General features: G+C 36.9%; 1 protein-coding gene across 3 annotated transcripts; it reads right to left on the bottom strand.

Moving 5' to 3' along the window:
- Window positions 1-26,052: 26,052 nt before the first annotated feature.
- On the bottom strand, window positions 26,053-119,432 carry MEI4 (meiotic double-stranded break formation protein 4). Of its 3 annotated transcripts, XR_010439740.1 has the most exons (6): window positions 96,441-96,552; window positions 86,519-86,767; window positions 74,679-75,238; window positions 63,796-63,927; window positions 53,270-53,388; window positions 51,734-52,927 (listed from the first exon to the last, which is right to left on the bottom strand). XR_010439740.1 is itself a non-coding variant. In XM_064710099.1 (5 exons), the coding sequence occupies exons 1-5, from the start codon at window positions 119,237-119,239 to the stop codon at window positions 26,172-26,174; spliced, it is 1,230 nt and encodes a 409-aa protein (XP_064566169.1). In that variant the 5' UTR covers window positions 119,240-119,432; the 3' UTR covers window positions 26,053-26,171. The 3 variants fall into 3 exon arrangements, 2 of the variants coding, with proteins under 2 accessions (XP_064566169.1, XP_064566168.1); XM_064710099.1 differs by lacking the exons at window positions 51,734-52,927; window positions 53,270-53,388; window positions 96,441-96,552 and adding exons at window positions 26,053-26,423; window positions 119,203-119,432; XM_064710098.1 differs by lacking the exons at window positions 51,734-52,927; window positions 53,270-53,388 and adding an exon at window positions 26,053-26,423.
- Between the last annotated feature and the right edge of the window lie 24,747 nt (window positions 119,433-144,179).

Here is a 144,179-nt window from a genome sequence, read left to right as displayed (position 1 = left end):
AAATTTTTAATATTACACACTCCCAGCAAAGTGAGTTGGAGTCATCAGAGCTGCTCTGCTCTGATGATTGCACCTGATGGACTCTGCAGAATGGTGTTTCTCCCAGAAAAGGGTGACTGCCTTGGCTGCCATGACAACCACTGTGGTGTCTGACAATGAATTTCCTACTCATTTCAGCTCTAAGGGAGTACCTCTCTACCATGTCTACTCTAACCTCTAAATTGATGGCTAAAATAATCTTCAGAAACACAGGAGCTAAAGAGAACTTTGAACCTAAGACTTTTTTCATTGAGTATCAAACTTTTTGAATGTATATAAGAAGCAAGCAGTACCACCAAATATCTGGCCTTTAAAAGAAAAGGCTAAGCCTTGCCCCCTAAAATGAATAATCATAGACATGCTCTGAGAAGAAGGTTACACATCTGATGGGTGATTAGACGAGAAAGAAGGGCTTCCATATAGGTATTTTTAAGCTGTCTGCTCTGGAATATCAGTGTGGGTCTTCAAACTACATCTAGGCGTCTTCCTAACCTGTCAGGATATCTAGCTTCCAACAACCAGTTATCCAGTGTTTTACCCATTTGTATCTCGTTCTGACATGCCTGATGGTCCTCACACAAAGATTACTGTGAGTATGTACTGAACTGAGCTTTGGGTTGCTTTGTCAGAAACAAAATCCAGACCAAGTGATTACAGTATCTTCATACAGCACACCAATATTTAAGTATTTTATTTAGTCTGTTCCTAATTTAGAGACATCTGACTTATAAGGGAGCTGATTTTACTTCTGCCATAGTGCTATTGGCTTCCATAGAGAGCAGCTGTTGCATTTTATTCCAATAATCTCCAAATTTTTCTTGAATAACTGTATAATTCCTAGATCCTTTTGTCATCTCATTTCAGATGGCAAATGAAGAAACAGCTGTGATAGCTGTGTGCCTTTGCCTTTAGCACCTACTCCAGACACATGAAGAAAAGACTCTTTAAAATGCAAGGCAAAAGATAATACAAAATACTCACGGTGCTGAGGCTGAAAAAACTCTTAGCAACTAGAACACTGAGGAGAGATAGTAAAAGGGGCAGGACAAATTATACAACCTGTGGGAAAATCTGAATTTTTGTTCTGTTCCAATTATTCTGCATGAAACTTAAAAGATAATAAAAAAGAGACCTCAAACTCCACAGGTGAGAGAGAGTTATCCAGCATGGCAAAAGTTTGAAGTTTGCCTGGTGTTGGTGTAGAATAGCTTTCATGCATCTGAGGGATCCCTCCTCAGTTCTTTGAAAACAGGGCATGTAGGATGAAGACAGTGTTCAAACCATGTATACCAAAGTGATGAATGGGTCAGCAGCACTGGGCTTCCAGATTTTTATTTACACCATCTCCTTGTTTTATTCAGCTGTGCTTTCCTCTAACTCTAGGTGACTCCATAGCTCACCTGCTTAAATTTTAAAATTATGTTGCCTTTGCACTACATTTGGGAGTGAACTACCTAAATATAGGCCTATTTTGAGTGGCAGGAACTTACAGAAACAAGAGAGCTTTAATTTTATCTTCTCTAGGCTGATTTATTCTATCTCCTTCCCAACTAAACTTTGCTCTTGTTTATCCATCTCAGCCAGATAAACTAGAGAGCTAGTCAGTCACAGGTTATTACAATCTTTTCTTTGCTGGGCACCTTGATTAGGTACTGAATTTCAGGCTCTGACTTTCTTCTTAGAGCCCAATTATTGGAAGAACATTGACAGGCTTTCATAGCTAATATATGCTTTTCCTTCATGTGATTTTTGCTATGAGAAAGCCTATCCTCATCCTTGAGACGCTACTACAATTCATTCCTGCATTCCCATTGTCTGCTTTAAGCACCTCCTGGAACACTTTCAGATTTGAAGTCCTCTTGTCTTGACTGTTGCTCTTCATCTCTCTAAGTCTTTGCAGTAAGTACACCCCACATGTCAGGTGGTGTATATTTTATATTCCAGAAGCTGCACTTTATCAATCCCTTTCCTTAGCCTTTGTGGTATTTTTAAATCAAATTAAAACTTTTCCTCCTTCTCTTAAGAATCTCCAGTAGACTTTCTGACCTCTCTTCCACACTCTCCTCCATGCTTATTCTACACCTCTGATCTTGCCCTCGCCTTCCTCTTCTCTATTTGCACCATCCAGTATATCCTGAAGATTTTTCTCCTTACCTGAAACTCTGGTTTGTATTAGAAGCCTGCTTTACAATGTACCTTTGATACTGAAGCACCTTTTACTTTCCCTTTTGTTTCTCATCATGCAAGTCCATTCTCACTAGCTCATTCCTGAAAGTTTCCACCACTGACTCCGAAGCTGTTCAATTCCATCCCACTGTTCTGCTCCTTGCTGTGCCCCTGTTCTGCCAGAACCTTTCTGCTGGCACAGGGCTCCTCCACAGCACACATTTAAACACACAGTGCACGCTGCTCTACACACACTACACAAGGGCAATGTGTCACTAACACAACACGTACTTTATTCTCATTGCTCAGATAATTTTGTCTGATTTTCTCTTTCCCATTAACCAGAGAGAAAAATCATAGCATGGGATAGTAAATCCTCTCAATATGGCTACCATAATGATATGAATAAATAATTATGCTGGAACAAGTGACATTCATATAGAAAACCTGTATGAATGCTACAAATTTCTGCAGACAAAAACAAACAAACAAAAAAACCCCAACGAAAAAAACCAAAATGAAATGAAAAAAAAAAAGCACTAGCTCTATCAGCTCAGGAAAATCTATTTCTCCGTAGCAGCTCTTCAATTTTACAGAAATGCAAACTCTCTTTACCTTACCAGACTCCCATGATACACTATGTGGTGTACCCAAGTATCATTTTAAAACTCACCAGAGAGCCAGTGCAAAAGTCCCTGGGGTCCAATGGTCATTTCTTAACCAATTTGCCCCTTTACTGAGAGTTTTAGTGAGAGTTTGGAACATGCAATAAACATAAAGTGGGTCCTCTAAAACACAGTGATTTTTTACCTACAATATTTGGCAGTAACTCTCAAACATAACTAGGTGAGTTCTTGTGCACACGCAGTTCACTGTAATTTGGATGCATGCTTCATATTGCATCTCAGTTTCCATTGCCACATAGGACAGTAATTCTGTAATTAAACAATAACTTTTTATGATTTAGAAAACAAAATAAGCATCACATACATAGATTGGCTTCAGTGCAGACACAAGTAGAATAAAAACAGAAAAAATACTATCCAAGGAAACTGAGTTGTAAAACAATCCTGTTGGTGAAAGTATTGCAGTTTTATTCTGTATTTTAAGATTACAAATAGATTTTAGTAACAATTTTAAAAGCACATTTGTTTATCCTGTGGGAAAGTTATTTTTTTGGTTGCTGCTTTGATTTTGTTTAAAAGATAAAATAGGAATGGTGAGAGATAATTACTGAACAATAGCTCTGCCTGAGTGGAATTATTACCTGGTAGTGTTTCTCTCTCTGATGTGTCACATAAGGACAAAATGCCCCAGCTCAGAGAAACACTGGACTCATTTAAGCCATGTACAATTGAGCTCCCTCCTGTGACTCACTAGCAGGCTCTGGAGATACTTTACAGAAGTCTGTTCAGATCCATTGCAAAGCCTGTATAATCACAGCTTAGAAAAGTCAATTTCCCCTTTCTCTCCATCAGATGCCGTGCAGGGCGAGCCCTGGCAGAGCAGCAGCAGGGGTTCAGGGGAGGCTGCTGGGCTGGGCTCCCCCTGCCCTCCTCTGCCCGGGCCAAGGAGCCAGCAGCAGGAGCAGCACAAGGGCGCACAGCAAGTCAGTACACGACAGCCTGGGACCTCTTCTTCTCTACCATCCATCAGCAGCTGGTTCTTTACATCTTTTTCTTGGCTGAGAAGATGGCAGCTAGCTGTGACGTCAAGCACTGCAGCAGCCTGCCCAGGGAAGTGGTTGAGCACCATCCCTGAAGGTATTTAGAAGATGCATACACCATGGTGCTCAGGGAATGGTTTAGTGCTGAACTTGGCAGTGTCAGGCTCGTGGCTGGTCTTGGTCTTAAAGGTCTTGTCCAGTCTAAATGATTCCATGATTTGCTGTGGCTTCTGGGGTTTGAAAAGGTCTGGAACAGAAGTTTGCAGTTAGATCAGGTGCTGCTGCCTCCACAAGTTTATTATAGGCCAAAGCCACTTCCATTTTAATTTTCCTACAAATTTGCTGCAACATTATCGTCTACACTGTCTCCAAAAATCATGTCTTCTCCATTTTAAAGACACAGCTTCCACACAGGCATTAATGATAACAGACAAACAGAAAAGGAAATATCTATTGATACGTGCCACTAAGTCACAGACAAAATACAGACTTATTAAATGATAACATTTGAAATTTGCAAATGCAGTCACTAGAAAACTAAGACTAATTAAGAAGGGCTACGGTAATTATGAATTCTGAAACAACTCTACTAAAAGTTTTGAAACAAAGACATAATGTTTATTTGCTTTCCTTTGTAAGCCTGATCATGTTTCATCTTACATCAAAAATGCAAAATCATACAATTTCCTTGATGATGAAGTAAGAGTAAATGAAGTTAAATGAATAAATGAGTTTCCCTATTGAAAAATCCCACAACTAACTTAGTGGAAATAATTAAGAATATGGTGGTATTAAAAAAGTACATATTTATTTATATATATATATATATACACTGTTGGAATGTAACAAAGGCAGAGATATATGTTGAGATTCTGCATTATATAGAAAGGTTTGGGGGTTGGGTGTGTTTGGAGTATTTCCCTCTCTTCCTATGGTATTCAACCTATTGACTCAGCAACCAGACAGTTTTCCTGGTGACAAGCATACTAGATACCATTCCCTAGAAGAGTGCATATAGTTGTATCATTAATTGTGAATCAATTTCTGAAGTAATAGAGCTTATTAAGCTGCTCATCAGGTACCAGTCTATCCAATTCTGAACTCCTGCGTCACTGCAGTTTCTGACATCAGTCACAAAACCCATGTGGCTTTTGCACAGAACACAAATAACAATAGCTTTGTTTTGCAATGTTTCCTAATGTGCACATTTACATGAAGCATAATTTAAGGGTTTTGTTCTTTTGTCTCTTAATTCAATGCCTTTCACAAACAGAATGGCTTCTCTGTAAAATACTAACACCAGTTTGGCAACCATTCTAAAGCACTTCATGCGTAACATTGTATAGAACACTTAGAAAAGCCTATTTGTTCTACTACAAAACCTTTTAACTGTAGAAAGAAGGGGAAATTGGTTAAGCTTTTGTGATTTCTGCCATTAAAATTGCTCCTATCAAAGTCTGCTAAATAAAATATGTCAGTGTTCCAACACAAATGAGTTTTGCTCCAATAATCACAACATATCCCAGGTGGAACATGCTGGAAATGCTTAGAACCAAAAATTATCCAAACCTTTTGAAGATTGCTATTTGCCCTAGGTTTGCCACATAAAAGATTAAGAAATAAGTTGATATTGACAGGTGTACTTTTCTGAGATTGGAAGAAAAGAAAGTTTTTGAGAGAAAGAAACTTTTTCTTACTTCAGACAGAAGTAACCTATTTCAATTTTATCAAGAACCCATTTCAATATTATGAAGAAAAAAGAAATTCTCTGCTTAACTAGTATTTCCCAGCAATGCCCAGAGGGATTAGAATTTATAACTAACACATGGCTTGATTACCACTTCTAAGCCAAAAACCATTAAAACTTAAATTTAGATCCAGTTTTTTAAATTCAGATGTTAGTTTTGGGACTGGAAAAAAAAATTAAAGCTATCTTTGTTATGTGAGCTTAACCATGTAAAGTTATTTCAAACCCAGCCTAGTAGGAGCAAATTTATATTATTGAAATACAGTTTAAACCATATAACCTATTACAAGCTTTTGAAACACTAGTGTATGTTTATGTAAAATTTATTCCAAATCCCTCAACCATCACACTAATAGAGAAACCTAATGCCCTACAATGTCTCCAGAAAACATTTCCTTATTCTGTCCAAGTAAATAACCACGTCTATCCTTACAGAACACACTGCACCAGAGCATCCCTTCCTTTCACAAGGCAAGATTTTTGATTTCAGCCTATTGGAGATCTTATTCTCCAATGATATGGTCAATTTGTGGTATTTAGAATTAATTCTGGTTTTTTTTTTAATGTTCTGAGACCCTTTAGGAGTTGCAGTTTCTCATTTTCTCTGTAGTCACATCATGCTGAATGGTGATGAGAAGGACAGGTTTGGCCCTTCTTAACATTAATGATCAGAGCTTTACTTAAAATACCTCATCACCAGATGATGTTAAGAGGAGACAAGATGTACTTCTCATTTCTTATTTCACACAGCATGTGAAATATATTGTTAATTTTAGGTGAAAACCCTCCTATAACAGGTTTACAATCTACCAAATGTAACACAAAAAATCCCAGTGCTTAAAATTCCCCTGTTTTTTCAAACACATTGAAGTGTGATTGAAATATTAACAAGAAGACATCAGGGGTGGAAAAGGCTGTACAATTGATGCAATAGTAAAGAATAAAAGAACACATTAAAATAAAATTAAAATTGTGATCTCTCACTCATACGAAAATGCTTTTGCATGCATAATTTAATGAAAATCCTATTCAATTTCACTGAATTTTTATGCATTCAGTAAATCTACCATGGAAAGGCCATAAGTCAAAATATTTTACCTGAATGTTTCCAATAAACTTGTCATATAAAGTCAGGAATAATGTGCCTAGAGAACATCACAGAATTGTTTCAGTGCTCGGTTTTGAGTCAGGACAGATCTCCAGGTTTATTTATTTTCTCAGAGGGAAAGAAAAGAAAGCAAAACAAATCATAAACAACGATTTGCATAATAGTGCATCATAACAGTAAAAAAGTAGTTAATGTATTAATCAAGTTGGGTTCCCATGGTATTTCTTTAAAGTAAAGCCATATCTATTGACCATTGCCCCTCCCTAATTATCACTGTTGCAAAATGGGAATTAGGAACAATGTTATATTTTTTGAATCACATGTAGTAAATCAAGCACAGTTGTGCAATCCAGATAAGCCATCAGCAGTTGGACAGAAGAAAATAATTGCAGTTAGACTAAAAGGACCGATGAGGATTTCCTCTGAAGGTTGCTTTCTGGACAAATCTTACTTGAGGGTTAGACTAGATGTTAAAGAATTTGTTAAAAGTCCCTTCCAACCCAATCTATTCTATGATTATTTAAGAATAGAAGTATTATTCATAGATAATGAAAGGTGAAATAAATCAACAATAGACACAATGTTGGGAAGCATTGTCACAACAGAGGAATGTACCAAAATCAGAGGAACAGAGGCAGCCTTACACTTGGAATAATGTCCTAAAATGCAGCTAAACCAGCTGGAAACCACAGAGGAGCCCCAGACATTAATTCATGATGACTTGATTTGAAGGATGGCCCAAATGTGGAGTATCTTGCTTCCACAGCTTCCTCAAGACACCTCACACCACTCAGCAGGCACTGACAGACACTGACTGACACAGAGCCACGGTCTCTCGCTTTGTATTCATCTGCAGTATATCTTTCTCTCAAAACACATGAATGTTCCTTATTTGCTTTTAATTGCTGACTTTAGAGTTCATTTGTGGGGGACACAGAAGCATTAATTTAGAAAAAATGGCCTAAGTAACTGAAGTGATTTACCAACTTATTGACAAACTTGGAGTTAACGATGCAATTTGAAAGATCAATTCTCTTCTGTGTGTAGGGATTATGATTAAAGGAAGAAGTGAATAACAATAACAATGACTGGGGCTAAATTACTGTAAATTGTTCTGCTAATTAAAAATAAACAGTGAATATATCAAATCATAGACTGAGTGAATCAACCAATGAATCAATAATAATTTGCTCTAAAATTTTGAAATTATCAAGTCACTGAATTAAAACAGAGAATTAATCATGAAGCTGACATAAGGCAAAAATGTCTTTTTAAAAACCCCAACAATTCATGCATAGAGAAACTGTTGGAAGATGTATTACATCTCCTGCTTCAGAAAACATAAAAGCCAAAAACCTGTCCATCTGTCTGCTTTCTGCCCAATAACTAATACCCTGTCTGCTGCTATGGCCTTGACTTAATAGTAAAAAAACTTGAATGCTCATTCTTAATGTAGTTCTTTTACTCAGGGAGTTCACCCAAAAGGGCAGCTAATTGGAGAGAAATAATGAGATTTAAATACTTTCTCTTCATTCAAATGCTAAAATCTCACTGCAGCTAAAACGACTTTTTCGTCCTGTTTCCTTCACAGAAATTAACAGAAGTCTTAAAAAATAGTGGTAACTACTGAAAAATTAACAACTCCAGCACAATTCTTTCATCTTAATTACATGAATTTAGATAATAGCCAACATAAAATTATAAAAAAACTCAAACCAATAAAAGAACAGGACGAGTAGATGATTAAGATCTGAGATCCTGCTTGAACAGTGTTGCTCTTCATGGGAGTTGTTAGGTACAAATAGGAGGAAGACCTTGAGGACAAGATGAGAGTGGAGCCAGAAGAGGCAAGAACATTGGAGATGCACGATCAAGCAGGAGTTAGGCCAAGAAAGTGAGAAAAAAAGGCAATAACCTAAAGACTGAGGCAAGAGAGGATCCAGAGGCTGAGATGAAGATTGGCCAACATTTTACCAGTCTAAATTTTACTGGGAAAGAGTGTGGGCCAAAACCCAGACATGATTAATGGAACAGAACCCAGAGATAGACTGTCTAAAAAGGCATCAGACCCAGCATCATAGATGTTGATAGGAAATTTACTGCAATTATTGCTTAGGAATTTACATTGCAAAATATAACCTCACTCAGACTGCCTTCTTATTGTCTATCAAAATTGTTGCTCCCTTAAATCAGACTTGAGAAATATATTACTACTGGAGTTCATAGAGACACACACGACTGTGGCCCCACAGTGACTGCTGTAATACACACTCAAACACAATTCAGTTTTTTAAAATTCTGTAAGGAAAAGCACAGAAGGGCATATGAGCCATGAATGTGCCAAATAAATTTTTTGTTGTACCTTGGAGTCATTGCTTGTAGGCAACTCTTGCTGGATGTGTGAGGCTCAGAGTCAAACCAAAAGAAAGCTACAAAGTAGGTCACCCAAGGCCCTGAGGGATTCTAATGCCTGAAAAACTGCACTTGGGTGGAAGCAGCATCTTGGTGTGTGTCAGTAATACACCTCCTGTATCATAAATACCCATGGCTATCTCTTAATGGAAACAGAGCTTTTATTGAATCCCAGGGAGTGCTGAGGATAGCCCTCATTCTGCTAGGCTTATATTGGACCTTGACATGTCTCATTTATCTAGTTTAAGAACCTCTAGCAGGAGATAATCCTACATTTAGTTTTCCCAATTACCAGTAGAAACAATCTTGGGGACTGATTTCTGTAGTGAAAAGCAATATGCTTTTTACAAAGGAGGTGCTGAAGAATGAGTCCACTTTTGGGATAAGAAGTTCTCAATAGAATACAGGTAGATTAGCCCTCTGAATTAAATAAATCTCAGAAACTCCAGGGAACCCCTGTATTTGCAGAGAGAGGATGAACGACAGAACTCAAACCTTTTTTCCCTACCTGATGATACTACCAAAAATAGAAAAACTAAAAAATCAGATGCAATGTTAACCTTGCCAAGGGATAGAAAAATGGGCTCTCAGAGTCCTCTGTGTCTTGAAAGAGTCCCCAGAAAGGGGAAGGCTGCCAGACAGCAAAAGAACAATATAGATAATACATCCTCAGGCCATGGGATTTGTGAATTCTTGGGACTATGCTGAAAAAGCTCTGTCTAGAGGGTTACTCAGAGACACTGAAGAGGGTCCTGATGCAAAGTTATTAAGCAAGTGGCCTCTCAGGGTCTCTCAGGGCTTGGAACTTGGCTGCTGCTCAAATTGTGACACATTCCAGACAAGGAGCTGAAGACTCACGGCCTCTAGCCCTTTTCAGTCAGAGAAAAACTCCAAAAGCTGCTTGTGCAGCATTTTTTGAGTTTAGTCTCATTTTCCTGAGATGTTCTTTGTTGAAACATGCATAACACAGTGGCTGCGTTCAGCTGCTGTAGATGGAGGTTGATGGCCGATGACGACATGACACAACAAAAAAAAGATAATCAATGAAACTTTCATGGCCAAGGCAAACCAATAAGTGATGAAGAAGCGACTATATTGGAGAGAACAGAAGTGCTACATAGGAAATGTTGCATCTGTCTTGAGCCACTGCTGACAAAAGGAAATGAGAATCACCACGGTTTTTGAATGGCAGCCTTACACAGAGCATTAGAGAAAGAAATGTTTGAGAAACTACCTAAAATATCACAAAAGTTAACAATCCTTCAGTCAGGCATGGTTTGGCATATGTATTATCCAGAAATTTAATGAGAGTAGAAGAATTTAAAAATGTCACTTTAAGTAATTTTAATATCACAAAACTGGTGTTTTTTTATTCTGAACAAGTACATAGTATATCATATCTTCCCTCTGGACATTAACTCCCAAATTCAAACAATATTAATTCTAAAAATATGAAAAAAACCCAGTTTTTATTATGTCATCTGCTCTTATAACTGGTCTTCTAGCTTTGGCATACTGCTTTGTAAAATTTAATTTAAATTCAGAATTACTTATGGCAGAAACATATATTTTTATGTAAATTCAACTTCAACTTGTAGTGAAGTCTGGTAAGAGATGGTGATGCAATTGAGAAGAAGAAATAGAAATTCTGAGTGAAATTGTGTAGAAATCTATTACCCACAATATTAAGTGTTTGCTGACCTGGGATTTTTCATATTTTACTTCTATTCTAGCTGCCGAGGTTAAAATAAGTGGTTTTCACTCCTATAGGAAAACAGTGTCAGCCAAAATATTAGACTACTCAGTTTAAGTCTGAAATGAGAAATTAAATACACTTTCAACGTGGACATCTGGGAATCGAGTGTACTGCTCAGAGATGAATTATTTCTGCTTCTCTCAGGAGTGCAGCAAGAAATAGAATGACACAAATATTACCACTCTTGAATAGCCTGTTCAGTAAACAGAGAGGTCTTCTTTTCCAGACTTCACTTTCTCCCTAAAACACGAGGATGCCAAATATAAATGAGAGGTTTGGATATTTTCTCTGAACAGACCTTATTCTCATTCTATTTTTATCTCTTCTAAAAAGTATGGATTAAACAGAACAAATACCTCAAGCTACTTTCTGCTTTCATCTTTTTTTTTTTAATTTCAGCTGAAAGATCAAGTTTCTGACAGAGAGTAATGCATGACTTAGTTCTGTCTGTACTTTAAACCAATCCTTTTCAAGCTGGAGTTCAGCCAGAGTATGCTCCATCTGACAACTCTGTTCTGCCATGCTGATTCCTGCAAGTCACTTTGTAAGCTTCAGTGTGCATATGAACCAGAAATTCAGAATCAGATGTAACATTTAAATACACTTCTTACGTACTTGAAAGCTTCTATTAATTGCTCCCCTAAGTTTTCTCTTTATTAGGCTAAAGAATTCTACTTTTCCAGTGTTCCCACAAACATCATGGTAGATGTCTAATCATGAAGGATTGTAAAAAACCAACAACCCCACCACCAATTCTTTGCCTGCAGAGAGATTATCAAGGGGCCAAAGCCAGGCTTTTCACAGTGATTCCTGAAAAGAAGAGAGATAACAAGAATAAAATAAATAATATAAATAAATAAGAATAATAGAAATAAAAGGCACTAAAACTGAGTAAGGAGAAACATTCTCACCATAAGGCCAAACAAATGGCAGAATATGCTGACCTGAGTGGTCATGGAGACTATGAACTGGGCATGCTTCCAGCTGAGCATCCTTGCAATTTTTCAAAGCTCAACTAGAGAAATCACTGACCAACCTGGCTTATCCTTCTAGTTGATGCTGCCCTTAGCAGGAGGCAGGCCTGGACATTTTGAGATCCTTTCCAACCCGAATTTTCCTACAGTCCTAAAAAATGACAAGTGACTCCTACCTTTTGGGGAGTCACTAAAACTCTGAAAAAAACGGGTGTATCCAATGCTATTTTGTAATGTTCACAAGTTTAACACGTACTGCTTTTTTTTTTTTTTAAACTATAACCCAGTATATTTATCACTGATGCATGAAGTTGCATTTAAATTGTCAGTCAACTATATGGAATGAAATGGGTTTTCTGAGCTCTTATTTTTGTTCCAGGGAAGGCTAGAAAAACAAGAGCTGAGTAAACAAAAAAAGCCCTACTCATAAAGAACTCTTTGGACATTTTATTTGTCCCTTAATCTGCCCTTTATGGCTTGCCAGTTGCATTTTTCTTTACATTTAACAAGCTCACTTGCAAGGGCAAACAAGTGTTCTCCTAATGATGTTCTGATGGAAGAAACATAATTGCACACCATAAAACCTTAGTAGCTACTTTAATTGCTCCACAAATTATCTTTAAGTGCTGTGCATGATTTATAAAAGCAAAACGTTCCCCTTTTCAGCGGCTAAATAGAGCTGACTGGAAACTTTCAAAAAAACTTTTTTTTTTGTAGAAAAATGCCCACCAGACAAACCTATTTTTCAGGGCAGTTTCAATTAAAAAAATAAGTTTTGCTGAGTAAGTATTCTTAAATTTATGTAGAATTTTTAATCAGATTTAAAAGTAACAGGTAAATGAGATTTTAATCACACCAAGAATATCCAAGCTGTGAGCAACAGAGAGATGGACAATTTGTAAGCTAAGGCAGACAAAATGATAGAAACAGATTCAAGATCTTCATTCAACCAAACTGCAGAGAGGAAAAAAACTTGAAATTGGGTCTATGAGAGGGATTTCTCTTGGTTGAAGGTTTGTCTTTTCTACTGTGCTGGAAGGAATTTATTGTGAAAGACAAAAAAAAATTCAGCAAATCAAGTTTTTGTTTGCTGCTGAGCCCTATCTTCAAATAACACTTAGGCAGCTGTGAGACAATAAGAAAACACAAATACTTGCATAATTACAGCAATTTCCACAGTTCTCATCACCTCAGCATTTTATAACAGTAAATGAAGTGGCAACTTTGATGCAGAGCTGCATCATTTTTAGACAGAAAATACTGCTGAAAGAAGAACTATGAAAAGATCGGCATTTTAAAAAGTGAAAACTGTTTCTCTACAACAAAGCTCTATACTAATTAGGCCGTAATTTAATGAGTAGGAAATAGAAATCACTGAGGCATTAGGAAAGCTTTTAGAAAGAGACAAACTTTCTAACTGTTCCATCAGAGGACTACATACTGCTATAATTGCAGCTTATGTTTTCAAAGAGGTGTATATTAGTGGGTTCCAGCTCATTAATGGAAACTGTTTGTTTCTATAGGATTAATTGTTGACATGTCTAAACAACTTTGAGCAGAACTTAATGCAATCTGATATGCTGAATGAAATCCTTAATTATTAGCACTTTATTGAGCCACTTGCAGTCTAAAACCTTTTCAAATACAAAGTACTGGAACAATCTTGCTGTATACTTACGTTGGATATAATTATTTTCTGAACGAGACAAATTAACTGTGGTGTGAAGCACATCTACAGAGTTTAAGCTGGAATTATATACAAATGCTAAAACAAAACAATCTTGAAAGGTAACAGGTAACAGGCAATCTAGAAGTCCAAGTAAGCTGTGCAAACTTTGTAAGCATAAACTCTACATAAGAACAAACACTTATGGATAGCAGATCTCTAGCAAGTGCTACTGAAAAAAATATCAAACTTAGAGACAGACACTTTTCTGTCTTAGGAGACAATGACTGCAGAAACATCTCAAGCTTCAAACTGGAGGCCCCAAAGAAAAAATGACAAACATATTTCAAGAAGAACTGAGAAACAGCTACTTATAAGATTTAAACCAAAGATGAAGCAACACTTCAAATCATAGAAGTTTCAGTTGCTATGGCATACCAATAATCATTAATAAGTTTGCATAATTTATTACAAAATTACAGCACATAGAAGAAATAAGTCTAAAATAAAATGAAATATACAAGTAAGATATATATAAAGCATAAGTACATATGCATATGCATTTAAAAACAGAAATAAACCCAGTCTATAATTAAAAAGAGAATTTCAAAGCTAAGATTCCAATACAGAAAAGAAAAAGAGAAACTGGGGAGTTGCAGAAATTATATTTCATGCAAAGTACTATCAAAATTTCATAATTCACAGAACCTCAGAATCACTAGTTTGGAAGAGATCTTCAAGAGTATCAAGTCCAACCCATGCCCTAACACCTCAACTAAACCATGGCACCAAGTCCCACATCCAATCTTTTTTTAAACCCATCCAGGGATGGTGACTCCACTACCTCCCTGAGCAGACCATTCTGGTACTTTATCACATGTTCTATAAAAAACTTTTTTCTAATATCCAATCTATATTTTCCCTTGGTGCAGCTTAAGACTGTGTCCTGTTTTGTCAGTTGTTGCCTGGAGAAAGAGACCAACCCCACCTGGCTACAGCCACCTTTCAGGGGTTGTAGAGAGTGATAAGGTCACCCCTGAGTCTCCTTTTCTCCAGGCTAAACAGCCCCAGCTCCCTCAGTCATTCCTCACAGGGTTTGTGTTCCCAGCCCCTCACAGCCTCGTTGCCTCCTCTGGATGTGCTCAAGCGTCTCAATGTCCTTCCCAAACTGAGGGGCCCAGAACTGGACACAGCACTCAAGTTTTACAACTCTAAAGCAAAATTTTATATCAGCACTATCAATTCACTCCAGATCCATCTTATGCTCAACTTTTTTTCTTTGAAATCATTCCCAGGTCAAGTCAGTATGTTCACAATTTTTGTCTTGGTAAGTTACAGAGCCTCCTCTTCTGTGCTAGAGGAGGATTATTTTTAAAATTTTGGGCAGTCAGAAGACTTCAATATGTGGAAGTTGTTACTGGGTGTAGCTGGCCTCAATTTTTAGAACTTTAAATGAAAATTTCAAAATCTGCTTACTTCCATGTATTAATCTTATGAAGCTAATAGGTTTTGAAAAAAATTCTATAAAACCAGATAAAAGTAGAAACAGAATGCTTGATAATTCTAATAAAAGTCCAGAATACATTGGTTTGATTACAAGAAACTACTAACTCTAATGTATCTCCTTAATCTCAACATCTGTAAATGAAAACTTACCCCTCCTGATTTCACTATGATATCAGCACTGTAAAGGTTAATCGTCAAAGTGCTGTGAAGAGAAATCTGCACTAACATAAATTCACAACAATCACAATCACAATTTTATCATAATCCCTAATGAAGTTATTAAAGCTGAAGAAGTCAATATTACTTATATTACCTGCACTAATATACTTTTTATTTTTTATTGTTTATTTACCTTCTTAATTTCTTGCACACTACTGAATCCATCTTCACTTCCAGCTTTTCTCTTCTGTAATAATTCAGCTGCAGCTATTTCAGGAGACAGCCTTTATTGAAAAACAGCTACCTCCTACTGTAACTTTTTGAATTGTTACAGATTTTTATAAAAGTTTCTTTTTTCCATCATATGCTTTGAGGCTCTATTCCCACTAAAGCTGTCTTTTTGAAGGTCAAACCAAGATACTCTTATTTTCTGAGTGATTTACCCTCCCCTGAGTCTTAATTTCTTTACTGTCAGCTGCTTCCCCTTACAGTTACTATTTCCTTCAGGATGATAAACACTGGAGTTGATAAATGGGTAAGACCAGTGGTATTATCAAAGATTTAAACAGCTGCTGGAGATGGAATCTGAATATACAACAGGATTCTTAGCATTGATGATCCCCCCTTTAAGCCTGGCTTGTTCTTCTCTACCTTGGGGACCTTATTTAGATTGTCATTTAAATTTCCCTTGGAAGTCTACCCATGGCTCAGACATGCTACTACTTGAGCAAAAAAACGGACAGAAGCAGCATTAGCAAAAGATAATGCTGAATGCTGGTGAATGGCTGCAGAGAGCTATCCTGGAGTGTATTGTGGAGGACGGTGACAGGACTGACAGTGTTTGATACTGTCAGAAGTGATCTGCAAGAAAAAACAGATTGTATTAGTGACACTCAAACATAGGGAGGGCATAAGGAGAGACCTTGCAAATCACGAATGTGGCAGAAATCAACAGGCAGAATTAATCAGAGGAATAAATAAAACACAGAAAATTTCAATTAACAGAAAAAATTATGTCCCCAGGAAGAAAATAGTCTCGTATATACTAGTGATTTCAGCACTTGACAGTATCTTGTCTCCAGCTGCTAATTTATGATCTGTCACATGCTACCTGCTTCAGAAGCACAGGCACTAGCTCTACCTTTCAGGAATCATCTTAATTTGACTTCTCTTTGTTCTCTTTCCTGGAAGTTCAGCTCCCATGGCTTGTTACCCATCTAATGCTCTGCTCCCCTGCTTCCTCTAGGACTTTTCCTGACACCCTCTGCAGAGCTGAGAACCTCTGGTGACATTTCCTTTGGGGTAAGGTGACATTTAAAGCAAGGGGCACAAACCCTGCAGTGGAATTGGTAAACACACATTAGCAAATATTAGGCAAAACATAACACATCCACACAAATTTCTGGCAACAGTCACATCTGTACAAAAAATATATTTCAGTCTCTGCATGACATTTGAAACCTGAGGACTTTGTCTGTACTGGTGAATTAGAGAGTGTCAGGACAGAGAGGTTAAATCACCTATTGCTGAAATGTCAGACTGAACAGGGATCACTGATTTTCCACAGTTGGATGGATGACCCACCTGGATACTGCATAAGAAGAACAAACAAATATCCTTACTACTGCCTTCTGGGGCCACCTTTTGAACCAGGAGACTGCAAACGCATCTGTGAGAAGCCTTACAGGTCATATTGGCTGAAGATAATTCTTTATAAATCTGTGTGGTGAGTGATGCAAGTTGTACAGGATCTATCTATCACAAAAACAAAATTAAAAAGAGGAAGGGGAAAGAGAAAACTGTTAAGTGTGCAAAGAGAAAAGGAGAGCCCAGAATCAGTAAGGTTGCAGACACACTTTTTCCTGACGGCATCTGAACTGACTGAAAAGGTCACTTCCCAAAATTTCTTCTAGACTGCAGTTGCCTGGGATCATGACAGCCTACTGAACTGCTCTTCATACATCAAAAACATCTCAGTTGAAATGAAGAGCATGTTTGTGCCAGACTGAGCCATCCCAACCAAACACCAATACCAGTGTGATCAGAGACTGGTTAGAAGAGTTTAACCACTTCTTCCACTGAAAAAAAATTAAAAACCTCCACATCTAAATCTTAATGCACAAACCTGTCCAGTAGTGTTAGTGCACTTAAGTGTCTAATGTATCTAGCACATTGTACAGTGTTTTTGTATTAGCAGCTGCAACATGCTCAAGGAAGATTGCAATGACACAAAGCAGACCAGGTACAGTCTCAGCTAGAATTACTACTCTCCAAGCAGAATAACATTATCAGAAAGTTATTATCAAATCAGCTCAGGATATCAACACAAATCATGCTGCCTGGAAAAACTGAATCACAGGGGGGAGCATAGAGAGTTAAATGAAAACCAGTGAAGAATATAAGATCTGTCAGGGACAAGGAATATTAAATGGATGTATTCCTGTTTATCAACACTTCGTAGCACATTGCCAAGACAACATGTAAAATGTTCTGATATATTTATCAGTCTGGAAATCAGTAAGATATTTTTTCATTTATGATTTCTCATCTTCCTTTAAAGTGCTCTGATGTGAATTCAGTCACTGAGCTTGAAAGTGGATTTGATAGTTTGGTTATGATAAGCCCTTTTCTTCAAAATGGTTTTGAAAATAATCCATCCAGAAGAACCCCATAAAGCCCCCCTAAAAACTATACAGCCTTATTCAACAGTGTAATTTATAAGGTTTTTGTCTTTTCTGCTCTTTGAGTAGAGTGCTATGGGATCTTAGGATTCATGTTTCTGCTTTTATATTAATTCCTGCATCATGGGTGCATGCTGAAGTTAAAATTAATAAACCAGGAATGGGAACAAAAAACCCCACTCTAAGTTACCATGAATAAAGAATGTAGATTCTAATCATTAGGTCTATGTGCCTGCAGCCACCAAAACACATTTTCACCAATGTGAAAGATTCTACAAAACTAAAACAGGTCAGAAGACTTTGGAATTGTTTAATTTTAAAGGTGATCACACAATTTCAGAATTTCTTCCTTCTCATTACCTGCCAAACAGGTACAGATAGCTGTCACTGTATGGGCTGCCTAAGCAAGGCTGAAGACATCAGGGAAGGTGTTAACAGTAAGGGCAGATGTGGTATTGCAGCAGTCTAGACACAGAACACAACAATGCCTTTCAGCCATCAATATTTTCCCTTGTTAAAAATGAAAACCCTTAGTTTATTTCAAAATGGCCATAAGGGAACTTTGTGTGGAACAGGATCATTAACTTTGCAGTGAAATGATTTGAGTACAAGCTGCCTCCAGTGCCTTTTTCAACTTTACTAAAAAACTAATGAGTGGAAAAACCAGGAAGTGTCAAAAATAATTCTGGTGAGATACACAACTGGCACATATTTCTTTAACTTATTCATTCTACTTACTGCCTTAAGTGATTTTAATACTACAGCTACAATGTTAAGTAGATTTTTCTTTCTCATTTGGAGCAAAAACTAGAAATGCCAAACAGAAGCCTAAAGTTTTAGTCTGTTTACTTCTTACAGTTTGGGATGTCAATTTTGGTTTGTATAAAGATTAGGAAGAAAAAAGTGAAGTTGAGTATGCTGCTCAAGAGTATACATTAATGTCACACACTGGTGTTTGCAATCATACCTTAGTGCAACAAGGAATTTGTAGTAGTATCCATGTGGAACAGGCTTCCTTTGTGCTTCTATTAGCTTCTAATATATGAGTAGACTTTTGACAGCTCAAAGAGTACAATCTGTTTTCTGAAAAGTAGAACAAATTGCTGCACTAAAAACCTACCAAAAAAAAAAAATCTATTACATTGTAATGGTGGTGGCCTAACATTTAAAGCATTGCATAGTTTCTTATAAATTCTATCCAGTCACAAGAGCATTTTATATAAAAACAAAAACAAAGCGTCCTTTGAAATAGTTGGCATGTTTGCCTTAAAAAAGTGATAGCTAACAGAAAAATAATCAAATGGGATATTAGCAATTTACATTGCCTAGTTATGAGGGGTTGATTTTGTTTTTTTTTACAAAACACACATGAAAAACCCATAAATGACTCTTTATTTAGGAAGCAGACTATGCTTAATTTTATAAAGAAGACCAGTAGTGAATTACCTGCTAAGTGTCCAGGTTCCTGCCGTAGTGATCCAAACCCATTGGAGGAAACATTTTTCCTACTGACTGTGCTCCCTCCAGCCTAGTAGCAAGGACCCTGAAAGGCATGATTTGTTCATGCTGCTTGGACCCATAGAAGGATGACACACTGCTGAAGGACTTTAGAAAATTTCACTGGAGCTTGCACATTCTGGGAGGTCTCATAGAAGTTCATCTTTTTGTTTCTTTTTCTCATCTGTCTTGTTTCCATGTATTGTGAGGATAAGACAGACTCAGAGTAAAGTTAATGTGGAATTATCTCAGCCCTTAGAATTGTTTTGTGGATGGCTACTAAAATAAATGGAAAGATCAGCTGGAAAACACTCAGTTGTTCATAAGGCCTGAAGAACCTTGATCTTGATAGGACTCATTATCACATGAATAAGGAGTACCACTGAGGTACCACAGAGGTACCACTGAGGTATCTTGATATCCTGTAAAAATCCTGAATACACGTATTGAGAATTCCCATGTGCTGTCTTCTTTCCACCCTCATCCTATCCCTCCATAAGAAAAAAGAGTTCAAAGGAGTCAGTCTCTAAGAAAAATAGTAAGCTACAAGATTAATCTTGCATTCTTTCTTTTTCTGGCTCAAGATGTATTTCCTGATCTCTGGTTCAAAAGACAAAGCTCAGAATACACAATGGCCAAAAGCAACAACTTTGCAGAGGAAGACAGAATGAAGAGCTGTAAAGGTCAGAAATTACCCAGTATCTTCATCAAGTAAAAAAGGTGTAGTACAAAAGTGTGTTCACAGCCTTCTGTGGTTGTTTACAGCTCTCCTTCTTGTCAAGTCTTAATGTCAAAAAGATAATAAAAAATTAGACTGACACAATTTTTTCTTGCATTCAGCAGAAACATGAAGTAAATACTTCACTAAAGCAAGGGAGCACATTTATGTTGCAAGAAAACAGATTAGGCTCTGTATTTGCCTTGTAATGGTACCTTTGCTTTCAATGTTTTATCTTCTTTCAGAACAGAATAGTCATTTACAGGAGTTTAAATTTCTGTTGCTTTCTCCAGAGATTTTACTTTATAATATTCCTCTGACTGTACAAGCTCAGCTTAATACATCAGAGAGTGCACTTATGAAATTTGTAGGTGTCATCACGCTGGAGTCAGGGGAGGTCAGCTACTCTGGAGGACAGAAACGAATTTCAGTCTCCACAGGCTGGAAGGAAAGTCTTCAAAGAAGATAAGTAAATTCAGTAATTAAAACTGAAAAAAAAAAAGAAAAAAGAAAAAAGCCCTACATTTGACAGAACCAGAAACTACAGCAAACAGAAGAAAACAAGAAATTGCTGGGACATCTTAGAGGAGTAACCAGCATCACTGCTAAAATCTGTAGTGTAAGTTTTTCCTGTATGTGCTGGAGAAATTGTTGATGAGTGCGTGGGTGCTGCTTTTTAAGCTACATGTACTAAACAGCTGAATTCTGTAAGCTGCCAGAATTGGCCTAAGTCACATGAATCACTGGCATTTATGAGAATAAGCAAAGAAAAAAGGTTGTTCCCTTTTAAAGAACCCCAAACAAAGTTTTTGTCTTGAAACTATTTCTGTGCACTGGGGGATGTCACTGGTTTGCAGGGAATGTTTCCTTAAGTAAAATTTGAAAGACTGTCTCAAACATGAACTTAAGCCTGGTAAACAGGTGATGTGCAAACAGAGCTCTTCACAAGGATGAGCCTCTCTTCAGTATAACTATTTTAAGGGTGGCATAACCCCTAAAAATTCAAGATGAATTTGAAATCAGCAAGTTTAGAAGAAATCACACTGAAAGAATGGCCTAATTAAAGCAAGGCTGTAAACTAACTTTGTTTGTTCAATTAAAGAAGCAGGTGCAGACTAAGTAAATTTACTTATATGCAAAATAGGAAAAACTAGAAGATAAAGAAGGTGAAACAATTTACATAAGGGGGAGCTGATTTAATAAAGGCCTAAGTGAAACAGACCATCTGGATGAAGTTGCAGAAACTGTTGCAAATCAAGGCAATTAAGAACTGCAGAACAGAAAAAAAACCCTTACTGGCATGTGACAGACAAAAAAATGACAATCCAGGAAAGCTAGAAGTATATAGCTATAGAAGCAAAAAATATCAATAAAACTTTGAGTTCTAAAGGGGAGTATATATATGGACAGCTGCTCAGGGAATGAAAACAAACACAACAAACATCCTTTGCTTCTCCTGTGTTTGTGCTTAGTATTATGAATAATTAAAAATACTTTAAAACTCATCCTTCTTTTCATTATTAAACTGAAATAGAGTAAGATGCTAATGTTAATGTAGTCCTCTGATTTTATCTGACTGTGGTTTTTAACTACTACTCTCTCAAGCTGATCACTGAGACTTGCACTTCAGGAAGGACCAATGCAAAGTGCCAACCCTGGGAAGGAAGTCTCCTTTCCAGTGATACAGGTTGGGAGTGCCTGGCTGGACAGCATTTGTGCAGGCAAAGCTCTCAGGCCCTGGTGGGCAATGAAGTGGGCACTGATTGTGAGCCTGCAGCGCCCGTGGCAGGGATGAGAGCCAAGGGCATCCTGGCTCTCAGGAGGAGCACAGTTTATGGGAAGGGATTACCTCCCTCTAATCAGCACCTGTTCATCTGCAGCTATACTGCTGCCCATTTTGGGCCCCCAGTAAAAGGATGTGGATAAACTGAAGCTATTCAGCACAGGGCTACTGAAATGTCTGGGGCTTGAGCATCTGACCTGCCAGGGGGCTTAAGGGAGCTGGGCCTGATCAGCTGGGAAAGAGATGGTTGTAGGGGGACTCAACAGCAGCCTCCAGTGCCTATGGGACAGATATCAGGGGGACAGATCCAGGCTCCGGGTGGTGAAAAGACGTAAGACACTGATCATAAATGAAGTAACTGTATACCAGGGCAGACTGTACACAAGGGAACATTTTTTCACCATGAAGACAGCCAAGCGAAAGAGCAGATCCAGGCTCCGTCTCCTAGTGCAGAGTTTTCAATATCTGACTGAATACTGAAATAGCAACAGACAACATTGATTTAACCAACATTGATTTGATCCCACAGTTAATGTTGATTGAAGCAGGAAACTGGACTAGAGACCTTGAAGTCTCCTCCAACACAGATTTTCCTATGATCCTGTGAACATTAACTAATGTTGCACCACCGTACAATACAAACTGTATCAGACAGTAATGCACAGATAACAGAATGAAAAAAATATTATTATAGGATTAAAATAAGCTGCAGCTCCTTTTTCACTGTTACCAACATATATAAGCAATAACTTGTAAAATCAATAAATTGTGAACAGATTACGAAGAAACTCCAAATTAAGTTTACAAAAACATTCTGAGATAGTGTACTTCAAAATCTCACCCACTGCTGCCATTTAGTAGGCATGAAAAACTCTTCAGGGAATAGAACAGTCAATGAAGAAGCAGTAGAATAAAAATTTATTTTCTTTTTCTCATAATTTTTCTATTTTAGTAAAATGAGACACTCTACCACAAAATTCTTTTTAACAGATAGAGACAGGCATGAAAGTCAGTCACCCAGAAAGCTACGAATGTGGCAGAACAACAAATTATAAAATCATAAACTGTTATTAGGCTACTAATAAATAAGCATTGGTAATTCAACCACATAAATATATAATTTAACTGTGTGTGCTTATATATACATTTGTTTTTATAAGGCTGAACAATTTACATTTGCAGAACACTTGCATTTTGCCAACATCTAAAGTACATGTATTTACAGAAAAAGAGATGTGCAATACAAAAGAAACCTCCTTGAACTGTTCATTTTAAAATTCCAAGGGTAAATAATGTAAAACACTCCAGAGAACAATGACAGGTCAGAACAAATTATTTTCAGTGTTCCCTCTTTAAGTCTATGAGATGTTAGGCTCAGCACATCAGACCTTGAGATTGCTCTTTTGAGACAATAGCCTACACTCAGCAAAGAGCACTTTCTCTGGATTTGGTATTTCTCTCTGGAAGCCAGACAGGTAAAACTTGGACATGGTCAAACCTACTAAGTACTTGAAGACTTTGTTTAAACCTGCAGGCAGGTTTCTTGTAACCCAGTTGCAAATCCTCTGGGAACTATCTCAGTCATCCTGGTAATTTCAAAACTAAAGACAGTGGTGTTTACTCAAATTAAATCTGATAGTCATTGGATAAGAGCAGAAATTATCTGAAGAGCAGGGATTTAAACTTAGGATTTCCTACTAAAACATATAAGGTATCACAAATGTGGGGGTTTAGTTTTCAGTTTAAGACACCTAAATGCATGTTTGTAGTGGTGAGTTCCATATCTAAGCTCATGCTATCATCACTGTTTGGTTCTTTAAACAGACACTTTCAAGTGACAGGGCCACTAAAGATGCTTCAAGGTATCAGAGGCATCTACATGAAGAGAGGAAATGTGACCCAAGACTTAGAGAAGATCTGCAGTCCTTTGGGGTAACAGCTAGATCTCCAGACCAAAACACTTTGTTTCATAGATTAGATATCTCAACCACATGGAGACATGTAAAAGTACAAGTCTACCTTTGCGCATTTTCATCTTGATGCAAGTCCCCTCTTAGTGAAAAATCTCCAAGAAACAAGAGACAACAATCTAGCAAGTATCCTGATCACAGGGGTTATTGTGCACACCAAAGCTGAGGTGTTCACTGCCCTATTTAACTCTGCACTAAGCAGATAAGGAGGGCCCAGCTGAGCAGTTTACAGCACTTTTGCAGAGAGATGTGTGTATGTGCCTGGATTGCTGCAATGGCACTGCAAGGGGAACTCTCCATCTGCCTCAACAACTTCAAAGCGGTGCAACGGTTCCAAATCCCTGTCAGAGTCTAAGTGCCATGTACTTGTGTCATCTCTGGATACAAAACCTTCTCTTTCTGTATGCTGTGAAAAAACATATTTCAAAAATCATGTCTCAAGTGAGCAGTCATTTCAAAATTCACCAAGGATGAATAAATCTCCCAAAATATCCATTGCTTTTTTAGTGGCCTAGAGAGCTTGCTGGTGAGAAAGTGCTATGTATAAGAAGAAAATATGTGTCCCTTTTTTGCCTGAGTTACACTACTAACAACAAAAATACTTTTTGCCAATCAATGAACAAATTTGGTATGCAATCTAGGGTTGAAACTTTTCTTTCAAATAACAGGCTTGAAACTACACATTTTGCCATTATAAAGATGTCAGTATCCTTCTGCATTTTGTGTCTTTTGGTTACTTACTATATTTGAATGAAGCTTTTTTGAAAAAATTAAAATTATTATATCAGTTAGATAATTGTGCATTTTGTTTATTCCTTTCCTTTTTGTTTTTGCAATCAGGCTTTCAGTGCTGTGGAGGGAGAAGGAAGAACTGATCCTCCACCTGAATGAAACAAACAAAGAATGAAGCAGCAACAGAAATGGCACAGTTCCTGAGTGGCTACCAAACTTACACACTGACTTATTTTCTTTAGTTTGGCTAAACTTATCTGATTTTTCTCATGTGACTAGTCAGAAATGCTGTTTTAGCAAATAAAGCATTTCTGTTGGAAGAAAGTTAGCTAGAAGAAAGCATTAAACAAAGGTTACCATATAACATGTCAAATAGGAAGTTTAAGAATAAGAATGAGGGCCAGTGTCTTAACTAAGAAACACTCTCTGGGGAGCCAATTCACCATCAAAGCTTTTAAAATATCAATGTATTTTACATATATATAAAGAGAAGAGGTTTATTACAAAATAAATGCATTCAAATTAACAAGATACTGGTGTTTCAGACAACTTTCTTGACATAAAAATTGATTGACAAGTTCAAGGGGAAGGACAAGGACTAATGCTCAAAATGTTTTGCATTTATAGTGAATATACACTTCTAGGAGACATAATAAAACTAAAATCTTGTTTATCTAACAGAAAAAAAGAGCAATTCATTATAATAGTTATCCATTAGATTTATCAAAGACTATGGTTCAGTTAAGATATTGTTGAGTTCACACTTTAAAGACCTTTTAAGCCAATTTCTGTTAAAATATGTTACTTTAATTATTACTATGTATATAATACCATCACACAGAAAAAAATCCCATTAAATATCAGATATTATGTAAATATATCAAGAGGGATTTTAGAAATATTCATTAATTTTTAACAGAAAGGTTTAAAATAACTATTAAATGAGTTACACTTCTCTGAAATCATTACTCAGCTCAGAGTGAATTAGGCCTGTTGTACCTAAACTTGTGCATACACAAGTAAAGCCAAGCAGCATAAAATGAATTTAAGAAATTTGTGAAACTGAGCACCAGGTTTTATTTTGCTCAAGTAATGACTCATTTGATTATCAGTAACGAAGTCTGTCCTGTAAGATTTTTTACTGAGAAGTTATCAAGTTTAAAATTACCATTTTTATTTCAACCAACCAGACACTGTCTCAAAGTCATAGAGAAACTACACAACTCTTAAAGGAGAGGCCTTAGTCTCCTAGCTTGGAAGCTCTACACACATACTATGTACTGTACTTTAAAATTCATAGTGTTTATTTCAAACAGTTCCTGAAACAACTTTGTTCCATTTTCACTGTGTGGACAAACACCAAAACACTCTTTTCTATTACAAGAAATAGCATTTATTGAAAATGGCACCTGGATTATTACATTTTTTCTATATTCAGAATTGGAAATAAATTGCATTATTTCTGCAACTGCTGTATAGAATAGTAGTATAAAGTACATGTTTTTCAATAAGGATAATATCATTGTCTAGCTCAAAAATTTTCCAGTGCAATCCCACAAGAAATGCATAGTTAAAAAGTAGGCTGCTTGTTTTAATCAATTTGCATTTGACCTGAGTTCAAAAGAACACTCACTCTCCACAAATATAAAGAAAACAAAGGGAATTCATCTGAGAGCTGAAGAATAACTTGATCAAGATTCTTCAAAAATTTGATTTTTTCTTCTCTTCCATAGTCTGAGCTTGAAATGGTACTTTCTTCTGTCTCATTTTGAAGAAGTTGTTCCAGAATCATGCACAAAAGAAAAATATTTTCATACTGGGCAATGTCATACACAGACTGGGCCTGAGAATAAAGAAAAATCAGTACATAAGTAGAGTGTGAAAACATTTCTGCAGGCTAACATGTCAGATGGCAGTTTAAGGAATACTGTTAAAATTTGCAGAATTATTTATATAATCAGTACACCTATACATTCAGTATGATTACTTCTAAAAAATGTTTTCCTTTTTGTGGTAACAGTCAAGCCACTAAGACTGCATCACACTACCAAATGAAAAGTCAACATAACCTCCTCTTCATGAGAGAATTTCTTTACCTAATTATCCACAGGCTGTGACATACCATAGTGATGTACAGAAAACCAACTACAATAACAGCTTTGTTTGTTTTGGGCATATAATTAGAATTGGTGGATTTCTGAGAAATAAAATAACAAGCAAAAAAGAATTTTTTACTCCTAAATATAGACACTCATCTAATCAAGTGACACCTCTAAAAAGCAAATTAAAAGTCCAAAATCTCAATCAAAAATGCATAAGCCTGTTCTGAGCCACCTAAAGTGGAATATTCAGTTTGTCAAATAAGCTGGAACAAGGACACTGACCAAACTAAAAATTTCTTACAACTCTTACAGCTTTATCCAACATAAATTTACCTGTCCTTTATCTAGAAACTGGAAATTTACATAGAAGTTTTCTGTACATAGGAAATAACTGGTAAGATACAAACTTGAACCTTGAAGAATTGTCTCTCTGGAATGAAATTTTATGTCCTTAACAGTAAAATCTACTAATAATATGAGATGACCTTGCTCTGAAAAAGGCTGCAATTACAGTAAGTAGAGGAACAGAACTGAAAGATAAAATCATAACTGCTAGAAAATTAATTATATATTTTAGAAAATGTACCAATAGCTCTAGCAAATCTACAGAACTGTTTAGACCTGTGGTACAAAGCCAGATGGGTCAGAGTTTCAACATGGGTCTATGACAAGACATCAAACCATTTTCCTCAGTCTAGATTACAAACTGTAAGACTTCTCAAAGTGTGAAATCTATTATACAGTCATTGGTTTCACAAAAATATATGGGTTTTTTTTGATTCCAAGAATTCTATTCTAGAATCTAAGAAAAAGACAGTACTTTACCTTCTCCAGCTAAAAATGAGGAAGATGTTGGCTCAGAGATTGCTTATTTTGCTTTCTAAGAGAGCAGTTATTAAGCCTAAAATCTCTATTGAAGCACTCTGGGATAATGGTTGCAGGTAGACTCCCACCTCAGAAACAAAATTAAGACAGCACAGCCATCCTGTTGCAAAGGCTCAGTGTAGAAAAAGAATTTTGCTGAGTTCTCTAGAAATCCTGAAATATAGATTCATTACCAAAACATATCATTCCTAGCCTTGCATACTCCTATTCTGTCTCCCTGGACCCTGCTAAGAAAAATGTACAGTTCAGAAGCTGCTGCTAAGAATTCAGTGTTGACATTCTTATCAGAACAGAGAGTGAAAAATGAAAAAGTATTACATTATTTAATAAAAGTATATTAAGTATCTGCATATTTCTAAAGTTCAGTTCTGCCTATCAAACTGCCTAATTTGGTAAAAGCTCCTTCCAAATCAAAGGTAATATGACTGTTTCTTCAAATATTGAACATCCAACTCTAGAGCAATCATGACTTCACACTGATTGTTTTGACTGTTAACTAATAGTAAGGAGCTAAATATATTTACTTTGCTTATTTGACTAAACTACAGCTTTCAAAGTTGTGAAAGTAGGTGTTATTAATGATTTATTGAATTTCTAGGAAATAGATGATTCTAAAGCCCTATAAAGTCTGCTCCTAACATTTTCAGTGTAGGGGTCATCTGACCAAACACAGGCATGAACAAGCTGAGACAGTTATCCCTTGTTCCTGTTTCAGCTGATGGAGAGCAGCAAGGGGTGGCCCAGAGCTGTTTGAATGTAGATGCCTATTGCCATTTCACACGCCCCAGGGCAGCAGCTGTAAGCCAGGAGGAATACCTTAGGTGTGCTATTAGACACTTGAGCTTTTGCAACTGAGCAGTTCCCAGGATCCTTCAGCATGTAATTCATCCCACTCCAAACTAGAACCACAGATGTACCATGTCCTGGAAGTCTTTACAGTGGTAAAGTGTGACTGTGCTCAGAAAAAAAATGACTATGTAGACACATAAATGGAAGTTCTGTGCTCTTAGTTCCTGCAATTTGGAAATTAGACATACAACATTACAAACAAAAATTCTTTGTTTGACTCTGAAGTGTTTGCCTTGAAAATTCACTCCTTTTACATGAGTAATCAATATAAAATGCTTTAGAAAGGCAAATTATATCACTTCACTTCCTCCCATAACCTCAGGCTCTTCCAAGCAGTTAAACAATTGTGTTACTTTCAGTGGGTCTTAAAAGGTGCAACTAATTGCAGCTTAGTAAACTATCTGATTACAGATAATAGGATCCACAAGTTAACTAATTAGTTTCCTCTACAAATACTACTGCATTAAAGGAAAATTGCTTTAATCACACAGAACTGATATTGAAAAGAAAGGGTAAGTATGATAGCAAGGAGAAAGTATTTTTTGAGATAATTATTTTTCTAGAGACAAATACACTTTGAAATATTGCATTATATAACTGAGGGGGGGAAAAATCAGTCTATAACATTTTCTGGCTCAAGGCTTATTATTAACCTTTCCAATCCATTTAATAATCTGAACAAAATGTGTCTCTATTTGTTTTGTTAGATGTCATCTGTAGCACTGATTGATGCAACTAGTACTAATACAAATTCATGCTGCATAATTGGTAAAGGGATGCTTTTACTGTTCCCTAATGGTGCCGAGTCAGATAACAGGCCTATTAATCTTGCCCACCAATGTGTGTGAGTGGGTAGCTGTGCATGTATGTGTACACACCAGAAAGTCCTGAGGGTGCATCTATAAAGCAAGTCTCATATATATATTTACATATATATATATATATATATATGCTGCTATTCCACAATATATTAATACTAATTTTAAGTAACTCTAACACTAACTCTGCTTTTCAGAATAAATTTTAAGATAATCAGACAGGTAAGCAATATGAATTTTGGACACTATACTTTATGAGATCAGTCCTCATCAATTTATACAAACAAACATTTTAGGGTTAAACAATGTTTAAAAATATTATTTATATAAAATTGAGCTTTATGTTAGATGGAAAAAAAGGTTACAAGGATCTCATGATCAGCTAATCAAAATTAATTGTATTCATATAACCAAGTTCAGAATGCAAGAAGTATCAAAATGTTTGGTTGAAATTAATTCTCCAAGCTTCTTGTACATTACATGGTGGCCACTTGGAAATGGACACCTATTTGCCACATAATTGAAAACAGGGGAGAAGTTCTCTTACCTGTCTTCATTATAATGCTATCATAGTCAGTACTAATATGTTAAAAGAAACTGCTGTGTTCCAGGTCCCTGGCCCTTTATTATAGTTCCTCTTTGCAAAAACAAACAAACAAACAGATCAGGGGGCCCCAGATCAAATTCCAAGCTGCTGCTGTCTTAATGGACAGATTTGGAGTCTTGATAAACAGATTAGGAAACAGTTTCCTAATTGTACTTAGAATATTTTTGCTTTCTTGTCTTAATGGTTTATGCACATTTTTAAAATTTATTTAAATGTCATTAGTAACAGCAATATAAAACAAGCAAAGAAATTGAAGGAATTATCTACAATTCTTATATCACCAGCCACAAGTCATAGTCCCAGTGATGCAGCCTGTTGGGCTTGGGATTTTCACATGCAGGAGGCTGATGACATTTTCTGAGTAGAGGAAAGTAATTTTATTCCTTTTACATCTCAAAGTATGTACAGAACAGAGACAATACTTTACCAGTGCAAACAAAAAATAGATGAAAGAGAGTACATTCATGGCAACTGCTTTCATGCAGCTCAGATGCTTATGCAGAAGTGTCAGCAACACCTGCATGCTCTCTGGAATATAGGAGGAATGGTACTAATTTGGGAAAACTTCTTTTTCTTGGTTTAGAACAGAAGATTTATATGCTGAAACTTCTGACAAAATGAAAACAATTAAAATTAATTTCAAAGCATCATTACATTTGATTAGAGACAAAAAGCTTTCCTCTTTTTCTATCTCTATAATTAACTAACATCTATTTAGGCTTTTTAAGTCCCATGGCAATACCAAGTTTAAATATAAGTTTCAACAAGTAGTTCTACACAACAAAATCCTATATAAAACACTGACATACCAATATAAACTTTAATCAAACTCAAATGAAAAGTGTTTAGAAAGTAATAAAATTGACACTTCTAGACAGTTATTTTAGCAGAAAAGTATTCTGCCCAAATCTCCCCAATCCATCATATCCTTACAGTTTTGCTTCTTGTAATTTTTATCTTGCAAGTTTTGCCTTTTCCATTTCTTGGCAAACCTCTACTATTCATCAGGGATATAACTTTTTATGCTAGTAAAGTGTCTTTTTATGTTTCAAGAGATTCTAAGTAAAATTTCACTGGAACATCAAGTGATAAAAGGTAGTATTTCTCCTCTTTTACATGTGTATTTGTCAGAGAAGCATAAAGGGTAGACCAAAATACACAAGAAGAACTGTTACAGCTTGGCTAGTTTTGCCTTCCAATGGAAGCACAGGCAGCAGGAATTGCAGCAGCATCAGCTTCTGGGCTGAGACTACTTGCTTACGGAACATAAAGGATAGAACAGAACCAAATCTGCCATCAAGCCATTTCCAGGAAAAATCCCCCATGGCCTGTCTGTCCCCTCCTCTGGCAAGAAAATGTAGCCAAAGCTCCTAGAAATTTTCCAGAGAAGGTAGAAACAAATGAACACCATCTCAGCAAACACCCCAATGCCCCTTGCTTCCGTGCAGGTGCCTACTAAAGGCAAGTACACATGTAGACTGAATTCTGGGCAAGAAAGTTAAAATTCATGGGCCAGGAGGCCACAGAGCAAGTGGAAGCTGATGTCCCACAGGAAGATGGAAGTTACCCAAACCACTTGAAAATGTCTGAAGAGGAGCAAGCCTGATAGAAAATCTCTGAGCTTGATTTACATGTTTCTAGAGACACACAGTCCTGGGTGTGCTGTTTAGTAGACAATTACCCCAACTCTTTGTTGTTATTTCATTTTATTGCTGCCTTGTCTTTCTGGTAAGAGGGGATGCTCCATTTAGAACTGAGAGGGTGGTGACTGAGACTAAACAAAAAGGAAGTGACATACTTAATGCAGTCACTGATGTTCACCTAGATTAAAAACTTATTTCTGTGCTCACTATGCCTGCATATAGGAGGGAGACTGAAATGGTTTTCTGCATTTTAACACTACAGTTCTAATGCGTATCTAATTATAACTACAAGTTCCTAAATGGAGCAATATTTGACAGCATCACCTTCTAAGAAAGAATGTTTCTAAATGAGCATAATGAAAAACAAGAAGAAAGTGACTGACTGGACCCTCTATCAACAAATGGCCACCATTTGGTAAATTTTGTATTTACAAAGGGAATGGTGAAAACCTTAATTTTCAGTAGAATCAACACTGTTTTACTCTACTCATCCAGTCTAGACTAGAGTTTAATGGAAATATGTTTCAAGAATCACTGAATTGTTTCCTTAAGTCAATACATCCTCATTTTATGAATAATGAAGATGAATTCTCACAGGGAATTCTCTTCTTGACCCTTCAGTTTTCCTCTGAGAAATTCCTATCCAGGTTACTTACTGCTGTGTTCAAGTGCTAAATACAAGAGAAATAACATTTGGATAGTTGGCATTTAATTTCAAAACAAGACAGAAATCTTAAGTAGACGGTCAACAAACCTGTAAATAACCTCTGATCATTAAAATTTACAAACCCAACAATATCCACAGAATACAAAATCACAGTAGGATAAAAGAGATTATCTAGAATTGTTGTTTAGTGTTTAAATAACATAATAAATAACATATATAAAAATAACACAAATATATAATATATATTATATAAAATAATAAAATAAATACCTCTAAAATATTTAAGGCAGGCATGCATGAAAGTCTTTACTAGAAATATTTCTGTTCTATTTCTAGTACTACTGTGTTAAGGTAAAGGGTAATTAAAAATTGTCATGATGCAGGGTTTGGTTTTTAGCTGATTAGCATGTCTCTTTAGGAGCTTGTTTTGTGATTTGAAATGCCAATCTCCTGAACAACCCTCCTAAAAATCATAATGCTCATAACCATGTCAATTATTCGCTTGCCAAGTAAATTCAAACCAATATATGAACTCTTTCAGTATTTCAAGCAAAATTCATATAATGTGAAATCCCTTATTTAAATTTATACTCTCACAGACCAAATTTTCAAAATATTTTCATTTTTTATTCCATGGGTTCTGAAATTCTATTTCTGTCTTTACTCATGCTGAGTATCTACCCTTTATTCTCAAGTAGATCCCTAAGTTTCAACTATTCTGCTTGCAGATCAAGATCAAATGTGACTGCAGAAAGGGTCAAGGAATTACCAACATTTTTAACAGTTAAATTCCAGAGGAGAGACCATCAGCTCAACTCTTAGAACAATTTAATCTACAGCATGTGCAGTCACTAGTCCTTCACTTTAGAAGCCCTGAACAGCCTCATGCAAGAGAGGTTTCAGAAGCAATAGTAAGAATCTTGCAAAAATAGTATCTGTCCAGACATAATTATTTGGCATACCCTGGAAAATACTTTTGATAGAATTTGAAGTGTTTATTGTCTTTGCTATCTCCCAAGGGGAAGATACTTATATCCCTGAAGCATCTCTGCATCGTGCCTCTTCCACACATCACTTAGCAGGGTCATCTGTTACTAGCCCTTAGCGTGACACACTGAATTACAAGAAATTCCCAAGACATCTTCAGCAATATTATTCTTATCTAGTAATACAATTTCCACAACATATTGTAAAAAATTAAATATGTCAGCAGCAGAGCACTGACGTTTCCATTTTGGAGTAAGACTCACAATTGCCTTGCAAGTAACATAACACGGACGCAGAAAGCTTTAAAACTCAAATATTAATCCCCTCTATCCAATTAAAGAAAGCTAAAATATAAGTCACAAAGCTATCTCATTTGGAAAAAACAGCCAAAAAGTACAAATCTGTGAACCCTCTTAGGATAATGGGAACTTATATTTTATTCCATTTTATTCCAACCTACAAGACATATACTTCAAATCTGACTTCTCACAGATGTTATTTTTGAAACTTGTTCTAAAACTATAAAAATTAATTCTTCACAAATTGAAGCATGTGAAATATTTTGGTTTAATTTTGCTTTTATATTTTTTCTCAGAAAATAAACTGAAATAAAGATTGTGAATATATCTTGTTATAGTGTGAGTCCTTACAAATCAAATGGGCTACTTAAGATTATTTCTAACTTGAAAATGAAATTATAGGTCAGGCTATCCCACATAAAGTCTCTATCAGGAGAAAGCAATCAACAAAACAATGAATAAAATTTCTCAGTCATGAACTTCAGTATTAGAGAAAGGGCTTTTTTGTGGTTTGTGGTTTTGGAGGACTTGCCTACTTACATGAAATAACTGTATTTGAAATAATAGACGCTGTTTGTTGATGTAAGAAATTAAGTTCTGTCCTGCAAGAAGTGTTGTAAGTACAGCAAGGACAGTGCTCTAAGCAAGTCTTGAAAAGAAACATCATATATATAAAATTTTTAAAGGTAATAGGATGTGAAGGTAATAAGATTAAGTTTTGAATAATAGCAATAATAAAAATTCCTCCATTAATTAAAATCACATCACAAAGCAATGGAATGCTGAAAAATACAGCTACATTAGTTTCAAAAGATTTGATAGTTCACCTCTTTTAGAAAATGCAGAAGAAGCTCTGAAAATAAATAGCAATCACTTTGCTTTAGTGACTCTAGCACTGGGCAGGCAACCCTGACAGTAATGCAAGATACACATTTATTAGTACTGAATCATAATTCATTAATTTTTGAAAAGAAGTTTTTCATGTTTTTCATCTCATAAAGCCTTTTTTTCCTAAAAGCACGATGACTTTGCCACACATAGAGCTTGACTTCCTAAAATTATCTCTTCCAATGTTAGGGATGGAAAGAATCAACTGAACCTAGCAAGTTGGCAGATGGTTGGACCAAGAACAAACCAAGGCAGAAGGCTCTCACAGAACATGCCCTTAAATTGCTTGCCACAGGACACTGTGGAAGCTGAAAGCTTGTATGGGGTGAAAGAAAAGTAAACAGCTGTATGACAGTGAAATCCACAGATACACTCAATCAATCAATCAATCCCTCTTCACCTGGAATATCACAAACAGACGGATACTTGAAGAATGTTCTTGAAAACATCTCCAAATTCTTCTGAACATTTACTGTAAGCACAGTGACAGGCAGAATTCCCATGTTTTTCTATCTCAGTTTAATTTTCTGCCCCACCCTCTATCTGAAGTAAGTTACTTCAGGGAAGAAAATCTTCCCTTTTTTAGTTTGCAGCTCTAAAAGCTTACAACCAGTGGCTCTACCTGAATCCTCCTTCATTTTAAATGAGATCAGTCCTTGCTCCAAAGCCAGAGACAGAATCCACCACTCCAGGTTCAAAATCATAAAGAAAAACAGCCCAAACATCAGCAAACCCAGGTGTTTTTGGACTAACTGAGAACAAATGTGTGTTTGATGCTTGTATTTATTTGCTGCAGAAGAAAACAGAAAATCCAGGAAAAAAACAAGACAAAACAAAACACTTAAGGAGCAAGAGGAGTCATTCTAGGCATTGCCCTGTGTGAGGAAAAAGACAAACCTGGTTGGAACACAAGCTTAATGTTTTTAAGAAAAAGAAGTTGGCATCTGCTTTCTGAATCCCTTTCATACAAGCAATCTAAGCCTCTGTATAATTTTAATAGATAAAAAATGATACTGCTAAAGAAGACAGGTTTCCTTCTCATTATGCAGTTCTTTTTCATCTTCCATAATTAAAGGCTTAATATTCTATTAGTGTTCAAGGCAATATTTAACTTAATATTAAACCAAACTTTGATTCAGGTAGAAGTGTTTTAGCTATCTATTTTTCTTTCCTCTTGTTTTAGAAAAAATTTTTTATTTATTGTATAGATAAAAAGCCTTTAGGAAAGACTTTATATTTCATATATATGTGTTTCCTCAAACTATTCTCCTAAAATGGATTGATATAATAGATATATACTGAAATATAGATATAACTGAAACAATGGTTTTTCAGTGATTCTACTATCTGTCTTAAACACCCATATTCCACTACAATTATGTCAACAAATCAGATAACAATCTCTGATTTTTTAAAGTATACCATGAGAGTCTTCCAAACTTTAACAAGAAAACTCAAGAGACATGGGAGACCTGGAAGACTCAAGATATAATTTCATAAACATTTGACAGGGTTAACAAGCAGTGCTATTTTTCTTATTTATTGTATTTAAAACTATGTGGAATATATATGTAGAATAAATCTTGAGTGGGTTAATCAAATTGAACAACATGAAAATATTTCTTATACAGCTTAAAGATGTGAGAAATTGGAGATTCAACATATTTAACTGAAAATCAAATAAAATATAAAATGTCATGAAATCATGAGAACACCACACTGTTTCTAAAAGTTTGCATACATGCATCAAAACTTAATTTTGGAAGGAATTAGACCTTTGATGAAAAACATAAAACGGAAAATGGAACAGATTGCTATCTACAATCTTTTTAGGCTTTACAGAAACCAGATGGGTATGACTATAAGCAAATATGGTTTTGCTTTCACATTTTACTTTTCCTTTAATTATCTGGTAGAGTCTTCTGGAAAGATCCAAAAAGAGAAGTTGTCTAGACAACATTACTTTTTAAAATTTGTTTGTTGTTTGTTTGTTTGAGCTGCTTTAGCAGTGCAGTAGTGTAAAAAGACAGGTTTTTAAGAGCTCCAGAGCAGCAGTTTAGAATGTGCGAGTGTCATGATGCTGGAAAGAAGTGATATGCAGTGCAAGATTGGCCTTCTAAAGTTCAGCATGCCAGCAGCAAGTCTAAAGACAGTTACACTTAGAAAGATCCTTTTGAAACTGAAAATCTTCTGTAACTAGTACGAAAATTGCAGCATCCAGACAAAACACCTGAAAAGCAGAGTAAACTTGAAAAGGATTAAATTCTAAATTGACCATCAGACGCCAACTAGTTTTTCTAGGTTTGAAGAAGAATACATAAGAAATACACAGGAATGATTATCTACAGGAAAATGCTTATAATTCTAAAATTTATGATATCAGGTAAAATAAATAATGAAAGAATTATTGAAGAAAGTTCTGTGCTCTGAGTTCTTTTAAACAGTGAAATTTACTATGTCATACCAAGTCCAAGGGCTTCCTTTTCATAAAAGCAGAATAGTTTGACTCCCATTTGAAGTAGCCTGTGGAAAATTGTCTGCTATGCAAGAGTTTCTACATGGCAAACCTGTCACCTGGATGATTCTGTAAATCTCAGATATGTAGGCTGACAAGGGTACAACTGGCCTTGACTAAAGGAAAATATCTTCAAGAGTGCAGAGTCAACTCACAATTTGGATATACAACACCACTATTTTCAGCGAGCATGGTGTGGTTTAGAGCAGGCCTCATTCCTTGTGCTAGAAGGATACTACCAAGAAGGGAATCTGGGAATGGAAGGGCTTGAAATGACCTAGAGGAACGCTGAAGAAAATTCAGGAATATTTACATATGGTAAAAGAAGCATGTGATTTTTTGCTCTGGTACAATTTCTTATGCAAAAGCTTCAACACCGCTCAGTAAAACTATAGCTTTATATAAAACTATAAAGAACTGAAAAGTAGTGGGGAACTACAGACTTTTTTATTCTTCACAGAACCTGTTTGAAGGATAATGTTCTGAGATTGAATTGGATACATTAGAGCTGAATACCCTAGCAAAAATACAGATGATTTTATCAAATGGCTTTGCTAAGACAAATATTTAAGGACAAAAAAAGCTAAAATTGAGCAGAAGAGCACTCATGCACTGAGTCACCCAAAAGGAGGCTGTTACAACCAAACTACAGAAATATTATAGAAGTTTAAGGCAATTAAATTTGAATCAGAAGCATTAATTCTGGAAAAAATTACAACCAAAGGAAAACCAACCCAACTTGAGCTCCAAGTACATTCAAAGTCAAAAAGGATCTGAACGAAGCCCACTGAAACAACACCTGACTTGAGAAACCTAGAAGACTGTTTTAGGTATATGACTGAGGTGTCTGGTGGGTCTGTTACAGAAAGCTGACCTAAATGTACCTGTAGGGGCCCTTATGGGACCCTGATAACAATGAGTAAGCTGAAGTTTCCACAAACACACTGTTATTCATGTGAATGACATGAATGCATAAAAGAAATGTCATAGTACTGAAGAAAACCTGAGTAACACCAGAGACTAACATAAACAATGGCAGCAAAAGAACAATGTGTCAGGGATGCCACTGGAAGTCAAGAACATATTTGCACTTGTTGGAACTGAATTTTAGAATGACTTGGGTTGGAAGGGACCTTAAAGATAATCTAGTTCTAGTTTTTTGGAAAAAAAGAAGTCAAAATCCACCTTTCAGCTAAGGCTGTGATTTCCTCTGATGGCCTGAACTAATGATACATGAATTGCATCTGAAAACCTCTCTTGTCTTCCTTAGCAGCTACAAACTGCTCTACCATTCCTTTCCATGCTGTACTCCCACCACCATCCTTTTGGCTTTTCTCTATTTTTTCCATCCCCCATCTCTAGAAAACAGAAGACAAATGTCCCACTGGCATGACCATGAGTCTGGGCCATGTCTCTGATTTTGAAATCTGGACAAAATACAAATATTTTAAATTTAAATCTGAACTTCCCACAAGAACATGGTATTGGGGGGAAAAAATGGAAGAGTGAACAATAAGCAAATCTTCAACCTGAAGAAACAGACTCAAATCTCTTTATATTCACTACAAAACCATGGATGCTTTGAAGTGGACTGGACTAGTGAACTAATTAGCACTATGTAAAACTCTGCAAGCTGCTTCAATGGAAATCTGAGTTTAAAAATGCAATTAGGATATGATATTTACCTAAACAATTTCAAGGCTTAATAGTTTCAAGAAGGTAACAGAAAACAGTCCCTAATCCTCACCACCATTAAGACAGCACATGACCTTTTGTGTAAAATAAAAAATAGCATCATCCTATCACAATTAAGATAATCTACATTCAATAAATATTCTCAGAGAGAAATCTGGTCTTTCTGCAGCTGCCAGCACACTTGTCAGGTATACTGTGCATCAGAATGCAATGTTAGATATAGCATGGTGTTTATTAAAAAATTGGACTGAAAAGATTAGAAAAAATGTAACATTTCAGAGGACGACTAGCCTTTCAAAAAGACAGCTAAGCTTCAGTTTGGGACAGGTTTGAGTTTTTTAATTAAATGATCTGGAACAAGAAATAAAGCATGTTCCTAACTGTGGACCAGATGGAAGAATTCAAAATACCTAGTTATTTTATGTACCACATTATTTACAATCAGGTAACAACTACCAGTAGGCAATACATACAAGAATTTAGCAAAGCTTTTTAAGTGCCTTTAGGAATACAATTCTTTCCTCTTTGCTGTAAATTTAATGCAATTTAACACAATTGCTTAATTTATCAAACAAGATTTAAATCACTGTGAAAGATATTAAAAGATCATATTAACAAGTCATACTAAACACACAGGCCACCTAGCTCTTCAAAATTATTTCAGATGACTGCAGGAATACATTAACAAAAAGATGACAGAAAATCATTAGAGACTGACTCATTTAAAGAGGAGAGAAGAAACAAAATCAAATCCTGTCAGAATTGAGGTGCATAGATCATCTTTGGTATGCTGTAACTGACTCCTTGCAAATTTCTAGTTTTTAGAAGGTCTGGACTATCAGGCATAGCAATTGCAGCATTACAAATGAGTGAAAGGCATCTGCTGCAGTATAAAGAAACCCTCCTATTTTAATGCTCAAACTTATTTTATAAAAAAAAAAGGTCACTATTCTTGTGCTTTTGGGGAGAATATCTATGCACAGGGAAAACTTCTGGGATAATACAGCAACTTGCAGAGTGAACAAATAAGAAAGAGAATACTGCTAAGTTTTTATGGCTCTAAGGTAAGCCAGGCAATTCATTCCTTCAAGATTCCCTGATGACAGTGAATTAGCCAATAGGGAACTCATGCTCCGACTGTTTCTGCTACTGAATTTAACTCATTTAAATTGAATTAAGGTTCTTCTACACCATATGGACACACAGTCATTTATTTAGTAAAGCTTTTAAGCTTTCCAGTCTGAAATGTAAAAATTTCTCATTTGGTTTTGTCCCAGTTCCATCTCTTTTCCTTAATACTCTGTATTTTATATTCCCTATTGGAGAGGGATGAAATAGGATTATCACCATATAGAACTATAGCTCATTAAATGTTCTTTTTGGTTCTCAATCCTCTGGACAATAAGAATTTAAACACTTTGACTTTCTTCACCCTAAAGGGTTAATTAGGCTCCTTCCACTGACTGTTCCCTCAGTGGGATCTTAGTCTTGTGTTCAGCAAGGTCAACATTGAACCATTACTACTCTGCCTGTTACTTTACTTTCCCATGAAACCTTTTCAACTGCTATATTCTCCTTCCACAATAAAACATGATCTATGATTTCTTCCAAACACTTCTGCCCCCAAGTGACACAGGATTTAGCAACAAGAAAAAAATACATTTTGGGGGGTTTTTTCCAACCCAATATTTGAATGCCTGAGATTCTATCAGAATTATCAACTCAAATACTTATGTGCAGATGAAGGAACTTACTATCTTAATTCCACTGTCTTACAAAAAAAAGGCAAAATTCTTAGCTGAAGAACCTTCTTTCTATTTATAGGAACTTGCACCTGTTTTTAGAATCAGAAGAAAACTTTACCTGTTGTGAAAGATCTTAATGAGCATCATTCCTTGAAAGGGGTAAAGTTAACAACAATTCCAGGTGACAACATTTAAAATGAAATGGAACCACTTCTGGCTGTGATAATACAAATGTACACACAAAGATATAGAGTAAATGCAATTCTCAAAATAAGGGGTTATAGTCAAAATTGGAAAAAGTAATAAATAATGAGAGGAATGTATTAGGTCTCTTGAGTTTACTGCAATGTGAAAGTAGGTATCTTATAGAACTTTTCTCAAACTAGGCTGTCATGTGGGTGATGGTAACATCATTATTTAAGTGGACCCAACTCTGGCTGTGCATGTGAGACAGTGAAGAATTATAGCCCCACTAAGTATGAGGTACAGAGCTGGATTCCTCTGAAAAGTAACTCTCATTAAGGCAAGGAATCTTAATATGGTTCTAAAATCTTTAGTGAAAAGAAATACTCATCTACTCTATCATTTGAAAGGATGAATTACCTATAGGTAGATGACCACAGGGAAAGGCATTTTTCTAGGTAAGCACAGAGACTCAAACCTGAAGGTACTCCTTATGAAAACTGTACAACACCTTGCTTGACAGGGAATATCAACACAACCACTGCTGCCTATAACATCCATATGATGAATGAATAAACGTTGGAAGAAAAACTCTTGAAGACATTACAAAAACGTTGGTCTGCCTGTTGAGGGAGGGCAGTTTAGGCAGAACTTAAATCTGCACAAGTACCTTAATAACTAGCTAGAGAAGGTGATGATGCAAATCACTGCAACTTCTTCCCAATTCCAATGTCATGCTTCTGGTCTAATGCCTAGAAATTAACTTTCATACAGATTTATATTCCACTTGTTCCCATGCAGCCATGGAAATATCAACAAACCTCCTTCACCCAAATGAAATGAAAAGTAAATCAACCTATGTTGATTTTTTTTTGGTTTTGGCTGGTTGGTTTGTTTGGGTTTTTTTGTTGGTTTTGCTTTGTTTTTGTTTAATGTATCTGTTAATTACACAGGTTGAAACTGGAGATTTTTATGACTTTGCCAGATTTAAAATAGCCTTGTAAACAGGAAGATATTCTGGCCAACATCTGGTGAAAAAGGAAGCATTCTAGACATGGATGTACAGTGATCTTATGATAAATTAGAATGAATTGCAGGCTGAAAAGCCTTAGGGATCAACCTGGGAAATACCACGTAGGCTGATCCCAGAAGCATACAGAGTATACACATGCTGAACAGAACAATATTCCCTCATTACTTTCATGAGGATGACAACTAATTTTCTAGAAGGATTTGTGTTGCTTCTCCTATGCTCTCACTTAGTAAACAACTAAAAAAGGAAGGAGGGAGAATCCCATTCTTGTGGGAAGTCAGAGCTCACAAAAGGAAGTCAGTTGTGTCATCAAGAGGAGCATAACAAGTCTGAAGAATGGGAGCTTCGAAATACTACCAAATCCCTGAGCCAGCTGGTCTAGCCTGAGGTTGTCTGAAAGAATTCAAGCAAATCCAAAGGTAGCTCTTCTGATATACCACAGTCTTAAACAGTAATAATGAAGTGATGCCAGACACAGTATACACATCTCCTGCTGGTGCTGAAACATGAAACTAAAGACCTTTTTCTGGATAAAGTCAATGCCTTTTGCTGCCTTTCTTTAGCTTCATTAGAGGTGAATGACAGAGCTGCTACTAACAGCAGAAATTGTGCAAAGCTTCACAAATTTTTTTCCTTAACACTGATAAAAGGCAGTAGATACTAAAAAGGCATCTTTCTGCCTTCACTCATCAGTTGGAAATCATCATTGTTTGGGACAAACATCTTTCATTTCACGGCTCTGTTTGAACATTAAGTTCATACCGCCTGACTTAAGACACTACCTTTTTGTCAAGCAAAACTGCAGCAAAAAGTTAAACTATATTTGGCGATTAGCAAGACTGCAAGAATTGGGAGATTCAGACAGTCAATAAAACATTCTTAAACCAATGTTTTCTCATCACATTTGTACCAAAAAAAGAAAAAAAAAAAGCGGAACAGATCAAGTGGGTAATCCACATGCATTGCTTCTTTCAAAGGTGGGAGACTATTGTGATGATAGAAATGATCTGATCATCCTATCCTTGACAACAGGTATCTCATTCTCCTTCTGAAAAACCAAAACAGCTTTGGAAAAATCCAGAAACACCATTTTTTTCCCAAAAACTTTCAATTTTTTAATTCCTTACTAAATTTAGGACTCCTCTTTTAAATTGCAGCATCCTCTAACAGTTTCTGAGAACAAGATACATGTTAGAATCTCAGTACTTCCAGAATTTACTCTTCTAATTCAGCCTTTAAGATCCATTAGATGTGGATCCTCAGAGAAGCACAAAGTATTGGCTGAAAATTCTGCCTTTGAGAGAAGCACATCTGCAGTGATATCAACAGCCAAAAGGTGACTTTTATCAACAGATAAGAGGTGAATTAGGAAGAAAGATTACAGAGAATTAGCTCATATGACAAGAATTTTTATGGAATATTCACACATAGAATGTAGCCAGAAGGTTCTTGTGTAGGATCTGAAGATCAGGAAAGAAAATATACTAGATATTAACTTTGAACAAAGGTGTCTATCTGATGCAGGGATTTTTCTTACCTTCAAATTTCAATTTAGTTCTTGCAAAAATACTCAGTTTATCTTCTTTACACCATACACTGGTGTATATATTTCTGTTGTTACTCTCACTTGTTTGCTCTTTAAGTCATAATCTTTTGTTCTCTCAGAATCAAAGATTTTACAAGCCTCTAAATATGCTGTGTTTATCCAAAACTCTCTCTAGTCTGTTACGTAGTAGAGAAGACATTATCACATGACCAATTTTGCTGCCACTCATCATTTATATCTTTACTTGTTTCTCTTACAGCCTTAATAAATATTTCAGAAAAGTTGCTCTGCATTGGAACAATAGCTATAACCCTATTTTCTGTACTCGGTTAATGACATTAAAGAACTAGCTCTTGGAGGTTAAACAAAATAATCATTCATTATATTAATGAATAAAAATTACAGTAACCACAATCTTCAAAATTTAAATTTACAATAGCTAGCACCACATTGCTACCTTAATTAATTTAAGAATAATGACAAAATAGTTGGAGTGGTTTTTAATTTGCTGCTCTTGCATGCAGTATGATTTATCTTAGGATTTAAAACTGTACTTAATTGCATAATAAGTGATGGCAATATGTGCAACAAGTTTTTATTAATATCACTGCCTGTCATACTTCATATTGAAAACAATCTACATTGGCTCACCTATAAATTGAACTTGCAACACAGGCGTACTTCACACTAAGTAGCACATTAGTATTCCACACAGACTGTAATTGCCCTTCTACTGCTTTTATAATACTCATGTTTTGAAATGCTCTCCTTGCATTTATATTAAAAGCATTTGAGAAGACAGTCACTGAGTGGTGGGAATGATTTTGTAGGAACACAGGAACATTTTTAGATTTATTTTGACTTTGTGCATGTCTGAAAGTATTTCTTTGCTATTTGTTTTTAAAGAGAAATTAACTGTTTCATGTACAGTGATTACTCCAGTAACTGCAGTATTCACTACAGAGACAATCAAGCTCAAAATTGTTTTAGAAAGATATAGCATGATAGTAACATGATTAGAGCATACTGACACAGATGATTAGGAAACTCATGCAAATTCATAATCTGTTTCAAGAATGAATGGATGTTAACATGGTTCAAAGGCAAATGAAAGAGGAGAAAATGCAACACAAATACAAAATACAAATTATCTATAAGAAAATTAGCATAACACAATACTTAAGGATAGTTTTTGTGAGAAACTGTGAAACAGAAAGATTGGATGTCCTGGTTTAGAATGGTATTCTCCAATTTAGTGCTCCCACTGAAACCACGCTGCCACTTGCTCCCCACATACCCCTCCCCTTTGGAGGGCTGGAGTGGAGGCACAAACACTAAAGATCATGGGTCGGGATAAGAGCAATTTACTGGAAATAGCAAGGAGATAAGAAAATGAACAGTAGCAGCAACAATACTAATGGCAGAATGGACAAGAAAAAGGGAAACATCACCACATAACTGCTCCCTCCCCACGCCCTTGCTGTAGGAGGGAACCCCTTTCTCCTCAGAAGACATGCCCTTCCTCTTGCCCCTGGCAATGAATGACGTGAGGTGGTACAGAATAACCTCCTACTCCTGTCGTGGCTGGGATCAGGACACTGAAAAATGTAATGTGTCCAACAGGAGACATCCTGTGCTGCTAACTCATGTTGTCCAAGTGCTGTGGAAGGCGACACAATGACACAAGTGTTTTTCCTATTTATTCCCAGACTGGTTTTCCTGTTCTTATTTATCAAATGTGCATGTTATGTAAGTGGTACGGTAAAGAATATAGCAAGCTGTGAAGAACAGCACAATCTGTTAGTCTAAGTCAGCAAGTAGGCTGTACAAATCTATCTCTTTGCAAAAAAGTAATTCTTTGTAAGAAATGAGACATCAGGAGCACTTCTATGTACTGATTTAATTTAAAAGGACAAATCCCCTTCCCATTTCCAACTTGAAATAAATGGCTTAGGTGCTTCACTATGGAAACCACTTAGGGTTTGCAAACTGCAATACTGCAGGTGAGATGCACAGAAAAACAAAATCTAAGATGAACCCTTTTCTTTAACTAACAGTACAAAGGATACCTGTTGGTGTTTTAAAATCAAAATGATGTCTCATGATGTTTCCTGATGACTCATTTTCTTACAAATATGAATATTTACTAAAAATTAAATGAATAGCAGTTTGGCTTCCAAAAGCAGTTAATCAAAAGTATGAAGTTCTAAAACTAAAAAAAACAAGTCTTAAAGCAAACTGTATAGTGAAATAGTAGGGAAAAATTATTAATAATCCAAAGCTGACGGAGTTGCAAAAAGATTTGAGAAAGACAGCAAAAACTGGCTGACAACAAAAAGCCAAGCACATTTTGAGCAGTGCACCCTAAACAGGAAAACACATCTACTGCTCAGTCTCAAATATTAAGTACAAGCAGGCCCATAAATTAAGCACCAGAAACAGTTAGGTAGTAAGAAATCAGTTACTTTTAGAATTTACAACAAACACAGCTTGGTTGTGTATTATGTGTAACATCTCCTTAAGTTTGTGACAGGCTTTATAGTTTCTATTTTTGTGTGTGTATCAGATGCAGAAGGCTGAAATTTTACACAGTCCATAGAATAAAAAAAAAAATTTAAAAAACCCCTTTCTTACTTAGAAATAAATTCTCAAAGGCTTTCTTTTTACTGTACTCATATATAAGACATAACCTTCCTAATTTGAAATTAATATCCATTCATTGGTATTTTTACAGCACTGCCCTTGAAGGGTTGGAAAGAATAGGTAAAACCAAACTAAATGAACGAATTCAGATTTTTATGAACAAATATTTTTACTTAAAGTTCTTACATCAAAGAAACACACACACACAAAAACAAAACAAAGAAGTAATTCTGCCTCCATTAAAAAAGAATTCCAAGTTCCTAATGAAAGAAAGAATTATAAAGTATCTGAAAGTATTAAATCATGTTTATGAAGTTTTTACATAGCCTGACTTTTAAGTCAAGAAAGGACCAAACAGACCACACTGCTTGATCTGAAAATTCCCAAAAAGTGAATTTAATTGTCTTTCAGAAATATACATAACTTTATCTTAAAGATGACAAACTACAGAAGTCACTGTTTCTCCATCTAAGTTGCTGGTGCAACAGCTGAATCTTCCAAGTACCAACACTGGAAATGGAAAAGTGTGCTCATGTAAAAGTGACTTATTAATAGAAAATGTGAAAGCACTGATAAAACATTAAATAATCTATATGTAGGAAGTAGAACAGGTGGCAATGAATGGAATTGAAGGTAAGGTAAATATTGCCATGCAAACAATTGATGAGAGAAGCTAAAAGGATCATAGAATATCATTAAGTGCTAGAGTAAAAAACCCTGTCCAACTGAACAACCAACCAAACAAAACAACCACAAAACAGAAAAACCAAACCAAACAAAAAAAGCCCCCAAACAAACACCCCCACCAAAAAAAACCCAAAAGGAAAAACTTTAAGAGATATTAGGAGTTAAAGTAAAGCCACAGATAAAAAGAAAGACACCCTACTAAAGGTAAGTAGGAAAGAAAGTAGTTGTGGAAAAAAAACCAAACCAGAAATAGTCCACAATGGTTTCTGCTCTCCAATCCTGAAGTGGAAGAAGAAAAATACATTTCTATTCCATATGATTGTGTGGATGGAACTAAAAAACTGCGGATATGAAAAATGATCTACAACAACCCAAGACTTCATTAGGAGATGCTCTCAAATTCCTCCCAGAGCACCCTTGCAGTATTTCTCACAATGAATATATGCCAAAACCCATATTAAAACATCAACTTTGTACATTTATTCTAGATAACTGCTTGGAAGATCTGTTTCAACAGAATAATGCATTTGCCAAAAAGACAGTGGAGCCCTTTTGCTAGGGAATTTCCTTTATTCTAGTACTGTTATGAATTGACTGAAACACAATTCTGGCTCCACATTCACACTGAATGTTATGAAAATAAAAATTTTCTAGTGTAAAATGTGTTATGTTCAATACAAACATAGCATTTCATGGTTTGGACTGCAAATAAAGAGTATCAAAGGAAGCAGACCTTTTTTCAACCCCAGAAAGTTCTTGGCACTAATAGACATTTGATTAAATTACAAAAACATATTTTTACTTCTACATACTTAATTAATTTTAGAATAGCATGAAGAAATGGAAAAATAAAATTTATTATTATGGCTAATTATTTCAGGGACCATAATTATTTCTCAAACAGTATTTGTAAGATGCCAATTTATTTTAAGCATCACAGTTCACTGCTTATGCTCCTGGATACAATTGGCAACTAACATAACCCATCTATGTTTTATTTATTAGCTTAGCAGACAGATGTGCACTTACTGAATTTCACATTAATTGCTAATATTTCCCTATAGCAGCAAAGCCCTGAAGGCCTTGTTAGAAATATGTCAACGAAAAGTGGAGGTCTGTTTCTGAGTTTGTTTTTTACATGCAAATGCTTTTACACTTAAATATTCAGACCTTGGGGGAAAAAAAATCTCTTTCCAATGATAGAAACAATTATGATTGGATAAGAGAATTGTCCATTGCTGCTCCAGAAGACCCTCAATATACCATAAGGGCAAGTAAATCAATATGCCTCAATTTCAACATAATTAAATCCATAAAAAAATCCACAGGCTGGGCTGTCAGCTTAGTTTCATAACTACACCAATAGCTTCAAAATTTCACTAATTCTTTGCATTTCCCATGATGCATTTGACTAAAAATCCTGTGTCTTTTAAATTCCTACTGGAGAAACAGGCTCCTTAGGAATAAGTTGGTATTTTAGACTCTTGGCTTTAGATTTTTTTATTACTTTTTAAAAGTCTTTGGAATTTGGAACTTAGCATAGGGAAGTAATTTACAAGTAAGATATTACTGATAAAATGGCTACAGGCAGGGTATCTTTGTCAGTGAAATTTCAGAAGTCTGTCTCCTGCTGAGTGAATTGCAATTAAAAAAAAAGGTACCTTGTGCACAGATTACAACAAAATTTGCCATATTTATTTTAGTGCAATTCCTGTATGTGCAGAAATTCATTGGGAACCATCACTTCTGCACACATGAACTGCACTCAGTTGCTCACAGAGAACTGAAATCTCCAAATGAATACTGATTAAGGTGGAAAAATAAAGTCACATTCTTTCCTAACACTGAACTGCTTATTTGAAGAAACAGTGGTCATGAGGAATGCATCTTTAAAGACAATACAACCAGCAAAAAATTGGCATATTTTGACTGGAGAGGTGGTGGTGCTACATGTAGAGTTAAAAGCAATGTTGCATGCTGCTATTCTGACAGAATTTCTCATACCTGCAACAGTCACAGTAAAGTGTCTAAAGCTGCCAGCAAAGATATTTAAAAAGCCCTGCATTGGTTCCTCTGCCTTCACTTTTCAGGCAGGAGAATCAATCAGGAAGCAGCTCGGGATGACGAAAGTCGTGCCAGGGTGCCAAGTGAGCAAATGATCCCTTGGCTCCATGGCAGAACTGCTGCTCTCTGGCTCGGCAGCAGCTCTCCAGGGTGCTGTCCCACAGGACTGGAGACTGATGGGCTACCAGGGGCACATGGAAAAGCAGGAGCCCTCCCAGTTACTTCCCCTGCCACAGAGAGAACAGCTTTGCCATGGAAACTGTGCTATGAACTCTTCTATGTTTAGTACATCTTATTTCGTTTATATCTTTCTGGGGGTTGGGTTAAAACCAAAAAATTTCTTCCCCATTCTTACAGTATTAAGAATCAATAACACGGAATTGCTGGAGAAATCTCAAATACTGTTTTCTTTGTATCTTTGTAGCCCCTCAAAATCTCTACTTAATTTCTTCCTTGAATATATTACACTAGAGTTTAAGACTGTTCAAACAAGAGCAGTAAGAGAAGGAAAATGTGGATGGCATGAAAACAATCATAACATAGTACAGATATCTTAGACTGCTAAGATTTCTTTTCTCTTTAAACCAGACATGAGTGCATGATACTGAATACCTATTACTGTAACTGATGCTTTCTTATAGGAGTGATAACTAAAGTGGAGGATACAAAGTTTGAAAATGCAGTTAGAATACTTCGGGTTTGCTAAATGTGTTACACTTTGTGAATGAGGAGACAGAGGAGAGAATTGTGTTTCAGAACATCAGGTAGGAGAGACAACCAGGGCAGACATCACTGACAAGTACAGGTAGCATTAGGTAAGAGTTTGTTCCATAAACAACAAAAAATGATGAAGCCATGCCTTATATAGAGCCATAAAAAAACTCAGTGATACAAATTAAGGACTACGTGAAGAAGAAGAAGAAGTAAGAATTATAAAACACTAGGAAGGATTTATAGAATCCTTATAGAATAGATTCTAAACAGAAGAAAAGGAAACTCCATCATACTTACATGAAAAAATTCTCAATTCTCGTCTTAAATATTATTAATTCTAAGTTAATTTTATTATTTCAACAGTACTCAAACTCAGCAAATACATAATGTTAGCATAGTATAAGTGCAAAAATTTAACGTAATTTGACTGTAAAATGGAGTCCTCTAGTTATTGCGATAGGCTCTGGATCTGGTCTTTAAATTCTGAATTTGTAAGTATTTAGCATTACTATTGGACCATGAGTTCTAGGAAAGATTTAGTTTCCCATAGATGGATTTCTTGCTCAAACAATATTTTAATAAATAGATAATACATAGAAAAACAAAACAATATTTAGTAAATACTACTGATTTGAGTTGATTCAACATAAACCTGATTGGACAATTGCTTACAGTTCAGTCATATCTCTAATTACTTTGCAATTATATTTTATATATTGCCCTATATAACTTTAGGCAGCTGTAATACTATTTCAACATATTGTATCAATCTTGATTACGGATTTTTCTTGAGTTTTGCTTTGGTTTTTTTTTAAAATTAGCTGTTACTTAATTTTAGGCAATAAAATTCAGATAGAGAAAGCCAAAATTCATAAGCTATTATTAAAGAATGAGGCAAATAATAATTTTAAACAATAAACAGAATCAATACCAGCTTTCAGATTTGATGTATTAACACATTCTTAAATTCAGCATCTGGAAAAATTTGTGTAGAAAGGTGTTTGGACTAAATGACTCCTTCTGACCTCAGAATACCTGAATCAATAATATAATTTAACTTTCAAATGAGTTTAAAATATTTTGTAAGGAAGTTAAAAAGTAGGTCTTGAAATTGAAATGTCTGCTAAAATACATTTTGAAGAACAGCTCTTATGATAAATAGACATATTCAAACATGAGAAAAAAGGTTCTTGAGTATCATTTTGTCATTAGCATAACACAACCCAGAACAGCTGAAATTCTTTGAAAGGCTATTGAAGTGAACACAGCTGTAATCTACTCGTTACTCAGATCCTTACATGTAACTGTGCACAACTCTCTAAGGTCTCCAGCAGTGGTGCAGGCCAGTCTTCAACTATATTTTTTTCCTCCAGTTTCCTCCTCTCTTATGCTTACTATTTCTTCCATTTTTAGAGATAAATTATTTTATACACAGGTGTTACAGTGAATATTCAATATTAGCAGGGACATCAGAAGTAATCTCTCTAAGAAACACAGAATTCACAGGACTCCAAATATGAAATCCCCAAAAGGTTTCCTCTGATGCAAACCAGTCACTTTCATGCAAAAATTACCTGTTTAACATGCCTGCCAGGACACATCTAATCTACATCCTGAATTTTTATTACTGCCTGAAGAAGAAAGTTTAACCTCCTGCAATTTGAAATCCTAACTGTGGGATGTGTTAGTAGTTTTCTAATATGAGTCAAATTTTGTAAATTTTCTGTAAAGCCTCTTTCCTGACCTACTAGCATTAAGTATTACATCCTTATTATACCAATCTCCCCAAAACTAGCATTCACACTCTGAGTTAGAACAGTATTTCAATTTCTTCTAGAACTCAGAAGCAGGGGAAATTGGCAGTGTTCTGCCTCCTTTTTCCCCCTTTGTGAGAATTTTGACCATAATTATTAATGTTAATATAATATATAAATAGGCATTTAAGAGCTCAGATATATGGCTGAAAGGGTGCTGAAGTGTTTAATCCCACCCCTCACCCTGAGATAGGTTCCTGTATATTTAGGGCACTTCCAAAAGATGCTCATCATGAACGTATTTCAGCACTTCTGTGAGTTTGACATCTAACCTTAATCACAGAGTATATTTCTTCTTGTTCACACCAGTACACAAAAGGATTACCCCTTGTATAACAACTTTTCATGTTCTGGGAGGCAATTACAACTTCTCTTACCCCTCAGTCCTCTCTTTTTCCAGATTATTTTATGGCAACTAACATTTTGTCAACAATATCTCTGAACACATCAAATATGCACACAAAGAATCCCATGAAGATTGCTTTCAAAAGATGGAAATGTCCTATTCTATGATTTATATAGAAAAATTTTTAAATAGATGCAAAACTTTAAAAACAAACGCAAACCACAAACTAACAAATAATAATTGTTTTTAGTGATTATAATTTATTTTTGGCATTTTGAGCAATTCTTTCTCATATATCATAGGTTGCCTAGTTATATACTAGCACAATTATAATGAATACTACATTACAATTATAATGACTATTAGTCCTCATCACAAAACACCTTTTACTGCTTGGCCTATTTAACAACACTATCTGTAGAAAACAGACGAATTTTGAGAAATATATTAATAATTTTTCCATTATTTCACAAGTTACACTTTAAAGGTGATTAGTTATGCTGTATAGCAAATAAAAAAAATTATCCCATACAAAAGATAATTCTGTAGGCATTTTAATTCCCACGTGACTCTCTGAAGTCATTAGGGGAGCAGAAACTGTCTTTCTTTTTGTTAATCTTAAATCATGTACAAGGAGAATCTCAGCAGCTTTATGCTTTCCCTGGAAGTTAACTTCCTCTACTTTTTCTACAGTGGTATCTACACTCTAGAGAAACAGACGGATTTAGAAAGAGCTGTCTTTTGCATGATAATTAATTTTTAATAACCCATGACCATGGAAGACTGTATCTTGGATAACCCACAGACTGGAATTGACTTCAAATTACAAAAACATAGGTACCAACTTCTAATTAATTGAATTCAGACACTCAAATTTAAGTAGATTCTTCTTCCAAGCTAAACAGAGTTCTTGAGCAACCACCATGCAGAATAAAGTAGCATGACACATTCCAAAAGTTGGCCAAAGCATTCACTAGCAGAATCATGAAACGTAGAAGAAAATAAGGTTTGTGATTCAGACAATGTTCTTTAATATTGCAAATAATGATCTTGTTTATTTTTTATAGTTTCTTAAAGTACTTCCCTGCTTTTACTAGGAATAGCAGTTTTAAATCCATATAATGGCACTACAATCCTAATTTGTTTCTTTTATGCCTACAGGTGTTTGGCTGTGATTTGGTTTTTTTGGTTTGCTTTTCTTTTTGAAAAGTGTTCTTGCTTCTATTACTATAGAGAATGGACGATGCTCAATTAGAAGAAATGTCTTTCAGTATTTTTTCTGTTCTTGTTATATGCATGGGCATGAAATGTGTGGTATTCAGTCTCTTCTGAAGACAGAATTAAAACTTTCTTCTTTTTATGACAATCATTGCTATAATCCCACACATACCACAAATATTACTTTAACTTCATAAATGCTTTTAGAATGAGGTAATGCTTTTCTAGTTTTAAGAAAGAATCTTTTCAATCTAGCTGCTAATGAATTCATGGCTGTCTAGGACATGAGTTTACAATGCCTGCTATTACACAGAAATGCATAAATTCAAAGCAAAGCCTATGCTGGCTTCCGTGAAAACTGTGGACACTTATGTCTTCCTCTTCACAGGAAAAAATGGTCTGAGAAAGAAAAAAAAGTTTCAGTCTGAATGGTAAACCTTTTCCAAAATTTACAAAGTGAAAAAACCTCTAATGATAGAAAACACTATCATTTACCTGATCTACAATGTGGGCGAATTTTACTGTGTGAAAATTGATTATTTTGTCGTGCTTCTGAGAGAGAAAAGTATTCTTTTCACATTATACCTGAAAATTTATTCTGTTTTCAGCAGATGGTACAATAATGTCTTTCAACAATGCAGCATTTATCTGACAAAAGCACAACCCACTAGTCTAATTTTGCTATCAATATTGGAAATACTAACTGGAATTATACACCATTTACTTTTGAGAAAAACATACCTATTATCTAGAATTACTTCTTATTTTCAAGGAAGAGTTTTCAAGCTTAAAAGTGCCTTGCCCTCTTCAGCCCCAAACTTCTGGTGTTACCTCCTCCTGGCTACTCTGGAGCTAACAGTCTGTGAAAGACACACAAGGTTTGGTATGTAATCAGGTTTGAGAAGTGAAATGAAGATAATTGTGTTGGGGTTTAGATGGCTGGAAGGGAGGTGTGGTAACATCAAAGACCTAGCAGTAGCACAACAGCAGCAGACAATGAGAATATCTAGCTGGATACAAAAGGGAGGTTAATCACAGTGAAGGATCACCATGTTGATAACTCCTGCTCTTGGCAAGCACTGCTCTAGATGTAATTTGAGTTCTCAGTAACCCTTGGTCATTTACCTGTTCCCTCTGCATGGCCTAAACAGCAGCACTTTACCTCCCCCAGCAGCAAAAAAAAAAATGTATGTTCTCTGACATGAGTGGACACAAAGAAAGTTTCATCAAGCTGATCATATAAGCTGCATGCTTCCCAACTAAACTATCCAGGTGAAAAACAAAACAGCTCCTAAAAGATCCAAGTACTCCAGTTTCTAGATAAATAATTTTGCTACCTTGCTCAAGTTATTCAACACCCTTATTAAAATGAGGCAAGTTCTAAATTAAAAAGAGAGAGAAGCTAATGTGTTGCTTTCCTTGAAACTTCTTCCTTCATTAAAACAATTTAAAAATAACAAGAGAAAAAGATATGGGACATACTTAAATATAATTAGTTCTAGCTGTTATTCAAGGTCCCTCTGAAATATCTTTCAGCCCTAGAAGGCTAAGGGCTAATTTAGTGGGTTATGTGCTATCCTCTTGGTTTCTTAGGTGCATGAAGGCTGTTCTACAGGATGTTTGAGAAAAATTAGGAGTTTCAGAGCATGCCTCAATATTCAACTTATGTTTCCATAAACTGATAATTATATCTTCATTAGTTTGCAACTCCTAGAGTGTTACTGAAGTTCCTATAAGCTTTCCTGAACAGTATTTCTACCTCCTTTGTAGGTAGAAAAATGACTTGTCTCTACATGACTTAACATCTTTTCTTCTAGGAACTCAACTAATTTGCAACTATAATCTCACTTCTAGAAAATTTATCAAACACCATAGGTTTAGAGATGACACAACACAAGTGATGGACACACTAGAGGATTGTGCTACCATTCAGAATGATCTCAAAAGGCTGGAGAAACTGCTGAAAGAAATCCGGAGTTGCTGCAAATAGAAGTGCAAAAAATGCTTTGAGCAGGTTGTTATACTAGATTATTTCTAGATGTTGTTTCCAACCTTTTCCATTCCATACTTCGACAATCACTCAATGAATTTACTCAGTTTAAGTTAATCAACAGGACTGAATCATAGGTAAAATAATCAAATTATGTAGGAAGAACTCAAAATGGTTAATTTATTCAGTTACTCTTAACCAAGATTTTTATAACTTATGACAATAAGTAGAAATACTACTTAAATTTTTAACTCTATTACTCCACACTCTCATATTTATCATACACAATTCACTATAGTATTCTGTATAAAATGTTGTAGCTAGGCTAAGTGAAAGATCTTTGATTAAGTGATAAGGCTCCACGAAGCATTCTTGAAAACTGCAAGTTCAGCTAGAAGTTTAATAATCTGAAAACTCAAGAGGCACTAGTACTAACTTTTAATGAAAGAATTAATTATAAAGATGAAACAGAGCCCAAATGATTTTGTTTCAAGACAATACACCCAGAGGTCTAATTGGGCTTTGCCAATTCAATTCCAGGAATGACAGATGCCAAGAAATTCAAAACATACAAGTTACATCTTCAAAGTCTGCACTATAATCATGCAACCTGTCATTATCTATGAGAAATGAGAAAGAAACATATATTTTTCTTCTACTTTTCTCATTTTTCTGCTCTATGCATTTGACTTCTCCCTATGTGAATTGCTATTGCAATCAAGTGAAAATAATCCTTTCTTATATAACAGGACGCTAAACTGGAGTGGATTTAAGATGATTATTTTCTAAAACTGATTTTAATTCTGTAATGTTGGTGCTACATGCATTTCAAATGTAGGAAAGGAATATTTAGCAGGAAAGGAATATTTCTACAGGACATGCAACACAAATTGTGCTGCCATAAATTTTTCTGTAATACTATATGAGTGCAAGTGTGCATTGACAATTGCGGTTCAACTCAGCAGAGGTACCTGGTTACCTGCCTTTCACACAAGTTCAAGACTGCAACCAGCAATGTCTTAATCCTCAATCTAATCACGCCATATAAATCATACATCCTGGCTGAGAACACTTCAGCTTCTCTTTCGGAAGCACCTCCAACTTCAGCAAAACATCTGCTGCACAAATCCTGGACATCCAAGCCTTACATGAATCCAGCAACTCACATAATTAATGCACAGATCTAAACACATTTAGCTGCTGCTCTCTTTCCCTCTCACCACAAACCTAGTCCAGTATCCCATTCCCATATCTCTAAAGTCCCTATGAGTCCCAATAAACTCATTCTGACACTTACTCAGGTTCACCAATTCATTAGCTGCACTGAATCAGTTGTGGACTGAGGCTACATCATCAGTGCCTACCTAAAACTGAACCCTCAGATCTCTAAGTCCTTGGCACAACAAACTTAAATCTCTCTCTGATATCCTCTATGAAGATGTTCAGCTTTAGATCACCCACTCTATCCCCCTTAATTAAATCTACACCAGAAATGCTGTCAGTGTAGCAAAGAATAGGAGTTGCTGCTGACACCAGTTGTGGAACCCACTTTTCCCTCTGGGCACAGAATTAATCATGGTTGGCTGTCTTACCAGATCAAGCCTTACCCAGCCAGGCAGAGTGCTGTCATCCAACATATATACTAAGTTTAAAATATGCTATGAAACCAGATTTCATCTTCCCCATGTCTCAGCCATGCAAACCATAATTTCAGTCTTAGCTACAAAGCAAACTCGATGCAGCTAATACCTTTTGTCCCTGATATAAACCTACTCTGTTAATAACTTCTGCATCAGTTAAATCCATGAGAGACAAGTTCTGCTTGTTTCAGAGCCAAACTTGGGACAGCAGCCCCTTCTTACTGTGGCAGCAGCACTTGAACATTTTAGAAAGCACCAAACAAATATCAGATAATCTTCCTGGTCTGTACAATAGTGATGGCTGTGCATACGCTCTATAGGTAGATAAACACTGCTCTAAATGTATTTTTGGCAAAACCAAATGGAACCAACAAAGGAGGTTCCAACGGGGCAAGCTGATGCTCTAAGTCATTATGTACAGATCTGCCAGACATGTTTAGAATGATAAGTGTGTGCAAAGCTAAGACATCCAAGATATGGATGTGTCCTGTAAAATGAAAAGAGTGTTTTGAAAGAAAGATGGAGTAATGAGTTTACACTAGTATCCTCTATAATTCCATAGTTTCCACTTACATTTTATTATATTTATCTAAGGTCATAAAAAGAGTTTTAATTATAAGCTGTACTTACTCTTTAAACAAAAAATCATTTTATCAGTGATTCCTTGTTAGAAATTCTAGGACTACAACTCTATTTTTCCATTTTATGAAGATGTGAAATACTAAAGCAGCAAACAGACTGCAAAGCCACTGACACAAGAACTGTGCATTTATAACATATCCCAAAAAAGCATTTAGTGAAGCTGTGTTAAAAACATGCATAATGAGGATGTTAAACAATTCTCCAAAATCAAAAGCCAAAGGTAAATCTGTAACAAAATCTGTTACCTTTCCTGGAAATTGAACTTTTAAGAGCACATATGGTATATATATGCTATTCACACAGACAACTGCAATAACCAAAAAGCATTAAGGAAGCAGTGCTCAATTTTCTGTAACATCATTCCATTTTGCAAATCATTGTCTGTAAGCAGGAATGCTCAATAAGGAAGGGAGCCTAATGGGAACATTAAAGCTATCTATTTGAAGACACAGGTTTAAGTAAAAATCAAATGGTCTTCCAGACTAGCAGGTTTACCACACATGCCACAAAAATCTGACATTTTGTCCTTATTCACGTTCTGCTTTCAGGCATGTAAAAGAACTAAATGAGCTGCAAAGAAAGCAATAGAAAAAGGACAGTATTAACAGTGAGAATAAGGAAGTAAAAGCAGCATCAACCCACATTTTAAAAAAGATGTAATGAAAGCTTAACTGCACCAGAAATTCAAATAGGCAATTTCATTTAAGTTATAATCATGTTATTTTTGGTTTTGTTGGGTTTTGGCTTATGGGATTTTCAGGGGATTTTTTTAAAATTTGTTTCATTTTGGAGTTTTTGCGGGTTTTTTTGGGGGGAGGGGGTGTTTCTTTTTTTTTTGTTGGTTTTTTTTTTGTTTTTTTTTTAAGCCTGAATTTTGTGCACTGTTTGAAACAAGATTTCCAGAAATAATACTTAGTAACATTTTGAGACATAATATATTTTGGTATTTTTAATTAAGCATTTTTCCTTTTCCAGTATTATATTTCCATGAATGACATGATTCACCAATATTAAGAGTAATACTACCCTAGTCGACAGTTCTCCTCATGTAATCGATATTTGCCGCTTCTGTTCCCAAACACATCTGAGGTTTTCTGATTACATGTCATCCTCAATTTTACCAAGCACCTAAGTGCAGTCAAAGCCCTGCTACCTTTGAGTTCTGTAGGAACACTTCTAAACTCCTTTCTCCTTAATGGTATCATTTCAAGATAATATGAGAGGGGAGAGAACACTGCATGAACCATTTGTCATTTTCCAGCTCTGTCTGACATGTAAGCATCTTAAAATCTAATCTGTAATAGGGGATGACATATGCAGCAAAAGCAACTGTACGCTTCAAAGGTGTATGGAACTCTTTTGGCACATACCAAGTCTTGATTGATTCTCTCATTCCTGCCTTTCAGGGAAGAGTTTTACAGATTCCCAAAACTGTATCTCCACACAAGGTATATAAGAAATAATGCAGATCCACTAATTATTCTATCCATCCATTATTTCCTTTGTTATCAGTAGCATCAGCAGTTGAATGGAATAAAAATTACATTACATTTACTCAGAGCACTATTTTGCAGCATCTTTTAGAATTCACAATTTAAAATACACTACAATCTCTGCTTACAAGCACAACAAAGAAAGAAATTACATCTTAGACAGGATGAACAGATGTCCAGATGCAAGTTAAATTATTTTCATAAGGTCTACATAACACCAGTCTCTTTTTTTTAGCTAGGTGAAGTATTATTAATCTTATGCATCAGCAAAAGTCAACAGTAGAAATTATAAAAAGCCAAATATACTTGGTAGCCATACAGCAGACTGCAAAAGGTATTTAGCTTTTCTAGCTGCATAATATTCTCAGTTGTTTTTTTTTATTAACTATTTTAGCCATTTTCTATCAGAGTTGAGAAAAAATAGTATAGCTTTTTTTTCTAATGCATAGGAAACCTTTATTGAAATGTATATAAACTTATGTTTGAAGAGATTAGACATACTGCATAAATGAAGTAAACTTCTTGGAAAGAGGAGTTTGTCTGAAGAATCTCGACATCACATCAGACACACTTGCCTTTGGAATAAAGCATGTGGTGGGTACCACACCTGCCCGGAGCAACCCTTGGATACAGAATGGATACATGGAGAAAGGCTTATGAAGACAAGCTCTGACATTAATAGCTCAGATCTCAGCACTTTAAGCCTTTTGATCATCTAGCTGAACCCAGCTACAGGAAAACTCCATTTTCCCTGATGAACTGATTACCAACTGAGCTAGTCCAACTTGACATTCATAAAGCCTCTAATTTGCAGGCCAGCTAGGAAAGAGAAAAAAAAAAGGCTCTCCAGCCACAGCACAGGAATATTTCAGCCCTTCATTTGCTTCCATATAGAGCTGTTCCTGTGCAGTTTGACATTCCAGTGACAAGCCTGTTAGCTACATAGTGCTGAATAGCAATGAAAATCTCGGGAAATACACAAAATCATAGTGCTTCTGTGCTCCCCTTTGTTCTCTTTCTGCCTCAATACACTGCCTGCATAGACTGCTGGTGTTACAGGTCTGCCTGTTCAGAGGCACATGCATCAGACACACCATGGCTGAATGCATCTTACAAGAAGCTCCAATCCCCATATTCTGCACAACCCATCATCATCAGTCACCAGTTGCGGACACTAAAGAATTAAGATGTATGATAACAAAGTTCACTTATTAATTACAGTAACTAAAATATAACTTGTTCCAAACATCTGATAATGTTACTCACGTGTGTCAGTGTACAGACAGAAGTAGGCTTTGCATGACTACCTGTTACAATGTTCTGCAGGATCAGGTCTTTGCTCCAACAACATGTCTTGCCCAGATCATCCAAAAAGACATTTTTGTAGAGATATTATGGGATTTTTGTCCCATAACTTTGGAATTTTTTGACATAAATATCTGCACTTCAGGAAAGAAAGAAGCAAACAAGTCTGGGACCAATTATCACAATTGGGTAAGAGAACATAGGTTGGACAAGAAATGACTTTTCCTCTCCCTTGACTACAATGGAAAGCTTAAGTAAGAATGTCAGATGGAAATATCATACATATCTGAATTCAAGTGAGACAAATCCCACCTTATGTCTAAATCCTTTGGCTCTTTTGAGTCAAAGCTGTTTTGTTGTAATGAGCTCGATTCTCAAGAATTTTTGTAACATTCAGGAAAGCCTTGCATGACTGTTTATCTTCACGTTGCCAAATGTTTAGCTAATGTTAGCTGCTTGTTTGACTTTTACAAGAAGCAGACAGCAAGGTCTACTACATACACCTAAACTAAAGAGGAAATCTCTCCCTTTATGTCCCCTGTCATTCACTTCAGGTGAGAAGTCAGTACATCTGAATTTGGACGTAATGCTTACGTAGAATATTGAGAATTACATATAATTTGGTGCTTTGATTACAAAACCCCACACAAACAGCTATACAGTGTACAGTTTTTGTGATAAAACAATTTTAAATTTTCAAAAAGGTAAAAATGGCATGTAGAAAGTAATGTGATAAAACTTGGGTAATGCTACCCAAGCTATGCATCAGCAATTACTGAATAACAGAGCTTTTCAAAACCTCGTAGTATGTCTTTCTTTCCTATTTCAGAATCAATTTTCTGGTTTCTAATTTTCTTTTTCAGAATTCTTGGAATTAATACTGGAGGGGTTAGAAATGAGCAGTAAATCCAGTAAACCACTATGTCCTTTCCATTTCAAGCCTTCTGTTTTTGCAAGTTATCATAAAGGCAAATCTGCTATCATGAGAGGAGCTCAACATGTGAAAATTAATCCGTCTTCCACAGTATCTGAAATCTTTGATTCGGAAATCTTAGTATCTTACAACTCTATCTGTTCTGCAGTAGAAATCCAGTTGGGGATCAAAAAATTTCTATTTCATAGTAACTTAAGGTTCAATTACAGTATTCTTATAAATTTTATTTATGAAGCATGAAAGCTTCCTATTATACATAAAACTCAAAAGACCATATGCAACATCTGTAAAAATAAGGAGATCCAACTGAGTTTATATTAATATGCTTTTGCCTAGAATTCAGCATGCTGGTGTCAGCAAAGCATTTAGTAAGGGCTTTACTTTGAGCCCATGATGAAGTACCTAAATGAATTAAAGCAAACTACTAACTTGCTTAAGAGTTTATTAACATAAAAATAATCTTAACTGTGTGTAAAATCAGGATGACTATACTGTTTTACATGTTCCTTAATTATTTTTAAATTCCATATTAATATGTGGAAATGTTGTATGCAAAATTTTATGATTCATGTATTTGACATTAATTTGCCTATTGTAAGATTAAAGGATTTAACCAATTAGACAACAATATAAAAATATTTAGAGTAATCCCTGTACTTTTCTCTTGTAGTTTATTAGAAACACTTTCCAATACACAACCTTATTTTTTAATTTTTAAAGCATGGGGGACAGATAGCACTTTGGAACTGTGGGTCATTGACTGATATGCTTGTTCCAAGATGACACAGTTACAAACTCTCTAAAATCATTGAGAATTTGAAATTAAACTATGTTCAATATTTATCAAAGATGTATACAGAAACCTGCAAGGGGTTGAGCTGAGCACACTTCCTACTGAAGACATGATGGAATATAAAGCTGCATATTCTTGAATTCATGCATTTGGCAAACTACTTGGAACTTAGCTCAAGTCTTAATGAGGAAATTAAAACAGAAATGTTGAGCTATCTAGATGATACATTTAGAAAAACTAAAAGGAATGTTCTTTTTATTCCAGGTCACTGTTGAAAACCATCTTCAATTAAAAAAAATTACTATAAAAAATAAAACAGAAATTTGCCTGGATGAATAAACTATTTTTTTTAATTTCTGTTTTCCATGAAATGTTCAAAAGTTAATTGCAAACTAACCTGGATACATGCCTTAGGTAATTCTTTATTTCTGTTTTGTGCCAAAAACAATAAAACTAACTAACTAGTTAAGTCTAAAACTAACTAGTGAAGCAAAACAAACCTCATGTATTTCCACACCTTTAATCATAACTAAAATTAAGAATCTCTAATTTGATTGTTTTAAATGGGAGATACTCTTTGCAAAACCAATTAACAGTGGTTTTGCTTAAGTAACAAAACACAATTAGAATACTTGTCAGCTAATGAAGTTTGATTATATGAAGTATTATCTTTCTCCAAACTCTAATTTAAGTATTTATGAAAAGTTTTTGTTTTAAAGCTGGGGGTTTTTATTTCAAACTGATACTGTATCATTAGATTTGATTATAAAACAAGAAAAAATACTTTAATCGTTTTTAGAATCATATCTACCAGAAGTCATGCTACACAAATTCAGAAACATTTGGAAGCTGGTCCATAAATCAGGCCATCAGAATTGAGTGCTATTATGATCTATTTCCAGAATATTATCACATACAGAATATATGAGGGTTTTTAAGTGAACACAATACATCTATTAGGACTAAGTGCAAGAATGCATGAACTTTAAAACTGACTTCATCACAAGCTAAGCAAACCAGAACTTCAGTTACTTGCCCTACATGTACTGCAGCTTTTCAAATTCCTACAGTGTCAGCTACAGATTGACAGATGCCCAGCTCCTGAGGCTTCACCAAATATAAAAGCAATAAAAATAATTACAGTATGGCAAGGTTAAGCAGTTCCATAGTAACTAACTCAGCAAAGCACAATGCTCAGTATGAGCTTGACATCACTGTGGAGAACTGAAAGGTTCTGCATTGCCACTGGCAAAACTCTGAAAAGAAAGATGACTAATTCTGTTAAACAGGTGAGATTTAATAACGTTAAAAATGAACAGCTGCTTTAAACTTAAATAAACAATTATTGTTTTTAATTACACTCTACCCTATCCTTACAATTGTCAAAAGTCTTTTGACTTGGTTGCCATCAATAAATCTTGTATGCAAACAGTAACCTAAAATAAGGCACAGATCATTGCCTTATTCTTTCCAAACTGGCATTTCCAGAATATGATTCAAACACACTAGAAATCTGGGTTGGCAATTACATATTCTTTCTCCAACAGCCCAACTTACTACTACATCATACCCTAGAGAGAAAAGATTAACACTGCTTGAGCAACACTTAAGCCTTTTGTTAAATTAGACCACCGCAAAATAAATCTATGAGTTTATCTTCCACCAAATAAAAAGTTTTTAGGATAGTGTAAAATCCAGTTGCAATCCCAAGTGAAGCTGAACCTTTTTGCATAAAATACACACCAACACATACAAATGCATGAAAAATCTATGAAACCCCTATTTAGTGCATATATCTTTTTTTCAAATGTTAAAGGAATATCTATTGCCTCTCTCTTTCCTCTGTAGTTTACTGGAAATAATTTAAGTTAAGAATAAATTTTACCAAAAGTTCTATTCTGCTATTTAGCTCCTACTCATTGTAACAAATTAAATATGTGCTGGACAACTTTTGCATCAGGAAAATTAATAATTTGAAATAATAATAATGTGAAACATGCCATCTAATTCTGAAATAAAATAAAGCAGCTGACTTTCCAGTTTTACATGAGCTAGGGAGAGAATACCAAAGTTATATTGTCTGTTTAGCTGAACACCAAAGTTGTATTGCCTGCACAGTCAACAATTTATACATTGTACTAAATCTTCTAACTCATTATTTTAAGTATTTTGCAAATTATACAGTATGATCTAAAAACCTATACAGTCTATTTATTATCCATAAATAATAATTTTACCTTTCTGTATGGATACCTGATAATTTTACCTTTCTGTATGGAATTTTCTCTTACTTTATGCCTCTCTTTTTGAATTTGCTGTTTAAGGTAGCTCCTAGCATTTTCTGGGTTCATAAATCTGAATATTCTATAGAATGATGATTTTCTTTACATTTTAAGAAACAAATAAATACAGCCAAAACACTGCCCAACACCACTCTCTGGGCTTTCTTGAAAAGAAAAGATGACAGTACCTGGTGAGCCTGCAACAACTGCTCAGCAAACTGACGGACTCCCGATAGGAGAAGGGGTATTAAAGAATTTCTTAGTATGTTGTTCCCTCCTAGCAAACCCAGCGTTTGTGATACAGAATGCAGTGCCTGAAACTAAAGAGAAATAACAGTAAATTTAATCTTTCAAAATGCATCTCAGTCTTTTTTTTATCCCAAATGATTACTTTAAGTAGAAATAGGATTTACATATTAAAATGTTAAAGGAAAAAGTCCAGTTCAAAATTCTATTGATTACAGACTATGAGATCTATGAGAAATCGACATCCATCCTCACAAGAATAACACCACAGGAAACTGTCACAGTAACAAACTCCTCCAAAAGTGTGAACTCCCCAGGACACTGCTTTTCAGGATTAGATGTCACCATACCCATCTCCTCACTAGCAAATTGGTGACTATTCTGCACATACAGTTCTTCTGCTTTTCATAGCTAGACAAATAAATGAACAAACTCTTTGAAATTCAAACATGCAAGCTGAGAGCTGTAATAGAGTGTTGTCAATATAGTTATCAGGAAAAAAACTGATTAAATGCTAACTGCTAGAAGACACACTATGTATCTGTATGTATTTTCAAATTCAATTAATTCACTTTCATATTGTTCTTTAACAATACATTTCTCCTGAACCACAAGAGGAGTGATGTAGACTTACATGAGAATTATGTTAGTAATTTTTTGCCACAGTTTCTTCTACTAAAAAAAACCAAACTGTTTTCTTTGTTCCCTGAAATTGAAATAAATAGCTATTATGTAATGAAGCATACTTCTCTACATAGTACACAAGATTTTTCTATATGTAAATAGAAATACTGGAGTTATTTCAAAGGAAAAAGAAGACACATTAATTACAATTATTATAACTTGTCTTTTTATATAAATGCATATCCCCTACAACATTAATATTCAGTAACTCTTTGTAAATGAGTATTTTTGACTGACAAACTTCTTACACAAATCCATATGCGTAAGAATAACTATGATGTCTGAACCACTCCAACCAGATCACTGCATCCTATTAACAATCTAGATTATACCTCCAGCCAACTCACATGTGCATACAGATGCAGACAAATATATAGCTATATATATATATACACACACATATATATGAATAAAAATACTTGCCCACCATTTACAAGTTTGAATCCTGCTGGAAAACTTTTCCAAACACACAAAAGGCAGGAAGGTGTTCCAGGAGCACTCAGCATGATTTTATTTAGGGGAAGCATTTACCTCGACTTTATCATGGTTTTCAACATGGCCTCCTGTAAAATTGTCACTGATCAAATTTTGGGCTAGGGAAGTGGTCAGTGAGGTAACTGAAATCTTTTGCTGTAAAACCCATTTCTTAGGCAGCTTCACATTTACAGTTCTTGCTTGACTGCCTGATCAGCAGGTGATGCAATGTCTATTTCCCAGCCTCTTCCAGCTGGTAAAGAGTTGGATCAGCTTGGTTATCATCTGCCCAACATGAGACTCCTATGCACACTCCAATCCAACTTTAATAAAAATTTGCCCTCAATCATCTCACTTCTGCATGTAATCCCAAAACAATTATCAAAAGAAATCTACAAAAGAGATACAAGTCTCAAGTTCAGAACCAAATCTTCATGCAGAGATACAAAGAAAACTCCTCCTATTAAAAAGAATTCATAAATTGTACACATACAGCTTTGAAAACCTGTGTAATTAAAATTATTCATTAACATATACACCAAAGAGTCTATAAATATGAAATGTGAATGAAGATGTGATAAAAATAGGTTTCTGAATAATGAAAATTATATAAGGGGATAATGTAATGCATGCGCTACCTATGCTTTGAGGCTATATAAATTAAAATGAGACATTCATTACTAGAAATATATACCCTTCCAAACAAAACAATGACTCCTCTTTCTAAAAATAAGGTAGAAATTACCATTTTGAAAGCATATTCCACAGTATCTACTAGAAACAAGTTTGCAACACCTGGATAGTTCTGCCTTGAGAGCAACCATGTTCCCAAGGTTACAACTGCTTCAACTCAAGGTTTAAAAAATGCTTTAAAAATAGCACATTTTTCAGTAAAGTTACCATTAATTTTTATTTCTTTTAAAAAATTAAGGAGGAATACAAATTTTACAGTTCTATATTTTCAGAGCATAACATTGAGTATACTTGCTAATTTGCCTTTGGTGAGCAAGCAAACTACGCAATCCAGAGCAGTTTTTCAAGGTAACCTCTCCAAAAGATCACAGTAAAACATAAATATTTTTCTTGTTTAAGCTCTCTTCTATTTGCTTACATAATTTTTGATAGATAATGCAGCAATGATATTTTTTGGTGCAATTATTAATGTTAGCAGCTGAGATTTAACTAAAATAGAATCTTTCACAAAATTTCCATATCTTTTATGGTTTGGCAACAGTTGCCATTTTTTATTTGGAATTTTTGAAGACTAGATAACAAGGGACCTTGAAATTTAAAGACTCGGCCTCTACTAAGAGAAGTAAGTAGGTATTTTGTATTTTGTAATGATGCCACTTAAGGTACTTGAGATATGAGCATCAATGGCACTGAAAAATGCCACTGATGAATTTATTAATACTTAATAAATATTCTTATTAAATGTATCCTTATAATATAATATTTCCCAGTTACTTATTATAGAAAATATATTGTAATTATCTTTAATAAATATTAATACTGATTTTTTAAAATCCCACTGATTTATTAAAGAGCATAGGTTTTACATTGTATCTTGGTGGACCTCCGACGTTCCTATAAGAATGTTTTAAGAAAATAAGAGACAACAAAGAAGGTTAAAATAATGCTTATAGACTGTGTGGATTAAATGCACGCAGAACAAATAAGCATATAAGCAATGCAGCATATAAGCAATGAATCTGCAAATAGCAAACAAAAGTAGGACCTTGTTGTACAGCAATACAAACATTCCCTAGCCCAAAACAGCTCGTGTATTACCAATTTTACTCTGGAAACATTCAAACAAAAAATCTAATAGTATATAGTTTCATTAAAGATAAAAGCATATATTCAATGCTCTAATCTATCCAATGTTTAAAAGGAACAGAAATCTTTTAATCCCTTAGGCTTGTTTAATGTTGTAGATGAAATAAAACCAATGCATTTCAGGAATCCTCATGTAAAAGCAGTCAGAAAACTGGATTGTAAAAAATATACCATTAGAAACAGGAAGCAATGGAGCCTGGTTCACTGTTCAGGTCCTGCATCACCTCTTCCCAGCCCTCCTCCCACATCCCAGGTTCTACTGTCTTCCCATGTTACTCAGGATGCAGAGCAAGAGAGGGCAACGCTGTGTCAGCAGCTGGGAAGATGTGTGCATTGTCAACCTGGCTGTTGCCAAAATGAATATATAATGTCAATGTTCAGCTTATCTCAGGCGTACTAACTGGGTCCCTCCTTCACTCAGCTAAAGATTTTAAAGCCTACTTGAAGGTATTATTGACCTTTCACTTCTTTCCAAGTGATTTCAACCTGGCTATCAAAATTTACTTGCAGAGGAAATGACTGATAACCAAAGGAGACAGCATACATACTGTAAGCCCTGTTCCCCAGGAAACAGCATTAAAAACTTTAAAAAATAATTTTTTAGAACTCATTTATCAGCATGTTAGATTTTTTTTAATAGAGGAGATCTAAAATTTCTGAGTTAAATTCCTTCATGAGTTGCATGATTCACTACACCATGCAGCTGTGTCAACTGCACCTTACTTTCTGTTTTTCTGTTTACAGTTTTTGTCCCAAGTAACAGCTCTCTTTCCTAATAAACTGACATATTTGGCAATACAGGACAGGCAAATAATTATGGCAGGAATCCTCAAATTGTGAAGTCTTACAAACAAAACTATTTTCATCTTTGATTTCACATTGCCCTTGCCAATTTAGTCCAACCTGACTTCCACTCCTAATCATCAATGCCAGTTGAAAACCTCACTTTTATACAGAGAACATTAGCACCTCTTTTCTTATCTTCACATTGCTTCGTTTGTTAATTGATGCTTCTCATGTATCTCTCTCTTCCTGTTTACTTGCCAGTATTTCTTCTATCAGTCTCGAAAATTTATACATATTATTTCAACTCTTTGCTCTGCAGACCACATTTCCAGCCCTTACTCTGCCCTTACGCCTTCACTGAATCATACAATCATGGAATGTAAAGGTTGGAAGGGACCTTAAAGACCATCTACTCCCAACCCTCTCTGCCATGGGCAGAGACTCTCCCACCAGACCAGGTTGCCCAAGGCCTTATCCAGCACAACCTTGAACAGTGGCAGGCCTGGCACATCCACAACTTCTAAGGGCAACCTGTTTCAGCATCTCACTGCCCTCACAGTAGAGAATTTCTTCTTAATACTTGGGCTAAATTTCCCCTCTTTCATAATCTTGTTCATGCTTTTCTCCACTCTTCTCAACCTAATGTTCTCCAGTAGAACCATCAGTTGGCTCCACTGCTGCGGGCTGTCACTATCAGGCTTGTCCCTGGCAGGCTGTGAGGTGATATGCAAAGATTAGAGCCATGGGTGCTGGTGAGGATGCTCTGCTGCTGATTCAGAAATGTGCTAGCTGCACTGAAGCACACTTGCAGTCTTAGGGAGATGAGCCAGGGACTCCTGAGGTAACAGAAGGCAGCAGGGAAACACCAGGGAGACAAATGTCTCAAAGGAATTTATGGGTGTTCCTCTAGGAAGGTGACAGACTGACAACTCAGCTGAGGTGCCTTTACACCAGTGCACACAGCACGGGCAAAAACTGGAGGAGCTGGAAGCCACTGTGCTGCTGGAAAGCTACAACCTTGTTGCCATTACTGAAGCTCAGCGGGAAAAATCCCATGACTGGAGCATGATTGGAAGGCTAAAGAGTGTTCAGAACAGACAGGGGAGGAAGGAGAAGTGGAGAGATTGCTCTCTGCCTCAAAAGCTGGATTGAGTGAGGAGACTTGCCTTAGAAGACCAGTCATGAGCAGCTTGAAAGCCTGTAGGCAGGAATCAGAGACTGAGCAACAAAGGGAACCTTGTGACTGGGATTCATGCCCAGTCTGGACTACATGCCCCTGATCAAGGGGAGCCTATTGACTAAGTCTTTTTGCAAGAGGCATCAATCTCACAGGCTCTTGTCCTGATGGGGAGCTTCAGGCCACTCAGCATCTGCTGGACAAGCTAACTTTGTTCTGTATTCTTCCATAATTGTAGCTTTAGTGTATGATCTGCATCAGCTGAAGCTAGCTGAAAGGGGAAGACAGACAACATTTTCTTTCATTCATTCTTGTCTATGTTACTTCTATGATCCACTTTACTGAAGTAAATGAGGGTCAGTCAGTTTGGTGATTGCTTTAGATAGTAGCAATTTTCAAAACAATGGATTCTGATTACCATTTGACTTAACTCTCTACATAAGGACAACAGATTGCTGAGAAAATTTAATTCAATAATCAAGAGATTCAAGCATTGACTCTTACTAGACCTCAAAATCCAGGCAACATGTTTTAATATTCATACAAATGAAGTGCTCTTCCTCTATAAAAGTAAAATCTTTTGGCGTATGAAAATGCACCCACAGTATTCCCCTTGGGACTCAATTAATTAGGAAAACTGAAGCCTGCTCATTTTACACTTGAAAACCACCAGTGACATGAATACCTATTTCTAAATCTTATTTGTCCCTAAGCAGGAAAGACTCTTGCAAACCAATGAATTAAGTTCTGTCTTGACTGTGGCTGACAAAAGATACTGCAAACCTATACACAGTTGGGGAAGTTTATTGTCAACCACAACTGACTGCAGCATGTATTAAATACATACTGTTGCATGTATTCAAGCATCAGAGTAAGTTTATGATGACTCTCTTCCCAGAAAATTCAGTCATTAATGAATCATGCAAACTGTATCCTAGATAAGAAAATATTCAAAACCATGGTTCTGATGAATGTGTGCTGTTTAAACTGCCCATGCACACATATACATTTCATTATATAACTGCCACTGAGATTTAAACATTTCTCTTTCTGCTTTTCATTGTATTACTTTTCAACTTGTTATTTTCATGAAGAATTGTGAATTCTTTCTCACACAAATACCCAGTAAAGGCAGTAAAATACTACTCAGAACTCCTGCAATTGCTTTTCTGTTAAATGTTATCAATAGTAGTATTTTGAGCAGCGGCAAAATTTTATATAGAAGCTTTTAGGTGAAACATGAGAGAAAAATTAAAATGGGTAGTAAAGTCCCAAACAGGATACCAGAAGTTCCTAAAACTATGTTGATGTCTCAATGTCCCTCCAGATGCTGTTAATGCTAGTAAATTCAAAACAGCTACCCTAAAGGCAGCCAATTTCTGAAAAAGAAAAAGGTTAGAAGAAAAAGGAAGGAAGATCACATAACCTTTTTTTACATGTGTGCTGTTTGACTGGAACGGCAATTCATGACTTAACATCATCTTCAAAGTCAGTACTGATGTTTTGAACATAGCATGAGAAGAAGCAAACAACAGACCACCAAAACACATCTCTTTTCTTTCCAGGTCTTGCCTGAAAGACATTATGAGCAAGATGGGCCAGAGAGATGAGGCATTTGTTGAACAGGAGCCCAATACAGCTCAATGTTAGAATCCCAAAAGTACTCTCTTTGTGTTTTCGTTAACTCCTTAAAACATGAGGTCCAAGAAACACACACAGATCTCTGTAAAAAAGCCAGGACTAAGGCCAGGATCTTTTGGCCTGTAACAGATGCATTAACCAAGCTCTTAATTACAGTATCAACTGCACCTAAAAGAAGTACAGTCAGTGAATGGAATTGTCTGCAGTGCTGACAAACTGTAGTGACACCACTAAGGATCACACCACAGAAATCCTACGCAATGCAGCATCCTGTGATGTACTTGGCCATGACAGCTTTGAACACAACTGAATGGCACTGAAAGAGGCTAAAGATAAACCTATTTTTCTTCTATCTTCAAAGTAATAAATGAGACTCTGGATTCCCTCACCAATAACTGTTTTGAAGTTTCACACAGCTGTATAGACAAGAGACGTAAACATGACACATATAAAGCTTCTTAGTTTCTGTCAGATGGATTTGACTTTTAAAGCTAATTCAATATATTATGAACCTACAGCAAGCCCAGATTCACCACAGGAAGCTTCCAGGCAAGCTTCAGGATGTAATCTCTGAAGTGTTCTGCTGCCAAAATCTCCACCAGAAACACAAAACATATATGCTACCCTAAACAGCACAGGGAGTTGGGAATCCCCAGTGCTTCCAACTGTTGTATTCTTCTGATATAGAAGAAATGATCCCCTGTTCAAACACATTCTGGACAACAGATCCAAACATCAATACAACAGGCACACTGCAGTGCCAGTGAGAGAGTGATGCAACTAGGAGCAGGAGAAATGTACATTTTGCTGTGTCTCTGTAGAGGTGGACAAAGACAAACATTGTCAAGTCCCAAGCAGGTAGATTAGCACAAAACAATGTTCCAGTGTTTCCCTTCTGAAGTTTCTACTCCACTGGGGCTGAAATTACATAACTCCTACCAGAGTTTTCCATGCAAAATGTTTTCCCATGTTTTGTCAGGTTGTAGAGTCCATTTGAAAGCCAGAGCCAGTGGCTCTGCCAACTGAATACAATCTCACAGAGTTTTATAGTACACTTTGGTCTGCTTGAAAGCAGGACTTTCAAGGAACCTACATAAATATAACAGTGGTTCTGCTGACATAGCAGTGTGTGTCAGTGGAGTGACTGAACACAAATGAGCAACTTACAAACTGCAAGGCAATACACACCCCTACAAACCTCCAAGGTCTCAGTGCTGAGGACTAAAAAACTGGTTATGAACAAAGCACTTGCACCACAGATCAGCAGTGACTGTCACACATTTTGCTGCATGAAAGCAACAGCTCATCTATACCAGAGTTAGACTCAGAATCCTCAAAAACTTTTCTGTGCTAGCTATACAGGGATGCAAAACTGCACAACTGCAAAACTTCTGCTGTGCTTTGCACCATAGCAGAAGGTGCAAAGTTAGGCCTTGCACAGACAGTTGAACTTCTGAAAATTCATGCTTCACCCTGAGCAGCTGTGACTTGAGGCTCCCTTTTTGAGAAATTTCCAAAAGACTGTATGTCTAACAACTGTGTGATATTTCTGAGCTGCTCTCCAAACATGGAGGAGAAAAAAGAAAATTTAAAAAAGGAAAATTCAAGAAGCTATTTTTAATTTTTCGATATAAATAATTTAATATTTTATGTAAAATTACCTTTTATTTTCTGTCACATACCTTAATTGAATGACTTTTTTTTTTTTTTCCTTTTGATATCTATGTCAGTTTGGAGTTTCAGGTCAGACTCTATCCAAGAGTTTAGGCAGCTTTAGGCAGCTGAATCCAGGAAAAAATTTCTGAATACACATCTTTGCTGGTTCTTACAGCTTCAATGCTTTATAATTAGAAACATTTCAAACAATAGGACTCCAGAGTTACAGAAAGTAATTCTGCAGCTGTTTTTATTCCTTTACATCTAAGATAGAGATAATGACTCATTTCCCAGTTCTCAAAGATTATTTAAAGTTATTTAACTTGCTCTGAAAAAATCTGAGATTGCTTTTGAAGATGTAATTAATTAGTTAAGTGTAATCCACAGCCACTTCTCTTGGTGAAGTTTTTGAAGGTATTTCTCACAGACCTTTGTCCTTCTTGCAAGATCCTGACAGTTTTAGTGATGAGAATGATAAAGGGAAAGCTGTGTCAAATACTACATTGCTGCATGGCTGTCTATACAAATGCTTTCTGACAGTAAGGTTAGATACAACAAAATTCTTTATATTTTTATGCTGGAGGGATTTAAGTATTTTCCTGGAACTGAAATTCATACCGTTTGCGACCCTTTCCAGAAGACAGCCTTGTAAGTAATGGTAATTCTTTTTTAAACCTATAATTGTGATATTTCAATCATCACTTGTATAAAGTGTTCCTGGGAGATACTTGGTACACAGCACATGAAAGATTAGTTATACAATTTACACTACTAAATCTGAATGCTACCCATTTATTTCCATTTTCAATTCCTTTTAAAGAAAACCAAACCTCTAATCTGGGAGATTAGAATCCAAGATTATCCCCCTTAGTAATTGGTTTATACAATTTTTAAACTCTTTGGATCTGTTTGACTGAAGTAATGGCTGCCAGTAGTAATGACTCTTATGTCAATATTTTGTGGAAGCAAGATCCAACACATCTCATAAAAAGCCATCTGTTTTAGTGAAGTTATTCAGAGAAAACATGCCACTTTCAAATTATGTGGACGTACTCTGTCTCTCCTGAAGGATTCATAAAAATACTTTGCAGGCCTGAAACACCCCTGATCTATCAGAATATTTACTTCCATTTAAGATGTGACACCTCTCACTTAGACTTTGCCGGATTCCTCCAATCAACATAAAATTCGTCTCTGGATAATCTCTGGGTTGCTCTTCCACACAAACTTATTTCAATTATTTACTGACTTCCCATTCAGGAAGAGGATGGGAAATGGTGGAAACAGTAGACATCATCAATTATAAAGAAGTCCTTAATGAAGGACTGTTCAAACTTTTTTTTTTAATCCAGCGATCACATACACACAAAATGAGTCACACCTGTATAACTCCATTCCTGATGTCATACAAATGGAATGTATGGTCATATCCTTTCAAAACACTGACCTGGGACACCTCTAGTTAAATTCTGAGTCTTACACCATGCAGACACTAAAGTGGAAATGTTTCTGATACTAGAAACACAAAGCTCTAGTCCTGGAAAGATTTCAGTCTGAATGCTTCCTAACAAAAATATAAGTACATCCTTTTCCCCCAATCCTCTCTTAATTTGGTCACAATATTTATTTGATGTTCATGTTCTGGGGTAAACACTCAATACACAGTGAGTTGGATTCACTTTAAATTAAGACAAATGGGTACATCCATCCACAGGCATATCAGATGTCCAGGCTCTCATTTTGAGAGAGGCAACTTTAGGACCTAGTACCCAGAAAACATTCTTTAGGCTCCAAGGATTACAGGGATAAGATAATTTGCTCTTCTGGTAGCACAGTTACTTACATGGGGACACTAAATTGTTACATCTAAGTGTCAAAAAATACAACCATCATGTCTGTTCCAAGATACTCTAAAATCCAGAATAAAAACTAAAAATCCTAAAACGGGCAATGGGATTCACTACCTGTAGGGCATCTTGTGAAGAAAGACAGGGATATTTCAGTTGAATGAGGAAATTAACATGATGATACATTTTGATTTTTACACACACCAATGAATACAAACAAAATGCAATTCAGTCCTACTTGTTGTTTGTGATGGGGACATTATTTTTTAAGTTTTCACTCATTTGCTTATATATTTTTAAAACACAAATTTGCAAGTAGCTAGAGAATGATGGATATCTGAAGCAAACAAACTATTTGATTTAGATGCTCAAGAAAGAAGTTCATTACATATGAATAAATATCTACAGTATATCTCCATATAGCAGGAGAAACAATGTGTTTTTCCGGCATATTATCTATCAAATTGCTTTAAACTGCATTTTTATCAGTTATTTATAAGTCTTGTACTTGGGAATAGGCTAGAAGCTCTTGCATGCATGAGCAAGAACTTTTTCAAGTGCTTCAGAGGATTTATTATCCATATTGCAAAAAAAAAAATCACAAAAATCTCTGGTGCTCTTCAAAATACAAGACAAACTGGTGTTTTAAGAGTACATAAAACCAGGAGAATATTACACTATATGGAAGTAGGTTATGAAAGAAGGAATTTTTTAAACTTACCCTATTGACACTCCTATTTCCTAAAATAACTTGAATTAGATTTTTCTTAAATTCTTCTATCTTCTTGAAACACTTCTTCAAAACATGATTTGATAATTTCGTATCAGTTATTAAACTGAGCAAAACACAAACCCCTTCAGTAAGGAAACCTGGAGCTGGGAATTTAGGGCTGTTGTAAAAAAAAGTCAGTCCATCAAGCAACTGAGACACTGAATTGCATATGGTGAAAGAATCATTCTCAAGCTCTGAGAAGTCTGCTTGAAGAACTCCTCTTTCTGACAGTTTTCTTATTTCAAGCAAACGTTGCAAAAAATGCACTGGAGCAGTCAGAGATTGCTCCTTGCTAGTATGGCAAAGATTCAGGGGAGGAACTCTTTCCAACCAATGTTTAGAAGTGTTGAAATTATGCTCAGATTGGTGAAAATCTGAAGCTATGCCTAAAGAATCAAATGCAGAGTCATTATAGACATCACATCCAGAGTCTTCTAGCTGGCTCGAGTAACTTGTAGGATTTATAGATTCCTGACCCAGAAGAGTTTCAGCAGAGGTATCCTGTTTTCCTGAAATGCAAACATGAAAATTACATTTGTGCAATGCTTAGGTACATGCTTATTGAAAGTGCCATATATACTTTCTCCTTTTTGCATCCATGCAAAATTCATGTAATACATGCATATGTTGGCTCTCCAAGAACTTCCCATGACTAGAACTTAGCTGTGGAAGAAAGTATTTTTAAATGAAAGTTAAAAATTCAGAAGTTAATGTTTATTTGTGAACAACATATTTTATGCTCATAGTAATATGAACAGTAATTTTGAGTTTAAAACTGTCAGAAATTTAAATTTTTCCTATATATAAATTAAGTAAACAAACAATTTAAGTGAATATATACACTCCCATTGATTTCCAGGGAAGAAAATGCATGTAAATTTCTGGTCCTCCAAACATTTTCACTGCTTTTATTCTCAAAAACTCAGACTGCTTTTAGAAGGCAGTGAAAGTCTGTTACTATAATTGCATCAAATCAAATATTCTGCTTTATGTATACTCTCTCTCCCCAGTCAGGTAGGAAAATCTAACAGTCAAAGTTGAACAGAACATTAGGTTTGATTTTTTCATTATTTAACAAAGAAGAACACTGAGAATCAAAAGCTTCTTCAGTCATCACCTATCTCATACCATCTCCTTCAAAGACACATAAACTACATTTCAAGAGTATACAGTACATTCACACCAATAAATTACTTTTGCGTGCTACTGTAGAATCTCTTTCATCCCATTTCACACATTAAATACATTTAAGGCAATGCCTCTCGACATAAACTCAGCTCTAGGTGACAAAAGACACCTGTTCTACATGCTGCCTACGACAAAGGATTACAGTCAAAACAAGCCAGAGAAGTGAAGTGTAAGACCAACACTCATAAACATCTCAGTGCCATGAGGCAAAGCTTGAACCCCATCTGACCAACTCCTGCCTCAGCCCTACTTCCCTTCTCAGTCTTGGAAAACTTGACTATACTGTTCATTTTCCACAAGGATCCCATGCAGTACCATACGCCTCTTAAATTAATTAAAACAAATATAGACGGTTTGGCCACACAGGAAATAGATGTTACATTTCATAGCAAGCTAAAAAAAGCATTTTTAACACAGAAAACATCCCTAAGCAGCAACCTACAGTATTCTGTATGTTAATAAAAAACTATTCAAAAATTTTAATATGGACTTCATTAAATTCACCTATTCAAATTGAATTCTGACCATCAAGTCTCTGAAAACATACCAGTATCAATGAAAGTACTATTATCGAGATCAAAACTGGAAATGTGGTTTATTCATTTATTATTGAGTTTCATGTCTTTAACATTTGGACATATTTGAAATTTCACAGTATTGGCACCAACTGATTCAAAATGAAAGGGTTAACTGTAGGGAAATCAACTGCTGTTTCCAGAAAGTAGGAAAAGCTGGACATTTAAGGCCAGCCTAGCATTTTTAACTTGGAAAGCAAGCAAAGAAGCAAAGCACACTTCCCATGGTCTGACTAACAAGAACAGGAATCCATCTTTCATGTCTTCTCTCCCTTGGGTTTTGAGCAAAACACATTTCAGAAAAAAAAATTGAAAAGTGGTTTTTTGGTGCCATTTAAGGAAAATAGGCCTTTGCAGGGAATCCATCTACTGTGAGTTCCACTATGTGGTTATTTTGTTCCTATTCTCAATCCCATGGGACGACATGAAAATTGCTCATGAGGATTTAATGTCAGAAGCTGCAAAGCAAGAAGTATGTGCAAAAACCCCCATATGTATGTTTTCTGATTCTCTTGTGGAAGTGTAAAAGAAAAAAAAACAAACAACCAAACACTGAAGAGGTGAAAGAAAGGTGAAGTAATGAGAAGAAAAAGGGAAGAATAGTACAGCAATACCCATAGAAACCAAACTTAAGATGTTCCCAAATAAAAGAGGTAGGGTATTCAATGAAACACTCCTTCTACTAGGAGACAATATTTCATTTATTGTTAGGTTCCTAGCCACTGCAATATCAAACTCCTGTTCCACGATGAGCTTCCAGAAAACCCTGTTACACTAAGTCCCCAATATCAGTGTATTTCCAGCTAAATGAATAATACAAAATGCTTAAAATTGTTAAGTGATTTACACGTTTCAGTCATTTGGGGAGGAGGTGGCAGTTATGTTGTAAGACAAAAATAACAGTGCACCAAGAAATCCTCATTATTTCCCTCTACATGTCTAGAAATAGCTTGTAATTTTTTTCTTGAAAGACGCTAAACTCATTAGTTTGTACTTACCTACTATTCAAATGAGAAAGCAGTCTTGATGTTCACACCATGTGGTTATCAAGTAAAAAAAAAAAACAAACAACCAAATAACAGAAATGGCATTAAGCCTGCTTCAGACTATCAAGAATCTTTAAATACTAATTTCAAGAACATTTGACTCTAAGTTTATTGAAACAAGAAATATGAAAATGTAGTGTGTGTGATAAAGTGACCACAAATTTTACAACACTATAAGTAATGAAATATCTGGCTGTGAACAATTTTACAGTCTCTTTAAATTTGTCACATCAAATTCAGGAAATATTTAAGTTCTTAATTCCTATTTAGTACTTTAGTTCCTTACTAAACTGAGTTCCTGAGCTGAAAAGCAAAGCAAGATATGGTACCACAAAGAGCCTTGTGGTGCAAAGGCTGAAGAACTCACATCCCTCTACACATACACATTTCTGCAGAAAAAGTATGACCTGAAAATCAGAAGGCACTCGAGGGATGAGGGAGTGACATACTGCAGTGTGTCAGCAGGGTGTGCTGGCACTAGGACTCAGAACTTACATACTGCAGTGGGACCACAGAATAGAGGCTTTCATCAGGGTAGTGAGATGGCAACCAGCCCCATGATTAGAGAATAGGGAGCCTTCAGCTAGTCCTAAGGAAGCAGAGCTCTAGAAAACACCAAAGTCAATCCTATCTCCCACATTCATTCTCTCACTACCCAGTGGGGAGTAGAAGAGGCAGCAGGTTTAAGATCTGTGTAGTAGGAGCTGGGTGGTGGAAGATGCTTTCCTAAGACACTCTGCTGGTGGCTGCCTCAGACTGGAGAACATTTGAAAGAAAAAGGCCAAATGCTACAAGTAGTTCTACAATTAAAACCTGGAAGAAGGGTCCTCAACTGATGAAATTACTGTGAAATGGTAAAATGATCTTCAAGTCTTCTGAAAAACTTAATCTACCTGCAGTTTCACCACCATCAGGGACTGCAGAACAGAAAAGTGTAGGGGGATAGAATATAAGAAAATAAAGATAGTGTAGAAAGTAAGCTTACCCCTAAGGAGCTGCAGCTGGGCCAATTATCAAAGATTAGGAACAGGCCTGACTTTACCAGGCCACAGCTGTAGCCAATGGGAAGAAGAGTGCTATAAAGAGTGGTTTGGCTGGTTGAGAACTGAGCTGGAGTCAGTTGGCTGCTTTGTGAAGAAAGAGGCAGTGCTCTGAAGAGCTACCCATGAGAAAATATCAAGAAAGTGTGAAACTTCTGCAATAAGGGGACAACAGTATGGAATGCCTGTAATAAGATGACAACAGAAAAGTGGCTTGAAGGTGGCAGAGGTGAGAAGCAAAGTGAAGACATGATCTGAATTCTGCAAAGAGAAAATTACTACTGTTTCAAGCATTAGATGTTGTTTATATTCCCTCATTTCATGAGCAGACACATGGATTATCACTTGAAAATCAAAACCACTGACATCAGACATGTAAGGTTCTCTTAAAACTCATTTACAGTTGATACTCTCAGTTCTACTTCTAAAAGAAAAAACAAGAGACAACTAAAAATGACTCATTAATAGCATCCTGCTTTCCAAGTAGGTGTTCAGTCAAAAACCTCTAAAAAGGAAATGAAAACATAAGTGAAATTATGTCCACATCTACATTTTTCAGAGTTCTGTTATTCATTTAATTTTCATTGATCAGTTTGTTTGAAGTGCACTTTCCATGAACAATGAATCAAGTTTATTCTCCTATTTAAAAACACATACATTTTCTTTGCCTTTCTGTGTAACTCTGCCTCTATTCTGCTGTTTTCATTACTAACTAAGCTGACTAGTTGAGGAAAAAACAACTCTCCCTTCATCATGGACTCTTATGTGTTTAGCACCCCATTGGAACCAAGCCAAACTTCTATTTTCATTATTCCATAATAATAATTCAAAAATGTTATTATAAGATATTATTAGAACTGTCCAAAGAAGAAGTCTTAGAATCCTTGTATCCCACACTTTGCTTCTGCATCTCCATGGGTTTTTTTTGTAACGGACTTGGATGAGAAAGTCCTTTGTTTGAATGGAAGGTGCTTTTTAATGCTAAAGGTGGATGCTGACATAGTTTATCCCATTTAGGGATAATTTCACAGAAATTAATATAGGACTGAGTATCTAAATTCTCAAATTGTTCAATGCTAGCATTTAAGTGCTTCTCTAAAGGCTTAGAAGCATATACTTCAATTTGTTAGGGATTTTGCTCACATAAGGCACCTAAATGTTTAGAATTCAGTAAGAACTGAGAAGGATTTTGAGGATATAAACATTCATTTTTAAGGGATCTCTGTAGATGACAGCACGAACCTTCTGTAGTTTGAGTCAAACAAAGCAAACTTGCAGTAAAGATATGAAAGGGTAAATAATCAGATGACAAACATACAGATTTGGCTCAGTTAATGCTCACTAAGCAGCTTCGACAACAAAAGATCTGACAAGCTTTACAATATTGACTATCTCAATGATGTGATTGAAACGTGAGTTCTAAGCCAGATAGGGGATATTTCAAAATACTAAGTGAATTAATGTTATCTCTAAATAGACTACCTGACTGAACTGGTAGTACTAAACTATAAGCATTGTCTTATTAAAAATGTTCTGCATTATGAAACAAACTGAGCTTTGTTAAGAGACAGGAAATATCAGCCTATGAAGACTGCAATGATCTGGATGCAACTTAGTGAGATGGAGGTTAAAATGAGATGGACTCCTTAAGAAGTCAGCTAAAGTGTACCTACCTAAAAATACTGCTTTTCTTGAATACAACATGGTATAAATGCCTGGCTTTTCTGTCTGTATATCCAGGACACAAACAAAGATCTGCTTGAGGAACTGGATTCCAAGTTTGAGTTGGGTTAAAGTTGTCCACAAGTGGTGTGAAATCTCCACTCTCAGACATACTTAGAAAATGTCTGGACATGGTCCTGCACAACTGGCTCTAGATGACCATGCCTGACAAGAGGCTTGGACAAGATGATCTTCAGTAGCCCCTTCCAACCTCCACCATTCTGAGATTCTGTATTTCCAGGAAAAAAATTGATTGATTCTTAGCTTTCCACAGTAGACTTAAAGGCAAAAGGATCCTAATTGCCACTTCTTATTCAGTTTTTACCATATCCATTCAGTTTTCCCCAAAACTATCGTTCTGTTACCCAGAAGAAAAGAAGATAATGTACACTAAACTATAAATCCCACTTGTTTTTATGAATCTTATTCCTAATAATCACTACACATCTTATAACGAATTAATAAAATAATAACAAACCCTTTCTCTTGCTGAAAAAATTGGGTTGGTTTTGCCTCTGAATGCCTTCCTTACACAGAAATCTGGAAAGACAAGGATGTTTCTTGGGTCCTTTTGCCCCAATTATGTGCTTAGAACAGCTGTAGCAATGCCATCAGATAAGACAGGCAGCACCTGCCTTCAAAGGGAGAAAGTTTCCACAACCAAAACAGACCTGTTATCCATGGGAGGAGCAGTACTCTGAGATTTCAGTGAATCATTACACTCCAGCTGGTGCTTTTTACAGATTGCAAATTAACTTATTTAATTATCCTGAAAAGGCCTCAGCTTTCATGAAGTTCCCCATTGTGTCAATACAATTATGGATAACAGATTTATCTCATCATCATATTCCAAGAGTCATATTCCTATAAATCTGTGCTAAACACAATTTAACTTCATTTTTGCCATCTCACAGATCTGCTTTCATTTCTTTGTTCTCCTCATAAAAACATAAAATACTTCTTAGGTTGTGAGACATTCCTTGCCATGCTGCCTACTTGCATTATTACCACTGGTAGATGCATGGGAGTACACCAGCACACTTAAGATGTCAAATTTCATTTCTGAAGTACTGTTTGCGTGACACCCCTAAGCCTTAGAGAAAATGTGTTGAGATGACACACTGGGCTGCCCTTATGGATCTGAATGAAGAGAAAGACACCTATTTTTATCTAGGGGGATGGGGAAGCAAGAAATAGGGAGGTAGAATGTCTTTATGCAGAAACATCAGATCCCTAAGCACCTGAAAAAATAATCAGAACTGTTTTCCATGGCAACATCAAATTAAGAGTTGAGTGCTGCCCAATGGAGAATACTCTGACCTTAGAAAAAGGAAGATAGAAAAACCAAGAAGTAAAAGATACCCCTCAGAGGCTGACAGCTTCTCTGCAATTGCTGTGCTTTTGTACTCCTTCCAAATACCAGCAGAGGAAAGTGATGACAGGACACAGCAATCTGTAACAGCAGCACATTTAAACACGCCAACATGAAAAAATAGCTTTTCCTTAAACACACCATGATGGCTTGGAAATTCTAGTCTGTAGTCCTCGACCTTAGTACCATGTCATAGACACTAAAATTGTTGCTAAGTGCTATTTACAACATATGTGAACATTTCACACTATTTCATCTATCTTCTGGGGAGGGAAACAATTTCCCCTAATAGACTAATGTGTTTGTATCATTACTATTCAGTCAGATGCAGACTACTGTTAACTCCATAACAAGGAAGACTCCTTTGTGAGGCTGCAGATAACATACCCACTGAGGAAACCTTCAGGTTTTGGTTTGACCTTTCTGAATTCATCTGATTGGTTTCTCTTTGAAAATGAGCTTAAAAAATCTATTATCAATTATGTTCTCTCACCACTCTTTTTAATGTAAGGAGGCAGAGAAAACATCATAAGCTATATTACTTAAGTCATGATGGAGAGCTTTGCCCTTTCAAAAGTTTGAAATCCAGTTATTCAGAAAATATTTGGACTGGCCATCATTTTTCTTGACATCATTAAAGCAGGATGTATCTGATCCCGTCTTTGCTTACCAGGGGTGTAATGTGAGCACCCAGAGTTTCTGACTCTCTTGAGCAAGAAATTCCCAAGCCATTACTTACAGGGAAGTGGAAAGGGAAGAGAAGGCTGAATTCTGTGGCCCAAAGCAAGGCAGCTGGTAAACTGTAGCTATGTAATGCTTATCATCAGTTTTACTGCAGATTTGAACTGGCTAGTTCCAGTTCTATAAAGCTCCCAGTGAGAAGAAATGAGACTGAAGTGTCTTCATTCATACTAATGTACAAAGGAAGTTGTTCCCTTTTTCCACATGTAAACTAAATGCCTCAAGAAACACATCAAGTTAAGGAGTGAAGCAGGAGATTAAAAATTCTTGTTTTCTCTGGGTATTATTCCCAAAAGAGATACAAGTTGGTTCTTTGACACTTAGAGGACAGTATCCTGAAAGGTGAAACAGCCCCAGGATAGAGTTAAAAATCAGACATTCAGGTTAATCACAGTGTGACCCAGAGGTCAGCATTTCCCTAAGCACAGATACACTGTGGTGGGGTGACTGGCTTGTGTGCTACTGTGGAGGCCAAAAACGGGAGGGAACTCCAGGGCATGGCAGAACACATTCCACTGTAAATGACCTATAAAAGGAAGAGTTATGTAATTCTGAAAAGGTACAGGGTGGAGAGAATCTGGTTTTAATTTTAATTAGAGAAGCAAGCAGTTCAGTAAATTCCTACCCACTGCATTAGAAGGGACTAACTTGAACCAATGTGAAGGTGAAGCTAAGGAAGAGGGAACACATACTTGAGAAAAGTTTTGTTAAACATAAACCCTGGATAATCCATTCGGAACCGTCAAGAGTATCAGCTGGAAGCAGCCAAGGTAATAAACATCTATCCTCTAAATTGTCATTCCTAAAATACATGCTTGGCAAAAAAAGGGTTGAATACTGCATTTATGGCTTCTTGGGCTGCAGTAACAGCTGCAGGCTTTTCAGAGCTCTTTAACACAGCCTGCCAAGAAACAATATGATCATTGATTTTATGAACTGATAAGAGTGAAGGAATTTGTCTTAGAGGACAGGTGCTTCAATCCATGAACCTATCAATTCATCAATGCTTTGTAAGAACCTTTATCTTTTCTTGTTGCTCCAAAACAAAGTGACAACAGAATGCTCAAATACTTTAAATGCTTATTCTTGAAATTACATCAAGAAGTTTCTATCCGCCTTTCTGTGAAATTTTAATCGAAATCAAAGAAAGGCATGAAACTTTGATTTAACATGAGATTTGACTTTTTTTTCTACCCATGGACTTAGCTGTCAGGACAATACTGTCAAGGTGAAAAATAACAGATAATTGCAAAAATATTTGCTTCTTCTTCTCCACATATGATTGACATACAGCCAAAAGCACCACCAAGGAAGAGAATCTTGTATTGAGAAAGATAACTGAACAGTAAGTCAAATAAGGACCTTTTAGACATTGCACAGTCAGTGAATACTCAATACTTTCATAAAAAAACACATTAATATGTAAGAACTCATACCACCAAGTAGTTTACCTACATCAAAGCATGCTTCTCCCCCAAAGTTAGGAACCCACAACTGTTTTAGTGTCTCTGAGGACAAAGAACTCTTCAGGTGGAACAAAGAAATTTAGGCATCATTTCTTTTAAAAATGGATTCTCTGTTCTTTATCCTTCATGTATTAGAAAATCTGTACTGTGTTCAACTGTATGTGAAGGGGGAAAACAGCTCACAAACTTCTCACATCAGGGAAATAAAACTCCATGGACAGTTTCTAATCATTCCTGAAGTCTCTGAAAGACCTACTACCATTATTACAAACAGCAGGTGGGAGAGGAACGCTCTCACATCTGGGATGCAAAGCAGAGAACATACAGCTGCGAAGTGAACCTTGTCTGAAGGACTCAAACTCTTCAGTTCTCAAGAGGCACCAGCAGGAACAAATGCAGTCTTATCCTCACTGCATGAGATTTTCTGGTGGTGGATTTTGTGAAACCCAACTATTCCTGTATCTAAAGTCATTAATCAAAACAGAAGAAAGCCATAGAAAGGCTGAGGTTTTTAAATATTTTTATGAGGCTGCACTCTTTAAAGCAGAACACCAGCTCCAGAAATGAGGCCAGAGAAATGAGTGGAGGAGAAAAAGGACCCATGTCTGCAGATTACTTGGTGCTAAGAGCAGTCCTAGCAATCATCCTCAGCCCTAAAGAGCAAACTTCTGGTGTGATATTAGGTGGTAAACCTGGGAAACCATAAAGATGGCTTGATGGGTCTATAGTAGTTTCACTTGAAAGGATGAAACACCACTTATTACCACTTTTCCTCCTTAGATTTAACATCCTTGTGACTTTGTATCTCAGCAGTTGCTACCCTTTAGCTTCTATTCACCACAGGCTTGAAAAATCTCAAAACTGGCACACAACACACAAGAAAGGTGTTTTTTTTAATCTTGGGCCAGATGTCAGTGGCGTAGTGGCCCCTATTTCAGGTTGGCTTTGTTTCTATGACCTTCTATATCAACCACCAATGCTCTACTACTAACATATATCATCAACTTGCCCTCCCAAGAAGTGCATGGATCTCACCAACAGATATTGCACCAGGTACCAGTAACAATCTTTCTTTACTCAAAAGCAAGACTGAGCATTTGTCTCCAGTGGAACTGTAACCATGAATGCACAGTCAGCAGAAACAGTGCAGGTGTACGACATCTAAAATTAGAAAAGATTATCACATTTTAAGTCTGTGAACAAACTTCTGTGTCACTAGGGTAATGAAAATTAATCTCCTTTGCAAGAAGTGTTATCTGTCAGGGACAGTTTTCTCTACCTATCTCAAAATTAAAATTTAGAGTTTAGAGAATCTTTCAAAAATTACACTTAGAACACAGAAGTTGCAAGTGAATCGATCTTGTTTGCTATGTTTTGCTAATTGGTACTGTTTTCTGTGTTCTGTTTAATCTAAAATTAGAATAGCCTCTCCAGACATTAGATGTTTACAAATTTCTCCTGACAATACGCAGCCAGTTCTTCAAAACGCAAGACACCTGTTGGAAACTGAATTTAAAAATTACTTTTAGTCTTAAATGTCATGTTTGCAATAGGTTGCAGAAGACAGACACACAGACAATAAAAAAGTAAGAATAGTCATTAAATCACTTCTCTGTAGAGAAAGGTCTATTATACTAATTAAATACATAAACCATTAGAGCTTCTAGCTGAAGTCTAATGATCTCTCCATCAGTCAACATTACAAATTAGAACTCTTTAGGCATGGCAATAAAGATGCTACAGTTTCAGTACAAAAGCAGTATGGTAAAGCCTCATCAAGTTTTCCACCAGGGAACCTTTTGAAAATCTCAATTCATAAAGCAATTAGCTATACATTTTGATTTTAGAGATGCCCTCAGCAGTGAACTTTCTCTCTCCTTCAGCCCAGAGCGTTTTGACCTCATCTCCCAGGAAAGTATCATCCCAGAGCCTGCAGAAATCTTCCACTGCCTGATTTCCAAGTTCACACAGTGCCACCAATATCCTGAACTGAGCATGACTTACTGCACATCAAAAGTCAGAGAAACAGTGCTGTTTAAGAGCATATTTTTTTTTATTCTTCTTTGACTAAAAGCTTTCCTGAATCCAATAATATCAGACTCACAATATTTTATCATATGCCATAAAAAACATTCACCACATCCACAATCTCAATACCCTTTCAGAAACAACAGACATGCAGTCCCTTGGCCTGCCCTACGCTCCTGTTACACATATTAAAGGTTACCGCTTCCAACACTTTAGGCTTAAATTCTGATTTTAAAATCTGCAGGGTGGTTAAAAAATATGCAATATGTCTTTAAGACGTGTTCCAAATGTAAATACAAACAAGTTATTACAAACTAGTGGTTCCAAGGTTATAGAGTAACATTGTGTATTGAAAATTTCTGTCTGCAATTATTTTGTATAATACACATTGATTCTGAAGGTTAAATATATAAATTCTGCATGAGCATCAAATTCTCAAGCACAATCCCTACAAATAAATTAAGTGTTCCACTATCTCAAAACTCTGCGAAAAATAAAAAACTGTACACTGAAGACTCTCACATCTAGGTACAAGAAATGGTACAGGCAAGATGAAAGCTGTTTGGTTCCTTGCTATTGCAACATAGCCAGAAATTATTTGAGGAACTTACTATTTTCCAAGCAGAATCTTGGAGAGATCCTGTTCAAAAGAAGTTCCTGTTGTAATCGAAGAACTTCAGCTTCCAGGACTTCCACTTTCCATTTCCATCCAAAATCTTGTTCGGATACAGTTCTGGCAAGGTACTCTGTGTATTCTTTGGAACTCTTCCCTGGTGGTTTTGAGTGGATAATTGCAAAAGCCAATGCTAGTTTTGATATTTTCAAATACGAAATCTGATTTTCTCTTCCGCCTTTGATTTCTATTGCATTAGAAAAACAGAAAAAAAAAGGTTACTTCACTATGACTCCATTAAGGAAATGACACAAAATATTTTCTTGGCTTTAAAGACTGTTCGACAGTGAGGCCAATTCTTTAATTTCTAGTGCATTCCTAAATCATCAAGAACAGAAATACAAGCATCTGTGCACAATGTGAGAACAGAACATACATGAGCTGCAGTCAGCTATAAAAATAAAATTCAGCCAGTGTCTGAGAATAACTGTGGAAATAGTAAGCACTTCAAATAGGCTTATCCTAGCATAATTTTAATGCAAATGTTATCTCCACTAAAGCAAGGATGAAGAAAGTAAAAATAATAACCCCAAAAAACCCACCCTGATACTCCCTCCCCCTCAAAAGAATTCTGACATGACAGAAGAATTCATTTGAGGCTATTTATACTTAAATAAAATACATGTAATTTCTTGAAAGTGTACCAGAAAGTCTCAGTGCTCAAAACATAAAACTTTGAGGTTGTGTTTGGTTTTGGACACCTGGTATTGGTGCCCTTGTAGTTTTAAGTCTATATTAAGCCTCAAGCCTGCAGAAGGCTAAGCAGACAGCATCAAAGGGATCCAAGTGGCTAGTAAGGTAAGTGAAGAAGACAATTTCATAAGCTTTGTTGCAAACAGTGAGAATGGGGCAAAAGGCATTAAAAGAGTCAGAGAAATAAAATATTTAAATAGATGATTACATCATGTGCAAGAGCACAGGGCCTAGGAGCAGAGAAGGAAAAATTAAATTACAACCAACTAATATCAACCAGCCTATCTAATTAGCAAAGTTATTTTTTTCCCTAATTCCACACCATTTCATTCAGTTGTTTGATGTATTCTTTTCCTCAAAAAATATCACTCCTAAAATAATAATTTAAGAAAAAAAAAATCACTTCCTTCACTTTTGCCCTGACCTTGACATCTACGGTTTTTTTCACAATGCTGTTTTTTTCTTGTTATCCACCAAAGCTGCAGGTTAAGCATTAATAACTTGTGTTGAACAGCTCTGAAACAGTCACAGTAAAGGTTTGCAAAAGGTATTTTAGGTCATCCTTTCACCAGATCATCTGCTATCGCTGAGCTGATTTCTTCCTCTGGTTGTACTTGACTTTAGATAGTAAGTCATAAATCATCGAATATTCATTTATCCATCAGGGACACTTACAGAAGGCACTGTTTTTTATGTATTTCTTTCACCTTTCAAATACTTCTGAAATGCACAAAGAATTCCTGGGTACTCCTTGCACTCTGTCCATTCAGACACAGCAGCCAGTTAAGACTTTACATAGTACAGAGCACAAAGGACAAGAGTGCAAACATTCCTTGGGATTGATTTACCTACTGCTATATTTTAAGCTACTCTTCTCCACTTGAAATATTCCATTTCTGTCATTTGTCAGGGCAAAATCACCTAATCTAAGCCACCTGTGCATTCTTTAATTAAATAGTAAGCCTTTAGAGACTGAACTATACTATATATATCCTTTACTTAAAGCAGTTATACGTTAAATGGTACTTTTGCAAAATTTCTGATAAAGAAAATCTTTTTCATACAACTTTTCAATTAATATCTAGAATTTCAGTGAAAAACAGAAGGTAATTCTCTCAAACTCAAAGGATTAGCACCTCTGGGACAGCAAGCTGGTGTAAGACTTTTGCTTGCCCTATACACGAAAGGAAATGTTTACAAATACAAAAGCATGCAAGTAAATGAACTGCCTTCAAAGCTGTGAATAAAATGAAATATGTGGAAGCACACTGAAAGAAGATTAAATAGTAACAATAAGGTATCTAAAATATTTGGCTTTGAATCTGAAAGGTGCTTCCCAGAATTATGTCATCAATAGAAATTTCACCCAGATGTTACTCAAACGGGGTCTGTCAAGCTCCATTCTTACAAAGTCCCCGTGCAGAGCAGAATGATAAATTAGGGCAGGCAGGAAAATGTCTTACACTGACCCTTTAACATTTTGGTACCTCCAGAGACCGCTCTGCCAAAGCTTTCTGATTCATCTTCCTTTTAAGGACAAACACATATTTACTTTCTGCTTCATAACATGCTTTGCCAATGTAAGTTTTCTCCTTTAAATTACATTCACAGAAGTTGCAAAATGACCAACATCCCAGTATGGACTGGGAAGTGGTATTTGTGCCAGCATTTCATGAATGTTCAGGCGCCTTTTATCATCAGAGTCACCACCAATACATCATTATTGCATTCTATTTCTCCTTACTGGACATACTATTACAAAGAAAATACAAAGAAAATACAAAGTTTGCTGTCTGGCCACTGACATATTACCACTATGCTATCAGTATGAAATGCTGCTTTGGTAGCATTTTTTGACCACCCATTACCAAAATGAAGAGAGTCACTTTTTCATTTTATCTGGAAAGTGACTACTATGTTTCAAGCATACCAAAAACCTTAGTGCACAAGGTAATGGTACAATGGAGGGAAATAAAAGGATCTTTCAACTGCAACATTCCAAAAAGACTTTTTCGAAAACAGATGTATCCCTAGTAAGTCAGATAAACCACATAAACCATTACCAAATTTTGCTTTGAGAATCTTAAATAGCATTCCACCTTAAGACATACATTTAATTAATTAATTAATTTGGAGTTTGAGGGAGGCCTTTTCCTCTTTAACATCTTATACACAGTCATTTCTACAGTATGAGTGCCTTACACTGAATGAGTTTAGGTAGATATTCTTACTTTGGAGGAAAAAAGTCACTACTTTTCTGGAAAAATTACTTGTAAAGATGTTGTTAGAAAAAAACCCCAACAGCAGGACAGATCACAGAACACAGCTGGTTCTTCTTAGGAACAAGTCACAGCATAGTTTTTGGAGAAGTCACTCTGTTGGATCACAAAATCTCTAGTTTAAAAGCAAAAAAATTAATGCAAATAGCAATATTCCTGGATGTATTTTGAGAAAGAATGGATTTCTTAAAGATTTTATGGAGAATAAACAGCTCTTTCACTTGCTTTCTGTTACTGACACTATCACCATGTCTCTTTATTTCTTTCCTGATTAGGAAAAGAGAAGTTTGTTGATCAAAAAGCAGAAGTTCTAAGACTTGATTGAGGTTTTTCACCATTCCCCTAAAGGAAGAACTGCTCTCTCAGAAACTACTATGTAAGTCTTCTAGAAAAAACCACACCGGATGACACTATTAGAAATATGGTGATGCGGGCCAACTGTGCATTAGCAAAAATTGCACAGCAATCTGTTGCTCTCAGGAAGTGCTGAACCACCAAATATATTCCACTGAAAGCATATTGGCAGCTACAGAGTTTTATCAATAATGTTTTTGCTCCTATCAGCACAGAAATTACACCACTGGTTAGGCAGAAAAGTTTTAGAACCAGACCAAAGAGTTTCCTTGTCTGAGAACAGTACCCGACCAAGAGCAGAACGGAGTCCCCATCTTATCCCAGGTGCTAATCCCAAAATATCTCTGACATAAAGAGAAAGAGAAAGGTTCAAGAATTATCCAGTTATCACTCCTGTGATTCCTCAGTGTTAAGGAGAGAACCAGTAATCCCTTGCAAACTCTGCTGGAAGCAGGGCTCAGCACCCTAACAACAGATACCACCTGGTGGCAGGTTCCCTATGCAAACCCCTTAAGCCACAAACTGACACTGGAAGACCACTCAGAGGACACGATGGATTAACAACACTGTTGAACAGGGCTAAGTCTACAGATTTCCAACACAAGAATGACATTCCACGCTTCCAGCTCTCATGCAGAGAGAGGGTACTGAGAACCCACAGACCTGCTGAGATCCTAGCCCATGGAAGGCTGCTGAGCAATTATTCACCTGCTGTAATAATTACAAAAGAAGTGATGAACCATCATGAACAGCTCTGTGTAACATAACCAAGGGGAACTGACATGTGGTGCAAGATCCATTGAAGACCTCTGATATAAGCAGGAAACAGGATAACAGAAAGAACCAGGATAAATCTGATTCCTAAGCACTACCCTAATCCACCAATCTGCCTGTGCAGTTTTGCAGGTGCATTTGATGCAGCAGCTCATGTGGAGAGAGTGAAATGTTAAGGGTTAATGACTCAAAGAATTGGCCATTTGCAGAAGAAGGTGAATCCTCACCTTAAGAAATCTTTCAGGGATGTTTATGGGTAAAGGAAGTGAACTTTATATACTTTACTTTTCCAAGTGGCACATAGGTCAGTTCTCACTGACCTTGTAAATGGGTAAATCACACAGAAATGGGGGGAAGCTAGCTGAGTTATGCTATGATTTAAAATTATAGCGTACCTCGAACCAAATCTCAAACCTAAATTCACTTGGAATAATTCAACACTGGAGTAATTATCAGCACTGTCAAAGAATTATAGACCTCAGGTGTGATTTGCAAATTTGGCAATGAAATTCATGGCTAATAATGGAGGAAACTGCTGCAAATGTCATAGACAAAACCTTATTGATTACGTCAAGACACTCATTTGTTATTCAGACCACTATCATATGAATTAAAAAATTATTTCAAAAATTAATAGCATAAGATACAAAACAGACTGTAATTCATATAACTTCCAGGCCATTCCAGAGCTCGGTTTTATCCACATGTGAAATTTTTATTTAAAAATAAGAGGATTTGTCAGGATAGAAACAAATTGCTGTTTACCACTACTATACAGCTAAGAATCTTCAGACAGTCCTAAAAATAAAAGAAAAAGAAAAAAAAGCTTTTCCGAATAAATTTAAGAGTATGGTCTGTCCTTAAAGGTACAAAGATTTAAGGAAAATCTGTTTTGTTACCATGATTTTACTTTAACTAGTCTGTCAATTACACAGTGTAAATAAAGGTGAAAAAATCACCCACACCTTTGTAACCTCATCTGCTTTATACAATAGAAACCAAGATATTGACTCATTATGATGGAGCACAAAATGCTGCAATTGCTGTAGTGGAACTGGGCTGAGCTCAGAGACATACGGCCACAACATTAAGCAACAATAAAATAAACTTGATTAAATTGGTATGCCTAACAAAAATGACATTTGTGTATATTATAAACAATGATAATGGGACAGCTACACAATCAAGATGAACTGAAGTATGCCTCCAATTACACAGTGTTTATTGTAAAAATGTGTATTAAACCAAGGCTACTCCATGGCGTCATCTTTAAACAACCTATGCTCAAATATACAAAGACATGCAATGTGGACATAGTGAGGGAAGAAATTGCTCTTCCTACAGCAAGCCTGACAATAGCTCCAGCATTTTTTTTTCAAATGAACTCAAAATGGTAAAACAATACTGAAAACAATAAATGCTTAAAATAATTTATGTCAAAAGCAAAAGGAAACTTAGATGTAGCATGATTTATTTCTTCAAACTCTAACTTTCAAATAATTTTAGCTTCTGAAATCAAATGTTACAAATCTTCCAAATCCAAGTAACATGAATGAGTTGAAAAAAACATTTTAGAACTTACTAATGTTCCCCAATTATAACCATTTCAGAGAATTTAAGAACATAAGCAAACATAATCCCTCAGGATGTCAGTAACGTTTCTGACGTAGGATTTAGCTCCTCTTAAATACAAAAACCTACAGTTTAGGTGGCCACAACTGAGCTAGCTGTCTGGACTTCTTTAATCATCAATGGGCAGAAACAGAGACTTCTAACGTTAAAAATAAGCCAAGTCATTTGTACATTTTGTGGTAAAGTCATGACCCAGAAACATTTGTTTCCCCCCACGGAGTACAAAGAGTGTTAAGATGACTACACCAGATGCACACACGTGTACTGTGGACAGCCAACTGCACTGAGATGAGCTGGTGCACCACAGGCAGCTAAAGCTGAGACCTTCAAAGACCTATTTAAGGTACCTAACTAACAAGAGAAATTTTGCAAGGCTGAGAGCATCACCCCTTAAAAGAAGTTTGTAATTCCAGATCTTTTTGATACCTCTGGGGAAAAAAAAATAAAAGCTTTCTATAAAAAAACCCCACAAGTCATGGAAAAAAGTTTGTGAGAATAACCTTGCAAACATATTACAATGTACAAATACCAGGTGCAAATTAAAGACATGAGAAACTACAAGTATGTTTGGAATTATATGAGCATAAAAAATTGGTTTGGCTCCTCAAAGTTTCTGGGCCTCACTCTTCAACAATATCATTTGGAAACAGTAATTTAAACCTGAGTTTTATGGCAGTTTAAAATTGTGTATATATTCCCCCTACAAGCTGAGACTTCTTCTTTTTGCACTCCTTTTCCTCCTCCAACAGAAGGAAAATTTTTTTATGTGTCATTCACGACAATATATAGTGAATCTGGCACACAGTACCACTACCATCTTTCTCTTTACTATTCTGACTACTAAAGACATGAATATGCTTCCAGAATAGGGAATTTATTCTATAAAACCTGATGTTCAGAAATTAAAGTATAACTCAGTGGTGTAAATTTATCTATTCTTATGTCAGCACAGATTTCTTCCGCTACCAAAACAGAACTGTGCTCACTTCATCAGCTGGGTGTAAATCCATTTGGTTTGGGAACTGAGGATGTACTTTTCATTATAGCTTTATGAGATGAAATTTATGAAACCATGAAGTTCAGACCCTTATTCCTTTACAAAGTTTCATAAATGCTAATTATAATTACATAAAGAGTAAATTTACAGTTGGCATTAGGGACTGTGGAAAACAACCCCAGCCTTTATGTACTGCCAAGTTCCAACAAGAAAGCAGCCTTTATCTCCCCAGTTTTACCTACTGCAATGACTGTATTAGCTTTTGAATGCAGAATTTCAAAGCAGAGTTCAAAAAAAGGCAATAATCAAGAGTTTGGAGTTTTATACGAAGACTAGTTTGCATATCTCCTCTTCCCATGTTAAAATATAGTGACTAAAATATCATCATAATTTCTTTTTCAGTTTCACACTTCAAGCCTTAACCTGAACAGTTCAGTTTCCACAAGTTTTTAAATCTACAAGATCAGTATCTTTCAGTGATAGTGATTCATTCAGGTAACCTTCCAGAATGCACCCACTGTATTTTAAAACCCTTGGTTTTGGGTTTCTTACAGAAATTTCATATTGGCAGAAAGAAAGATGAGATTGTTCAGAAGAAAGGAAATGTTTGTTATAGAGGACAAGGAAAAGAGGGAATACTGCTAGGAATCCAGTAGTCTAAACAGCATACAGCATACAATAAATAATGAATCCTTGCATATACTATAGACACTAATGTAACTATAACAACATTTAAATATGTAGTGACTAAATATTAATTTATGAAGAACTGGAGGTTGTAAAAGACAGCAAACCACTGAAGAGACTTGCCAAGGATTTACAGACAAGTCCACAGAGAAGTAATTTTTTACACATTAATCTGGCTCAATTACTAGTTTATTCAAACTAAGACAACATCTAAGCCGTGAAGATGATCAGAAGGCTGGAGTACCTCTCTGAATGCAGGTTGAGAGAGTTGAGGCTGCTTAGCCTGGAGAAGAGAATGCTCCAGGGTGCCTTTCAGCACCTAAAGCATATTACAAGAAAGCTTGAGAGGGACTTTTTCAAGGACAAGACAAGAGGGAATGAGTTTAAACTGAAAGAGGGAAGATTTAGATTAGATATTCTTTACTCTGAGGGCGGTGAGACGTTGGAACAGATTGCCTGGAGAAGCTGTCGATGCAGCTTGGTTTTAGCTGGGACATTTTCTTCTTAGTAGCTGGTAGAAAGCTGTGGGTTTTGGATTTAGTAAGAGAATGATATCGATAACATCCTCATGTTTTGGCTGACGCTATGCAGTGTTTGCCCTAAGTCAAGGGCTTTATAATGTCTCATGCTCCACTGCTGAGGAGCTGCCCTGAAAGCTGGGATGTGAGCAAGGCCAGGACAGGTGACCCAAACAGGCCAAAGGAATATTGGGATCTCTGCTCAGAAATGGGCTGAGCATTGGTTATCAGGAGCTGAGCAACCATGTTCATCACTTTTTCTCTTGGGTTCTTTTACTCTCTCTTCCTTTCCTTTTGACAATTCATCCTATTAATCATGTCATTAGCATACTTAGTATCACAATTATAATATTTTATTTCAATTATTTGATTATTATTATCTCAACCCATTAGATTTACCTTTTCTTTATGATTATCCCCGCTGGGGTGGGGGGACTGAACAAAAGCCTGTGTGGTACTTAGTTGCCAGCTGGGGTTAAACTCCATCCCTGGAACTGTTTAAGACCAGGATGGATGGGATTTTGAGCAGCCTGGTCTAGTGGAAGGTGTCCCTGCTCATGGCAGAAGGGTTGGAACCAGAGGATCTTTAAGGACCTTTAATTCCAGGCCATTCTGCAATAATACAAAATTAATCATTACTTTCTTCCATCAGTCAATGAGAAAAATGCAAGTGACTAAGCCATATGATTTCTGGATTCCTAAGGCCACAGTGATCAGAAACTATCATTTCAATTCACTAACATTAGAAATAATCAGGTAAAAATATTGGTAACTGATAATTCTTTGACACTCTATTATATCTGCATATTCGCACAACCATTTTTTTTAACAGGAGCGCTAACAACATTAATTGAATCCCAGCATCTATCCAACAAAACTTCACAATAATGATTTTTCCTTGTGACTCAGGTGAAATGGACAGGAGAAAACTTCAGATTTGTGACTAATAGAGACAAGTAATCAATAGCTGATTCTTTATTATTAATAACCAAAGCAGTGCAACCATAATAACCAAACCAGAGCCTTTCATGAGAAGGCTCCCATTTCCTCCCAAATAAACTCAACCTTTCCTCAGTGTGAAAAATGGATGTATTTTATGATTGGCTTTTTGCAAATATTAAAATGAATATTATATGTGCTGTTTTAGAAAGTGATGCTGTATTAATTCTCTTAAGTAGTGTATTAAATATAGTTTTAGGTTATAAAAATTGTTAAAATAGAAACGATGCTATGTAGGATACTTCTTTTAAAGAAAGGACTCGAAGCAAGATACCAGCCACAGGACACCTAAATCTTTCAGAGAAAAAGAATTTATGGCCCTCTTATCAGAAGAAACGAACTCCTTCCCGCCTCGAAGGTGCTGTTAGAATTCGGAGGAAGAAGCTGAAGATGACCAGACAGAATCCTGTATTTGAATGGAATTTATGCATCATGTATGAAGTGTATGACTATGCAACAGGCTTTAAAGGGTTAATCCTTTGTTAACGGGGGTCCTTTTTCGGGCTCGTGCTGCCCAGAAAAAGGTACCCGGCCGTCCGTAACTCTTTGTATTTGTTGTCTCATATTGTCCTAATTCAAATTGCCCATATTATTATTACTCTAATTGTATTACTGTTTTTATAACCATTTTATTACTATTAAACTTTTAAAATTTTAAAAGCAAGTGATTGGCGTTTTTCACACTCAGGAAACCACTCTGATGACCTGAGGCTGCCCAGGTAAGGCCTCCCGCACGGAGACACGGCGGGTGTCCCAGGGGAACCAGGTGGTTGTTCCAGGGGAACCAGGAGAACCTGGGGGCTGTCCGAGGCAGCCTTTGCCCATGAGGGATGTCCCCAAAGGCCAGGGACACCGCGGGCTGGGGACATCTCCCGGAGCCCTCTCGCAGCCTCCCCGGAAGCCGCCATGGCCCCGGCTCGCACCCACCTGCAGCAACGCCGCGGGGGCCGCGCCCCGGCTCCATGGCCCGGGCCCGACCGCCACCTCTCCGGCCCCGCTGCGGTCAGGCACAGCCGCGGCCCCGGGGCGCAGGGCTGGCAGCTCCTTCGCTCCCACCCGCGGTTGTCTGGACCGAAGGCGGCTGTTCCCTGCGGGAGCCGGCAGAACCCGCGGACGCGCGGGCCTCGCTTCCCGCTGCGGGGGCTGGGATGAGAGGGAAGCGCGAAGGCCGGCTGGCTGCAAAGGCCGTCTCAGTCAGGAAGGTGCAGGAGGGGGCAATCCGTGGAACCCCGCAGGACACCTCTGAAGGCCCCGGTCCTTCCACTAGGGAAGGACGGGAGCGGAGCTGTGGGCAGGTTTTTAGGGAGCGTGGCCTGCCGGTCCCGGCCCTGGAGTCCGGCCGCACGCTGGGCCTGCTCAGGGTCCCGGTGGCAGAGCTCACCCATCGCCTGGGCCACCGAAACCACCCCCACTTTCCTACACTTTTTAACACTTTTTTACACTTCTTATTGCTATAAATTCCATTAAGGTCTCTCAAAGTGTTTTGCTGATTAACTTATGCCTCTTTAAACTTTTCTTACCTAAAGCATAGCCCCATGCTAGCCACTCTGAAGAAAATTAACTCTATCCTGGCCAAAACCAGCACAATATCGTAAGAGGAAATGGGATTATGAAACTTCTTTAACCATGCATTGGAAATAGAAGGTGCCTGTTAGCGGAAACTCCGTGAGCCAAGCTCACCAGTTAAGAAATTATCTTTGTATGAAATATTATGTTCTCTACACAAACTGTGCTGAAAAGGCTGTGATAAGCCTTCTTGGCCAGAAATGGAATCTATAGAAGCATAGAATCAGAATCATTTTGGCTGGAAAAGACCTTTAAGATCATTGATTCCAACCATTAACTCAGCACTTCAAGTCCACGACTCAATCATGTCCTTCAGTGCCGCATCTACACAACTTCTAAATACTTTTCTCGGAGAGTGACTCCACCACTTCCCTGGACAGCCTGTTCTAATGCTTGACAGCCCAAAGAAATTTTTACTAATACTTTGAGGCTGAGAAGGGAAGACAGGAGAGATAAAAAATGAATAATGAAGTCAGATGCATTAGGTGCAGTTAGGCTCATCACAATACATCAAGTTTTTAAGTAGAGGGTAGTCAATCTTTCTGAATGCGTAAGTATTTAGATGTGACAAGCAATACACACTTTTGTAACCTCATCCCCATTTCTTGGATAATCTAAGGAGCATTATTTTAATAATGCTCTTTCTGCAAAAAACTTCTTTTTTATCAATATACATAGTGGAAAATTTCTGAGCAAATACGCATTTTCTTTTTTTTTTAAAGATTTTGAAGGATTTACCTTCTGAACTACAGAGAACTGTTAACACACTGGAACTTTCATTTTAGACTTCAAATTAGAAAAATGAATTAGATGGAAGAAGTTGGAGAGCATTTTCATTCTGACAGCACTACTTAACTTCTCAATGAAACTCAAGGGGAAAAAAAGTAACAAAACATTCTCCAGTCTTCTATAACTGACATATCAGCAGCTACCCTGTCATTTTCTGTGCATCTTTTGTGCATGTAAGTGATGCGGATGCTTTGCAAACTGGACACTCATTATATAGATTGGAACACCCATGTTTTCATTTAATCTTTTCAGCTGAGACTGAAATAAAAGATTCAGAGACATCAGTGCTTTTACCTGCAAACCTGTCACCTGTATGCTGAGAGTTGAATCTAAAAACTAGAATTCGGCAGAGACAAGATTATTACTGTTCTAAAAAAGAAAGTGGCTTTACTTTTTCTGAGAGTAGCAGTTCTGCTTGCAATTATAGGCTTATTGAGAGGCACCTAAAAATCCTGAGGCCTTCTACCGTTAGGCACCTGCCTGGAGAGATGTTTTTCACTTTATTGTTTTGTACTTAAACTATATTAATTTAAAAAAAAAGAGCTGTATAAATTTAGTTTTAGATGCACAGTTCCCATTTTTATATTTTTTTTTAACTTGGAGCTAGTAGTTAGAAGGAATGTTTCTTAAATTTGCAAGTTTAAGTAACTTGCAAAGTTACTGTGCACCACTTCAGAATACCAACCAAAGTACAACCTACTACCATTTTTAGGTTTGCTTTCAAAATAAGTTGAAGAATCCTCATATTTTCAAGGTGGAAAAATGCTGGTGCAGCCCCACCATTAGCAGAGCATCTGTAGCAACTTTTTTATTAATCTGAAAGCAGCAAAATATGGACAAAATCAACTGCAGAATCACTGATATGTGTGTTCCTGTTCTATTGAAGAACGCTTCTAAAAAATAATGTGTAGAACTTGCATTAACTTTATTCAGTGAGTATTCCCAGTGATTACATAGAATCATGGAATCATTAAGGCTGGAAAAGACCTTCAAGATCATCAAATCCAATCTTTGACTGATCAGCAGCCTGTTAATTAGACCATGGCACTGAGTGCCACATCCCGTTATTTCCTGAACACCGCCAGGGACAGTGACTCCATCCCCTCCCTGGGCACCCCATTCCAATGCCTGACCAACTTTTCAGTGAAGAGTTTCTTTGTGACATCCAAGCAGCATAATCCAACATTACTTTTTCATAAATGATCAATGTGTATGTGCATATGTATTGGTGTATGCTGCAAATTAATATTATATCTGATAAATAAAAAATAAGCTATCCAAACATGGGGTGATTAGCACTGTATGTAATCTCAAGTGAGACAACAGGGAAATGAAGCTTCAGTTTGAAATAAGCAGTTTATAGTTTGTGAAGGAAGCTGATTCCACTAGTTGCACATAAATTATTTTGATCTTTTTGTGAATATGTCTTTTGATCTCAAGAACAGTCAAAGGATATCTTTGTGCCAAAAGGTCATACAAAATTATTAGCTGCTTTTGTTATTAATTAAACATAAAAGCAGTGAGGTGTTTAATCACACTGGAGGTCATGAGTTCTCAGAATTTAACCAATCCACATGCTGAATGATTTCAAACAACTGAGTGGTGAACTAAAACCAAACCCCAAAACCACAGGCTTCAATCAGTTGTTAAAAGTAAGTGGATTACATTACTGTCAAACAGGCATGCCCTGCCTAGTGGATGGTTACAGTATCAGTAACAATTTAAGCATGGAAAAATAATTTTCATTTGGAGAACTACAGGCTATTAGAATTTATAGGACATCTTTATATTTTAATGCATGGTTTTTTGCTGAGAAATGGAAGTGTCTGAAAACATATGAAATGCCCTGTCTCAACTATCATAGCTGCAATTTTTTTAAGCTGAGGTAGAGTGTTTTTAAATACATATGAAAATCATGTGCAGGAGCATCAAAATCTTCTCATTGGACCCTTTTCCCCCCATGTGTTTCAGTGCTATATTTAATTAAAAATATGTGAAAAAATGGCATCATGATACTTTGTTACTCAGCATCAAGCTGTTTTCAAAACAGAATGTAATGTGGTTTTGATGGCTCTATTTTCTATGTAATTCTGATAGAACCAGTATGGCTCCAGCAGTCCCTTTGAGCATAATCTGCAATTCTAAATGTATCTGATCTGGGATGTTCAGTGAGTTATGCAATGACATCTTTTTTCTGTTGAGAAACAAAGCATTATCATCAGGGAAAAAAGGATCACATTTCAGTGTCTGATGCAATGAAAACCTTGTTCTATAAAAACAATATAAAAAGTTAGACATGATATGAGGAGAACAGGGAAACTAAAAAAATTGCTACCGTTTATAGGCATCATACCATCAATTATGAATAGATACTTCATAGTGCTTTGTCATCACATAGAATTAATGACAACAGATTCCATTCCTTTCTATACAGTATATCCTAAGGAAAGATAAAACCTTTCCCTCAAAGAATTTCACTGCCTGGAAATCCGTACTGAAAGATTCTCACTCCACTAGGTAAGAAAAATGATAAAAGCATGTTAGCAAGTAGTCAGAATGATACTTAAAAATTAATGAGACAATATAGCAGGTAATTTTCTGCATTTAAATTTCATCATTTATCTAAGGGTAACAAAACAGGAATGTTGCAAGACTTTCCTTCTATACAGCGACAGATGTCTGGGAAGAAAGAAGAATTAAAGAACATATAAAGAGTTTTCATTTAATTTAGTACTTTTTATTGTAGTTCCACAAGGTTTTCTTCATGAAGTTTTTAAAAAGGCAAAGACGTAAATAGGCAATTGCTACAATATAGATGTCCTAGGATATAGAAAATACAGATTGCAGTTCTATACACAGAACTTTAACCAAGCAACATGTGAGCAGTCCTTTTTAACTGCCTCATAATACAGATAATTGAATGCATTAAAATACTCACATGATTGTGATTGAATCCTGAGACATTTTGATTAGTTCTTCTGTGCAAGCATGAGGTGTCAGCTGAACCATGGGTTACAATGTCCATTTTTTTCTGTTGACTCAGCTGGGTCAGGCATAAGTTTTGATGAAGTGAGTTACATTTCCTGGACCATACTGACTTAACACACTTAGAACACTTCAAACACTGCCAAGGCCAGGTGCCCACTTGAGACACAGTGGTTGTGCTATTGCTTCTAGCACCTCGCCTGTTTAACCAGCTTAGAGCTTAAAGGATACAGTTGTTTGGTTTTTTATTCAGGTAGTTTGCACCCTGTTTCCCAAAGGAGCATTGCACCCAGTAATCACAGTGATGTTCTTGAAGGGATTTGTTTCAATACCCTTTGCCAAAAATGCCCTGCTTTGGGTGAAATTAAATAGTCTTTAGGCTACAGGGAGCTTTAATGTGGTGAAAAAGTAATTAACAGGCAGGAAGATGAGGGCTCCAATTTTGATTCCCTGGTCCAGGTAGCATGTATTTTTCATTAGAGACAACCAAAATTTGCCCTATTTTCAGATAAGAAATCAAATTACCTTCCTGTAAAGGGATATGTATGATACCACATGACTTGCAAATGTGATTCTTCAAGGCATGGTTTAGTGTTGGACTTGATAGTGTTGGGTGAAGGGCTGGACTCAATGATCTTAGAGGCCTTTTCCAATGATTCCAAGTGTTTCTATGATCTGTGCTGTCTCATCCATCATTGCTTTGATGGAAGAGCTGTAATAGCAGTGTTGTCTTAGTGATAGTCTTACTTGACTAGTAAGAAGTTCTGGAAGTAAGTAAGAACTTCTAGAACTTCTTTCAAACCAAATCAAAATGAGCCAAACTAAACCAAACCAAACTCAGTATTCTGCTCTGACATTCTACCTGACCCACCTGAAGATTGGTTGTAGCCTGGTCAATTGGTTTGCAAGGTGAAAAAGGTGAGATTTAACACTGACGCAGAAGTGAAAGGAGTTTGTGTGTGCCAGCACTTTGACTACTGAGTTACTGGACAGAAACTGGTTAGCATAGCTATTATCTGTATTTTGTAATAACTTTAGTATTCCAGACGTAAAATCACAGGAGAGTTTTTGGAGGTTCTTAGCTGTATATGGACATATGTCTGATCTACACTGGAGAATGTGGTCTGGCAATCTTACACACAGGTAAGACTTTTGATTAATGCAAGACTCTCCCCCATGGCACCTGCATTTGCCAGTTTCATCCCTCCCAGGATCCTTGGCAATAGTGCTGAGAAGTCCCCTATTAAAAAATCCACAATCTTTGTGCTGCATAGCAACATGGAAGCTGTTTTAAGGACGTGTGCTATATTGTGGCACTATCATGGTCATGCGCTGGCATGTTAGGCTAGGTGCACACATAAGTAGTGCTTAATAAATTTATTCTTACAGACTGTGCAGTCCAGTTTAGTATTCAAAGTTATGCTAATGTCTTTCCTCAAAACGACCATGCTGTACTGCTCTTGTAGGCGAGGAGAGGGAGTGCCATCTGCTCAGCCATGCAAATTGTCACCATTTCATTCACTTAAAATGAGTTTTGTCAGTTTGCTCTAATTGTAAATATGTCCAACTGAATTTAACAAGCTTAAACCATTAATTCATTCATTTTTCCTAGTGCAAAATGTAGGCTTCAGGTTAATATTAAAAATGTAGATCCTTGAAGCCCAGAATTCCTTATATCTGGCAACTGAAAGAAGATTGGAGAAGAAAAAAACACTCCTGAGAAAACATTAAATATTTTCAACTAGTAAAAGGAATTTCTAATGCAAATGCTGTATAAATAGAATAGGTCATTTATAGAGATATCCATTTACCAAATATATATAAGTATATATGCTTTTAGATGGATGGATAGATAGGTACAGAAGTGACAAGGTGACCAATGTGTGGTAAAAAGGCAAAGAAAGTATTTTTATTTATCTGATGAATATGTTTCAACTATAACAACAGGCTTCCTAAGATTTCCTTTACATGAAACTTTCCTTTCCTCAGAAAAATCCCATCACATATCCTGGGTCAGTGGTTGCTCTGCCTTACAGCTGAAGGGCTGTAGATAATTCTAACAGATCGAGGTAGCTGTAATCAATATTGTGTCTGCTTTGGAACTCTTAACCTGTGCTTCCTGTGGCTCCAGGCACTCATCAGGGAAGGGCCATGGACTGACATAAATCCTTTCTCCCAGCAGCTGGGCTTTTGCTTCAGAGAAGATCATCTGCTTGCAGCATGAGAGGGTCACATTACCATGGTTCCCACGCCCGATATGAAATGGTTGTGACATACAAATGTGAGTACCAGTAGGTACAAATGAAGATGCCATTTAAAAGTTGCATGATGTGACTCAAGTGATACAATTTGAAATTCAAATCAGTCTGTAGAAGTTATGTCCTCATGCAGCTGTCCAGAAATCTGAAAGTCCGTATGTGGGACTCAGGTTGCACATTAGAACTAGAAAGATTGGGCTGTGCATATTTTAAAGGGAGAAAATTGCATGTGCCCTTAAGTTGCTACAAACAGCCATTCCATAGAAGGTTTTAAGAGATAATTACCCATCTACTAAAATATCTTTGCTGTCTTTAATCATGTTTCTGCTGAATGAGTAGAAAACAAAATAAAAAAATTTTAAAAACCCCAAAACAATATCCCCCCAAAAACCCCACAAAACCAAACCAAAACCAGGATTGCTAAACCCTGTAATTATGAGAAAAGCAAGCGATTAAAAGGAATTGGCTGCAATAAAAGTGAACCTAAATTTTATTACATGCGTAATTTTGGGACTAGACATAGATGCCATGACTTACAACATCATAAAACCCCTATTAAAGGGAGGGACAATTCAAATTCCACTTAAATCCGTGGAAACTACTGTATAAGTGTAGTTCCTAAAGTGAACTAAATTCACTTCTAACTAAGTTCTATTGAGTTTTGTTCTAACTAAATTCTAGACTTTTGTTGAAATAATTCACTGTTTGATCTTTCAGTTATGTAAAATAAATGCACAGTTCTTCATTTCAGCTGTGACATTCATTTGCTCTCTAAGCTTGATTGACTGTATAACTTCTTGTCTCAAGGATTTGGGAAACAATGAAAGCAGCAACTCAGCAGAGTGAAATTCTTATGTAGGTTACTTGGATAATTCATATCTGAGAATAAAGAAATATGAGTTCTGTGGAGTGCATGTGATACTTGATATATGTGCTTTGTATATAATTTCCTTAAGGTCTGTAAGAAAATTAAATTGAAGTTTAATCAGAAGTTGTGCTCTGCAGTGATGTGTGAGAACCTAAGGTGAAATTGGATGAAGAAATGTATTTATGGAGATGATCCTCTTGTATTCCCATGCGCCTTGCATTTGGAGAGGAGTTGTTTTTCCAATAGCTTTCATATTTTTATTTCCTCTTCAACTCTAATATATTATTTATGCTTTATTCTCATATCTGACACACAGATAATGTGAAGGAATACATTGAGAGCCATGCACATATGAATATAATTCTCTCAAGAGAAAAGTTGTCTGTCAATAAATATGCAATGTGGCACATTTGTGACCAGGGCAGGCAGTTCTAAGATGCATAACTTGATTATTTCAAAACCAGATTTCTTCAAACATGCCAAAGGCAGATATATGTTGAGATAAAAGCTACATGAGTTGGAGTGTAAAAGGGCAACCTTAACATTTTTCAAAGTATTCAGGAATCTGTTTGTTTGTATTTCATACCTCAGAACTAGCCAGACTGGATTTTTTCTACCCTTTGATAATAACTTATTGTTGGGTAATGAACAAACATGAACGATATTAGCACAACAGATCATGTTCTTAAACCTCTGTATGTCATAATAGAAATTAAATACCTTCTCAATTTGAACTGGCCATTGCAAGTGAGGTTCTATTAACAAAATGTTTTCCTCTTTGTTTCCTCATTGAAATATTCATATATGTAGCCTTCAGAACACTATTCCTTGCTATTAAATGTCTTCAGACATTTAGAATGCTGCAGCTTTTAAGTGTTTCACACTGTCCAGAGTTTTTGAAGTACTGTCAAACTAAAGATACCTGTGCTGCCACTGGCATTTCTTCATGTGCTAAGAAACCCTCTTTCCTCATAAGGAATTACTTGTACACTTGTTTTCAGCTCTAAAAGTTGTTCTGCCAATATTCATGAAGATGAGCTTGTCCTTGCTACTTACATTTTATTTGTGGAAAACAGATCAGGTAGACTGCCTGAATGCTCTGGGAATTCATTCCGTTTAAAGTCAATGCTGAGCCAAAGAGATGGTCCCAATGTCCCACAGATCATTCCTTGGACTGTCAATCAATACATTTCAACCTGGGTCTCTCTAACTAGTAAGTCAAGTAGCAAGTAACACCAAGGAGGGAAGCACACATTGGAAATATAATGCACACCTCAGTAAGCAAGACACAGGGTCTACCTAGCCCAGTTTTGTCTCTCATCTAGTGCAGTGGGAAAGGCTGTTAGAATGTTTTTTAGAGTTTATTTGCTGGCATATATTTTCTTCATTGTGTGCTGTTTCAGCTTGTAGACACTGTTGAGCTCTTCATTACTGCTGTAAATCATCATCCTTCAGTCCTGGTCAGTATATTTTTCCTGTACTGTGTCCAGCTCTGGGGTCCTCACCATAAGAAATACATGGACCTATTGAAACAAGCCCAGAGGAGGCCACCTCTAAAGATGATTACAGGGATGTAGCACCTCTCCAATGAGGAAAGGCTGAAAGAATTTGGTTTATTCAGCCTGGAAAAGAGAACACATTGAGGTGACCTAATTGCAGCCTTCCTGTACCCGAAGGGAGCCTACAAGAAAGACAGAGAGGAACTTTTTATAAGGGCTTTTGTTAATTGGACAAGGGGGAATGTATTCAACTTAAAAGACAGTAGGTTTAAATTAGATATCAGGAGGAAGTTCTTTACTGAGTGAGGGTGGTAAGACACTGGTACAGGTTGCCCAGGGAAGTTGAAGATGCCCCATCAAAATTGAGTTGGATGGGGCTCTGAGCAACCTGGTCGAGTGAGGTGTGTCCTGGCACATGGTGGGGGGCTTGGTAGTAGATGATCTTTAAGGTTCCTTCCAACCCTAACTATTCTATAATCTTATGATTATATGATCCTTCTGTTTTGCTTGTATCTTTTTGGTAAGAATGTGCCATTGCTTCAATTTTATTGAAAAGAGTGAGACAGGAGATCAGCCACAGAGTGAGGGAACTAAACTTTTGTCGCCAGCTTCTCTACTAGCACCCTATCTAATGAGGTCAGTTACCCTATTTGACCCATGTGATTAAGAAAAATACTGATTAGCAACTAACTTGGACTTAAGTTTTGCCAACTTTTTTTAACCTAGTTGCTTTCTTCAGTGATCATTTATTTAGCCTTCTTCAGTGTGGTAGTATTTCTTTCCAAGATCATCCACTAAGTTTTCTTGTTTGTTATGTTCAAAGGAAAAATGCACACATAGTCTTTACTAAAGACTATATACACATAGTCTTTACTAATATAAGTAATGCTTTTTAACCATATCTCCTTCCAAGCGTTACTGATCATAGTTAGGTGATTTCAGCTAATTATCCACAGGAGATAAGTCACCTGGACACTCCATTAGCAGAAAATACCAAACTCTTTTAAATTTAGATTGTAAGATTAAACTGTCTTCAGTAAAGCAAAAGGGAGGATTTCAATAAGGCTGACAGAGAACTTAAAGCAACAAAGAATTTGGAGACATCAAAGAGCAGTTGGTTTCTGTTAATTTGCCTTTCTCAAAAGTGGCTGCTTTCCATTTATATTACCATCAAAGCTCATCAACTAAATTTTACAGAGCCTTACTTCATTTTTTTTTTGCTAGAGGACTTATTTTGATGGGTTGAAATTATGCAATGTTTTTTTTCTCCTTCTTTGGTGAAATGACAGCTGTAAGTCAGGCTGTAGCCATATAAAATATCACTATTTATATTTTCCAAATACATGTATATTTATGCATCAGAGATGTTAATTCAGTTTTGAAAAACTGGGTGCTAAATTGGTTTTAAATTAAATAGAGTAGGTTTTTACATGTGTCCAAACCATTATTCCTCCAACCTCAATTTTTGCACGTTTTCAGGATATTTATATTTTTCTAACAGAACTCAGAAGATACTATAGCATTTGTAACTGAAAGAGTTGCTGTTGAGTATTGTGTCAAATGTCATCCCATACAGATTTTCTATGCTTAAATTACAGTTTGAATGACTGTGATGCAGTTAGTTTGCACCAAGGCTAAGAAAGCGCCTGTGAAATATCTAAGTAGCTCACAGAAACCTTGCAAAATCCTGTCAAATATGGGAAAATCTAAAAAAATTATAAAATCAGAAATGCCACTCAAATTGGACTTTTATAAGGGCTTAGACAGTGAGATGTCAAAGGAAATAATTTAAAGGAAATAGTGAGTTATTAATATCAGAAAATAATGAACATTGGATTGATTGCTAGGTGATTAAAACAGCTCAAACTAAAATGAAAAAAATGATAAAGCATGGATTTGTGTTTTTCAATTTAAAACAAAGAAACAATAAGATTATAAAATAATTTTGAGCCTCAACAAAACCTACAGGGTAAATCTGTGCATTGGAAAGTTTCACATGCTGTTCTTTATTTTCCCCTAGTTTGAGTCGTGCTTTCTGGGATCACCTAGAAGCTAAAGTTTCCTGCATGATGATTAGCACATAGAACAATCTGCTGAATATTTCAAAGAGAGAGAAAAAAGTAAGCAGTCCTGCTTGGTAGTGAGTTCTTTAATGCCCTAGTTATAAATACTGCCAAAAAACATGTGACTAAAATTGTAAGTGTAAATGCACCTTTGATTCTAAAAGATGCTAAAAATATATGGTAGTTGTGATGATTAACCTGGGCTGGGTGCCAGGTGCCTTCCAAGACACCCTATTTTCTACCCTCCTTAGCAGGATACAGGTGGAGCAAATAAGAAGCAGGAAAACTCATGATTCAAGGTAAAGGCACTTTAATAAAGCAAAAGCAAAGGTTGTACATGGAAGCAAAGGAAGACCAAAAGATTTCTTCTGTACTTCCCATCTGCAGGTAATATCCAGCCACTTCACAGGTAGGGCGTTGGTATGAATAGCAGTTGCTTTGGAAGACAAATGCTGCACTACTCTGCTGAGAACATCTGCTGAACTGATGCCCTATGGTATGGATATCCCTTTGGTTACTTTGGGTCAGCTGTCCCCTCCCAAGACCTTGTCCCCCAATCTACTGGGTTCAGTAGGGGAGTCTTGGAGGGACAGCACTGATGCTGCATTACCAACACCTTTCTAGATCTCCTGCACTGCACAGCACTATGAGGGCTGCAATGGGGAAACTAGCCCTGTCTCAGTCACATCCAACACAGTAGCATCTCATTTTAAATTATGTTTTTTTATCTGTCGAAACAGGTCATTGTCTTCTGATGTCTGACATTAAAATAAGCCCCCAAAGCCTCATAAAAAAGTGTTTTCTTGTTTAAATAGCCACTAATAATAACAACTGAAATTAACACCAAGACTTCGAAACTGGATGGAAGTAACTGTAGAAACTTCTTCTACAGAAACTGGAAGCAAGAATTGTTACAATTCCTTTTATTGTTTTCCTTTATGCAAGTCTCTGCACAATATGTTTAAGCAGAAAAACATGCTTCTCACATTCACAATTGTACTGATTAAAAAATAATGATACACATTTGTAAGATCAAAGCAAGCATCCTTTCCTTCAAAAAACCCCAAAACTCTGCTGCAAAGATTTAAACATAAACAGCCAGTTGGATGAAAACAGCTGAACCTGCTTTTTTGATACCATTTTCTGGGAGGGTGATTTCCAGTCACTTCAGCTATGGGTCAGTGAATAAAAAGGAAGCAACTTACTTGTTGACCAGTATCTGCTATGGTCATTACTTATTTGCATCAGTCTCACTGCAACTGAAATGTAATCCTGAAGGAGCACAATTGACACAGTGGTTTTGACTTCATTTCAGTCATTGAGATATAACACTGTGAAAAGTAGCCAAATTTTCTGAAGACAGATAACGTTTCCCCTTAGGTAAATGTTTTGGAGGTTAAGGTGTTGCTTGGGAGATGAGAAGAATAGACTCTTTCTTTCAAGAAAGATTTCTCATTGGTTTGATTCAGCTCCTTTCACATACCCCTTAGAGCAGTGGGCCTTTGGGGTAGCACCCAGGAAACTGGTATGTTTCCTCCAGAGGACCTGCTGCTTTCCAGCTCTTAGCTGGAATCTATCAGGCTTCTGTGTAGTTGCTGGGCCAGGCAAGCAGACTCTGTGTGCAAGTTGTTTCATGCAGATTTGCATATATATATCAGGCATCAGGGCCCAGAAGTGTTGGCAGACGGTGGAAGGTGTAGGTCTCCTCAGTCATAGAATCACAGAATATGCACAGTTGGAAGTGACCCACAAGGATCACTGAGTCCATCAATGTTCTGCACAGCACCATCCCCAAGAATGCCTGAGAGCATTGTCCAAACATGTCTTGAACTCTGTCAGGCTGGTGCTGTGATCACTTCCCTGGGGAGCCTGTTCCAGTGCCCAACCACCCTCTGGGTTAAAAAACTTTTCCTGATATCCAGCCTAAACCTCCCCTGACACAACTTCTGGCCATTCCCTTGGGTGCTGTCACTGTCACCACAGAGCAGAGATCAGTGCCTGCCCTTTCTTGTCCCCTCACAAGGAAGCTGTAACTGCAGTGAGGTCTCCCCTCAGTCTCCTCCAGGCTGAACAGGCCCAGTGCCCTCAGCCGCTCCTCACACAGCTTCCCCTCAAGGCCCTTCCCCATCTTTGTTGCCCTCCTTGGACACTCTCGAATAGTTTAATGTCTTTCTTACATTGTGGCACCCAGAACTGCCCCCAGCACTGGAGGTGAGGCTGCCCCAGTGCAGAGCAGAGCAGGACAATCCCCTCCCTTGCCCAGCTGGTGATGCTGTGCTTGAGTTAACAAAAGTGAGCTATTACTGGCCATCCTAAATTAAATCTCCATTCAAAAATTCCTTGCAAAATCTTTATGACAAGTAAGGATCAGCCAGGAATCTCCTGTGAATTTAAGAGAAGGGGAGAAGGAAGAATACAAAAATTTGAAAAGTAATGTGAAAATGGGGATGTTTCTACTGATATTTTGGAGACAAGCCAAACTACTCATTTGGATTCCTACTTGCACAATTTATTTTGTCAGTCTTCTTTTTATATTGCATAAGATAAGAGATTAATGGGAAAAATAAGGACACAGAAGAAAGTTTTAAAGTACTTAAGCTGACAATCTAAGTATCACAGATGTTGAGTTCGCAGGCAGTAAATCCCTCCTCCTGCAGTGGGCAAGTCTCTCTGCCTCCAAAGAGCTTTAGGAGAGTCATAGGATGCTTTGGATTCAGCAGGATCACTTTCATAGCTTTCTCTGACATAAGAGAACAGTAATGTGCATTAAATGTAAGCTTTGTTGGTGGATTGGATTAATTTTACTAGTGACATAAACTGAATTTGGATGTACAAACTGTTTAAAAGTTAAAGGCAGGAGCTTCACAGGTAAACCCAGCAGGCCAAATTCTGGGGTTCCTGAAGTGCTAAAGATTCTGCCAGGTCTGATTTCTAGAGTTTTTATAGGCTGTAAAACACAAACTCTGAAGAAAGTCTTCAAGATTTGATTCACTGTACCGGTTAGTATGCCACACTGGTTGGTTCCTTTGGTGCTGCATTCTTTATAAATGAAAGCTTTCAAATTGAAATCAAGTTTCTGGCAATTGCCTTTCTGAGGACAAACAAAAGAACCAATAAGGAGCTGTGCAAGGGCCTTTCAGGAAGTCATTTAAGAGCTTGAAATTCTGCTTGAGAGTTTTCCCTTTGTTATTGAACCGATTGCTTCCTCCTTTGGTATCTCCTCCTCTGCCCTGCAAATAAAACATCCAGTCCTGTCTTACTGGGGAGAGTTGATGGATGAAACAGTTTCCTACTATGCTCTGCTACCCAAGCTCTTTTTATCCCAAATGAATTCTGCATATGGCTGATTTTTCCCATACAAAGTAAGAAGTAAACAGAGAGTGATAGATATTGGCTTTCCATCATCTGATCTGTCAGCTGCTGTACATTAGGAAGTTATCTATGCCTTTAATTGTGAGTAGGAGAGGGATTTAGAGCTTGCAGAAGCATAATTGTTTCACAGTAAATCTACAGATAAGCCCCTCTTCCTTACTGCCCACACAGTTCCACTGATTTTAGAATATTAAATTGTCCTCCCTTCAAACACTGATGCCTAAAGGAAGATCTATTATCCTGAAGTCTTTGTAGCTTAGACTGTAATGGGATGGTGATATTGCAAACCAATAACTAAAATAAGGAAATATTGAAAGGAAGCGTAAGGCTTCTTTTATTACTGCCATAGTTCTTTACTGCATTAATTTTGAAACATATTTCTATTTTCTGTCTAATCGCAGTCTTAGAGTTAAAAGTTTTGATAATTGACAAGTTTCTCACGTGATGTATTCCTGGAGACAAGGTCTAAGCATCTGGGGGAGGGTAATGAAGAGGAAGGATTTCACCTTTGACTGTGCCAGACACTGTGAAATTTTCTTTTCAGTTTACTTCAACAGATAAAACAGACTTGGTTTGATGTCTAATGCTCAAATTTCAGTGAATTGCTTATTCCTTATTATGAATGGTTTCAATTCAAGTGAGCAAATACCTTATGAAAATAAGGTCCTGTCATTAAATAAATACCTGTGGTCTCTCTGGGTTTATCTTCGGGGGTTTTTTTGTGGGTTTTTTGGTTTGTTTTTTTTTTTTTTTTTTTTGCTTTTTGCTTTTTTTTTATCTCCATCAATCTTGTCTTGTCTGTGCAGTGAGGATACAAGAATATGTGCCTGTTTAGCAAAGACTACTTGGGTAAATGAGATAATGAGCAGGCACAGTTGCTTGTGTTCTCCAACCTGCCTAAGAAGACAACTGATGTTGCTCATTGATATTATTAATAAGACAAAGCACAGGAGAAAAATATCTCTGTTCATCCATCCTCCATTCACTGGCAGGAATTTACACTACAATAATACTGCTCATGGCTGGTGGTTTTGTATTTAGTATTAGTCTAATTACATTCTTTGCATCAACAGGTGATGAAAGGAAATCATGATATAAAAATGACAAACACTGCTTGCCCAAGGCAGGACTTACTGTTCCTGTCCTACCTCTCTAGAAAAGCTCAAGTTTCTTCATGCTGACCTTGAAGATTTCATGTGACAAGAGTGACTAGGTCAGGGGACCCAGAGATGTGGATCTGCAGCTGGAACTGGAGCTTCTCTCCAGGTGGACTTTGGGCTGCATGGACCTGAGAAGACTGGATACCACCAATGAAAGCGCATACAGTTTGTGGTGAAGTAGTGCCTCCTATATATCCTTTGTCACAAAAATCACCTAATTATCACAGTGCCAGGGATATTTGGTATTTTTACAGAGAGATGTTGATATACTATAATAACTAATAAAATATAGATAATTTATTTTTGTCTTGATTTCACTTTTTATTTCTACTGTCCTATTTTTTTCCATTCATTTCATCAAAATAAATCTTGTTACACATACAAACAGGCATAATGAAAAATAAAATGTCAGGTATATTTTGGGAATAAAACATTTTGACTTTATTCATCTTCTTTAAAATCACAGGGTACAGTAATAGCATATGGCTTGGTATTTCCTCCAACAAGGAGGAATTTACTTTCACAGCTGCCTAATAGAACAGGATGATGTTAAAGGAATAATTGACAGTTTGTGGGATTTTTTGTGCTTGATATTTGTGTTTCCATTTTAATTGAGTTTATAGGATTCTCCTTTCTGTTCTGTGAGTATTTCAATAATCACTCAGTGCTAAAATTTTCAGATAAAACTTCAAATAGATTGGAGTAAACTTTGTATTCTGAACAGTGATGAACAAAACCCACAATTCTCTTTTCTTAATTGTCTAAGATGATAAAGTGGAGTGTATACTATTACAAAACCGACAGAAATTATGAATGTGATCCCAGTGTTTTTTTGAACAAGGCAATCATATGATTCTATATATGTACAAACCTAAGAAAACTAAGAGGACTTTGATAATAGGATCAGAGATTGGCTTGACTCCTTATTCACTGGCCTCTGAACCCAAACAATTTTTGTGTGCTTAATTTAAGCAAGTATTCATAATGACATTACATTTTAAAGATAATAGTATTCATATCATTCTGTGGGTACTTGGCTACAGGGAACAGAAATATATCTAGATAGTGAGAAAACAGGCAAATGGACGTTCAATGAAGCATTAAGCAAAATTGCTAATGACAGCCACAAAATAAGGCAGAGGGAAAAGAAGGGAACTGACCACTGACATTGTTCAACAACTCATAGCAGTATAAGAATAATCTTGAAACACTGACTTCTGAACCAACCAGTAAATTGCATAAATTACTTTAAAGCCTTCAACATTAAAACATTTAATGATTTATGTCATTTGCAATGTGCAGCATGTCACATCCTATTGCAATACTCAGTATTGTATAACCATCTATCCAGAATATTTTTGCTAAACTTGCCTACGTCCTCCTTGGTATATGAGAGAATAAAATTTCATTTCCTTATATAGTTTAAGGAAGCAAAAAAAAAAAATTTAAAGCTACATGGAAACCATTTGTTATTTTGACATTGAAATTTCTCCTCTAAGATCCTATCTAGACCTATGAGTTTTCCTAATCTGACACCAGGGCTGTTGTTACAACTCGATATGCTGACTCATCAAAAAGTGAATACCTTCTGATAGTTTATTCACTTAGCTTAATAGCTTTTCAGTTTTATTGAGCACTGCTAAATTGAGAAAAAAGGCTTTTAGAAGAAATCCAATCTTCTAAAATTCTTGGAAGCTTTGGACATTTTAATGTAAATTTCTTCACTAATTTTAATTTTTTTGTATCAGCAATACTGTTATAACTTGATTTTTACAATTGATCTGTAAATTCTTGTAAGCAGCTCAAATAAAATGTCCAGAATCTTTTATACTTTCCTCACAAGTGAATGAAATCTAAATGGATAAAACTGGCTGTTTACTGAAATATTATATGAAACTTCATGCCTCCAAAGCTTTTGTTTAAATCTAGCTTTCATCTACAGCAATTAAAAAATTAATTGATGAGAGATAGGATAGCTCTGTCAGTTATATTGGTGCTGACAGTAAGAGGAACAGTTAAAAAAATATATCCTCATCTTTTCAGTTCAGTATTGGCATTTGTGAGTATGGTCTTGTGTCAAACAGTTCCTCTTTGCAATTTTGAGTGCAGATATTAGAAGTCTGACTGATGTTGCATGTGTGTTAGAGCACATGTGTAGATAAGTGTGTGTGTGTGTGTATGTGTTCATTCACATTCAGACAGTTGTTTTGCATCTTCTGAGATGAACACAATTTTTTGCTTTGTTTGTTTGTTTGTTTGTTTTGCAACATGCTGAAAACCTTTCCCCTGATGCATGGAACTGGCATTCTGCATAGCATTGTAAGTGTCTGGTACAAGTCTGCCGAGCTGGAAAACTGTATTTTGCAACTCCATTGAGATTTTGCCAACAAAGGTCTGACTCACACAAATTGATAATACCCACTCTGAAATCTTTGTCAGTTGAACATTTTTACATTAATAATCTTCTTGGAGCAGTAATCAACATAGTGATGTCGTTGCAGAAAACAGTACAAAGGAGCCACTGGAAAAAGCAAAAGATATGGAAGTATTTGACTGAAGAGCTACTTTTCCTCACTTCAGTAAATGGTCCTTATGCTAACCCAACTCTGTCATCAATCAGCTCAAACCTCTCCATCCACAAAACACAAAGTGAGGGGGGGAGTTGGTCTCCTAAGGATTTTAAGGAGAAATGGTGGGGCTTTTATATTGTTTTGTCTTGTTTTTTTTTCACCCTGCCTTTCTCTCCTGTTACAGAGAAATCCTTTGTCTTTTTCTTTCACTCCTGAATTCTTTGCTCATGAGCAGGAAAAAAAAGGTTGATCTGGATGTTCTAAGAGACATGCTTTTATACTTGTTTCAGGTTTAAGAAGAAAAAGCAATGCCTGATCAGGGCTTCCACTTCAGTGAAGCAGATTTTTCACTGACTTTTAAAACTGTGACATCAGTCAAAACATCTCCATCATGAAAAAATAAGGTACAGAAAGTGTATTTGTAAAAAAGTAACTGGTAGTGCTAGAAAGAAAGCAAGTAAGTTTTTTTTTTTTCCTCCAAAAAGAGCTTAAAATCTACTCAATAAACCACAAGGTCTTTAAAATCACATCCTGATAAATGTATTTAATAAAATTTTAGATTATTTCATATTTACAAATGGCTTTCTATTGAAATATATCTTTAACATAAAAAACCAAATAGTGACAGACAAAAGCTAAGAAATTTAATTTGGCATTAAACAAGAACTTCATATTGGACACTGACAGATTTTTTTTGTACCACTAATTATCCCTGTCTTCTTCTGTGCAGGTTATGAATAAAAAGAATTTGCTCAGTGGTTCACTTACTTATTAGGAAGAATCATAATGAGAGCACAGTTCTTCTATGCTGTATGGCTTTTAATTGAACTTATACTCATTGGAATTACATATGTAATATTACTTTAAATGTGCTGAGATATAAATAATGGTTTTTTCAATTTCCCCTTTGTACTTAGAGACATAAATATACTACCAGCAATTATCTTTGAGAAATATATATAATTTGCTTCTACTTTTCTTGGTTCCAACTTTAATTTTTCTCAGGTAATGTTAGTATTGTTTTATTTATTTTATTAATTTTCAAAAATCAGTATTTGTAGTCCTTTTGAGTTAACTTCGTTTGCACCTGACCTATTGGCAAAATGGTTTTAAATGGTTTAGAAAAGTATTTCACTAGCTTCTAATGATGTTTCTTTATCACTGATAAAACTTTTTATTTGTATTGCTCTTGCATCTTATAATCTGCAGCATTTGAAATATCAGGCCCAAGTACTGGGAGGACCATGAGCAGATCTTTCCTTATGTAGAGCAACGTGCTTGCCAAAAATGGTTCTGTTAATGCTAAAATCATTTTGGTGCACATTAAGGTCAAGCTCTGTCTCTGCAAACTCTTGAGACCTGGCATTGCCACATGCAGTTAGCGTTATCCAGCTGATGTCCCTGCAGGTGCAGGACTGACACCTTTGGAGAGCGGTGAGGTCCACCCAGAGAAATCGTGGCCAGCTGTTCCTGTCTCCTTCCATTAGCTGGAAAGGGACTGGAGTAATATCTATATTTCTAACCTTTGGAAAGCTGAGGTTAGGTGAGAGGAATTGCAGCCCCAGTGCAGACACTGTGCTGCACTCTGGGGTTCAGGCACAGCCAGCAGTGTGGGGGTGCCCCCGAGCATCGCACGGAACGGGCACAGAGGGGCTCGGGTGAGCACCACAGGAGCTGCAGCTGAGTCACAGGGAGGATGCTGGGGGGACACCTGGGGACACAGATTGTGCACCATTGAACACCACAGGTGGTGAAGAGCTGCAGCTGAGACACAGTGAGGGTGCTGGGGGGAGACCTGGGGACACGGACTGTGCATCAGCATGAGAGATCCATAGCCAGGGGGTGAGGAAGCAAAGGACTCTCATGCATTTTTTCCTGTAGAGCCTGACAGAGAACATGAAATTGCTGTTATTGACACCCCAGATACTACCTGAGCAAAGATACCTGAGCAAATAACATTCAAAGTGAACTGCTATAATATTTGCCATGTGCCTCTCACTCCCAGAGTACACATTAGGACCAAAGTTCATTTTCTCTCACTGAAAATTCGTGACACATTTGGGATAAAGTACTGCATACTAAGATTTCATTAAATAACGAAGTATTCACTGCCAGAGCTGAAGTAATTATTCAAGAGTTGTGCTCTCATAAAAGGATTTTTTCTTGCCTTTAAATCTTCTTTTAATGATGTGCTTTTCATTTAGTTGTAAGGGAATTACTTGAATTTTCTCAATAAAACTTTAAGAGTCTTTATTCTGTAACTAAAAACATGCACAAGAGCAAATAATTTCAAAGATATGTATCAAGTATATGCAAACTCTACAGAATCATTTCTTTTGAAGCAATTTTGTGAAACCACTTAAAATCATATAGTGAGACATGAGTCTTATAAACTGAAGAGTAAAAATTAATTTAAAATATAGAGAACAAACTTAATTTGTGCTTGTTTGTGAACATTTATTACTAAAATATATTAAAACAGAATTTTTAATTTTCGCAGCTGACTCACTCTCACCCTACTACTTCCAACATTGCTGTAATGGAGACAATTTTCTGAAAAAATATTATTTTTTTGTGATTAGTTGTATGAATATAGAGGAAAATGTTCCTTTATTCACTCAGTCATAGGGTAGAGAGCAGGGTAATCATCTCTATGATGAGATTATTATCTCTGTGTAGGCTCCTGTACCTTACCAGGGCCTTATGGAGAAATCTTGGCCAACTGTAGCATTGTATCTCTGTCTGAAGTTCCCAAAATAATGGGAAGTATGCAGACATGCCTTGAATATATAGCACTGAGATGGTCAGGGCTTTCTGTTGTGGAGGAAAGTCTTCACACAAACTCAGAGAGAGCCAGCCAAAAAAGCCTAAGTACCAGATATTTTTAAATTATTTAGAGAGCCAGGATTCACTGGTAATAGGCAAAGGAGGGATGTTTGAAGGTTTTTTGTGGCTTTATAACTTGTTTGGTTTTGCTCAACATAATAGCACAAACCACAAACCCAATACACTGTGTTAAAGCCTGAAGGTTTTTGTTGTACTGAACTGTGAGAGTTCTCTGGAAATTTAATGGTGCCCCAGACAGAAAACAGAAAAACAGAAGAAAAGAGAAGTGTCAGCAGTGCACAGGCCAGTGTAACACCAGTGGGTGCGTACCTGTGCTGGACAGCAGCCCTTGTCTGCTCCCATTCTCCAGCTGAGTAAGGGACAGTCCAGTGTCTTCCTGTGCTAAAAGTGCTTTTGGATTCTGGAGCAAGTTGCACTTGGAGGTAGGTGGGCATGAGGGGCACCTACAGAGAGCATACAATGCAGGCTCTCTGGTCACCCCTGCTGTAGCCCCTGTCTTGAAGGGGCCTTTGGCAGCCACATCAAACCAGTTTTTGATCTACACATAGCTCATGAGCAATGGCTATGTCACTTCCAGACTGAAAAAAATCTCTCCAGCTGTGGCAAATACTCAGCTTGCCCCAAGACCTTGCTTGATTTTTCCAAAGAAAGAGAACACCCTCCACCTCTGTGCACCCAGGACCATCTGTCACATCTTTGCAGCCTCAGATGTGTCTGTGATGTTGGCAGTGCTGCACACGTGGCCCTGTGCTGCCCTGTGGTCCTGTCCCAGAACCAGCTCTGTGTCCTTCTGACATGAATGAAGAACCAGCTTCATTCTCAGGTATGACTGTCTCCCTCACAAAAAAGGATACAGAGGCAGGAGTTTAATCTCTTTGTATTGAAAAATTAGGACAGGCATAGGTGATCTGTTAGGTGCTACCTGGAGGTGAACAAATTAAAATGTAGGAGTAATGACCATGTCAGACTTTTGAGTCTAATTCTTGCCTTGAGCTGACATGTGAGCAATAATTATACTCTCTGCTGAGCTGCTCTATGGACACGAGTAATTACAGTCCTCGATGCACAAAAACGTGTATCTCATTATAATGGAGCACAGAACTAAACAAAAATAAATGGACTAGAACTAAATGTTCAGAATGCCATTTGTATGCTTAGCTTTAGACAGCCACCCTAGGTTTTACATTCAAAGGAAATTTGCATGTGGAATTCTGGTCTTACAAGTGGAGCTTGTGTGAAGAGTATTTGTTAGAGATATTTGTTCAGTACCTGAAAAGAAAATGGTTATTCAGCTGAGATATTTCATTTGGTAGTAATCAAAGGGAAAATTTTGCAGAGATACCCTGCTTGTAAAGTTAAAATACAATTCTCTGCTCACGTTTCTGTGCTAACTAGCTTAGTAACAATAAATAATTAAGTATTCCAGCCCCATTTCATTAAAACCCTAGAGTACTTACAAAGAATAAGTATAAAAGTGTGACTAATTGTAGCCAGTTACTCTTAAGAGTCAATGCAGATCTAGGGAGTAACTCAATTCATCTTAGAATTGGGATGTCCTAAATACACTGTGGATATGTGTGTTTAATCAAAAGAATCTATCCTAGAAATATACAAAGTTTAGACTTAGAAATCTGGTCTCCTTGTGTTCAGATTTCATTAAAGTAAACCTGCTACCAAACTTTCTAGGTATCCACAAAATGTATGAAGCTTACCATGCAAAAAGCTGCAGTGGAAGCCCATTCTGTCCATCCAACTTCCAAGGCCGATTTGGTGATTGTCACTTACATCCAGTCTGATTCTTCCACTTTGGTAGGGAAATTGACCACATGGCTACAGAAATTCATGTCATTTCCAGCACTTCACTGTTTCCTTACCTGAAAGAGCATGGCACTGAAACATGTATATGGTGGAAATCCTGGTACCACTGAAAGATAAAAGGGAAGATTTCTTTGACTTCAGAAATGCCAAGATTTCACCCAAGCACAAAGATGGTTGTGCCACATCACCCCAGGTGTTCTCAGGAAATGAAGATAATTCCTCAAACTTCAGAAAAAAATCAAACAACCCCCCCTTGACTGGCAGGCTCCTCACTGCATGTTCCATCAAGGCACCTGCAGGCAACTCTGCAGTAGGGAACAGGTTGTCTTGTGCTTGAAAGGTGAACAAAAAAACGAATTCTGGAGTTCAACAATGACTCACATCTGGTAGTGCATTTTCCTGGCACTTCTGAGTGGCACTGCCTTGCTCTGCTCACAGAAACATTTTAAATGATGTGCGAGATATTTTATGTGGGAAAACAAAGTGTGCTGTATGGGACTCAAAGGGATCTTGTTATTATTTCATCCCTTATTCAAATTACTCTTTAGATCAAGATTGTATTAATGCTCATAACTAATTTGGCCTTACACAATGCATGTAATCCAAGTATCTCACAACACTTCTTGAGCATTCTTTAATTAAGCTAGTCACAATCTCTCAGTGAGATACTCAAGGAATCTGTGTGACTCGTTTTATCTGGTGCCAGAAGCAGTCACCTCTGGGGTCAAGTAAGGCACAGCAGCATGTTCAATAATGCATAGCAGCATTGTGCCACACTTTGGGAGGGAAGGGAGAAGTAAAATCCCTAATTGGAACTGCAGTGGGTTTAAGGAAGGAAAATGTATTTATCTGTAATTTCAGATTTAAAGGTGCTCACTTGTTCTTTCCTCTGAAGATTGTCAAAGGCCCTTTCATGTCCAGTTGGCTTTTTTACTTCACAAGTCTGAGAGGAATGCCTTCTCATATCATGGTTTCATGACCTATTATACTTTGAAATTCTGTATCTACACATAGCATTTACTTCCCAAAGTAAATAGCCAGTGTGATTCTTTGATCAAAGCTGTAAGCAATTGCCAATATTTAACATTTCTCCCTAAAAGGCTTATTTCAAGCAGTTTTATTGTCCCCACTGCACAGAAAAAAACTGAAGCATTGGGAAAATAAATTATCTTCCTCTACATACTGAGAAATTCAGCGATTAAAAGGTCATCAAATCTTGTTTTCCAACCTTATATTAGTTTGCTAAGCTCTCACTCATTGTTCTTTCTGCCTGTTAAATCATCCCTAGCATTCAGTCTGTATGACACTCTATTTTTGATACCGTTAATTAAAATACAGCTTGAACACAGTCTATATTATTCTGCCTGACAGAAGAGTTTTCACATATCCATTCTCATTTGTTCCTCAACAAAAACAAGCTTTAAGCCCCCAAAAAGCTACTAACCCCACTGATGCAGAAGCTCCCCAAGTATCTTTTGGACAACTGCTCCTCAAAGCAGGAGCACCCCTTTTTTGCTGCTGGGGCTTCATCCTCGTGGAGAAATGCACCAGGCACAAGGCACCCAGGCTCTTTGGGGCTTACAGGCTGAGGCAGATGGGACACAAGCTTCAGGGGTCATTGGGGGACAAACGACTTCACCTGCAATTCCTCCATGAGCAGGATTGTCACTGGTAACAGCTCTGAACTTTCACAGGTTCTTGCAGCCAGATCAGGCTGTAGTGATCTCCCGTGACCTCGTCTCTAGCATGCAAAACAACACGTTATCACAAAGGAATTTCTACACAGGATAAAAACCTGTAAATAATTTAGATCCTGAGAGAAAAAGGATCTGCTGTGTCTATAGGTGAAGTATTGTAATGGAAAATGATGCCACTGAATAGCAGAGGCTTTACTGTCTCAATTATAAGAAAGCATGTCCCATGTTTCTTGCTGAGACAGGGGAGGAGCCTGAAAAACCTAGATACTTTTAACAGGGCCCAGAGGGCCAGAAAACTCACCTTTTACCACCCTGCTCCTAGTGCAGCAGGAAAATTATATAAACCTTGATTTTCATGTGCACACCTTTTTTTAGTTCTCTGTAACATAACTTGTATTCTTATGATGAAAATGGATAAGGAATGTGTTAGGGATTTCTGATTATTATTGAATTTTGAGAAAGCAACGCCACTCCTGTAGCACATGAGCAATAAACATATTAAAATACATAGAAAACGATGTAAAAACATCTATAAACTCAGTGTTTTTACTATGCAGTAATTATATAATCTGCAGAGATTTATACTATCCTCCATTTTATGAAAACTGTGAGAACAGATGTACATTATTATTGTCAAGGGAGCAGACAGCCAACATGACCATTCCCAAGATGAAAACACATTTGTGAGATGACACTTTAAGTAGAGCTCCTATAAGGATTAAAATTCCACTTTCTGAATGATTTAATTGCTTGCCAAATCTTGATGCTTCCAGATTTCTTGTGCCCTTCTCTTATGAAAAAAACATTCCAGGAAAAAAGAAAATCATCAAAGTTAATTTTTCCAGTTTTCTGATCATAGAATTATCACAATAGTGAAATAATGTTATTCCTGAAGGTAAAAAAATACATTTTCACATTTCACCAGAACATCTGTCAAAGTTTTAATAGCTTTTGTGGTGTTCTTTAAACAACTTTACTCACTTTGAATAATAATAAGAGAAATTAGGCTTTTCATTTCAGGAAAAATTCTTTAAAACAGAATTTATATTCTCTTTCTGATTACACAAAAAAGTCCACATCCCCTCACAGTAGATAATAAATTCCAGGTGACTGTATGAATCATGTTCACTGTGATGTGCATCATTAACAGCTATAGCTGCATGGTCACGATAGCTGCACTTATATTTTCTTTGTAGAAAGATCCATGCACTTTCTCCTCAAGAGAGAGAAAATGAAGTAGTTTCTAGAGTCAGATACTAATTGCTGAAAAATACTGACTTCATCACATTGCAGGCCAAGGAAACATAGGGGAGCGGTGAAGTTAACTTCAAGGAATTAAAAGAGAAGGTAAGATTGACCTCTTCATAGGGATGAGGAATGTGGGCTCCCAGGTGATATACCTCACTCCAAGGGAGATACCTGATTACACATCTTCTCTAAGTCAGGAAAAGTTACTTCAAATTGGAAATTCCTTGGTATTATTTGCTGACATAAAGGAGGTGAAAGGTAACTAACTCACTCCTTGATAGCTAACTGTATCTAAATTTTGTTGATAAATTTCTATTCTAAGTGCCTACAATTATCATCAAATACTAGTCCTTAACTGTTTATGATAACCATTCCTAAAATCAACTGGAAGCCTGGGAAAGTGCCAGGTTTACATGCCTAAGGGTGATGCTAGGGCAGTGGCATTAGCAGTGCTAAGTGTGCAACAGAGTGTCATAAACTATTTCCTGTTTAATTTTTCAAACAATATTGCATTTAAATGAATAAGTGAACATGTTCTTTGAATACCGATATAACTGTACTTGCTGCTGTGCGTAAAGTGGGTGAAATGTCAAAGAAAACATGGTAGATAGAAAAACCCACATTACTATAACCAAAACACAATGATCAGATGTCTTGGCTTGGCACAGATTTGTAAATACTTTGCTATATGCAGAGCATAGGAGACCTTTGATCTTATTTGCAAAAATTATACAAAGAAGCTGAAGTATTATTTATAGCCAGATTTAAGTTTTAAATGTGTGTGTGATAATGCAAAACTCTGGCTAAAGCCACCAGTTGTTAGAAATGTTAAACAAAAGTATTGCTGCATGTCATTGCTCTGTTAGGATTTAGAGGCACTTAGAGGGAAAAGTGTAGGCAGCCAGCTGCACTGATAAAAAGCGACTGAAATGTGCTCTTAAGGGTATTGGCACATCACAGCTGGCAGAACAGCAGAAATACCTAAATTAAAAGTTAATTTGGGTATCTCCACGTTTTGCAGCAGTCTGGCATGTTCTACGTTACCTTTGGTGAGCCTGCACAGATGTTACCAAGGGGAAAGCAAGCCAGTTCTCATAAGTTTACAGCATATGTTTTGCTGCACTGCTCAGATCTGCTTGGCTTTACTAGCCAAATTCAAAATGCATAAAATGGCAGTGATTTTTCTCTAGTTGTAACTATTTATTCTATGGGAAAATTGGATCACTGATAACAAAGGAAAAAAAAAAACAGGCAGTGGGGAAATGTAAACAACAGAAAAGCAGTGGGGATTCTCCTAGAAAAATGTTCAAGACAGTTATTTGCTCTGAAACAATAAAGGGTATCTCAAATGCTAAACAGCTCAATATCCTACCCTAATCATACTTAACCTGCTATACAGATTAAGACCATTATAAATAAATTCAGTCCCCACCCCCATACAGAGTTAATCAAATATAGAATCAAGACAGACGGAACCTCAAGCACAGAAGGAAACATCTCATTTCTCAGTCATACTCAGTCATCCAGGAGAACAGATGGCCCTTAATAGCATGCCCTGAAACGTCTAATTACATGAGAAACTTTGTATAGTTTTTCTGGACTTTTAATTGGTCCCCCAACTGTGTGTGGAGACAGCCAAATGTTTTAATAGATTAAATAATAAATATCAAGATAGACTGTGTTACAGCATGTACAAGACTTGGCTGATTTACTCTTAAGGTGGATGTAAAAATATGGCAATGCATGGAGGGATCAGCCCTGCAAATCCAGACTGTCATGCAGAGAAGCTCTACTAATTTTTTTGGAACTCTTCCTCATAACATTTTGGGTGCCTTGACATCTCACAATATAGGAACAACAAGGTGTGCATGATAACAGATTTAGGGTCACTAAGAATTTAGCCTACATAAATGACATGAACGGAGCAATGGTCGGTAACTATAGCAACCAATAACACCCTAACAGGAGAGGGGAATGGACATTACACATCAGCATGCCAAGCTGAAATGTAATACTATAACAGCAAGATTCACAATATATTGGAAAGATATAATCTAATGAAAAAAAATTTTTTTAAAAGTTTCATTTAAAAGAATTAGTGCATATTTAATGATGGAAATGCAATTAAGTACCTAAACAGTAATAAAAACAAAGCATAATCAAGGTAATAAGTGTTGTAATGAACAACAGACACAGAAACTAAGCATTAGGTGAAGCACAAAAAATCAGCAGCACCAAATGCATTTTTCGGTGTGTGCTGAACTCAGAACCTTATCTAGAGATATAGGAGCTATATCTGTATTGCCCAAACCCTTGTATTAAATTTCCTTCTAATAATATAGGCCATAGGAAAGCACAGGAGTTCTGTTTAGTTGGTTGATCATACAATTTAATCCAGGTTGTTATTGTTCTGTTTAACCACATTAAATTTGGTGCTGCAACTAGAAAAATTGTTCCAAATTGTTGTTGCTCTGATGCTTAGAAACCTTTTCAGGATAAATTTATAAATAGCCAGTTCATAACCATTTGTTCTTGTGCCAGCAGTGGCTATTAGTTCAAATGGCTTTTCTCTGGTGTATTAACATGCAATATTATGGACATGCAACATTTTGTTAGGCTATGAAAGCCAAGTTCCTTTTGAAAGATGGAACCACAAAATGGTTTGTGTTGGAAAGGAGCTTTAAAGGTCATATAGTCCAACTCCTCTGCCTTGGGCAGGGATGTCTTTCACAACATCAGGTTGCTTTAAGCTGCATCCAACTTGGCCTTGAACACTTCCACGGATGGCACATCCACAACTTCTCTGGGCAACCTGTGCCAGTGCCTCCCCACCCTCACAGTAAAGACCATCTTCCCTAACACCTAACCTAAATCTTTCCTCTTCTAGTTTAATCCCATTCCCTCTTGTCCTATTGCTACTGACTGTGGTTAAAAGTCTCTCTCTTCTTTCTTATAACCCACCCCTCTAAGTATTGAAAGGCTGGAATAAGCTTTTCCTAGAGCTTTCTTTTTTCCAGGCTGAACAACCCCAGCTCTCTCAGCCTGTCTTCATAGGAGAGGTACTCTAAGCCTCTGATCATGTGAAAACTTTCTTCCCTCTAAGCAACTTAGATGCGTTTCTTTGCTTTTCAGCATGCTTAATTCTCTTGAGTAAGCAGCTGTAAATGTACACTGTATTCCAGGTAAACTCTTACTAGAATACTGTTTATTACATTTCTATTTACAAGATGTTTTCATATGGCTGCATCACATCAGGCTATTACAGGATCTCTACTAGATATCTTTTTTTTTTTTTTTTTGCATCCTTCCAAAACATGACTTGATTTAATGCAGAAACTCTAGATACTACTCCTTAATTCTTGACCTTATGAAGAATGTTCACAAATGCCACTGAATGTTGTCCCATTTCTATAAACTCAATCATCAACTCAACTCATCAGGGTGCATAAACCTCTGTCCCATCTATGGTTGGCATTCCATTGCCTTTTATTCCTGTACATTGGCTATGTTGTAATAACTGAGCTTTATCAGTATTATTTATACATGTCCTCCAGCATACACCTGGAAAAATTGTAATCACAGCGATAAGAATTTACTGGAAATATAGAGATGTCTGTTCACCTGCCTGTACAGTATTTCAGAGACTGCCTCAGTGAAATCTCTTTTGCAAGCTTTCCACAATACAACTGACCAAAATCCTTTCTGTTTTCATCCATGTAATCTTTATTTCACTCTTGGTTATTACCACAATGATTCACAGTCCCACACTTTAATCTTGTCTTTCCTGGAGAGTACAAACGTATTATCCATTAATGACTGTATTTTCATTATGCTTCTGGTTGTTGTACAGGAAAGAATCAGTTGATTTAAAAAGATCCAGACTGATCAGCAGTATTTAATGCATATTTCTAAGAATGCAGGAGTATAAAAGAAATTAATGACAATAGAAAATCATGGCCATGAGGTCTGAAAGCAAATCCTGTTCTGCACAGGTCCCAGGTGTTGCAGATGTGAAATAACTATTAGGAGGTCTAACATCTAAAAGATACTGCTTTCCCTTTTGGTTTGTATAGTTAGTCAGTATGACACACCTTTATTAGCTGTCTTTGCTCTCTCCTTTTCTCTGTTCACAGGTAAATCTGGTTGAATCAGATGTATGTTTACAGTGGTCCATAAAGATGCTTTTTTTTCCTCTGAAAGTATGCAAAAATCTTGTGGAGCAATAAAATTTACAGTGCTAGGCCTACTACCAGCCAACAGTAACCCCAAGAGCTCCCTCTCTGGGTAGAACAGCAGATGTTCTCTGGACCATCTGTGGTGGTTTGTGCCAGAGGTTCCTAAAGCTCATTTCCCAAATACAATGTCTCTCTATAAAGTCCCCTCCTTGCCCTTCCATGCAAATCCTACTTGCTACCTGCATATTGCAAAAAGGCTGCATTTCAGGCTCTCCCCTCTCATGCCCATTTCAGGGTGACTTCTACTATGAAAAGGTTAGGCTGCAGTTGCTGAGGTTGTCAGATGGGATGGTCAGACCCCACTGCCCTGTCCTCCCTGGGGATTTTGTCCAGCTGCAATTCTGTAAGGCATTCCCAGGTGCTCAGTAACAAGATGGTACTATAGCATGAAACATACCCATCCCACCCATATGCATATATTTTCTTTTGAACTCCTGAGAATTGCCCCTTCTCGCAGTTGGATATTAGAAGTAGTGCCGAAGTCTTTATTTGCTGCTATCAGAAGGTCTGGGAGTTCAAGAACTTCTAATATTATAGCTCCTGAAGCACAGAGATTTATGTCCAGCAGTTAGCATTTTTGTGTCCCCAGACCTTTTACTGGCATACAGACAACCTGCTCATGGTGCAGAGGCTGCTGTAGCATTTGCCCCTTTGCGTAATGATTTCCAAACGCTGGAAAAGCTTCCTTGTATTTCAAAAGTTCTACAAAAAAGTACAAGAAAGCCTCATTTAAAAGTGTAAAGAGCTAAAAAGTAACTTTTCTACTCTTTAAACGTATTGACAACTGCATTGCTAGAGGCAGAGCTGTACTGGAAGTCTTCCAGGGTGGAGAAATAGGATAAGAAACAGGATAAGAGAAATGGCATTAAAGAACCACAAAACGCCATATTACCCACAGGATGCTGGCTCTGAAAAATGTCCAAAAAAAAAGTTTGCTGAAGTAATGACATGGGGAAGTATAGGAAAGTCAAGCTTGGAGGAAAGAAAACCAGGATTTACAATTCTAGGAACTTCAAAACACTTAGTTATATTGTCCAGGTTGTCCTGTTCTGATGCTGAAGGAAGAGTCAGACCATGGGAATTCAAATAAGAAAATTTCGAAGCAGTCAGAAAAGGCCATGAGAAAGCAAATTATAGATAAGAAATGAAGAAAGTTATTTGGAAACACTATTTTGCAAGATAATGGACAAGTTAAATAACCTTCTGGATGGAATCACCCAACTCAAACAGGGAAGTGAAACACAAAGTCCTGTAATTGAGTACAGACCTCGCCAAGATGACAACTGGTAAGTATTCAGCACACAGGACTCCAAGTTCATAAAAAAAAGAAGAGAAAGCACATCCTAGGAAGATCTGCATGTGTGATCACTGTTTAACCAATCAAGCAGATGAATAAATCAAGTGAAGATTAGGTACATTAAAATCCTTACCATTAGATCAAGCAAAAAACATAAAAACAACCAAATCAAACTTGTTTGCAAGAGAACAGATCTATTTCTTTCAAATAAGAAATATGAAGAAAATCTTCATGTAAAACTGTGAAAACAGTTGTAAACTAGCAATACATAGTTGAGCTCTGAAGTTTTATTTTGCATTTAAATTAGATGTATCCAGAAGGTAGAACTTGCAATCAAAACAGAATAAGGGGTCTGGGTATTGTGACAGTTTGCTATTTTCTATCTAGTTGAATATTTGCTTTACTGTTTTTTAGTTTTCATTCTGTATGTCACCAATTTTTGCCTTCTTCAAGATAAAAAATAGGTAGATGGAGGAGGAAAATTTGTTTACTGGGAGCTTATTACAGGGTGGCTGTTAAACTGATAAGGGTTTTGGAGACCATCAAACAACTAATCTAGATCAAAACACAAGGTCACATAGTCAAATTAAACTTTGTTTCCTTTGGATTTCAGTGATTACCTCTGGGGTTTCAAATTAGACTACTAGACAAATAATCAAGTTCCTTCAAGCCTGTCACATTACAGACAGATATTATTTAAATTGAAGTGCCTGTCCACTTAAAGGCACTTTATGCATTAGAACAGTTTCCAGACCAGCATATTCTGAAAAATACTATTTCTTCTCCATAGACATATTGAATTTTTTCTCAGTCTGAGACCTTGGTAACAGAGGTTCCAAGAAAATAGTTTTATAGTCAATAAATTGGAGTCTTTCATGACTTGGTACTGTGAAAGCAGAAGATAGCATCAAAAATCTAAAGTCAAATTGCCAGTGCATTGAAACAAAATATTATAGACAAATTTTGTAAAATTGTTTGCCTTTCCTCAGAATTAAGCACAGTTGTTGCAGGCAACATAGTATGCACACAACTTTATACACAAATAATAATCTCATTATATAGTGGTTATAGGTTATAGACACTTCAAACAGAAAATGCTACAAATACTATGACTACTTGACATAATATCAGTGTAAAATGCATTTTTTAATAGTTTTCAGAATATTCAGAATGGCACTCATGGAACAGTTATTAAATCCTCTGCTAATAATTCATAATAGGTTTAGGATGGATATATATAGATATGTCTGTCTGTGTACACACACAAAGTTGTAACAGTTATGATTTTCTGTGTGTGCATGAGGAAATAGGATGTTCTCACTTACCTTTCCTGTATGTTCTTAATTTTAAAAAATAAAAGGAAGGGAAGGGAAGGGAAGGGAAGGGAAGGGAAGGGAAGGGAAGGGAAGGGAAGGGAAGGGAAGGGAAGGGAAGGGAAGGGAAGGGAAGGGAAGGGAAGGGAAGGGAAGGGAAGGGAAGGGAAGGGAAGGGAAGGGAAGGGAAGGGAAGGGAAGGGAAGGGAAGGGAAGGGAAGGGAAGGGAAGGGAAGGGAAGGGAAGGGAAGGGAAGGGAAGGGATAGTAAAAATAGTCCCATGTACTTTAGGTTAGGAACCTGTTAACATCCCAGACATATCTCCCTTAAGTATTTGACCCTGCCTAAAACTGGAGAAACATGAATTACAAATCATCTCAACTGCCTGGCCAAAATAAGTTTGACCTTTAGCTCACTTTGAATCAATTCAGACTACATAATCAGGATCTCAACCTACAAATAAATAAACAAGTAACAAAATGTGATGACCTACAATTATCTGTGCTTTTCCCACAGTACCAAAGAGCCTTTCTGGATGACCCTGCCCAGTTCTCAAGAATTCATATTTGTGGTACTAGTGGAGTAAGTAGAAACAGCCACACAAACCTAGTGGGGAAGAGAGGAAATGCTGTGAAGGAGGAGATAAGGTGGGAGAACTCCAACAGAGAAGCAGGGGGTCTGAGTCCAAAACCAGCACAATTTTTCCAGAAATTGAAGTAGATCTCTGGTTTGAGAAGGCTACTGAAACTAATAGTGTAGATTTTGAAATGCATGGACTTAGTAAGTAATCTAATAACATTCCCATGTTTGTAACAAAATACTTTACAAATTCAATAATGACATATAGACTTTATTGGGAGTTTTTCAAAACTAAAACCCAATGATATAACAAATTCAAACCCACAAGCAGATGTTGAAATGTTTCAGCTTACCACTGGGTGATTAAATAATTACTATGGGGCTGCATTACAAAACACCGAGAGAGTTAAGTTTCACTTTAAAATCTTACTATTAAGTTGAGTTAAAGTAGAGTGGAGGCACAAAGACCAGCTCTTCAGGAGTCAGTGCAGCAGCTCAAAATCCACAGTAAATTAGAGGAAGATGAAACTAAAGGCTTCACAGTGAACCCAGTACTTGAAAATGTCAAGAAGTGTTGTTTAGCTTGGAATGACAATACAAAAAGAATGGGAAGCTGTTTAAAAAGTTGTCAATGTTTCTTCTGCCTAACAGCACAAATTTTGAAACCTGGCATTTTCACAGGATGTAAGTACTAATTTGCAGTCAATTATGATAAATTCAAATGCTGCTCACTGTTAAGCAAAGGATGTGTGTGCAGTGGAGTGAGAGGAGAGACAGGTGAATCTCTGAGATACATATCTCTGAGATCCTTGCCTTATGGTGGAGACCAGAATACCCAAAAGTTCTTTCAACTCAAAGCCAGATTTTATTAAAATATAAACTAAAATAAGAAGCTTTAAAAGAGAGAATACTAAGCATAACTAAATAAGACAGAACAGAAATAAAATTGTGTATAAGCAAATCTGTTCCATCTATCATATACTTACAGGCAAATTCGTGCTCCTCTGCTTGGCTGCTGCAATCCCAGTATGGTTTGAGTTACAGCCAACTCATTCTCATCCCTAAAGTGTTTCTGTCTGCCACAGCAGGGCTTGGGCTATGGGTGACCAGGTCTCTCTACTCATCCCAGCACTATCTCAGTGGGCTACAGTTCCTCCCTTTTTGCCATGTCTCTGTCACCCAGAGACACTTTTTTTCTTGCCCTGGGGCCAGTGACTATCTCCAAGCCTCTGGAGGGACAACCTGAGCCCACCAGTCAGTTGAAAGGCACGTCACATTACAGGCTGTCTGAGAACAAGCTGGCCAGAACATGCCCCACAATCTGTTTGTATTTAGTTTTAGAACCTGGTATTTGGACCACAGAACTATACTGCTTGACAAGATGACAGCTTTCTGATTTAATGAGTAGAAAAGTATCATTTTTTGACTATAAGAGAGAAATTTTGTTTCTTCTTTGTGACTCTGTTGCCAATATTAATTAGTTTTTAGTGCATCTAAGTGTTTTTTTCCTCTAAGAAGCTCTTCAGATAAAGTCTTTTAGAAATCTTAAGACTTTATTTAAGCTGTGTTTAATATTTAAGAGCTTTTACATAAGTGCAATACATTTTGACTTTATGGTAGGTATTATTTTGTAGCAAAAATTTAAGGGAAAGGTTTAAGAGCTTTCCACTCCAAAGGGGAAGCAGTTTCATTTTTTTTTCAAAACAGCACCAAGAAAATTGCCTGAACCAAGAAAAATAATGCAGATGTATCTGATGTTCATAGTGGCAGCTTGGAGGTGATGAGAGCATTGATGAGTGGCAACATTCTGTTCATGGAAGGAGGCCCTCAACTAAAGACTCAGAAACAGAGAGGCCTCCCTGCAGTAAAGACTTGCAACATCCAGGAAGATATCTTGGATCAATAGCATCTGGGTTCAGTTCAGGCTACTTAACTAGTCAATTACAATAAAAGCTGCATTTTTTTTTCCTGAAGAAACTGGTTACATATGTTAAAAATATTTTCTTTCTATTGTAGATTGACTCAGCAATTATTTGTAACACTTGTTCAGGGCACAGACTAGAGCCAGTACTATTATTGTCTATTGTGTATAGACAGTAGTACTGGCTCTCGTCTTCATAGGGAAACATTCTACATGCAGTATGTTTAAATGTAAAAAAAATAAAGTTTCTGTGACATTATTCACATAAGTGAATTTAAATATCTGAATTGAAAATAGAGTCCCAAACTGGGAACACATTTGTGCAGTCACCAAAATTATTTGCAGAATCTAGTGTTCATTCACACCGTTTTCCATTATAAAGAATAATTATGGCATTTTCTGTATGGGAACAAGATCACTTACTTTTGCCAAGTGATGATGAGAATTGCATATCTAAAATCAGGAATGTGATAGATGGAGAACTCAGTCTCATTAATATTTTGCTTAATGAATGGACAAACATTTTGTGTTTTCTGAGAATATCTCTGGAATTTCTCAGAGGATGCAGCACTAGTTGAATAAGGTACCAGAATTACTTTTAAATAGATTATGAAAAAAGATATTAGAGTATGAAAATGACCATGAATTGTAACAATTTGGTTATTTCACTGCTTTGTGGAGTCATTCAAAAAGAAAATATTGTGTACCAAGTCTAAGTAATTAAAAAGTATAAAAAATGGACATATGGTGATAAAATCCCATAATAAATATAAACAAGAGACCCAGGAAACAAATACTGGGAAAAAAATTTGAAAAAGAGCTATCTGTACAGCCATCTGGTTAAAAGAATTAGTCATGTTTAGAATAAATGCAGTATCTATGATCAGCTTGAACAAACAGCTAGCCTGTGCTCCAGGCAAGCGTGTTGTGATTGAGTAAAATGGCACATGAGATAGATTAGAGAAGCTTCCACTTTTGTTGCACCTAATTCTGTCAAGAAATCCATTATGACAATAGAATTAATAATTAACTAGCAGTTTTAGCTTAGTAAGAGTCATATTCTTTACCAGATTTTTTCTTCTAGTGTCGTTCCACCATGCAAATCTGGTTTTCTCTGTTAGAATGAAAAATGAAAGTTGATTTAAATTGTCTTTCTACTTACACAAAGAAAATCTACACGTTGTAATGGAAAGGATTTCAATAATAAAAGAGGGAAAAGAAGCCACACATTTAAAAAATGTCTTTATAATCAGTTAAAACCTCGAAATCCTTAAATTGCTAGAAAAATTTTATTCTCTCTTTAATTCCATTTTAATAAAGTTAGAAGGTTCTCTTTAGGCTTTCCAGCATTACCTTATCATCTCAGCCTTTATGTGACACCCTCATGTTTCTGTGGGTAGTGTCAAAGACAAAATACATTCCTGACAAAGTCACATTCCTGGCTGCTTCTGAGCCGGGATTTGCCGTCTGCACCTGACTCGTGCCTGAGCCTTTGCAGTGTATTGTCACAGGAAATTCTCCAGGCTGTTCTGAATATGCAATGTTCAAGCGAGGTGCAAACTGAGATCGTGGGGTCAGACACATTGGTGCATTTTCAGAATGACTGTCCCAGGAGGGTGGAAGGAATGGCCATGATGCTTCTGGTTTTCAGACCAAGCTCAGGTATCTGTGCAGCACTGCACAATGTAGATGTTCTTACTTTCCACAGTCAGTGAGAAGAGGGGTGCTTCCCAAAGGCAATGCACATTATCTGTCTTCATGCTTATCTCAGGATGGGCTGAATCATCCTCTCAAAGACTGTGCTTCACTCTGGGTCCTCTAGGACTTTTCCAAAGCTTAGGAAAGCTTGTCCCATTTGAAAGAAAAGGAAATGATGTGCAGAAAAATTATTCATTGCTTAGAATGAGATGGAGTAGAGCTCTTTATAATAAGATGTTTTGGCAATTCAAAATGTGGAAAATTTTTAACTGGACAAGAACCCAGCAGGGATCTGTAGAGATCAGCATACTGGGGTGACACATTTTGACCAGTTAAACAAAGAATATGGGCATTTGTTTCCCCTTATAAAAATGGCCCAGTATTGTAGAGGCAAACTCTAGGCAAAATGTGATCTAGTGTTTTAGTTTCCTACTTGGCAATTTGATTTTTGTTTAGTCTGACAATCCATTCTGCCAGTCTTTAAGACTGTTCAAACCGATGGTTTATAGTCATTAATGAAACTTTTTCTAAGTTAACACTAAAACAGAGAACGTCAGGCATTTTATACTTGCCACTGTGCTTTCACATGTTCTTCAGTAAGTGATGAAAAATAAAAGGCCCATGTAACAACTGAGGGGTCCCAAAGAAAATCTTTGCTAAATGTTAAAAGTGTTTTTCTTACAAGGTTGCTGTAACTGAAAGAATTAGTAGCACAGAATTCTCCCTCATGACTATCTTGTTCTAAAAGATCATCACAACACCATGTGGCATTCCTTTTAATGAGTGCACAAATGACTCGCAGAGGGAAACTTATCCTCAGAATGCAGTAAACTTCCACAATGCCTGTATTTTATGCTGCTTTATAATGAGAAATAAATCAAAAGCATTAAATTTTCAAAAGCATTTATTCTTATCCAAATACAATGTTAGTGCCTCATAAATACATATTTCTATTAGAATAATTCCACCTGATCTAGTGGGTGACATCCCTGCCCATGGTGGGGGGTTGGAACTACATGATTTTTAAGGTTCCTTCCAACTGAAGTCTTTCTATAATTCTATGAATTTGTACTTTGTGAATTGGTTATGGAGAGAACATATGTCCCTTGAAGCTTCATGACCACATGGCTCAGTAAGGCCAGATTTGCTAGAAGGGAGATCATGTCCTCTTACATATTTAACAGTCTTTCAAAAAGACAGGAAAATATTTATAAGAGAAGGAAAATTAATTTACATTATTTATTTAGATTTTGAAACTGCCTTTCATAATATTCCATACATTGATAATGAAATACAGAAGGATCAAGGTGAGAGGCAATTTGTTGATATAAACTGTCTAAAAAAGGTGACTGCTGAGATACAACAAATATATTCATGAGGTTTGTATGGTTGTCTATGTGTAGTAGTTCTGGGGAGGGTGATAAACAGCAAGATAGCAAAATTATATAGGTCAAGAAAACCCAGGCCAAACTAGGAGTAATATTGGGAAATAGGCAGTATGGTGAGGTGGCAATAAGAAATTCAATGCAACAATGACTCTGGATGCAGTCATAAATTAATAATCACAGCTCTCTAAGGATCACTGCATAACAGAGATGAGAATCTGAAAGTAACTATTAGTCTACAAAAGGCTGGTATGAAGAAAAAACAGATTGCAAGCCCATTATAAATCGAGCTATGCCTGCTGTGCTAGGAATACTGTCCCCAGGTTAGCCTATCTCAAAATAGAGTTATTCTAAGGGTACAGATGGGAGTAATAAGAAAGATTAGAAAGAGACTCAGAATTCTGCACTAAGAAAGTTGAGAACTGGAACTCTATGCTTTACAGAGACTTCCTAACCTACATTATCTTATCCAAGTGAAGATATGTGACAAGGAAGATAAAAGGAATTTAATCTTACAAAAAAGTGTACTTCTCTTTTTCATGCTCTCACACAGATTGTGGAGGAGAAATATGTTTTGTAAACAAATAAAACAATGTGATGATCTATAAATATTAAATACAGTCTCATAAGGAAACCAGAATTTTTTGATAAAGAAGGTTCATTTTGCCTTCTGGTATACACTTAATCATTGTCCCTAAAGTAGTAAGCACCATGCAGAGCAGCATTAAGTATGAAATACGAGTCCCCATTAGGATTTCCTTGTGAAATAGCTGCCTATTTGGGGGATTCCCTGAAGCGAAGAGGGTGAGGGAACCAAACTTGGACCATGCAGAACAATGATGGCAGGGAATTGACAGATAATTATGAAAGGTTGCACTCTGCCACTTTTTTATACAGAGCTGATCTTTTATATTAGAGCTAGATCTTGCATCCTCCATGAGCTTTCCAATACTGGCAGAGAACTATTTCCTGCCCCTGGGTTGTGTCTCTGCCAGCATTCCATACAGAGTGACTGGGTGACAAACTCTACAAGAAACTCACAGGCCTGATTTCCTTTTTAACCTCTCTCCCTAAAACCTGCTTATTTCTTCCAAACCACTTCATTTTGCCCTCACAACTGCCCATTAAAAGAAACCCCTCAATGTTTATTTCACTGCACTCATTCTTGTTTGTTCTTTCCCCACTTAGCACAAAGGTCAGGACGAGGTGAATTCTTTCTGTACAGATGGTCACACTCCTCACATTGGGGGAATAAATCAAATACCAGAGATCTTGGAGAAGGCATGGGGGAGTTAGGATCCCTACTCTGGATACCATGAGCTGGAAAGGCACCAGTTGCTGAAAGCTGCTTTTCTTGCTCTAGTATGGTATCTTGACACTTAACTCTGTAATATAGGAGGAGCAAATTGAGGCTTTAGTTCCTATTTTCTGGTATCATATAATTCTTCAATGGAAAATGAAGCTTCTCCCAAAAACAAACTCAGCTGCATTTGGGTAGAACTTTGGGATAATTCTAAACTAATACTGCTTAATCTTGTTCATTGTGCACTCATTTTATAGTGCAAGAAAAGAAAAATTAAAAACATTTGTTTCCCCACACCAAATTTTCAAGCCTTCCCTCTGTACATGTTCCCTCTTCCTACTTCAATTATCAAATATTTAAAATAGCCTCCCCCTTTCCAGAAGAGTGATTCTCCTCCCCAGCCTGAATCCTCAGATTTCGATTACAAAATTAACTGGGAGGAAGATGCTGTAAATGACATGGAAAATATAGTAAGTACATTAATGCTAGGACTGGCTACAAAACATCTTTATACTACATCCCTTCTGTGCTTCATTTTCCACTGCTCATTCTGCCGTTAACCTTTGTCCTATGCTGCTCAGAGAGTGCCCATATTATCTGAGTAGGGCTCCAAGCTTTAATAATTTAGTTATTGGTCTGAGCTGGCACAAAATGTGGCAGAACTGATGGCAGAAATAAGACCAAAATAGATTTGATGGGTTTAATGGAGTGCTTTGTGGACAAAAGTTGGCTTAACACATAAAAGATGGATTTTACTAGCTCGACAGTGAAATGAAAGACTGTATATACAGAAGATGGAGTTAACAGGGACTGATAATGTGAAGTGTAATGCAATAGATAAAACCACAGCTACATGGAGAAGAGCCTGGGGAGGTCCAGGACTGTGTAACACTTTGGGCAGTGCTGCTGGAGGTGCTCTGCTTAGCCACAGTGAATAAACAGGCAGAAACAAGTGTGCCCATAAGCAGCCCTTTGCTGCAAACCACAAAACCACTCTGAGCATGGGACAGAACAGAATTTAGCTATCCATCCCCTGTCCTTTGACTCAGCTGCCCCATAGGTGTGGTGCAGGCATTTGTCTCTCTGTGAGCAAGAGCTGCAAGGGACGTGGGGAAAAGGGTGAGCCATGGACTTCAAAAGTTCCCAGATGGAATCAGTGATCAGGCATTGTATGGCCCCACACAAATGTGGTGAAAGGCTCTTATCTGTCATATTTTGCTTTCTCTTATCTTTGTGAGGTTTGTTTGTTTGTTTGTTTTGGGAGGGAAAGTTCTGGTATAATTTCTGAAGGATGTTCCACTTTGTTTTGTGGGAACTCCTAAATACAAGGTTACTCTATAGAAGTACAGCTTGATGTCCAAGTTGCAGGTTCATCCAAAAAACCCCAAAATTTTAATTCTCGTAAAGTTTTATAAATGAACCTGCTGTGCATACAGATTACTCTGCAGAGAGACTTCCCTCTTACCTTCTTCCCTTGAGTAGGAGAATCAAGAAATAGTATTTCTAGCTTTAAGGAATTGCAACACATTTCACTAGTTTCTTCTGTGACCCCCTGAGCTGCAGCTCCAGGACAAGCAGTACCCAGCCTCCAGCTTCTGGGTGACTCTGCAGCTTTGGATCAGTACCAAAGAGGCTCAGGGATGCTTTTTCAGGCATGAAATCCTGCTGCATGCCACAGTGAGCTGAGAGAAAAAAGGTGTGCTTTGATGGAGGGAGTTCTTTAGATCTACTTCTTCATAAATCATGCTTTCAGCATATTTTATTCTTCATAAATAACAAAGTAAAAAGGAAACAGAATAATATAATAATCTGTCATTCAGACTGAGAATTTTGAACAAATTCACTTTGGCAAAATACCCCATCCATGCTGTGGCACACCACCCCAGCAGACTGGATGGAAGGTGTGGCCAGTTTGAAATGCAGAACTTCAAGTGACCCCTGTTTTTCTGCTTTTGAGTACTCTTGTCTTATTTTCCTCACTAAGCAACAGTTATGCAGATCTTACTAAACACCATGGAAACAATTTTGCTGAGGTTTCTCCCAGTGTTTATTGCACAACACCTATCTCTAATTGCCGGCAAGCAAAATTACTTTGAGCAATGAAAACAACAACAACAAAAAAACCCTAAATCAAATTTGAGACAGTAATTAAAAGAATTTGAATACTCGAGAGAAAAACTTTCTTTTTATTTTTATTATCTGTGGAAATGGAAAGCAGGGAAGAGATTCTCCTATTTATTTTAATTATGAAAATGTATTTGGAACAAGACCTTAAAGAATGCTGGTTAGAAAAAAAGCAACCAAGCAAATTTAAAAAGTAAAGACTTTTGTTAGCAGAAACCAAAACGACAAAGCTTCCAATAGAGAAAACCTGGACTAATGGAATAACAATACCAGGATGAATCAATGGTTTAATTGCTCAATTTTTACAATGAATGTAGAATTTTCATATTTACCTATTCATACTGGTAAAATATTGTCAATCAAAACCTGCAATTTCATATTGATCAAAACATGGCACAAATATGAGTGGTATGAAGGGATGAATTTTTTTCTTGTAAAGAAAGGGTGAGTAAGAGTTAGTTCTGCTTCTCAGGGAGAATGCAGGTCACCACTTAAAGAGAAGTAAGAATGGCATGTTAGAAAATAGCTCAAATCAAATTCAGTGATTCTCCTTTTTATTTCTTTTCCTTTTCACAAGAATCAGTATTTACAGATTCCATATATGATGTTGAAATTGTTCCTAGCAGACATGGCAAAGTACTGATATAAAAATCTTCCAGTGGACTCAAGGAACCCTGGAAAGGAAGGTGCTGTTTGACCTACCTGGTATCCTTTTATCATCTGGTGACCTGCCTAGTGTATGAGGGAAAGACTGTGGATGTTGTTTACCTGGACTTCAGTAAAACCTTTGATACTGGGTCCCACAGTGTTCTCTCAGAGCAGCTGGCAACCCACAGCTTGGTCAGGTGCACTCTTTGATGGGTCAAAAACTACCTGGATGGCTGTGCCCAGAGAGGTGAAAGGAGCTTCATCCAGTTGGTGGCTGGTCACTCTGGGTTCCCAAAGGCTCAGTTTTGGGGCCACTCCTGTTTAACGTCACTATCAATGATCTGGATGATGGGATCGAGTGCACCCTCAGTCAGTTTGCAGATGACACCAAGTTGGGTAGGAGTCTTGATCTGTTGGAGGGCAGAAAGGCTCTGCAGAGGGATCTGGACAGGCTGGATCCATGGGCTGAGGCCAACAATATGAGATGTAGTGTAAGATTAAGTCCTTCAGGTCTCAACAATCCCCAGCAGCACTACAGGCTGAGGGCAGTGCCTGGAAAGCTGCCTGGTGGAAAAGAGAAGGCACACAGTTTGAGGTAATTGGGAGTGGGGCTGTGATTGAGCCTCATCCCTAATGGGCTACAGCTGTGCAGGACAGGTGATCAGTATTGAAGGTGATGAGGCATGCAGTGCTGAGGTGCACTGACCAATCACCAAAGGGTGCAGAGGGCACACAGGGGCAGTGCATGTCAGATGAAGGGCAATAAAGTGCACTGAAGAGAAATAAAGTACAGAACCTTGAAGCCTTCTGATGTGGTAGGGTGGTGCTCTGCATGCTTGAGGCCTTCTGAAATTGTACAGTGTTACTCTGTGTATTGTGGCTGTCTCGACTGTGACAGAACAGGACCCGGGGGTGCTGGTTGACAGAGGCTGAGCCAGTGTGTGCCCAGCTGGCCAAGAAGGCCAATGGCATTCTGGATTGTATAAAAAATAGGGTGGCCAGCAGAACCAGGGCAGTGATTGCACTTAGGCCTCTCACTTCAAGGAAGAGATTGACATGCTGGCGTGTGTCCAGAGAAGGGCAATGGAACTGGTGGAAGGTCTGGAGCAGAAATCCTTTGAGGAGTTACTTAGGGAACTGAGGTTGTTTAGCCTGGAAGAAAGGAGGCTCAGGAGAGCCCTTATCACTCTCTCCAGCTACCTTGAAAGGTGGCTGTAGCCAGGCAGGGGTCGGTCTCTTCTCTAGGCAACCAGTGACAGGACAAGAGGAAACGGCCTCAAGCTGTGCCAGGGGAGGTTCAGGCTTAACATTAGGAATAATTTCTTTCCTGAAACAGTGGCCAAGCATTGGAATGGACTGCCCAGGGAAGTGGTGGAGTCACCATTCCTGAAGGTGTTCAAGAAGTGGCACTTGGTGCTATGGTTTAGTTCACATGGTGGTGTTTGATGATCTTGGAGGTCTTTACCAACCTAAATGATTCTATGAATACACTACCATTTATTGAACGAGAGAATAGATCAGGAAACAAAAATATGACTCTTCACACACACTACTACATCCTCCAGAAATGAGAAGAATTGCAGGACCTGTGCCTGGGACAAAATATCCTTCTTTTTCAGGCTGAGCCTTCTGGCTATTTGAGTAAGTTGCCCTGGAGGATCATACTGCCCACTTTGACTGTCCCTTGATTCCTTACGAAAAGAATCCAGAAGGCAGCAAAAGAGAATCCGTCTCTCCTCCTGCCAAATCCATGACAAGGTCCTTTTATGATTCATGTGCTGTGCTTCAGCACAGGTCACAGCTGCGAGGTCACAGGCTGAGTCCATATATCCAAAACCCAGGAATATTAATTTTACTGCACAAGAAACTCAAGAGACAGTGGGTCTCATCATCAATCATTATTGATTTCTGTTTACACCAGAACTTTAAAGAAACAACAAACAAATTATGATGTAGGATGAGTTCCCAGGCCTGACTGGAATAAAAGATTTTGGGAAAGCTGAAAGACTTCAAAGGAAGAGTTTGTGCCTCTGAGACACCATTTGCAAAGTAACTTCTGTAGCTGTTCCCAGCTTGGCTGGAGAAGTGTTTTTGGCAGAAAGGTAGGACATATTCAGAGAAAAAAAAAAAAAGTGGAAAAATAAATATGGCAGTGACAACTGTATTTGCTCACCAACAATTTCAAGCATATTTTGATGCCAAAACTGTTGAATGCTGCCCAAACCAAGGCATTATGAGGATCAAAAATGCCCATGACAATGTTCATTGTAAATGCTCAATGTCTGTGCAAGCTAGGGTATTTTTCCAGCAACTGAATATCTAAATATAGCTTTAAATACACATGTGTACAAAAGCTCGCCCGTCTATAGCTATGCAGAGCCTAATCTGCCACTCTTAATGATGAGAGGTAATAGCTGAATACATGAGTGATCTTATTAAATAATTTTGCTTTCAGTACCAGTTATCCTCTTAGGATCAGCTCCAAAGATATTACCATCAAAATATCAACAAATATTTATTAAAGTAGAACGGCATGCAGAGAGTCATGTAAAGCTTTTTGAGTATTTGTAAACTGACATGCAAGGCAAATGAAAATAAACCTAATCCAAGCCCAAAGGCAGAACTGGGCTTCTTATTGATACAACAAAAGCAATGACTAACAAGCCTCTATTCTGGTCTTTCATTTGTAGAGCATATATTTCTGAAAGCTTGGCATTACTGAATTGCTCACAAAGCACTGAAGAACACTACTTGCCAAGGAACAGTTTGCTGGTGTGGGTTTAGGGTTTTTTCCTTTCTTTTCTCTTTTACTGATGAAATAAGCCTACATCAATGACCCTGCTATCTTGTAATCCTAGATGTGTTACCAGGCAACCATTATATGCAGCAGCACCTGGCTTGCCCCTCTCTATAAATAACCCAAACCTCCCAAATCCTTTCACTCCATGCACTAATGAAAGTGGTATTTTTCTACTGCTAAATGCTTACTCAGGTATTTCCTTAAAAATTTTAGTGATAAAATGCTAGTTATCCTTTCCCAAAGGAATGTGATCAGTTAACAGGCTCTAACTGCACACAGTTATATTTTCATTCAACTGTATACTTCAAATGAGACTTCTTTTCGGAACTAAAGTAAATTATTTAGAAGCCAGGAACAATGTCAACAAATGTAGCATGAGTCAAAAATCTATGAGCTCTGGATGACTATGCCAAAAGATTTATCACAAGCCGAATATACATTTTTGTCCTCAGTGCTATACAACTCTGAAACAGTAAATTAGAATCATAGAATCATAAAATGGTTTGGGATGGAAGGAACCTTAAAAATCATCTCATTTCCAAACTCCCTGCCATGTGCAGGGGACACCTTCGACTAGACCATATTGGTCAAAGCCCCATCCAACCTTGCCTTGAACAGATCCAGGAGGGGGTACCCACAACTCCTCTGGGCAACCTGTGCCACTGCCTCACCACCTTCACAGTAAAATTTCTTTCTAATACCTAATCTAAATTTGCTCCCTTTCAATTTAAAGCCATTCCTCCTCATTCTATCACTTCATGCCCTTGTGAAAAGTCCCTTTCCAGCTTTTTTGTCATTCCCCTTTAGGTACTGGAGGGCTGCAGTGAGGTCTCCCTAGAGCCCTCCTTCCTCCAGGCATAGGAGAGGTACTCCAGCCCTCTGACCATTACTGTAGCCAAAATCTGTATATTTTTCAGAGGTATTTCTGAGGTATTTCAGAGGCTTTTCTGAGGTATCACCAAACAATGCATATTTAGCATTTAGGTAATAACAACAATAATAAAAAAAGACAGAGTCATGTTTTCTGTACATTTCCTTAAGGCAGATGTCATGTACTGATAAACTCCTGAATTAGCTGGGATTGATTACAAGAGTAAGCTGAAAGTGTTACTAATGATGCTAGAAGAAATAGCAATTAAATGGAAGTCAACATCCCTCATGGCAATGCAGGGACTCTTACAAACAAGGTGAACTTTGCAGCAAAATGAAAGTCTGGCAGTTAATCACACATCATCCTACATTTCTACAGATAAACTCTAAAATTTAATGCAGAGGACACAAAATCCATTCCACCTGGGCTTGGCTGTGAGACTTCAGTCAGACTGGAAAATGAGGTGTAAGAGGCTTTGGTGTACAATGTCCATCAAACCCCGACAACATGAAGCCTGTGTACAATTAGCAGCTACCAGCACAGCTGTTCTGATAGTCACAGCTAGCAATAAATCCAGAACAAGCAGAAGAACTGCCACTTATGCTGGGCAAAAAATTCATAAGAGGAGAGCAGCACTACCATACATCATGTCTTCTCTACTCTGAGTTGAGCTTTTTCCATGGAGGAGTTTCTGGTTTCTGTTCCATTAAGGAACCCTTTACCACCTTGATTTAGGATTAGCAACCAGAAGTTTCTAAATTATGTATTAATATGGATTTTCACAGACTTCTGCAAGCCTGAACAAGGTGTCCTAGCACACTATAGAATGGTCTCAATGCTTCATTCTATCCCAGCCTGAAAGGATAGGTAGAATTTTACAAAGCCAAACAAGTTCAAAGCAACAAGCACCAGGTGTACCCTAGAGCAAGGAATAACAATGTAATAAGCAGAATATAGGCTTAACAAAAATCTTCAAGAGAATTTGCAAGGATACTTCACAGGCAGTTAAATATGCTAGTGGAATGGCAAGAGGGACCTTAATGAGTGACAGTATACACTTGAAAGCAAATCTGCTTTATGGTAAGTTTAAACTCCAAGGTAGATTATTCAGCACAGAACAAAATTTTTGTTCTCTGAAGAAATTACACAGAAAAAAACCCAAGAGGAATCACTAAGCACTCAAAGCTGCCATTATTTTTTTTTTATTGGTGTCTTGGTTTAGTACAGCCTGAGTTTTGGTGGGGGGGGGGCATTGGCACAGAGGTGGTTTCTGTGAGAAGCTGCTAGGAGCTTCCACCATGTCCAGCAGAGCCAATCCCTGATGGCTCAGAAGATGGACATGCTGCTGGCCAAGGCTGGGCCAATTAGAGAGGCTGGTAACACCTCTGTGATGACATAGTTAAGAAGAAATCAAAACAAAAGTAGTGGCACAGTTTTAATTCCAGTCAGAGTCAGAGAAGAGGAGGAGGTGAGAACATGTGAGGGAAACAACATGGCGACACCAAGGTCAGTGCAGAAGGAGGGGCAGGAGGTGCTCCAGGCTCCAGAACCAAGATTTCTCTGCAGGCCATGGTGAGACCTTGCTGAGGCAGCTGGGCCCCTGCAGCCCATGGGGATCCATGGGGGATGCAGAGACCCACCTGCAGCCCGTGGGGATCCATGGGGGATGCAGAGACCCACCTGCAGCCCATTTTGGGAGGACTGCTGCTTGTGAGGTCGGACCCACTCCAGAGAAGTTCCCGAGAGCTGCCT

The sequence above is a fragment of the Zonotrichia leucophrys genome, chromosome 3 (assembly GCF_028769735.1).
Source record: "Zonotrichia leucophrys gambelii isolate GWCS_2022_RI chromosome 3, RI_Zleu_2.0, whole genome shotgun sequence".
Lineage (NCBI taxonomy): Eukaryota > Metazoa > Chordata > Aves > Passeriformes > Passerellidae > Zonotrichia > Zonotrichia leucophrys.
This window is presented reverse-complemented; position numbering and strand designations above follow the sequence as displayed.

What these genes read in the sequence shown, in the direction of transcription:
- MEI4 (XM_064710099.1), bottom strand. Translation starts at nt 119,239, where the DNA reads ATGGACAGAATGGGCTTCCACTGCAGCTTTTTGCATG. An exon ending in GAAATAGGAGTGTCAATAGG is followed by an intron (nt 63,928 to 74,678) that starts GTAAGTTTAAAA and finishes ATTTCTCTTTAG; the next exon opens with TTTCAGGCACTGCATTCTGT. An exon ending in AGTTGTTGCAGGCTCACCAG is followed by an intron (nt 26,424 to 63,795) that starts GTACTGTCATCT and finishes CTTTATTCTCAG; the next exon opens with GCCCAGTCTGTGTATGACAT.